At 51.5% G+C, this 103,105-nt stretch overlaps 6 protein-coding genes across 46 annotated transcripts; 4 read left to right on the top strand and 2 right to left on the bottom strand.

Moving 5' to 3' along the window:
- Positions 1-4,724: 4,724 nt before the first annotated feature.
- On the top strand, positions 4,725-10,473 carry TTC24 (tetratricopeptide repeat domain 24). Of its 6 annotated transcripts, none has more exons than XM_028827633.2 (10): positions 4,778-5,498; positions 5,659-5,862; positions 6,471-6,599; positions 6,765-6,877; positions 7,205-7,273; positions 8,561-8,658; positions 8,802-8,908; positions 9,388-9,501; positions 9,623-9,719; positions 10,141-10,473. In XM_028827633.2, exons 1-10 carry the CDS (start codon positions 4,793-4,795, stop codon positions 10,220-10,222), a joined length of 1,719 nt encoding a protein of 572 aa, XP_028683466.2. In that variant the 5' UTR covers positions 4,778-4,792; the 3' UTR covers positions 10,223-10,473. The 6 variants fall into 6 exon arrangements, with proteins under 6 accessions (XP_077799730.1, XP_028683466.2, XP_014967667.3 ...); XM_015112181.3 differs by having other exon boundaries at positions 7,202-7,273; XM_077943586.1 differs by having other exon boundaries at positions 7,202-7,293; positions 8,536-8,658.
- Positions 10,474-15,981: 5,508 nt separating this feature from the next.
- On the top strand, positions 15,982-18,492 carry NAXE (NAD(P)HX epimerase). The gene is made up of 6 exons (XM_001116635.4): positions 15,982-16,177; positions 16,292-16,400; positions 16,556-16,666; positions 16,748-16,861; positions 17,594-17,741; positions 18,075-18,492. Exons 1-6 carry the CDS (start codon positions 15,996-15,998, stop codon positions 18,275-18,277), a joined length of 867 nt encoding a protein of 288 aa, XP_001116635.3. The 5' UTR covers positions 15,982-15,995; the 3' UTR covers positions 18,278-18,492.
- Positions 18,493-18,838: 346 nt separating this feature from the next.
- Positions 18,839-25,966, bottom strand: GPATCH4 (G-patch domain containing 4). 5 transcript variants are annotated; one of them, XM_001116621.5, is made up of 8 exons: positions 25,904-25,966; positions 23,471-23,607; positions 22,932-23,005; positions 22,738-22,830; positions 22,546-22,632; positions 20,585-20,676; positions 20,282-20,332; positions 18,839-20,044 (listed from the first exon to the last, which is right to left on the bottom strand). In XM_001116621.5, the coding sequence occupies exons 2-8, from the start codon at positions 23,547-23,549 to the stop codon at positions 19,192-19,194; spliced, it is 1,329 nt and encodes a 442-aa protein (XP_001116621.3). In that variant the 5' UTR covers positions 23,550-23,607; positions 25,904-25,966; the 3' UTR covers positions 18,839-19,191. The 5 variants fall into 5 exon arrangements, with proteins under 5 accessions (XP_001116621.3, XP_077800321.1, XP_077800334.1 ...); XM_077944195.1 differs by having other exon boundaries at positions 23,471-23,533; XM_077944208.1 differs by lacking the exon at positions 22,546-22,632.
- Positions 25,967-41,693: 15,727 nt separating this feature from the next.
- On the top strand, positions 41,694-48,006 carry HAPLN2 (hyaluronan and proteoglycan link protein 2). 4 transcript variants are annotated; one of them, NM_001265852.1, is given in 7 exon segments: positions 41,694-41,912; positions 42,388-42,529; positions 45,740-45,847; positions 46,079-46,432; positions 46,624-46,740; positions 46,874-47,056; positions 47,383-48,006. In NM_001265852.1, coding segments are annotated over 5 exon segments (1,023 nt in total). In that variant the 5' UTR covers positions 41,694-41,912; positions 42,388-42,529; positions 45,740-45,762; the 3' UTR covers positions 47,667-48,006.
- Positions 48,007-65,785: 17,779 nt separating this feature from the next.
- BCAN (brevican) lies at positions 65,786-83,188 on the top strand. 29 transcript variants are annotated; one of them, XR_013397024.1, is made up of 14 exons: positions 65,786-65,940; positions 69,735-69,833; positions 70,472-70,846; positions 71,163-71,337; positions 71,638-71,765; positions 72,217-72,510; positions 75,109-75,342; positions 75,902-76,543; positions 79,942-80,049; positions 80,599-80,757; positions 81,345-81,460; positions 81,776-81,948; positions 82,221-82,411; positions 82,699-83,188. XR_013397024.1 is itself a non-coding variant. In XM_077942888.1 (14 exons), exons 2-14 carry the CDS (start codon positions 69,743-69,745, stop codon positions 82,804-82,806), a joined length of 2,733 nt encoding a protein of 910 aa, XP_077799014.1. In that variant the 5' UTR covers positions 65,786-65,940; positions 69,735-69,742; the 3' UTR covers positions 82,807-83,188. The 29 variants fall into 29 exon arrangements, 11 of the variants coding, with proteins under 11 accessions (XP_077799014.1, XP_014967733.3, XP_077799003.1 ...); XR_013397018.1 differs by having other exon boundaries at positions 82,221-82,432; XR_013397032.1 differs by having other exon boundaries at positions 81,345-81,553; positions 81,695-81,948.
- Positions 83,189-92,744: 9,556 nt separating this feature from the next.
- On the bottom strand, positions 92,745-101,350 carry NES (nestin). The gene is made up of 4 exons (XM_001116693.5): positions 100,425-101,350; positions 99,168-99,292; positions 97,407-97,480; positions 92,745-97,160 (listed from the first exon to the last, which is right to left on the bottom strand). Exons 1-4 carry the CDS (start codon positions 101,205-101,207, stop codon positions 93,283-93,285), a joined length of 4,860 nt encoding a protein of 1,619 aa, XP_001116693.3. The 5' UTR covers positions 101,208-101,350; the 3' UTR covers positions 92,745-93,282.
- Positions 101,351-103,105: the final 1,755 nt, after the last annotated feature.

Below are 103,105 nucleotides of genomic sequence, written 5' to 3'. Positions count from 1 at the left end.
AATCCTAGCACTTTGGAGGCTCATGCAGGAGGATTACTTGAGCCCAGGAGTTCAAGGCCAGCCTGGACAACATAGTGAGACCCTGTCTCTACACGAAAAAAAATTTTTTAAGTTAGCTGGGCATGGTGGCACATGCCTGTAGTCCCAGCTAGTCAGGAGGCTAATAGGAAGGATTACTTGAGCCCAGGAGGCCAAGGCTGCAGTGAGTTGTGATTTCACCACTGCACTCCAGCCTGAGTGACAGAGAGAGACTCTGTCTCAAAAAACAAAAACATAAACAAAAAATGGTAATGTCCTAGGCCTTCACGTTCACTCACCACTCACTCACTAACTTGTCCAGAGCAACTTCCAGTTCTGCAAGTTCCACTCATGGTGAGTGCCCTATACGGGTGTACCATTTTAAATCTCCTTTTTTTTTTTTTTTTTTTTTGAGACAGGGTCTCCCTTTGTCACCCAGGCTGAAGTGCAGTGGTGTGATCTCGGCTCCCTGCAACCTCCGCCTCGTGGGTTCAAGCAATTCTCCCGCTTCAACCTCCCCAGTCGCTGGGATTACAGGTGTGTGCCACCACGTGCAGCTAATTCTTGTATTTTTAGTAGAGACAGGGTTTCACCATGTTGGCCAGGCTAGTCTCGAACTCCTGGCCTCAAGTGATCCACCCACCTTAGCCTCCCAAAGTTCTGGGATTACAGGTGTGAGCAACTGCACCCCACTTAAATCTCTTATACCATCTATTTAGGGTACTTCTTCTGTTTAGATATGTTTAGATACACAAATATCATTGAATGATATTTGGTGACAGTATTCAGGAGAGCAACATGCTGTACAGGTTTGTGGCCTAGGAGCAATAGACTATACCAGAGAGCCTGGGTGTGTAGTAGGCTACACCATCTAAGTTTGTGTAAGTACACTCTATGATGTTTGCACAACGATAAAATCACATAATGATGCATTTCTCAGAACATATCCCTGTTGCTAAGCAAAGCATGACTGTAATTAAAATGGTTTTTCTCCTGCTAATCTGTCTTATGTCAATTTAATTTGTAGCCCAGCCATAGAATCTAGAAAGGTAGAGAGAAGCCATTTTTTCACTCTGCCACAGCACCATCTGTAGCACCCAGCACTAGGCCTGCACATAGCAGGCATTTAGCAAAGGCTGCAGGCCAAATGCAGGTGAGCCCCATCACTTCATAATTTTGTTTCTGGCAAAGCCCTCTTTACTTAAAAGAGGACTTTCCCTAGGCAGTGAGGACGTTTGCTTTCTGATGCAGGCCCCCCTTGGTGAGTTAGGGCATTATATTCCCATCGTCCTGGGGCCTGCTGTCCTCTCATTAAGCAGAAACTGTAGGTTGCAGATCAGTGGAGTTGGAAAAAGGAGTCTGGGGGGAGTCTCTTCTGATCTCCAGGAGTTTCCTGACTATCAACCTTTCACCCTGTTCCCAAATGTGAAACCACCACACAGAAGCACAGTATGTGAGAGAGAGAGAGAGAGAGTGTGTGTGTGTGTGTGTGTGAGAGTGTGTGTGTGTGTGTGTGTGTGAGAGAGAGAGAGAGAGAGTGTGTGTGTGTGTGTGTGTGAGAGAGAGAGAGAAAGAGAGAGAGAGAGTGTGTGTGTGTGTGTGAGTGTGTGTGTGTGTGTGTGAGTGTGTGTGTGTGTGTGTGTGTGAGAGAGAGAGAGAGAGTGTGTGTGTGTGTGTGTGTGTGTGAGAGAGAGAGAGAGAGAGAGAGAGAGAGTGTGTGTGTGTGTGTGTGTGTGTGTGTGTGAGAGAGAGAGAGAGAGAGAGAGAGTTCACTTCCAGGACAGCTCAAGCCCCATTAAAGCTTGCTATCACAGGTCAGGCCAGGTGCAGTCTGTAATCCCAGCACTTTGGGAGGCCAAGGCAGGACAATCATTTGAGCTCAGGAGTTTGAGACCATCCTGGGTAACATATCAAAACCCCATCTCTACAATAATAATAATAATAATAATTAGCCAGGTGTGGTGGCACATGCCTGTGGTCCCAGCTACTCAGGAGGCTGAGGTGAGAGGATCACTTGAGCCCAGGAGGTAGAGGCTGCAGTAAGCTATGATCATCTATGCACTTCAGCCTAGATGACAGAGCAAGACTCTGTCTCAAAAAAAAAAAAAAAACACACACAAAAAAACAAACAAAAAAACTTGCAATCACACAGTGTAGTGGAAGGGACCCTAGGTTACTCACCTTGAATCAAAAAACCTAGAGTTGGCCGGGCGCAGTGGCTCACGCCTGTAATCTTAGCACTTTGGGAGGCAGAGGCAGGCAGATCACCTGAGGTCAGGAGTTCAAGACCAGCCTGGCCAACATGGTGAAACCCAGTCTCTACAAAAATACAAAAATTAACCAGGTGTATGGCAGGCACCTGTAATCCCAGCTACTTGGGAGGCTGAGGCAGGAGAACCACTTGAACCCAGGAGGCAGAGGTTGCAGTGAGCCGAGATCGCGCCACTGCACTCCAACCTAGGCGACACGGCAAGACTCTGTCTCAAAAAAAAAAAAAAAAAAAATACCGGGCACGGTGGCTCATGCCTGTAATCCCAGCACTTTGGGAGGCTGAGGCAGCTGGATCACTTGAGGTCAGGAGTTTGAGACCAGCCTGGCCAACATGATGAAACCCCATCTCTACTAAAAATACAAAAATGAGCTGGTCTTGGTGGCGTGCAACTGTAACCCCAGCTACACGGGAGGCTGAGGCAGGAGAATCACTTGAGCCCGGAAGGCGGAGGTTGCAGTGAGCCGAGATGGTGCCACTGAACTCCAGCCTGGGTGATAGAGACTCCGTCTCAAAAAAAACCTAGTCTAACCCCAGCTACATGACTGCTCTTTGACCTTAGTTAAGTCACATCTGCTGTCTGAGGCTTGGTCCCCTCCTCTGTGAAATGAGGGGATGAAGTAGATGATATCTGGGGGTGTAACTAGTAAGCGCCCCTCTGATGCCTTGATTCATTTCTTGAAGTGAGGGACTTGAGGGGGTGTGTCTGCAGCACTATCGAGGTTTAGCACTAAGATACGGCCCCAGAACTGCCACTCAAATAATTCCCTAGGAGTGGAGGGTGGTACCTGGTTGTCTAGTAACCTCCAGGGCTTTGAGCTAACAGCTAGGGAGGTAACCCAAGCCGGAGGGGCCATTCCAGAGAGACAGCTGCGGAGAAGACCCAAGGAGGTAAGGTGTCCTGCCGTGGGCGTCCCCACACTGCATGGGGGTAGTCAGGAATGCCCTGGAGTGGAAGGCCTTGAAAAGGCAGGATTTCTGGGTGTTCTTAGAAGTGAGGGGAACTTCTTTTAAAAGAGACTGTTTTTCCTCTACCTGCCCCTCCTAAAAAAGGGGGAAAAAGAATAAAATGGGAGGGGTCAAGAGGCCAGGGCCTGGGTCTTTTCCACTCTTCTTTCCGTCTCCTGGGAGGAGAGTTCATGAAAAGCCTTTGCCCTTCGAGGGGAAAGATACTAACAGGATATACAAGCTGATGAGATGCTTGTATTCGGGAGGCTCTGGAGACCAGAGCAGGAGGCTGGGGGCCTGGAACCAGCCAGCAGACAGAAAGCAGAAGAAATGGAGAGAGAGAGCTTCCCCTTGAGCTAGGGAAGGGGCAGTAAATGGATGTTCCATCCCACACCACACTCCTTTTCAGAGAATCCTGCTCTCCTGGAGGTTGGCTCCTTGCCAATTCAGAAGCCTCCTCACCCTAGGGTCCCCAGTGCCTAGTGTGGCTCCCAGCACATAGCAGGGACTTACTGAGTGCTTGTTGAACTGACCTAAACTACATCTTGAGATTAGATAGCAGGAGTACCCAGATGATGAGTGGGTGGGTATTAGTAGAGGCACAGTGTGAAGGAGGTTATGGAGGAGAGGCCTGCAAATGTGGTTCCTTCATCTATTTATTTGCAGTTTTTTTTTTTTTTTTTTTTTTTTTTTGAGATGGAGTCTCGCTCTGTCACCCAGACTGGAGTGCAATGGCATGATCTCAGCTCACTGCAACCTCCACCTCCCAAGTTCAAGCAATTCTCCTGCCTCAGCCTCCTGGGTAGCTGGGATTACAGGTGTGCACCACCACGCCCGGCTAATTTTTGTATTTTTAGTAGAGACAGGGTTTTGCCATGTTGGCCAGGCTGGTCTCTCTCTTGACCTCATGATCTGCCCACCTCAGCCTCCCAAAGTGCTGGGATTACAGGTGTGAGCCACTGCACCTGGCCTATTTGTTCATTCCAAAAACATTTGTATGGTGGTAACATATATATAACATACAATTTACCATTTTAATCATTTTAAAATGTGCAGTTCAGTGGCATTAAGTACACTCACATTATTGTGCAATCAACACCACCATCCATCTCCAGAACTTTTTCATCTCCTTCCAAAAACATTTATTGTGAATCTACTATGTGCCAGACCCTGCAAGTTGCTCCAAATTTAGTAGCAGGGGGAAGACAAGAAAGTCATCAACTCTGACCCAGTGTGATAAATGCTATAAAGGACGTAGGCATCAGGTGCTATGGGACCACAGGAATACCCAGTTGGTTGAGAAGAAGGTGTGTTCTGAAGCAAGCTGTTACTTGACTTGAGTCTTGAAGGAGGACTAAGAATTAGTCAGGACGTTAGAGTGAGAGTGGATATGGTACCCAGTGGGACAGAAGAAACAAAGTGAGAGGTCAGAGAGCAATCCTTGAAACCCTGAGGGTCATGCTAGGGCGGGGTAGAGCTGAATTTCTCGAAGGGGGTCCTGCTCTAGAGGAAGCCAAGGCTGACATACCGATCCCTCTGTTCCCCTCTGTCAGCTCTATGTCTTCCCCCAACCCTGAGGATGTGCCCCAGAGGCCAGAGCCTGAGCCTTCAAGCTCCAATAAGACAAAGAAGAAAAGAAAGTGGCTGCGGCAAGAAGCCAGCATCCAAGCCCTCACCAGGGCTGGCCACGGGGCCCTTCAGGCTGGCCGGAACCATGAAGCCTTGAACAACTTCCAGAGGGCCTTCCTTCTGGCCTCCAAGACCCCACAAACCGGGGACACCCTGGTGCTCCGGGCCTGCGCCTTCAACCTGGGGGCTGCCTATGTGGAGACTGGGGACCCAGCCAGAGGCCTTGAGCTGCTCCTGCAAGCCCACCCTGAAGAGAAGGCACAGGGCAGGCGTCATGGAGACCAGTGTTTCAATGTGGCTTTGGCCTACCATGCCCTTGGCGAGCTGCCTCAAGCTTTGGCCTGGTACCACAGGGCCCTGGGCCACTACCAGCCACAGGGTGACCAGGGAGAAGCCTGGGCAAAAATGGGAGCCTGCTACCAGGCTCTGGGACAGCCTGAGCTAGCAGCCCACTGCCTGCAGGAAGCAAGCCGGGCCTATGTCCAAGAGAGGCAGCTGCAGGCCGCAGCCCTGGCACTGGGGGCTGCGGCAGGATGTATGCTGAAGAGTGGGCGGCATCGGGTAGGGGAAGTTGTACAGGTGCTGGAGAAAAGCCGGAGGCTTGCCGAGAGGAGCACTGAGAGGGGGCTGCTGGGTGAGATCTTTGGGCAGGGAAGGTGTGGGATCTGGGGAGACGCAAAGCCTGGTGCTATTCAGAGGGCTGGGTTTGGGGAACCCTGGAGGAGTGGATAGGGGCTGTACCAGCCTTATTTATATCTGGTCCAGCTACCAGTGACCCTGGCTATGCCCTCTAGGGCACCTCTATAATGATCTAGGCCTGGGCTACTGCCAGCTCCGGCTGTTTCCACTGGCTGTGGAGGCCTTCCTGCAGGCCCTTCCTCTGTGCTGGGTGCCAGGAGAGCAGGCCACAGTGCTAAGAAACCTCGGGATGGCCCACAACGCCCTTGGCAACTATCAGGAAGCTCAGGAGTTTCACCAGAAGGCTGCTGACCTGCACGGTGGGTGCCCGGGGCCGGGGAATGGGACTGGGACTAAGACACTAAGAAGGGTTTCCAAAAGGGGCCCCAAGGCTTAAGGGTGGATGGCCCTTTGGGACCACTTATGGAGCCTGAAAACCCATAACCAGTGGGGGAGAGCTGGAAGTGCAGGAGATGGGACAGTCAGACAGGACAGAGGGTTGTGGGCCCAGAGGCTGAGACCTCAGGGTTGGGAAGGCAGTAGTCGGCAGGGGGAAGGGTACTGGCTGGGAGAGGAGGCCTGAAGTGGAATTCAGCCCCTCTGCTGACTGTTTGTGTGACACTCAGGAATCACTTTCTCTTTCTGAGCTTCAGTTTTCGCATTTATAAAAACAGGGCCATTAATACCTGCCTTGCCTGTATCACAAGGTTGTTGCCTGACTCAAACTAGCCAGGTGGAGGCACTCACACCAGAACTCAGGATGGGTCCAGGCTGGGAGTGGAGGGTTCAGGCCTCTCGGATGCATCTGGAGTGTGCTGGGGCTGGGCACCAGGCCTCCTGGGAGCTCTGTCTTGGTTGCTGGAGGGCGGAGTCCTAATGTCCCAGCAGCCAGAGTCCCCTCTGAGGATGGGGTGGGCTCTGTCCTCAGGCTCTGTGGGGCAGCGGTGGGAGCAGGGCCGGAGCTTTGGCAGCCTGGCCTTTGCATTGAGCCAGCTGGGGGACCACAAGGCTGCCAGAGACAACTACCTGCATGCCCTGCAGGCTGCCCGCGACTCTGGTAAGCGTGAGGGGGTTGGCATGTGACTGGGCCAGCGGGGAGGCTGAGGGTCCTAGGAGCTGGTGGGGAGGCAGATGGAGGGAACTGAGAGTAGGGAGTGCCTCTGAAGGGGCGGGTCAGTGGGGTAGGGAGCCATGAAAGGACCTCCCAGGCTCTCTTTCTCAGGGGACATGAAGGGACAGTGGCAGGCCTGTGAGGGTCTGGGGGCTGCTGCAGCCAGGCTGGGGCAGTATGACCAGGCCTTGAAGTACTATAAGGAAGCACTGGCCCAGTGTCAGGTGAGACCCTGTATCCCGGAATCCACCTCTCCCCTGCTATCCCTCTTCTGGCTGACATTCCTGCCTTCACTCCTTGCCTTCTCCCACAGCATCGGACACACTGTGCGCTAGGTGTTGGGATACTATTGTGAGGAAGAGTCCATCACTGTCTGCAATTCTGGGCAGGTGGTGGCAGGACCCTGGGAAAGGCATGGGGATGGGGTAGAAGAGAGGGGGAAACAAAGTCCCGCTCCCTCCTCCCTTTCCTGCTTCATTCTTCCCCAACCCCCAGAGGACCACAAAGTCCAGGCATTCCCCATTACCCTATTATCACCCTCTCCCCAGAAGGAGCCAGATTCTGTGCGAGAACGGCTGGTGGCGAAGCTGGCAGACACCGTGAGGACGCACTTGGCCCAGGTGGGGCTGGTCACACCCTGGTGAGATGACACCTGAGACAAGGAGATGGGGGTGGAGAGAGGTTACCCAGAGAAGGGCTTGGTGGTAAGCAGAGCCGATGTTCCCTGGGATGCGGCGCGCTTGGCAGCTCATCTGTGTTCATCCGCCTTGAGCCTGCGCATGAGATATGTCACTTTCCAGGAGTGGGAGGTGGGTGTGGGACTGCGGCATGTCTCTAACCCAAGGGCTGATATGTAGGTGATTAAAAATAAATAAATAAATTTAAAGAATCGGTAGACCATGTGTGCAAGGAGGTAGAAAGTTTCAAGTCCGGCCGGGCGCGGTGGCTCAAGCCTGTAATCCCAGCACTTTGGGAGGCCGAGACGGGCGGATCACGAGGTCAGGAGATAGAGACCATCCTGGCTAACACAGTGAAACCCCGTCTCTACTAAAAATACAAGAAAATTAGCCGGGCGAGGTGGCAGGCGCCTGTAGTCCCAGCTACTCGGGAGGCTGAGGCAGGAGAATGGCGTGAACCCGGGGGGGCGGAGCTTGCAGTGAGCCGAGATCGCGCCACTGCACTCCAGCCTGGGGCACAGAGCAAGACTCCGTCTCAAAAAAAAAAAAAAAAAAAAAAAAAAAAAAGAAAGAAAGTTTCAAGTCCTTGACTGCAGTTCCCTAATTGGCCACAGGATGGAGATGTGCTCCAAGGAAGTCCCTCTCTCCCGTCTTTAAGTCTCCAGAGTTCATTTCTCTGTGGGTCTCCACCGTGTTACTCCTTCCCTGTCTCTGCTTTAACTTGTTTCTATCTCCGGATCTTTTGTATGATTCGTTGACTCTCCAACCGCCTCCTCCTTCACATTTTCAGACAACCCCAGAAAACCTCTTCCCACTCCAGGAATTGAAATTATACTTTAATATTTATATGTATGTAATAGATTTTATGCTCCCGCATTTTAAAGATCACATTTAAAGACACCATATTTAAAATCTGCAAGAAAAATTAAATTGCCTGGTACAGGCAGAGGATTGGATTGAGGGGTCAGAATACCTGGGTCCCAGCCAATGTCTGCCACCTACTTTCTGTGACTTTACCATATCAGGCCCCAGAAGGGATGGGGTGGCCGTTAGACACTGGCCAGGTCTGCTAGTCCCTAAATCTGAATTCAAGCTTGAGAGTTACTAGCAGGGACCTTAATAGAACAAAGAACCTCACCCCAGAATTGTATTATCCGAGACCCTGGCACACACATAGCTGGGATGGCCGTTTTTCTCAGACCTAGTCCCTCTACTCCCCTTCGTTCCCAGACCTCGGCTCCGGGAAGACTCCAGGCTCCAGGTGGGGCCAGCCAGGTGGAGGGGACCCCAGCAAAGGCAGGAAGCAGTGCAGCAGGTGCCCAGCACAGGTGAGGGTGGGAACAGTGCAGCAGGGATGTATGCAGCCTCTGCAGGGTGTTGGGGGCTGTCGCAGTGGGGTAGGACCCCATGCATACCCCCAGGGGACTGGTGTCTCTCTGCCAAGCTGTGCCCTCGTTCCTTGTCCCTACAGATCTTCCAGTGGGTGGGAAGATGAAGAGTTTGAGGAGGGCCACCAGGAGAAAAAAGAGGAGAGGTCGGCAAACGTTCCCATGAGGCCTGGGCCGGGGAGACTGGAGCGTGAGTTGATGTAGAGTATTCCTGGTGGTGCCTCTCCGCACTGCAAATGTGGCACTCCTGCCCCCACCTGCCTGCCTCCACTTCTTACACCCATCCTGCCATCCCGCCTTCCTGTTGTCATTTCTCTGAGGCCTGGCACAACTTCGCACCACCCCTGACCCTGACTATCCCAGTTCACAACTCCCCAACAGCCCTCCCCTGATTTTTGCTTGTCTCTCAAGGCCTGGACCATTTTCCCTGAACCCTTTCTAGAACTGCCTCTTTCTTCCTGCTCTCATGGCTTTCCTAACTTCTAGAACTTTGCATCCTGGACCCCAGGGTTTTGTTGAAAGCCTACTTTGCCCAACACAGCACTGGGCGCTGCTTGTAATCCCCAGCTCACTATTCAATAGCCTCTCCCACAAAGACTTGCAACTCGGGGAGCAGAGTTCCTTGCTACTTATTGAGTTGACCTGAATTTACCGATGTCTCCTTTTCAGTGTGTTTCCTTCCAGGCACAGTGAATCATTCCCACCATCTAGCTTCTGGTTGCCCCATGTTTACCAAGCACTCGCCCTGCAGAGGGACAGTCCTCGGCAAAGCCTCCGTGTATAGTGAGCAGTGCATCCCCTGACACCGCCCCAACTCCTGGTTCTTCTCCAGAGCTTTTTTCCACCATGATAGTTCTTGGTGCAGAGAGGCATGTGATGAATGTGTCTGTCCTTCTCCATCTAGGTCCAGGACCCAGGGCCCATTTTCCATTTGTAGGTCGAGGCCCTCCCAGAGCGGAGTACCCTAGCATCCTGGTACTCAATGGCCCTCAAGTCAATAGGTGGGTCCTTGGGGGAGAGCAGGAGGCCTGGAGAATAGCAAAGAAAGTAGAATATGTGGCTTGGGATGATATTAATGGAACACGACTGCTGTTGAAGTTAGGGGAAGCTGGGATCTCATGCTTGGGATATAGGGCCCCGAGCTCCCCTTTGTCTTTGCCCTTTAGCAATGTGAACAACCCTCACCCAGCTCTGGAAGCCCGGGGTATGCCCTGCTTCCTGAATGGCCTGATGGTAGGCCTCAGTGAAAGACAGGGTGCGAAGGATGGGGGGATATGAAGCTTAAGCCAACTCCCTCCTTCTCTGGAGCCCACCAGCAGAGGTAACGGCCAAATAGGGCAAAGGAAGCCGAAGCCAGGGCAGGCTGCCTCCTGCTGTCTCCCCAGTCACCCCCACTGGCAAGCCCCTCCCTGCCTTTTTCAGGTCATCCAAGTGGCCCAGGGAAAGCCTCAGCAGGAGCTGCCAGAGGAGACCCATGGAGTCAGGCATCTGCACTATCGTGTGACCTCCCCCTGCTGGCCGCAGCCCTCATCGCTGAAGCACCTGCCCAACACGCACATGCTAGGGGGTCCTGGGGACCAAGCCTCTTCCCAGTTGCTCAGCCCTGCAGGGGTGCGGAACACAGTGCAGCTAGTGGACTCCTGAGGATGCTGGGCAAGGGCTTTTTGCAGGCTCGGCCCTGAGAGGTTCTGTTTGTTCTTCCTTGGGATTTTTGGACTCAGTAGGTAAAATAAAAAAAGGAAAATGGATGGCAAATTCCCTTTGTCTTTCTGGATCCAAATCTTAGGATTGCTAGGGACCTGGGAGTTCTAAAAACTGACTTCGTGGTCAAGTAGCTTTGGAGTCACTGACTGTCTCCAGACCTCCATTTTTGCCTGTGGGAAACGAGGATATAATACTACAGAAAAGGCATCTTACCCAACCGATGCACCCTACTTCCTCTGTGAAACATAGGGGATGCTGGGCGCAGGCCTAGGCTGTAGCCTGTAGGACAGCTCCTGCCAGCAGCCACAGGAACAATGATGTGATGTAACATGTCCCAAGTACTTAGCTCATGCCCCACCCTATTCTAGGTGCTTGACAAGTGTATTCTCCTCTAATCCTCACAACAAATATATGAGGTGCTATTATCATCCCCTTTCACAAATGAGGAAAATAAGGCACAAAGCTTCAGTAGTCTGAATTCCCAGATCACATAACTAGTAGAGAAGCTGGGAATCAAATCCAGGCAGTGAGCACTTTCTAGAATGCTGTGCAGTTCCATTCCCCCAGCTAAGCCCTTGCTTACCCAGAGGCAGTTGTGATTTAATACCAAGTGTGTTTATGCCCATTGTGTGTGTTACTGTAATTCATAATTTAATTAAATACTATATACATTGATGAACAGGCCAGGTGAAATGGCTCATCCCTGTAATCCTAGCACTTTGCGAGGCCAAGGTGGGAGGATTGCCTGAGCCCAGGAGTTTGAGACCACCATGGGCAACATAGTGAGATCCCATGTCGATGTAAAAGAAAATGTATCTTTAAAAAAAAATAAATTGATGAACTGAGAGTGGAAAACAAATCACTGTTTCTATAAAAACTAAGTTGGGGCCGGACGCGGAGGCTCAAGCCTGTAATCCCAGCACTTTGGGAGGCCGAGAAGGGCGGATCACGAGGTCAGGAGATGGAGACCATCCTGGCTAACACGGTGAAACCCTGTCTCTATTGAAAAATACAAAAAACTAGCTGGACGAGGTGGTGGGCACCTGTGGTCCCAGCTACTCGGGAGGCTGAGGCAGGAGAATGGTGTAAACCCGGAAGGCAGAGCTTGCAATGAGCTGAGATCCGGCCACTGCACTCCAGGCTGGGCAACAGAGCGAGACTCCGTCTCAAAAAAAAAAACAAAAAAAAACGACACTAAGTTGGATCCTTAGAAGACTCCACTAAAGTAAGTTACTTTTTCTGTATTATTATTATTCTTTATAATAATATATTTTTCCTCCAGTGATGGAGGAAAAAGTGAGTTTATTTATTTATTTATTGAGACAGGGTCTTGCTCTGTTGCTCAGGCTGTAGTGCAGTGGCACGATCACATCTTACTGCAGCCTCAAACCCCTGGGCTCAAGCAACCTTACCACCTCAGCCTCCTACTAGGACTACAGGTGCACCACCATGCCAGACTAATTAAAAAATACATATATGTATAGAGACAGGGTCTCACTATATTGCCCAGGCTGGTCTCAAACTCCTGGGCTCAAGCCATCTTCCCACCTTGGCGTCCCAAAGTGTTAGGATTACAGGTGTGAGTCACTGCGCCCAGCCTGAGTGTCACTTTATTTGTTTGTTTGTTTGTTTGTTTATTTATTTATTGAGATGGAGTCTCACTCTGTCTCCCAGGCTGGAGTGCAATGGCATGATCTCGGCTCATTGCAACCTCCACCTCCCGGGTTCAAGCAATTCTCCTACCTCAGCCTCCCGAGTAGCTGGGATTACAGGTGCATGCCACCAAGCCTGGCTAATTTTTGTATTTTCAGTAGAGATAGGGTTTCACCATGTTGGCCAGGCTGGTCTCAAACTCCTGGCCTCAGGTGATCCTTCTGCCTCGGTCTTCCAAAGTGCTGGGGCTACAGGCGTGAGCCACTGCAGTCGACCTCTGAGTTACTTTAAGAAGCTATTGTGAGCTGGGCACGGTAGCTTATGCCTGTAATCCCAACAGTTTGGGAGGCCAAGGTGGATGCATCACTTGAGGCCAGGAGTTTGAGACCAGCCTGGCCAACATGGTGAAACCCTGTCGGTACTAAAAATGCAAAAAATTAGCTGGGGCGTGGTGGTGCACGCCTGTAATCTCAGCTACTCGGGAGCCTGAAGCAGGATAATTCACTTGAACCTGGAAGGTGGAGGTTGCAGTGAGCTAAGATCATGCCATTGTACTCCAGCCTGGGCAAGAGAGTGAGACTCTGTCTCAAAAGAAAAGATAAAAGCTGCTATGGAATTAGATGTGAGCAACAAGATTATTACAAATTGGGAGAATAATCATAAAAATATAAATAAATTCTACACTCAAGATTGCTTCAAACATGCCATTAACTGTTTCACTTTAAGGAAGTAAACTGGAAATTGCAGGTGATACATAACTGGTGAGGTTTATGTAAGAAAGAAGATGAGGAATCCAATCACGGGCTCCATCCTCAAAGAAAAGACCCTGACCACACTTGACAGATGGAAAATTAATGTATTTTTTTAAGTTGAAATAAAATAATCCACTCCTGAGCATGTCAGATAACAGAACGTAGGGAAGGCAAAACTTTACCTCTACCCTCTTAGGGTCTCTGGCTGGGACAGAGAATTAAATTGACATAAAACAGATTAACAAGAGAAAAGCATACAGATTTACTTAATATAAATTTTATGTGACACAGGAGCCCTCATAAAGCAATGAAGACCCAAAGAAGGAAAACCTAAATGTTTTGTACTAGGTTGAACAAAGAGCTAATTGTGGAAAAGCAGCTAAAATATATGGGGAGGCCAGTCGCAGGGGCTCACACCTGTAATCCCAGCACTTTGGGAGGCCAAGGTGAGTGGATCGCTTGAGCCCAGGAGTTTGAAACCAACCTGGGCAACATGGTGAGACCCCATCTCTACAAAAACTACAAAAATTGGCCAGGTGTGGTGGTGCGTGCCTGTAGTCCCAGCTACTAGGGAGGCTGAGGCAGGAGAATCGCTTGAACCCATGAGTCAGAGGTTGCAGTGAGCCGAGATCGTGCCACTGCACTGTAGCCTGGGTGACGGTGAGACTCTGTCTCCAAAAAAATAATAAAAATAAAATATTTGGGGAGGCTAAAGGAAGATGAGAGATATTTTATTAAGGTCTGTTTATAGAGAATTCTCTCAGCTTCGGCTCCCTGTCTCTGGTGATAATGTTTCTTTCCTCCTGGAGGAAGGCATTGTTCACATGGGAGTTTTGTTTCCTGCTTTCAGGAAGAAAAGGGGAGGTTAGAGCACTCTTCTTATACTTACTGTTTTTCTTTTTCTTTTCTTTCTTTTTTTGAGATGGAGTCTGGCTCTGTTGCCCAGACTGGAGTGTGGTGGCAGGATCCTGGCACACTGCAACCTCCTCTTCCCAGAATTCAAGCAATTCTCCTGCCTCAGCCTCCTGAGTAGCTAGGATTACAGATGCTTGCCACCATGCCCCATTAATTTTTTTTGTATTTTTAGTAGAGATGGGGTTTCACCATGTTGGCCAGGCTGGTCTCGAACTCCTGACCTCAGGTGATCCACCCGCCTCGGCCTCCCAAAGTGTTGGGATTACAGGTGTGAGCCAGTGCCTCTGGCCCTAATTTTTGTATTTTTAGTAGAGGCGGTGTTTCACCATGTTGTCCAGGCTGGTCTTGAACTCCTGACCTCAAATGATCCACCCACCCTCGGCCTCCCAAAGTGCTGGGATTACAGGCATGAGCCACTGTGCCCTGCCAAGACCTCGTTTCTGAAAAAATATGAAAATTAGTCGGGTGTGGTGGCGCATGCCTGTAGTCCCAGTTACTGGAGAGGCTGAGGCTGGAGGATCACTTGATCCCAGAGGTCCAGGCTGCAGTGAGCCATGATCAGGCAGCTGCACTGCAGCCTGAGTGACAGAGCGAGACCCTGTCTAAAAAACAAAAAAGACCTTCCCTTTACCTGTGTCTTAGCTTGGCCTGTCACAATAAAATATCATAGATTGGATGCTCAAGCAACAAATTAATTTTCTCAGAGTTCTGGGGACTGGAAGTCAGATTAGGGTTCCAGTATGGTGACAGAGAGGAGGGGCGGGGAGAGGAAGAAAGTCTCATAAGGGCACTAATTCTACCAGACTAGGGCCTACCCCTTATACCCCAACTAATGCTAATCCCAACGGCCCTGTCTCAGAATACCATCACACTGGGGGTTAGGGCTTCAACATATGAATTTGTGAGGGGGGAAGGAACACAAACATTGAGTCCCTAGAAGTCTGGATAATTATCTTTATCTTAGTGCCTTGATGGTAACTGGTTTGTTACTCTCCAACCTTTTCCCCTAACCATGCAACAGAGTGTGTTTGCGTTCTCAAAACCACTTGGGTAAACTCTACTCCTCCTCTCAAGACTTCTAGTGAAACATCATCCTGACCTGGAGCAGTCATGCGCGTCCGTGTGAGGAGACCACCAAACAGGCTTTGTGTGAGCAATAAAGCTTTTTAATCACCTGGGTGCAGGCGGGCTGAGTCCGAAAAGACAGTCAGCAAGGGAGATAAGGGTGGGGCCGTTTTATAGGATTTGGGTAGATAAAGGAAAATTACAGTCAAAGGGGATCTGTTCTCTGGCGGGCAGGAGTGGGGGTCACCAGGTGCTTAGTGGGGGAGCTTTTTGAGCCAGGATGAGCCAGGAAAAGGACTTTCACAAGGTAATGTCATCATTTAAGGCAGGGACCAGCCATTTTCACTTCTTTTGTGGTGGAATGTCATCAGTTAAGGCGGGGCAGGGCATTTTCACTTCTTTCGTGATTCTTCAGTTACTTCAGGCCATCTGGGCATATACGTGCAAGTCACAGGGATGCCACGGCTTGGCTTGGGCTCAGAGGCCTGACAGAGCCTATGGTTTCGATTACATTTTAAACCATAGCTTACAGAACCTATTTAAGGATAATTTTCTATTTCCGTAGCTATTATCTCAGTAAAGGGGGTAAGTATGACTAGGGAAGTACAGCGCGATATCCTGGTAAAATAGAGGTAGGGGAAGCTAATTTAGTGCAGAAGGGGCCTAAGTTACATAGGCTCGCTGGTGTAAATAACAACAGTAGCTTAATTTCTATAGCACTCCCTCTGCGCCGGTTTGCAGGCATTAGCACCTATGAAGTATGTACTCGTTTCCCTGTTGTGTAGGCGAAAAACTGACACCAGCAGCTCCCCCAATTCACTCAGCCTCTAAGCAGTGGGGCAGGAATAAAGGATAACTGCTATACCATATACCTTTCTGAAAGAGTTACAAAGCCAGCACTTATTATCAAAGGGCGGTTGGGAGCAAGGCATTTCGGCGTATCTGGAAATGTGTGGCGATTTGTAAACGCTCCTGAGGAGAGCTCGGATCCCAAGTGTAAGGGAAGCTGGCCCAGGTGGGAACGGCTCCCCCGCCCAAGGGCTGCTAGAACCACAAGACTCCAGCCCCGAGCCGCTTCCGGAACCCGCGCGTGCTGGCCCGGCCTCTCCGGGGGCGGGGCGAGGGTCGCGCATGCGCCGGGGTCGGGTCGAGCCGGGCCTGGCAGGGGGCGAGCGCTCTGCTAGCTGGATGTCAGGGGTGCGGACGCTGCTGGGCCTCGGGCTTCTGGTTGCGGGCTCGCGCCTGCTGCGGATCAAAAGCGAGACCATCGCCTGCCGCTCGGGACCCACCTGGTGGGGACCGCAGCGGCTGAACTCGGGTGGCCGCTGGGACTCAGAGGTCATGGCGAGCACGGCGGTGAAGTACCTGAGGTAGGCGCGGGTCTCTGGTGGCCTGCTCTGCCGCGGGGCGGGGCCTGGGACGGCCGGGCCACCTGCGCAATGGAGAACACGAGGGGCGGGACTCAGGCCGCGGGTTTTCCTCAGCCAGGAGGAGGCCCAGGCCGTGGACCAGGAGCTATTTAACGAATATCAGTTCAGCGTGGACCAACTTATGGAGCTGGCCGGGCTGAGCTGTGCCACAGCCATCGCCAAGGTCAGTGGCACAACTCTCGACCTTTGGGAGCAGCCAGGGAGGAGTCACTGTCCCAGCCCTCTGGCCTAGGCACAAAGGGGTGGGAGAAACAGCTGGGCCAATCTGATCTATTACCGCCTGAAACCCCGCTGAACCACCCTTGACTCTGCCTTCAGGCATATCCCCCCACGTCCATGTCCAGGAGCCCCCCTACTGTCCTGGTCATCTGTGGCCCGGGGAATAATGGAGGAGATGGTCTGGTCTGTGCTCGACACCTCAAACTCTTTGTAAGTATGTGGGGAGGGGCTGTGGGGGAGGAGGGTGTGAGGGCTCTGGGATCTGGGGTTGAATTACCACTTTCTTCCTAGGGCTATGAGCCAACCATCTATTACCCCAAAAGGCCTAACAAGCCCCTCTTCACTGCATTGGTGACCCAGTGTCAGAAAATGGACATCCCTTTCCTTGGGGAAATGCCCTCAGAGGTAGGTGGCTCCAGTTGAATACTTCATCTCCCAGTAACCACTGCCTGTGCTCTGCTCTTCCATCGTGTTTCCAGGCTGAGCTCATTTTAGTGCCTGGTACAGAAGATGCCTAAAGGATGGTATTCAAATAAGTGTGCAAGAGCCTTCTCCCCCTTCATAAAGTGTGCTCCATGAGTCCCACACACCACCTTCTCTAAAGCTTCCCTGCCCTTTCATCTCCCTGGTCCCTCCTTCCACTCTGTAGTCAGATCCTCTTGCCCTAGCATGCAGTAAACACATGATTGCCCCTCAGAGGCCAGAGTGGCTGCCCTATCTGAAACCCTTCCTGCAGATGCATGAATTAAGGGATGGGAAATTGGGTAATTTTTTTCCTTAACCCATTTTACAGATGAAGATACTGAGGTGGAGAGAAGTGGTTTGCTTAAAGTCACTGAATTGTATCATGGCAGAGCTGAAACCATAATCTGGCTCTCCTGACTCGGTCTCAGGCTATCTCACCCTGTAGCCTCCCCAGTGGCGGGCAGGCAGGCACTGAGAACAAAAACTGTCTGGTCTCAGTTTGGCCTGAATCAGTGACCAACTCACACTTTCTCTAGGCCTCAGGCTGCCCTCTGAATGAGATACAATACTTGTGTCTCTGTGAATGGTCTGCAGGTGCAGAGGACAGCCCTCTCCCGTTAAGGCTGTTTGTGCAGCTGCTGGCTCTGACATCCTTTTCCTGCTCCACCACAGCCCACGATGATTGATGAACTGTATGAGCTGGTGGTGGATGCCATCTTTGGCTTCAGCTTCAAGGGCGATGTTCGGGAACCGTTCCACAGCATCCTGAGTGTCCTGAAGGGACTCACTGTGCCCATTGCTAGCATCGACATTCCCTCAGGTGCTGGGACCCAGAAGATGGGGCAGGGGTGGGCGGAGATTGGGGCCCTACCCTCCTGACTCTTGCCCACACCAAGTCTAAAATAATTTTAGTCTAGAGGGGCAGAACACAGCTTTCTGGACCCCCATCAGGGCTGGGGAACAGCGTTCAGAAGTCCCCTTTACATGTTGGCCCCATGAAGAGACCACGGCCCAAGGGTACGTGGAGCTTGTTGGACGAGAGTTCCTCAGGTGGGAACTGAGGGGACTTCCCACTTCTCTGGGACTAGGGTAAAATAAGGTGTAGAAGGGGATGAGACATCTGGCCTCTTCCTGAATACCACCCTCTTTTCAGGATGGGACGTGGAAAAGGGAAACTCTGGAGGGATCCAGCCAGACTTGCTCATCTCCCTCACAGCCCCCAAAAAATCTGCAACCCAGTTTACTGGTCGCTACCATTACCTGGGGGGTCGTTTTGTGCCACCTGCTCTGGAAAAGAAGTACCAGCTGAATCTGCCACCCTACCCTGACACCGCGTGTGTCTATCGTCTGCAGTGAGGGAAGGTGGGTGGGTATTCTTCCCAATAAAGACTTAGAGCCCCTCTCTTCCAGAATTGTGGAGTCCTGGGAGCTCCTCTGGCAATAAAGGTCAGTGAATGGTGGAAATCAGGGAGCAACCCTGGGGATTGGGTGCCATCTCTCTGGGGGTAACACAACGGGCAAGAGGTCACTATGGTATTTGGAAACAATGAAAATGGACTGTTAGATGCCAAGTGAGTTGTGCTGTCCTTTACACAATTCTTACTCATTTGGGACACAGACAAGGAGCTACGTTCACTTATCAGTGTGGCAAGACTACAAGGAGGTTAACAGAAGGAATTTCCTCAAAGGCCTCCAAGAAGTATCTTCTAATTTGTATTCAGGACCTTCCCAGGGTGGGAACAGAGAGCCAGTCAGTCCTAGCCAGTTATCTCTAGGCTAGGAGCCCAAGATGATGTTTGTTATTTATTTGGTAGTGCTAGGAACTGGCAACTGTGGGCTAAATCTAGCCCACAGACCTAAATTTGTGTTTTTCTTAACCTTCACAATATTTAAAAATCAGAGCACTTCACATAGGTCTACATTTTCAGCTTCTTTTAATTTTAGCAGGAATGCTCCTTCAAAGGGTATCAGCATTCCTGTTCCCACAGCCCCCAGCATTCCTTATCCTTTAGCTGCCTGGCTTCTCTAGGCACCTGAGTTTATGATCCTGGGTTAGAAGCTGCAGAGGGGACTATGCTGACTCCCTCAACTAAGGGTTGGTACTACCGCCTGCTCCTCTCAGCAGCTGACGTCCCAGAGATCAGTTTCCTTTCTGGGAGGGACTCCTCATTGAGTGGGGGTGCAGAAGACCTGCAGACCTGCATCAACCCTGGTCTTCGAGGCTTCAACTCCTGAAAATCAATCAATGGAGCCCCACCTTGACCAGACCTTTAGTCTCTCTTCTGTTTCTTCTTTTTGGCTTTCTGGCTGATGCTGAGTTCAGCTCTTTCCTTCCTGGCATGCTGCTGCCTCTTCCTCTTACCTCTGCTGCTTGAGCCAGTGTGTGCTCCGCTCTCTGCTTCCCTAGCCCCGCCATCCTCCTCATCCTTTACATCCAAGATGTCCTCCTCCTCTTCATGCTGCTGCCTTTTCTTCTTGCTTCTCCAATCACTGCATGTTCTGCTCTCTGCTTCCCTGGTTCCACCACCTAAAACAGTTTCCTCATCTCCATCTTCTAGGTTCAAGTCCTCCTCCTGTTGCTGCCTCTTTTTCCTTCGGCTGCATGGGTCAGCGCACGCTCTGCTCTTTACCTCCTCTGTCCTGACACTGCCTGCAGCCTCCTCGCCTTTTCCTCCTTCCTCCAAGACCCCCATCTTCTCCTCTTCATGGTGCCACCTCTTCTTTTTCTTCACTTTCCTGAGGGACTGATGGGCTTGCTCTCTGCTATTCAATTCCCCAAGCCCACTTGTTCCTGCGGCATCCTCCTCCTCATTCCCTTTAGTTGTACCCTCTCTTTCATCTGAGACCTTTCCTTCTTGATGTCGCCTTTTCTTCTTCTTGCTTTTTCTGATGTTCTGCTCAGCGTGTTCTGGGTGCTTTTCATGTGCATCATTCCTTTCAGATGCTGTAGCTTCTTCCTCCTCTTTCTGCTTCCTTTTCTTTTTCTTTTTTTGGGGGGGCTTGCTCTCTGACTGCGGTTGAGGGGCCCCAGGGTCCTGGCCTTTGAGACGAGCCAGGAAGGCCTGCTCCTGGGCCTCTAGGCGAGCAAGCTTGGCCTTCATTGTGATCCCAAGACGGGCAGCCCTGAAGCAGACAGGGTCCAAGTCAGAGCAAGGGTATCAGGGGAAATGGGCCTAGTCCTTAAGCCTGCAGGGAAAGTTGATGGAGGGTAGAAGGAGTGGGGAGCTGCCTATCTTCAGGCAATAGATGGGTAGGTAATAGGAATCATTTCCCTGGGGTAAAAAGAATCAGGAGGTGGCACAGGCCATGCTCAAAGGTGGGGAGAAAAGAAGCGAGCTCAAGGAGCTGACCACTACTTACTTATGTGCTGTTCGCCCTTCACAGGCTTGGAGCAGCATCTCATCAGTCAGACTGTTAGGGGAGATCGGCAGTTACAAACAGACCCGGTAGAAAGGCTTGACCTCTCCTCCTTCTAAAACATTCCTTCAACACTGAGTTCTTGTTCAGGACCTGGCACTTTTTGAGGTACTAGGGATACAAAGATTAGTACAACACAGTTCCACCCACCACCAAGAAGCCCCCAGTCAAGCATTAGACTCAGCCCTTTCTCTTACCATCTAAGGACATCTCCCACATTCCCCAAGAGCTAAAATGAAGTCTCACATCTTTGGGGACTTGGGCCCCTGGTTGTCATCATCACTGCAGCTCTCCAAGTCTTTGTGTGGCTTCTCTCCACTTGAAGTCAACGTGGCCATCTAGGAGGGGTCATGGGGGTGGACAAGGCCTTCTCAACACCACCACCATCCCTATTCCCTTGTGGAAGCCCCCTAAGAATTCATAGCTCCTGGCAGGAGTTTGCCAGCCCCCACCATTGCTCCTTGAGGAGCCACAGGGAGGCATGCCATCCTGCATACTTGAACTTGGATAGGAGTTGGGCTGCTGCTGCTGGGATGTGCAGCAGCTTTGCCCTCTCTGGCCTACAACTGGCTGGTGAGCAGAAGAAGAAGAGAAAATGCTCTGATTCATCAGGTCTTCACAGTGGACAAGTGCCAGTGACTGGCAGTAAAGATGCCCCGCTCCACCCCAACCATAGTACCTGTTCATAGTACCTTCATTTAATCAGACTGAGAGTCTACTATGGGCCACAGAGTTGGGGATTCCGAGTGGAATAAGAATGAGATGGGCCCAGCCCAGATGGAATCTACATAGGCAATTATGATGGAAGTGTTGCCTGTGATAGAGGAAGGGTACTCAACTCAGACTTCAGAGAATGACTTCTAAAAGTAACTGATGTATAAGCTGAGCTCTGGAGGATAAGAAAAACTCAGCAGGTAAAGGGGGAAAGGGAGAAGAATGTCCCAAGCAGAGGGAGCAACATGTGCAATAACCTGAAGATGGAAGAATGTAGTGCCTTCAAAGAAAAGAAACAGATTGGACTCTGTTAGGCTAATGGTTAGGCTAAAGTGTAGTGGTCCTGGAGAAAAGTGAAAAGAGATGAGGCTGGAGATGGCAGGAACAGGCATGCAGGGCCATATAAGCCAGTCCGATAAATCTGGATTGTGTCATCCTAGGTCAAAGAAGACCCAGTGACACCATGACATTTATGTTTTAGAACACTCTGGATGCTTTGTGGAGGAGTCCATCCTCCACAAAGGTTGGGGTGGGGAGTGAGACTAAAGGTGTCCTTAGGAGGCTGCTGGAAAAAGAAATTAGGCAAGAGATGATGATGGCCTGAAGTAGGATAGTAGATGGTAACAGATGTAGAGAAATGGGAAAGATTTGCTAGGTAACATGTATAGCCCTTAGCACATAATGACCATTACATGTTAGCTTCCTTCTGTTGGCACAGTAGAAAGTGGAGGCCTGAAGACCTGGGTTCCAGTCCTGTTTGCCATTGCCATTACTAGCCAGCCGTGGGCTCTTCAGCAAACCACTTTTCACCCTTTTAGCCACATCTGCAAAGCAGGGATGGTCTAGATAATCTCTCAGGTCTCCTCTGGCTTCTCTTTTTTTCTTTTTTTGAGACAGAGTCTCGCTCTGTCACCCAGGCTGGAATGCAGTGGCGCAATCTCGGCTCACTGCAACCTCCGCCTCCCAGGTTCACACCATTCTCCTGCCTCAGCCTCCCACGTAGCTGGGACTACAGGTGCCTGCCACCACACCCAGCCAATTTTTCTCTATTTTTTAGTAGAGAAGGGGTTTCACTGTGCTAGCCAGGATGGTCTCAATCTCCTGACCTTGTGATCCATCCACCTCGGCCTCCCAAAGTACTGGGATTACAGGCGTGAGCCACCGTGCCCGGCCTCCTCTGGCTTCTAAGTCCTTTGAATTAGATGTCCCCTGGCCCCCCCAAAATTTGGCCGCTCCTGACTTAAAGAGACTGTACCCTACCTCTCACTCCCTATTGCTGCTCCCTTAACAGATGGCAGGATCCATGGAACCTGAAGATTTCAATTCCTGCTGAGGGTCTGGGCAGTCTAAGTAAGCAACAACAAGGCTGGTCACAGGATCCCACTATGTTAGGAAAGTCCTGAGAATTGATAAGGCATACAAGGCAACTGTTCAGGCCCCAGGGAGACCAGGGAAGAGAAAAAGGATGGACGCTGTTACCCAGTCTCTAATACCTTCACAAACTTCTGATACAGCAAGTTGGGCTTGGGATGATTGTAACGGGTGGTCTCCTTAGAAAGGCTCCTTATCTGTACTCCATCCTGTAGAGAATTATCAGTACCAGTGAATGGGTGACATACCATGACTGCCTACCCCACAGGTCCCAGGCCCTTTGTTTCATGTGCCCATCTATCAAGAGCTCATACCTGCCCAGTTTCCACTACCAAGTTGGCCGCAGTCTTGTTGAAGAGCTCATTCCACCAGTGGTTTGTGAACTCCTTGGCAGGGTCGTGTCCCACCTGCCAGGGGAATAAGTATGAGCTCTGAGTGCCTGCCTCACCTGCCCTCAAGGGTTCCTTCTCCCATGCATGCTAACCTTCCTGAGTCCACCCAGTCTTACCCCATGAGTGTCTTGCTTCAGTGTCACCCTGAGAGCCTGGGTGATACCATTCTCCTTCCGGCCGAGGCCTTTGCCTGCAGAGGACAGTGAACGACTTGGCTTATTCTCCTGCCTGCTGTGAGACCTCACAAGGCACGCCCCCCCACAGGCCTCTTGCCATTTCACACACCTGACATTGGGGTATACTCTGTACCTCTCAGAAGACCTCCCAGCTCCTTTCTTTCTAATACCACTCCATATAGTCCCCTGCCTTTGTGTGAGCCTGAACTATCTCTTCCTTCATAATTCTTTTGGAAGAGAGGCCATGTCTCTTCTTCTCTCCCCTAGTCCTCCCAACCACAACTTCTTCATTATCCACTGTCAAATTTCTTCCTTTTTTCCCTTTTCTGGGAAAGTCAGAAATTTTCTTCTGCAAATTTCCCTTTAAACTAGCTTTTCCTCCTTTAAATAAAGGAGGGCGGTAATCCAGGATGATGCCTTTCCCCTGGGCAGAAGGTAGGCAGGGAGTTGGGGGATGTAAGAGACCCCATGGGGATCACCTTGAGTCCATCCATGCTTTAACAACTGCTCCTCAGCAAACTTCATCCCACGACTCTTGACCTCTGGGGTGACATTCATGGTGAGAAAAAGGTCTCTATCCTCAGACTCTCACCAGAGAAGAAGAGGTGATATCATCCTTTTAAGAAGAAAGGAGAAAGTGCCCAAACAGCCATCAGTTCCATCCTGACTGCTTGTTAAGAATTCTCCGCTAGTTGGGTGCAGTGGCACACACCTGTAGCCACAGCTACATGGGAGGCTGAGGCAGGATTGCTTGAGTCCAGCCTGGGCAGTATAGCAAGAACCCCCTCTTATAAAAAGAATAAAGCAGCCAGGTGCAGTGGTTCACATTTGTAATCCCAGAACTTTGGAAGGCCAAGGTAGGAGGATCACTTGAGCCCAGGAGTTCCAGACCAGAGTGGGCAACATAGTGAAACCATCTCTAGAAAAAAATAAAAAATTAAAATGAAAGAAAAAAGAATTCTCTTTCCTGAGCCCTGGGGCGAGAGAGAGGAAGGAGGTGGCCTGGTCTTTGGGGAGCTCCCTATCTGGCTACAGAAAGACCAGCATATAGAGAAGTCAAGGATGAATGGTGTCAATTCTGATACCTAAATTTATGGTGTGCTCACCACATGCCAGGATGTGCTGAGACTTTACAAAGATTATTTCATTTAATCTTCCCAGCCCATTCAGGGAAATATTAGCCTATTTTACAAATGAGTAAAGTAAGGCCTAAAGAGGTTAAGGAACTTCAAGGTCACACAGGTTAACATGTAGAATTCAAGCCCAGGCAGCTTGTCTGCAGAATCTATACTCTACCACTACATAGTATCTCTCAAAATATATTACCTTGTAAAAACAAAGCTAATGAGGTGCTTATTAACCTAAGTCATAAGATAATGGTACTTGGTAGAGACCAGATCCTGTACTTATGCTTCAGCATTTACACTGTCCTCTTGGTGTGGGGGCTACACACTTCTCACACACCACTGCAGTATTTCAGTCTGGCTGGAGTTTCCCTTTTGAAAGTGTCCAACTTAGGAAGGGCACTCTTATTGAGCACTTAATGCATAACAGGTGGATTACACATATTGATATACTGTCATATTAACTCAGTCGATTTTTTTTTTTTTTTTTTTTTGAGACAGGGTTGCTCTGTCACCCAGGCTGGATGGAGTGGAGTGCAGTGGCATGATCATGGCTCATTGCAGCCTCAAACTCCCAGGCTCAAGCAATCCTCCCACCTCAGCCTCCCGAGTAGCTGGGACCACAGGCACATGCCACCACGCCTGGCTAATTTTTGTATTTTTTTTTTTTTTTTTTTGTACAGACAGGGTTTTGCCATGTTTCCCAGGCTGGTCTCTAATTCTTGGGCTCATGCAATCTGCCCACCTCTGCTTTCCAAAATGCTGGGATTACAGGCATGAGCCACTGTCTGGGCTTAACTCATTTAATCTTGATAGTCCTGTGAGATAGATATTATTCTTATTTTGCAAAAGAGGAAAACAAGGCCTGGGTTTCTTGCCTAAGGTAACATGGCAAATGATGGAGCTGGAATTACATGTTGGAGATGGAATGAGCCCGAGTCGCCTGACTCCAAAGTGGTCCTCTGTCTTTTTTTTTTTTTTTGAGACAGAGTTTCGCTCTTGTTGCCCAGGCTGGAGTGCAATGGCACAATCTTGGCTCACTGCAACCTCCGCCTCCCAGCCTCAAGCGATTCTCCTGCCTCAGCCTCCCGAGTAGCTGGGACTACAAGGATCATGCCACCACGCCCGGCTAATTTTTGTATTTTTAGTAGAGACGGGGTTTCACCATACTGGCCAGGCTGGTCTCGAACTCCTGACCACTCGCCTCGACCTCCCAAAGTGCTGGGATTACAGGCGTGAGCCAAGGCGCCCGGCCAAGGACTGATGTTCTTCATCTCTACACTCTTCAGTCTCTTATAGCTCTTTGTGCTTTCTCCCGTAAGACCACAGCCTAAGCCTTGTCGCAGTAATTGAAAACTACATGCCCTGGAAGTTAAGAGATCGGCTTTATTCCGCAACTCCAGAGCACGTAACGCGGCGCCAGAATTCTAGAACGTATTCAGTCGTTATTTGTTGAACTGAATGGCATAGTTAGGAATGGCTTTACCGGATTTTCAATGGATAACTGGACAGAAGCTGTGCGCCCCAGTCTTTCTGAAACCTGTGATCACACTTTGGGCACTCTCCCCTCTACAGTCAATCTGCGTTTTCAGAAGTGGCCCCAGGTGCACTAGTCTTACAGCTGTCCTCAAGAGCCGGCTGCCCTTTCCCTAGGCTTCCTTCCTCCTGAGGTCTAAATTCCAGCCCTCCTACCGCAGTGCCACTTGGGTAAAAATACTCCGCTCCTCTCACGTTTGCTACTAAGCTCGGGCTCCGACTACCACCGTTCGGGGGAAGGGAGCCCCTTACCGTCAATGAGGGGTCCTCTCCTCGGAAACATGTGCCAAACCTGACTTGTGCGCCGCCATCTTTCCGGAAATGCCGTTTTGTTCCTTCTAGGCTGTCGAAACCATAGAGACGTCCGCTGGAACCAAAATCGCGGTCCTCCCAGGAGAAACCATTGCGGAGGACAATTTGCCGGTATGGTTGCCATAGAAACTGGGACCTGAAGTGTGCCCATTTTCGGAGGTTCCGAGGCTGTTCCACTTGCCTCATCCCTGCATTCCTTGAGCAGCCAAGGGACTTCAGTACTAACTGGCCCTCTCAGGATGCCAAGAACGCTATGTGTCCTACACTGAGCTAGTCCCAGGCACAAATACGAGGAAGAAAAACTCTAGGGAAGCATTGAGAGTAGCCTGAGAAATTCGTGGAGGCAGAATGGGTGATAGCTGTGTCCTGATTTTGCAGGGTTGAATACTCATGAATACTCAGCCTTCACAGGAACAGTTATTTGTAAAAGCCTAGAGACCAGACATCTCAGTATGTTCATCAAGCACTTTATTTATTATTATTATATATATATTTTAAATTTTTTATTTTTTCTGAGACAGGGTCTCATTCTGTCGCCCAGACTTGAGTGCAGTGGTGCGATCTCGGCTCACTGCAACCTCCGCCTCCTGGGCTCAAGTGATCCTCCCATCTCAGCCTCGTGAGTAGCTGGGACCACAGACATGCACAACCACGCCTGGATAATTTTTGTATGTTTTGTAGAGAAGGGGCCTTGCCATGTTGTCCAGGCTGGTCTCCAATTTCTGGCCTCAAGTGATACGCACGCCTCGGTTTCCCAAAGTGTTGGGATTACAGGCGTAAGCCACCATGACCGGCCTCATCAAACACTTTTTGACTCACCACTGTGTGCCAGAACTTGTCCCTTTGGTACTGGGGGATACAAGGGTGCTTAAGACACAGGTCTTGATTTCGGGGAACACCTAGTCTAGCCTGGGAAAATTGGGACTTTGGGTGGGATCAGATGGAGGACATGGCCAGTGGAACTTGGAGAAAGATACAGGATGGGTAAGACGCGGTGGCTCATGCCTGTAATCCCAGCACTTTAGGAGGCCAAGACAGGCAGATAGCTTGAGCCCAGAAGTTCAAGACCAGCCTGGGCAACATGGCGAGGCACCGACTGTACTAAAAATACCAAAAAAAAAAAAAAAAAAAAGCCAGGCATGATGGTGCACAGCTGTGGGTCCCAGAGGCTAAGGTGGGAGGATCCCTTCAGCCAGCGGTGGGGGATGGGGAGGGCGAAGGTTGCAGTGAGCCAGAAAAAAAAAAAAAAAAAAAAAAAAAAAAAGATGCAGGATCCCAGAATGCATGCCAGGCTGAGGAGTTTGGACTTGCCGTATGGGTATGAGGATCTATTGAGCAGAGGAGGGAAAGAAGATATTGCAAACAAGTCAGCAAGAGGGACTGCACATGCCCCTACCCCTGCAAGCTGTTCCTTTGCCTCACTGAGCCACCCAAGAACTAAAACCCGAGAAAAGCATCCCTTTCTGCCTCCCCATATCGGTATTTCCGTTCACTTAGCGCCCCCTAGAAACTGTCAAACAGAAAAATCGCCATTTCACAGGAAAGCCTTGTCATAATTGCTCTGTATCTCATACCCATTCATCCCCATAATTTTTTTCCATAAAATTAATTTTACTTTCAAAACATGCTACATGGGGACAATACTTTAAACGATGGATCTTAATTACTGGAATTTTAGACACTTGCAGAAGGGATGTGGGATGCTTCAAAGGCGTTCCTTCGAGGTGGATTCAACAGAGGAACATTTTGTGAAGGAGAGTCAGATCTGACTCCTTTTCCCATTCTGCCACTCACTATGTGACCTTGAACAATTTTTTTTTTTTTTTAGATGGGGTTTCCTTGTGTTTCCCAGGCTGGCCTTGGACTCCTGGGCTCAAATGATCCTCCTGCCTCAGCCTCCCAAGTTGCTGGGAGTACAGGTGCATGCCACTATGCCAGGGCAAACTTGAGTTGCGTTGTAGCATCCTGCAGCCACTGAGAAAATTCCACAGACAGGGCTTCAGTTCCCACCCCCCACACCCCACCTCTCCATTTCTTCTACCCCTTCTATCTAAAATATATGTGTGTGTGTATTACATACAAAATTGTTTGTTATGTAGAATATTTCATATATGTGTATATGTATGTATATATGAAATATATACATGAAATATATACTTATATATATGAAATATATAAGAAGTTTTAAAATTCTTAATGAGGTCACCCTCAAGGACCCTTTCCAACCTAGAGTTTTTGCGTGACGCACTTTACCAGCCACTCTCAAAACTTAATGACCATAAATCTTTGAATCAAGATTCCTAGTCTGGCCTAAGTCTTTGAGCTCACTGTTCTGTCTGACTCACTCATTCAATAAATATTTATTAAAGGTCTCCTATATACTAAGGGCTAGAGGTATAAAAAGGTCCATCTCTTGTCCTGTCAAGCCTCATGATCTTGTGGGGGTTTAAACTAATTACCAGGCATTTATATCATTGAGTAATGAGAGTTATGGCAAGGTCAGGACACAGTGCTATGGGGATAAGATAAGAAGCATGTGACCCAGTCTAAGACCCCTGGGAACTTCTTGAAGAAGTCATTGAGGCTGCAGCCTGTCCCTGGGGGCTATGAGGGATCGCAAGAGAAATGGGTCTCAAGGAGTTCGCAGTTTAATGGGGTCTCATACCTCCTCACAAGGGTAGAAATAGAGGCCATTATGAGAGAAAAAGAATACATGAATACTTGAAATGGCCTGAAATCAGATAACAAGATGCCTAGAAATATTTATAAAATGGAAAAATTTATAAAATGGAAAAATTGGAAAGAATCAAAATATCTCACAACAGGAGAAAGGCTAAATAAATTACAGTGTAAACATACCATGGACTAATGTGTAGTCTTCAACAATGATGTTGAAGAATTCTTTTTTTTTTTTTTTTTTTAGATGCAGTCTCTCTCTGTCACCAGGCTGGAGTGCAGTGGCATGATCTTGGTTCACTGCAACCTCCAGCTTCTGGTTTCAAGCAATTCTGCCTCAGCCACCTGAGTAGCTGGGATTACAAGTGCATGCCACCACGCCCAGCTAATTTTTGTATTTTTAGTAGAAATGGGGTTTCACCATGTGGGCCAGGATGGTCTCGATCTCTTGACCTCATGATCTGCCTGCCTTGGCCTCCCAAAGTACTGGGATTAAAGGCGGAGCCACCGTGCCCAGCCGAAGAATTCTTAATAGCTTGGGTACATGTCTGTGATATAATTGAAATGAAAAAAGAAGATACAAAATGTTACCTACAGTAAGAACCTATCTATGTTAAAAATTCATAGGCAATAGGATCAAAAGTAATAAAATACTTAGGAATAAATTTAACAAAAGAAGTGCAAGCTTTATACATTGAAGCTTCAAAACCTCATTGAAAGAAACTAAGAAGAGCTAAATAAATGGAAAGATATCCTGTATTCATGGAATAGAAGACAATATTGTTAAGATGACAATATTCTCCAAATTGATCTATAAATTAAACACAATCTCTATAAAAAATCCCAGCTGGCTTTTTTTTTTTTTTTTTTTTTTTTGCATGAATCAACAAGCCCATCCTAGAATTCATATAGAAATGCAAAGGACCGGCTGGGAGTGGTGGCTCAGACCTGTAATCCCAGCACTTTGGGAGGTTGAGGCGGGAGGATCATTTGAGGTCAGGAGTTCGAGACCAGCCTGGCCAATATGGTGAAACCCCGTCTCTACTAAAACTACAAAAATTAACTGGGTGTGGTGGCACGAGTCTGTAATCCCAGCTATTTGGGAGGCTGAGGCATGAGGATCGCTTGAACCTGGGAAGTGGAGGTTGCAGTGAGCTGAGATCATACCACTGTACTCCAGCCTAGGCGACAGGATGAGACTCTGTCTGAAAAAGAAAGAAAAAAAAAAAAACAAAAACAATGAGAGAAAGAGAAAAGAATAGAAATGCAGGCTGGGTGCAGTGGCTTACGCCTGTAATCCTAGCACTTTTCAAGGCCGACATGGTCAGATTACCTGAGGTCGGGAGTTCAAGACTAGCCTGGCCAACATGGTGAAACCCTGTCTCTACTAAAAAAAAAAAAAAAAAAAAAATTACAAAAAATTAGTTGGGTGCAGTGGTGCATGCCTGTAATCCCAGCTACTCTGGAGGCTGAGACCGGAGAATAGCTTGAACCCAAGAGGCCGAGGTTGCAGTGAGCCAAGATCATGCCACTGCACTCTAGCCTGGGCTACAGAGCGAGACTTGGTCTCAAAAAAAAAAAAAATTAAAAATTAAAATTAAAAAATTAACTGAACGTGGTGGCCCATGCCCATAGTGCCAGCTACTTGGGAGGCTGAAGTGGGAGAATTGCGTGGAGTCTGAGAGGTCAAGGCTACAGTGAGCTGTGGTTGTACCACTGTGCTTCAGCTTGGGTGACAGAGTGAGATTCTGTCTCAAGGAAAGAATCCTGTGAAGTCAATTTAGCATGAAACCCTCCACTCTTTTTTTTTGACAGGGTTTTTCTCTGTTGCTCAGGCTGGAGTGCAGTGGCATGATCATGGCTCCCTGCAGCCTTGACCTCCTGGACTCAAGCAATCCTCCCACTTCAGCCTCCCAAGTAACTGGAGCCACAGGCATGGCCCACCACACCTGGCTAATTTTTGTATTTTTTGTAGAGACGGGGTTTCACCATGTTGCCCAGACTGGTCTCCAACTCCTGGGTTCAAGCATTCCTCCCGCCTTGGCCTCCCAAAGTACTGGGATTGCAGGAGTGAGCCACCTTGCCCAGCCTAAGCCCCTTACTCTTGATACCTGATCACCCTTGGTATCTGATCAGGTTCCTCATCCTTCACCATCCATCAAGTGATACCTGATTACCTCAGCCTGTCTTCGGCAAGAATCTTGTAAGGTTTTAGCGCAAATCCCCTTTACCCCTGGTGTTTTCTCTTAATAATTTCCCATCTCCTGACCCCCACCCTGCACCTCAGTTATAAATTCCTGCTTCCCATGCTGTATTAAGAGATGAGCCCAATTTCTCTTTCTGCCCCACTACAAAATCCCATTGTCATGGTCCCTATACCTATCGCAATGGTGCTGAATAAAGTCTGCCTTACCATGCTTTGACAAGTGTCACTGAATAATCTTTTTCTTTAACAAGATATTTTCTCTTCATTAAAAATTGTCTACAATTAATGTACTTTTTTTCAGGAAAGTGATTTTAAAATAACAAATGGTTTTGGGAGGTCGAGGTGGGTGAAAGACCTGAGGTCAGGAGTTCAAGACCAGCCTGGCCAACATGGCAAAACCCCATCTTTACTAAAAATACAAAATTTAACCAGGCATGATGGTACACACCTGTAGTTCCAGCCACTTGGGAGGCTGAGGCAGGGGCATTGGCTTGAACTCAGGAGGCGGAGGTTATAGTGAGCCGAGATTGCAACACTGCACTCCAGTCTGGGTGACAGAGCAAGACTCCATCTCAAAAAACAAAAACAAAAACAATCAAGAAATGGCTACAAATGAGAGTCCCTGAGTGCTGAGGGAGGTGGGGCAGAGGTGAGGTGCGTATGACTGGCCACAGGGGAAGACCTTCAGGAGGAAGTATGTGTGGCCCCTGAGACTGACTACTGAACCTTGAATGCCTCTCCACATGCCTGAAGCAGAATTAAATCCTAAAAATTAAGGCACTGTGTTATTTTTCTATACTGGGTTCAAATGTACACACAGTGTTATAAAAGTCAGGCCAAGCCAGCATCTTCCCATGGTTCATAAACTAGTTTACATAATTTATCTTCCTCCAGTTCTTCCCAGTTATTTTTTTTCTGCCAGTGAACCCTGAGACTGAGGAAAGAAAATATCTCGTGGTTGCAATGAGTGTAGGATTCTTTTTTTTTTTTTTTTAAACCTATATAGCAAATACTGGCAGTGCCTACCTATTGGAATATTATTCACTTTTATTTCTGTTGAGGAAAAAAAAAAAAAAAAAGGTGACCCTGCGTCTCACATGATTCAATCCTTAGCCTAGGCAAGTTCTAATTTTCTGACTTCATTAACCATTTGAGTACATGATAATAAAGATATTACGATCCTTTGCCAACAGTATTTTACTATTTAAAAATAATTTTCACATGGTGGTTTACAGTTTAGAATATCATTTTCACAAACATTACCATATTTGAGTCTCACCATAATATTGCCCAGATTTGTGCTTACCTACAGATAGGGGCCGACAGAGCACACAGAGATGGAATGAGATGTGATCTCAGCACTATCACTGCTGCTCTCTGATGCCATCTAGTGCAGGTTCAGCTTAACATTTATTTCTGTTTAAAGCACTATTGCCATCTGCCTCTTGGTGTCATCATTCTTTCCAATCTGGATGAAGCCCTGTCTCTGACCTGCATCCTTGTCCTCTGGGTCTTGTCTCTGCCTTTCCCTGGCCTCACTGTCTCCTTTAAAACCTTCAGTGTCTGGCCGGGCGCGGTGGCTCAAGCCTGTAATCCCAGCACTTTGGGAGGCCGAGACGGGCGGATCACGAGGTTGGGAGATCGAGACCATCCTGGCTAACACGGTGAAACCCCGTCTCTACTAAAAAAATACAAAAAACTAGCCGGGCGCGGTGGCGGGCGCCTGTAGTCCCAGCTACTCGGGAGGCTGAGGCAGGAGAATGGCGTGAACCCAGGAGGCGGAGCTTGCAGTGAGCTGAGATCTGGCCACTGCACTCCAGCCTGGGCGGCAGAGCGAGACTCCGTCTCAAAAAAAAAAACAAAAAAAAAACAAAAAAAAAACCTTCAGTGTGTGTAAATGCTGGTCATGGTGTGGGTGAAGGATGCCAGAAAGGGAGGCAGGGTATAGCAGGGCCCTCTTTTTCTTTTCTTTTTTTTCTTTTCTTTTCTTTTCTTTTCTTTCTTTCTTTTTTAAGATGGAGTCTCACTCTGTCGCCCAGGCTGGAGTGCAGTGGCGGGATCTCGGCTCACTGCAACCTCCACCACCAGGGTTCAAGTGTTTCTTCTGCCTCAGCCTCCTGAGCAGTTGGGATTACAGGTGCCCACCACCACACTCGGCTAATTTTTGTGTTTTTAGTAGTGACAGGGTTTCACCATCTTGGCCAGGCTGATCTTGAACTCTTGACCTCGTGATCCACCCGCCCTCTTTCTTTTGCAGTGCTTGCTGCGCTTCTAGAGTTGTCCTAGAGGGTGTGGGTTTCAAGGTAGCAAACACACCCATTTGGGTTGCTTTTTTATATTTTTCATATGACATATTTCCAGATACATTAGTAAAGATGCTGTGGAAAAATTTCTGAAAGGGGTGGTATGGAAGATGCCAACCCCAGTGGGAGTAGAGCTGGGAAGCAGGACCATGATGGTAAGAAGAACACGAAGGAATCCCAGCCTCATTCATTCTCCCTTCGAACAAGAGCTTAGCTGAACACAGGAAAAGCAGAGGTCTGAAGCGCTGAGTCTGAAGGATGCCCGCAGAGCTTTGAGGGCTCTGCTGTAGCATCTTTATCTTTGCGCATTCTCCACCACAGGCACCTGGTGATCCCCTAAACGTGCACGGGACCTGAGCCAGGTGCAGCGCCCAGAACGCTGCAGGGGCCCTCAGCGCTGGGGATACAGCCTTCTTGCTCCACCTGCTGGCTCTCTGCCTTATTACATGTTACCATTTCAATCATGACTAAATATATTCATGCACATCATATATGAATGTCTACAAATGCCTTGAAAGATTGCAAGACAACAAAAGATTAAAAGTCATTTTCTCTATGTCGTAGGATTAAGGGGGATTTTCACTTTTTAATATTGTTATGTTTGTTAAATTATCTACAATTAAGTGCATCATTGTGTAATCAGTAAAAAATTAATCCAAGTAGTCTTCCAATTAAAAAAATATTATTCTATGATTCATCCTGGCATTTTCATGGCCTTATTTTTACATTTATGTTTTCAAGCCTTCTGGATTTTAGTTTAAGGAGAGTTATAGATCTGCTGTTTTCTTTTTCCAGATAACTAGTTGTTGCAACCTTTAGCAACCTAAATGTTCATCAATAGGCATCTCATTAATTAAATTATGCTCCATATGGACACAAATAAAGGAACAATAGACACCAGGCCTACTTGAGGGAGGAGAGTGGGAGGAGGGTGAGGATTGAAAAACTACCTATCAGATACTACGCTTACTACCTGGGGGACAAAATAATCTATACACCAAACCCCCACAACATGCACTTTTCCTATAGAACAAACCTGCACATGTACCCCTGAGCATAAAATAAAAGTTAACAAACAAACAAATAGCAGCCGGGCGCGGTGGCTCACGCCTGTAATCCCAGCACTTTGGGAGGCCGAGGTGGGCAGATCACAAGGTCAGGAGATGGAGACCGTCTTGACCAACGTGGTGAAACCCTGTCTCTACTAAAATACAAAAAATTAGCTGGGCGTGGTGGCACATGCCTGTAATCCCAGGTCCTTGGGAGGCTGAGGCAGTGGAATTGCTTGAACACGGGCGGTGGAGGTTACAATGAGCTGAGGTCGCGCCACCACACTTCAGCCTGATGACAGAGCAAGACTCCGTCTCAAAAAAAAACAACAAACAAGTAAATAATGCTACAGCCACCCACTGAAATACTATGCAGACATGAAAAATGAGAGAATTTGATGTCATGTGCTGATAGGACAAATGCTCACATCATATTAATAGGTGGAAAAGCAAAGTAGGAGGCCTGGCGCGGTGGCTCACACCTGTAATCCCAGCACTTTGGGAGGCCGAAGCGGACGGATCACCTGAGGTCAGGAGTTCGAGACCAGCCTGACCAACATGGAGAAACCCCAACTCTACTAAAAAATACAAAAAATGCAGCCAGGCATAGTGGCGGGAGCCTGTAATCCCAGCTACTCAGGAGGCTGAGGCAGGAGAATTGCTTGAACCAGGAAGGCGGAGGTTGCAGTGAGCCGAGGTCGTGCTAATGCACTCCACCCTGGGCAACAAGAGTGAAACTGTCTCAAAAAAAAAAAAAAAAAAAGGCCGGGCGCGGTGGCTCAAGCCTGTAATCCCAGCACTTTGGGAGGCCGAGACGGGCGGATCACGAGGTCAGGAGATCGAAACCATCCTGGCTAACACGGTGAAACCCCGTCTCTATTAAGAAATACAAAAAACTAGCCGGGCGAGGTGGCGGGCGCCTGTAGTCTCAGCTACTCGGGAGGCTGAGGCCGGAGAATGGCGTGAACCCGGGAGGCGGAGCTTGCAGTGAGCTGAGATCCGGCCACTGCACTCCAGCCTGGGCGACAGAGCGAGACTCCGTCTCAAAAAAAAAAAAAAAAAAGCGCCAAAACAATAACAACAACAACAACAACAGGTGATCGCTTCAATCAATCAGTAGCTCTCTGAGTTTTGATTGATTCTGTTCCCTTTGAAACTTCTTCCCCTACCAGTGATAATCCCTAAAATGTGTTGATTACTTTCTATGAGCCAAGCACTGTTCTGCTTATCAATGCTGTTGTTATCCTCATTTTCAGATGAAAACAATTAAAGAGAAGGTAGGTAAGTTATCTAATGTTCCCAGGTTAGTAGGTAGCAGGGCTGAGATTTATGCTTAGACGTTCAACCCAGAGGCTATGGAACTTTTTGTTAGTTTGTTTTGCGCACATGGCGAAACCCCGTCTCTACTAAAAATACAAAAAAATTAGCTGGGCGTGGCGGTGGGCACCTGTAATCCTAGCTACTCAGGAGGCTGAGGCAGGAGAATCGCTTGAACCTAGGAGGCGGAGGTTGCAGTGAGCCAAGAACGCACCACTGCACTCCTGCCTGGGCAACAGAGCAAGACTCCATCTCAAAAAAAAGAAAAGAATTGTCAAAATTAGATTGATAATTTAGATATAGGACTGGTTAACTTTCTAGGATGGTAAAACCAAAACCCCTTTGTGATTAGCGTCTCAATTGGGCAATAAAACCCTATGATTTTATCAAGTTCTACAGGTTAGCCTTTACCCGACAGGACTATAAATGCCGGTGCATTTGTAAGTTGTAGATTATTTATCAAATGTGTTGTGACAACAAAGTCACATTCCCTGGCAGAGTCAGATGAGTGTCAAGCAAGCTTATTAGAAAATGCTCTAGACCAGGTGCAGTGGCTCATACCTGTAATTCCAACACTTTGGGAGGCCGGGGCGGGTGGATCACTTGAGGTCAGAAGTTCAAGATCAGCCTGGCCAACATGGTGAAGCCCCATCTCTACTAAAAATACAAAAAATTAGCTGAGCATGGTGGAGCATGCCTGTAATCCTAGCTACTTGGGAGGCTGAGATAGGAGAATCACTTGAACCTAGGGGGCAGAGGCTGCAGTGAGCCAAGATCATGCCACTGCACTCCAGCCTGGGTGACAGAGTGAGATTCCATTTCAAAAAAAAGAAAAAAGAAAAAGAAAAAAGAAAAAATGCTCTAGTGTGATATCAAAAAAAAAAAAAATACAAAACAAGAAACCAAAAAATCCTCATTTTACCTTTTACAAGTTTCAAGAAATGATTCTTTCACAGCAAAGAAGAACTCATCTAGCTTTAGAGATAGGCTACCTGGGTTAGGTAGGAACTTGAACAAGTTACTAACTTACTAACCCTTTCTGGACATCAGTTTCCTGGTCTATAAAATGGGAATAATAATACTGTGATAGAATTTATTTCTCCCACGTGAAAGAACATACAGCTATAAGATGGGGTTCACTTTTTTTTTTTTTTTGAAACGGTGTCTCACTCTGTCACCAGGCTGGAGTGCAGTGGCACAATCTCAGCTCACTGCAACCTTCATCTCCCTGGTTCAAGCGATTCTCCTGCCTCAGCCTCCCGAGTAGCTGGGATCACAGGCATGTGCCACCATACCTGGCTAATTTTTGTAATTTTAGTAGAGACAGCTTTCACCATGTTGGCCAGGCTGGTCTCGAGCTCCTCACCTCATGATTCACCCTCCTTGGCCTCCCAAAGTGCTGGGATTACAGGTATGAACATGGCACCCGGCCAGAGTTCACTTTTTAAAATTATTCCAATCCTATTCTGAGAATGGTCGATTAATACTTGTAGATCTTACTTCTGGGTTTGTTTGACCAATATGAGACTGGGAGTGAGAATCTGTGCAAACTGAAGCCAGACCCCACCTAGACTGGCCAGAATGAGAAGACAAGCCACGGATTTGAGACACCAAGCTTTGAGGCCTGGGAGAATAAGATGGGCTAAGAAAATAAACAGTCAAGATCTTGAGATATTTATTTGGAGGGATAGTTGAGCAAAAATACAGTTTAAATGGTCCACTTGAATATCAGCAGTGAACTGACCGTTATAAACAGAATGACAAGTGACACGATTATTAATAAGTAAAATCTAATTTTACATCTTGGTAACTTTGCAAACAGCTTCTTGACATTTGCCTTTTACTGTTCCTTGTGCTTTCCATTATTTCACTTTGCCCTCATCTACTTCTGAGATGGGCAGAAGAGGTGCTATTCTGTTTCACTGAGAACTTCATACAGTCAGAAGCTTCATAAAGTCATTTGCTTCTATGTCTCTGCAGACTGAGGCCCTTCAGAAAATAATTTAAATAGAATTGAGTTTCCATTGTGCAGATGAAGTAACAGGCCCAGCGGCGAAGCCTGGGCCTGTGTCACCGAAGGTGACACTGTGGCAGAACTGTAACTAGAACCCAAGCCTCCTGTCCTCTACTAGAAGGTCTCCTATGCCCAGTAGCTATAAAGGTTTGTACTGTGGAGTTCTACCTTGCACGCTCTGGGGAGTATGCCTTGCATACTCCAGGCCTCTATATGTGGTCAGGAGTGGAGTCTAGGTGAGTGTCCAAATGAAGCATCAGGCTGAGTTTGATGTTGCTGCCTTTTGGCCCTGGAGAAATGCTGGAGAGCCAGGCATGGGGGTGCCCACCTGTAGTCCCAGCTAATCAGGAGGGTGAGGCAGGAGAATCACTTGAACACAGAAGTTTGACGCTGCAGTGAGCAATGATCGCACCACTGTACTGCAGTTCGGGGCCACAGAGACAAATCCCATCTCTCTCTCTTTCTTTTTCTTTTTTCTCAGACAGAGTCTTGCTCAGTCGCTTAGGCTGGAGTGCAGTGGTGCAATCTCGGCTCACTGCGACCTCCACCTCCTGGGTTCAAGTGATTCTCCTGCCTCAGCCTCCCGAGTAGCTGGGCAGGTGCGCACGACCATGCCCAGCTAACTTTTTGTATTTTTAGTAGAGACAGGATTTCACCATGCTGGCCAGGCTGGTCTTGAACTCATGACCTTGTCATGAGTTCCTAAAGTGCTGGGATTATAAGTGTGAGCCATCGCACCCGGCCAGATCCCATCTCTTAAAAAAATTTTTAGAGATCCCATCTTTTAAAAAAAATTTATTTAAAAAATGTTGGAAAGAGAAAGACCAGAGAGAGTCACTCCTTTTGAAGTCCTCCCTAAAGTGTCGTCTTGCCAACCCTTCCAGTCATTCACACAACAATCCTAGTCATAAACTGGGACCATGCTTGCCATCACCAGGGGTCAGGAAAACTGGCCAGCTGAACCTGCTTGGATGGTGGAAGCCGAACGTGGGTGTTAGAGAAGATGTCGGGACTCCATGCTTGTCTGGAATCACTCCACCACATTCTGGTCAGTAGGTATAGGACTGACAAAGCCCTTCCTCAGAGATGCTGGGTCAGTGAGGAGACCCCAGCTTGCCTCAGTCATCTCACCCCACTCCCGTTTTAGCGTCTGGGGGGAAAATGAGAATGAAAGTGACCTTGAGTAAACTAAACACAGTTTGGCTATTTATTATATGTATTCCTGTCTGTTCCTTTCTCATTCGATCCTCACTGGGTTGTTTTTGCATCTATCAAATAGTTCTAGGCTTTCCTCCCCGTCAAACTCAGCCTTTTATGGATTTACATACCAGAGACTTCCAAGCCACAGTTCAGAAGTGATTTGTGGAGAAAGGAGCAGTAAATTTGTGGAGAAATGGGCCTGGGAATGGACGCAGTAACCAGGCTGTGGAGCCATTTATATCTACTCCTCCCTCTGCCGGAGGCTGTTTGTTTGAGTTGGCAGGAAGCCAATCAGATGCACTGGATCAGGGTGTCCTGTCCAAGGAGACAGGGGGCTATTTGTCTTCTCTCATGAGAGAGACAGTCGTGGGGGGAGGAGGGAAGCGCTTAAGAACAGGGATGGAGTAGATAGGGAAAAGATAGCCAATCAGATCTCTCAAGAGTATAGTCAGCCGGGTACAGTGGCTCACGCCTGTAATCCCACAACTTTGGGAGGCCGAGGCGGAAGGGTCACTTGAGTACAGGGGTTCGAGAGCAGCCTGGGCAAGACAGGGAGACCCTGTCTTTACAAATAATTTTTAAAAGTTAGCTGGGTGTAGTGGTGCACATCTGTGCACCCAGCTACCTGAGAGGCTGAGATGGGAGAGACTGTTTGAACCTGGGAGGTCGAGGCCGCAGTGCGCCATGATCCTATCACTGCACTCCAGCCTGGGTGACAAAGTGAGACCCTGTCTCAAAAAAAAAAAAAAAAAAAAAAGAAAGAAAGTATATTCAAGGTGGCTTCCTGTTATTAGATATGACCCTAGTGAAAACCTGGAGCTTGTCTGAATTGGACAGCCAAGGAGAGAGGCAGAAGAGGATTAGTAGAAAAAGCGGAAACTTCTAGACTTGACTCAACGACTGTATGGTGTGTGATTTGGGGCAAGCCACCTTCATCTCTATCTCCTCCTCTAGTAAATGTTCAGCATCCTGAGGTCTCCTCCAGTTCTGAAAGGGTATTTTTGTTGTTGTTTTGTTGTGTTTTTTGAGATGGTGTCTCACTCTTTTGCCCAGGCTGGAGTGTAGTGGCACGATCTCAGCTCACTGCAACCTCCTTCTCCTGGGTTCAAGGGATTCACCCCCCTCAAGCCTCCCAAGGAGCTGGGATTACAGGCATACACCACCATGCCTGGCTAATTTTTATATTTTTAGTAGAGACAGAGTTTCACCATGTTGGCCAGGCTGGTCGCGAACTCCTGACCTCAGGTGATCCACCCACTTCAGCCTCCCAAAGTATTGGGATTACAGGCGTGAGTCATAGTGCCCGGCCTCATTTTTTTTTTTTAATTTTTAACTCACAGAACATGAAATTATATGGTTTTAATAATGCAAAGCTACTTCCATGGGGCTACAGCAGAGAGAAAATAAGGCTAAAATGGAACTTAAAGCTCAAAACATTTCTAAATGTCTGTTTACAGGGGCAGGTCGAGGGAGCCCTCCCTCTGCATTGATAGAAAACAAAAACAACTGGGCCTATTTGGCATTGTTGGAAATGTTCTATATCTTGATCTGGTGGGTTTTTACCTGTGTACATTAAATGTACATTAAATGTACACAGGTAAAAATTCATTTAGCTGTACACATAATTTCAATGACTTTTTTGTATGTAAATTATACCTCAATGGAAAGATTTTAAAATGGACTTAATTAGGCCCAGCATGGTGGCTCACGCCTGTAATCCCAGCATTTTGGGAGGCTGAGGTGGGCAGATTGCTTGAGCCCAGGAGTTCGAGACCAGCCTGGCCAACATGGTGAAACCCCATCTCTACAAAAAAATACAAAAATTAGCTGGGTATGGTGGTGCACACCTGTAGTCCCAGCTGCTCTGAAGGCTGAGGTAAGAGGAGGAGGCAGAGCAGTGAGTCGAGATTGTGCCACTGCACTCCAGCCTGGGTGACAGAGCCAGACTCTGTCTCAAAAAAAAAAAAAAAAGTTAATTAGACGGGTGTAGTGGTGTGTGCCTGTAGTCCTAGCTAATTTCGAGGCTAAGCGGGGAAGATCTCTTGAGCCCACGTGTTTGAGGCTGCAGTGAACAATGATTGGGCCACTGCACTCCTGCTTGGGCAACAGATGGAGACCTTGTCTTAAAAAAAGAAGAAAAAAAGGCCAGGCGCGGTGGCTCATGCCTGTAATCCCAGCACTTTGGGAGGCCGAGGCGGGCAGATCATGGGGTCAGGAGATCGAAACCATCCTGGTTAACACGGTGAAATCCCATCTCTACTAAAAATACAAAAAATTAGCCGGTCATGGTGGCAGGCGCCTGTAGTCCCAGCTACTTGGGAGGCTGAGGCAGGAGAATGACGTGAACCCAGAAGGCGGAGCTTGCAGTGAGCCGAGATCACGCCACTGCACTCCGGCCTGGGCGACAGTGAGAGACTCCGTGTCAAAAAACAAAAAAACAAAAAAACAAAAAAAGGACTTTAAAGAAAGTGAATTTCCATCCAGGAAAACTAAGGATCCCCTTCTGAGTATTTTTAAAATGTTCTCTATTTGTGCTGAGGGAAGAGGTAAAATATTAGGGAACCAATAAGATAACCTCTCTTTTGGAGAGATTTCCAAAGTCCTTCTATCCTCAGAAATTCTCCCTCCCCAGGGAACATGAAAAATCCTCCTTACTGTCTGATCTCCATCTCTCCTATTGCAATGCTAGCCACTCCCTCTGCCCTCATGGAGCCCAGCCTTTCCCCTGGCCGTAGACAAAATCTCTTTAGAGCCCTCTAGTTTGGAGTGTTGAGAGAGATTCCATTTCAACCTTTTCACCATCCGTTCTCTGCCCCTCACCCTATTCTCTTCTTCTTGGGGATGTCAATTCCTGTTCTGAGCCCGCCCCCAACCCAGGCCCTTTTCCGGTGGTATGTGCCAGCCGGTCCTGCATCCCACATCCCCAGCTGTTGACATTTCATTGCCATTACCCACAGAATAAAGAAAGGGGCCCTGTTAGTCAACAATAGGGGAAAAGACAGAGACAATGGGAAATTGTGCTTCCGATGGGGTGGGGACTGAGAAGGAAAGGACAGACAGACAGACAGACAGGGGGGTTGTACAGAAGAGGTCCGGTTTCCTGAAGCAGCTGAAAGTCCTGGATGGTTCCCACCTGAGAGTCCGTTTGCAAAGGCAATGTGCAGTCAGGCACCAGAGGGCAGAGGTGAGTACTCTGTTGTGGGGAGAGGGGAGATGGGGATGCTGCTTACATGAGGTTCATATGGAAAGGGAGGCAGCTCGAGCTTGGCAGTTATAGATCTTTGAGCCACATTTAGAGTTCATCCCCATCCCCATCAGTCCAACACCTTCATATCCACCGATCAATCTACACCTCTCTCGTCCAAAGGCATCAAGAAACAATGAAGCACCTCACTTTCTGCACTCTTCCAGGTCATCATTCCTGGGTTGCTCCCTTTATTCCACTGCCCTTCATGGGTTCCCAGGCCTCATCCCAAGCCCAGCATCTTCCCCTAGTCCCAGAATAGTGATTTCCACAGATCTGGGCTGGATACAGGTCTCTTAACAAGGCTGAGTGGACTGATGGGGGAGGGGGTCGTTCTTGGCATCTTGGCTTCTTCTTTGAGCACAGGACAGAAGCTTTTCCTCAAAGGTGCAAAAGGAGCAACTGTGTTGAACAGGTGCTCAAGTCCCAGGGTTTTAAGGTGCTTGGAACTCCCAGGAGCCTGGCAAAACCTTCATCCAGAACCTCTTCCTCAAGCAAGACAAAAAGCTGCTAAGCACTGCTCCCTCCGTCTCTGTGAAGAGACCAGCTTCTAACAGGTAGGCAATGGAGCTGCTGACTACTCATATTTTCTGTAAGGGGTATGAAGAGCATGTGTGTGCACTTGTTTTGAAATACAGAAATATAGATTAGTGATTAAGTGCTTGAGCCTCACTGTCAGATCTGGATTCAAATCCCAGCAAACCCGTCCTCTTACCAGCTGTGTGACCTCATTTCCTAAAATGTGTGCACTTTGGTTTCAGCATGTGTACAATAGGATTTATAATTGTTTCTGCCTCAGGATTGCTGGGAGGAGTAAATATAAAAATATGCATGTAAAGTGCTTAGAGCAGTGTCAGGCACATTCAATTTTAAAGGTATTCATTTGAGCTATCATTGTTGGTCTCAGTCAATTTCAGTCCTCACGATCACTCTTACTTACCAAGTTCTCCTATAAAGAAGTGTTCTCTTGCTCATGTTCGCATCCCAGATACTTTCACTTTTAACCACTGAGGAGTTTTCTGTGCCTAACCTCTGTTTCTCCTACGGCAAGCTGGTCTTTGGTCCTCATTTGCAGGAAGATGGAGCTCCATTCTTTAGATTTCTGGTGACTTCTCAGGGTGCTTCCTCCGTTTCCCCATTCCCCATCCCGTCTTCTTATGAATCCTTAATGAAAGTTCATTCATTAGGCCACACACACTTATTTAACACCACTATGTACCAGAAACTATGCTGGGAACTGGAGATAACAGCTAACACATACACAGCACTTATTACATTCCAGACACTATTTCAAGCACTTTGCATATATCAATTCAGTTGCTCCTCACAACTACTCAGTGAGGTAGGTGTGCTATTATTCCCCACATTTCACTGATGAGGACACTGAGGCAGAGAGAGGTTAAGTAACTTGCGCATGATAATTAACTTATGCGTAGTCATGCAATTAGGAAATAGAGGAGCCAGATTTGGAAAATGAATACAGTGAAGTCGAGAAGTCTTCATTTTTTTTGAGACAAGGTCTTGCTCTATCCCCTAGGCTGGAGTGCAGTGGCACGATCTCGGCTCGCTGCAACCTCCACCTCCTGGGTTCAAGCAATTCTGCCTCAGCCTCCCTAGTAGCTGGACTTACAGGTGCATGCCACCATGCCCAGCTAAATTTTATATTTTTAGTAGAGACAGGATTTCACCATGTTGGCCGTGCTTGTCTTGAACTCCTAACCTCAAGTAATTCACCCGCCTCGGCCTCCCAAAGTGTTAGGATTACAGGCGTGAGCCACTGTGCCTGGCCTAGTCCAATTTTTTTTTTAAGGTCAAGGGGATAAGAATGATACAACAGGTGCCGGAGGTGGTGGTTCATGCCTGTAATCCCAGCATTTTGGGAGGCCAAGGAGGGTGGATTACCTGAGGTCAGGAGTTCTCAAGACCAGCCAGGCCAACATGGTGAAACCCTGTTTCTACTACAAATACAAAAATTAGCCCAGAGTGGTGGTGGGTGCCTGTAGTCCCAGCCTACTCGGGAGGCTGAGGCAGGAGAATTGCTTGAACCCAGGAGGCAGAGGTTGCAGTGAGCTGAGATGGTGCCATTGCACTCCAGCCTGGGCAACAAGAGTGAAACTCCGTCTCAGAAAAAAAAAAAAAAAGAATGATACAATAAAGGAGGAGCTGGGAGCAGTGGCTCAAACCTGTAGTTCCAGCTACTTAGGAGGCTGAGGTAGAAGCATTGCTTGAGCCCAGGAGTTGGAGGCCAGCCTGGGCAACATAGTAAGACCCTGTATCTTATTTAAAAAAATTTTAAAAGGGGGGAAATCAACTACTGTACTGAAATAGATAATTGCATTTAAAGTAGTTTTTAAAAATAACTTTATAATTTTATATATTTTAACTTCGTAATTTCTGGAAAACCTCCTTGATATAGTCTATATACGGATACATATTATGTTCAAATTCACACTGTTAAGTTTAGGTGCTAATAAAAGTACTTGTAAGACAAAAAAAGTCCTGGCTGGGTGTGATGGCTCATGCTTGTAATCCCAGCATTCTGGGACGCCAAGGCAGAAGCATTACTTGAGCCCAGGAGTTCAAGACCAGCCTGGGCAACATTTTGAAACTCCATCTCTACAAAAAATAGAAAAGAAAAAAAAAATTAGTGGGGCATCGTGGTGTACACCTGTAGTCCCCGCTACTCAGGAGGCTGAAATGGGAGGATGGCTTGAGCCTGGGAGGGCGAGGCTGCAGTAAGCCATGATCATACCACTGCACTCCAGTCTGGGCAAGAGAGTGAAACCCTATCTCAAGAAAAAAAGGTCCCCAGTCCAGCAGATCACAGTGCTCTACAGTGTGGCAAACTGGGGGTGAGTAAAGGTTTCCCAAAGGAGGTGAGGCCTGTGCAACCAATGCAGGCACAAAGGAAAGGAAATGAGTGCAAACTTGGACTGTGTGGGAAACTGCCAGAAGTCCAGCATGTCTGGGGCACAGTGCAGGGGCCAAAGTGGTAAGAGGCGAGGTGGGGGCCATGCTGGAGGTGCAGGGAGCAACTGGATTATAGACAGCCTTGGAAGCTGTGGTTATGAGATTGGATTTTATCCTCAGGGCAACCGGGAGTCACTTTCAAGCAGGAGAGTGACAAGGCCAGGCACAGTGGCTCACGCCTGCTGTAATCCCAGCACCAGCCTTGTCAACGCAGCATGACTTTGTCTCTACTAAAAACTTAAAAGAAAAAATTAGCTGGGGTAGTGGCACATGTCTGTAGTCCCAACTACTCAGGAGGCTGAAGTGGGAGGATCACCTGGGGCTAGAAGTTAGGGGCTGCAGTGAGCCATGATCATGCCACTGCACTCCAGCCTGGAACATGGAGCAAGACTCTGTCTCAAGAAAAAAAAAAAAAAAAAAAGCGGGAGAGTGATAAGATCATTTTGACTTTGGCTTCAAGATGGAGAATGGGTGCTGGGAGAGGATAGAGACGAGCTGGCAGTCCAGATGGCAAGCTTGGGAAGTGGCACTTGTGATGAAGGGGACAGGTAGAGGAGATGCTAAATTAGTACCTGCAGGCTGAGAGGATGTGACAGAGGAAGAGAGGGAGAGGAAGGGGATTGCCACTGCCTTCCTCCCCTCATCACCTTCCTTTTGTCACCTACCCCTTCTCTCTGCCCCAGTGGCTTCCGACTGGACAGTCCCTTCTAGGAATCTCTGATGGGAGTTCACTGACAACCCTGCTTTTCCCCACCCTTTTGCCCCAGTCCTAACTGCCCACTCTTTGTGCCCTGCAGACAGTGCTGGGCTGCCCCCCATCATGCCAGGTGGGCCCACCCTCCCCACACTCTGCTGCTTCCTTCTTTGGGTCTTCACCATCTTCCACAAAGGCCAAGGAGACCCAGGTAAGACCCCAGCCCAGGCCAGAATCTGGGGAAGGCTTGGGGAGGCTGCAAGGGTGGGGAAAGGGGAAAGGGCAGTTATTGCAGGTACTCAGGGAGTGAAAGTCATTGCTGAGAAAGCAATGGAGGAGAGGGTTGGGGGGCTCTGGAGAAAGCATTTGGAGAGCAGGGTCTGATGGGCACTTGGAGCAGTGAGGATCGGGGGTTCCTGCCACTGTGGCCCCCTCTGCTCAGCATCCCACCCGGGCCCCCACTACCTCCTGCCCCCCATCCACGAGGTCATTCACTCTCATCGTGGGGCCACGGCCACGCTGCCCTGTGTCCTGGGCACCACGCCTCCCAGCTATAAGGTGCGCTGGAGCAAGGTGGAGCCTGGGGAGCTCCGGGAAACTCTGATCCTCGTCACCAACGGACTGCACGCCCGGGGGTATGGGCCCCTGGGAGGGCGCGCCAGGATGCGGAGGGGGCATCGGCTAGACGCCTCCCTGGTCATCGCGGGCGTGCGCCTGGAGGACGAAGGCCGGTACCGCTGCGAGCTCATCAACGGCATTGAGGACGAGAGCGTGGCGCTGACCTTGAGCCTGGAGGGTGAGGCCCTTCCGCTCCCGCCCCATTCCTCTGTAGCAGGCGGGACCGCCTCGCCTGGGTCTCCCAGGGCTCCTTTCCAGTATCTCCCCCTCACCCCTGGGGACCCCAGCTCCCTCTCCCAGGACGCGCCGCCCTTCCTCCCCCTCCGCTCCCATCTGCTGGCCCTCCCCAGGCTCTCCGCCACCCCCTAGGTGTGGTGTTTCCGTACCAACCCAGCCGGGGCCGGTACCAGTTCAATTACTACGAGGCGAAGCAAGCGTGCGAGGAGCAGGACGGACGCCTGGCCACCTACTCCCAGCTCTACCAGGGTGAGCGGCCGAACCAAGCACCTCCCAGGCCCCGCGGAGCTGTCTCAGGGGCCCGAGAAAGGGCGCCAGGCGAGCTCAGTCTGGCTCCTGCCTGTGACGCCTCTCATCCCCGACCCCCGCCGTCTCCCGCCAGCTTGGACCGAGGGTCTGGACTGGTGTAACGCGGGCTGGCTGCTCGAGGGCTCCGTGCGCTACCCTGTGCTCACTGCGCGCGCCCCGTGCGGCGGCCGAGGCCGGCCCGGGATCCGCAGCTACGGGCCCCGCGACCGGATGCGCGACCGCTACGACGCCTTCTGCTTCACCTCCGCGCTGGCAGGTGAAGCGCGGGGCGAAGGCAGGGTCTTGGGGCGGGGTCTGAAAAATGTGGGGGGCGAGGAGTGGACCTCAGCTTGAGATCAGGGCAGGGTCTCCGAGTCCCTCCAAGGCACCGTCCCTCCATCAGCCCGCTCGCCCGTCCGCCCGGGCTCCAGCCCACCTCTCCAAACCCTCCCTGCACTTCTGCCTTGATCCCCCCACTCCTAGTACCCAAGCTCGATCCAGCACCTCTGCGGCCCCGCCCCCCAACTCCGCCTTCTGGGAGTCAGCCGCCCCGCCCCGCCCCGCCTACCCCACTTTCGGTCGGTGACCCGCTGTGATCCCCAGGTCAAGTGTTCTTCGTGCCCGGGCGGCTGACGCTGTCTGAAGCCCACGCGGCGTGCAGGCGACGAGGCGCCGTGGTGGCCAAGGTTGGGCACCTCTACGCCGCCTGGAAGTTCTCAGGGCTAGACCAGTGCGACGGCGGCTGGCTGGCTGACGGCAGTGTGCGCTTCCCAATCATCACGCCGCGGCCGCGCTGCGGGGGGCTCCCGGATCCCGGAGTACGCAGCTTCGGCTTCCCCAGGCCCCAGCAGGCAGCCTATGGGACCTACTGCTACGCCGAGAATTAGGCGCCCACCGTGTCCCCTCCAGCGCGCGCGACGAAGCTTGGCAGTCGTGGCGGGGTTCTCTCTCCACCCCTTTCCGGAGAACCTCCCCTCCCTCTAGACCCGGAGCGGCCTCTCCAGACCTGTCTTCCCAGCTGGGGCCTGCGGGCCTCGGACCCTGGCTGGCCCGGCGGCGGGGAGGGGAAGCGGGGCGCCCCCAGCGGCGAGATGCGGCGGTGACCCTCGGACCCGCTGCGGTTTCCGAGCCCCAGGAGAGGACTCAGCCACCGCAGAGGGGAGGGAGAGGCGGCCGGGGGCATTAACTGACCTCTGAGTACAGCAATAAAATAACCTGGGGATCTTTTGTGTTGGGCGGAGCTGTAAGCGCTGCGAGGCGTGGAGAGGTGTGTGTGTGCGTGTGTGTGTGCGCGCGCGCGCGCATGTCGGGGCTGATGACCCGTGATCCTGCGTGCCCACCGAGCACCTAAGACAGGGTAAGGGGCAGGGCTGTTGCCGTTACGGGGTGGGTCAGCGGAAGAGCGGGAGTGCGGTGGGAGGGCACCAATAGGCCAAGGGAGAGGGAGAACTGGAGACGACGTGGGCGCCTGGCCCACGCAGGAGAATCCAGCATGTTGTTGCGCCAGGCGCCACGCGGGGGCGCCTCACACTCACCTAAGATTAGTTCAAATCTGCCAGGGGCGCCCCATACCACCAGGCCTACACTGTGTGCCCCAGATAACAAACATAAGACAATTTAGGGCCGGGCGCGGTGGCTCACGCCTGTAATCCCAGCACTTTGGGAGGCCGAGGCGGGCGGATCATGAGGTCAGGAGATCGAGACCATCCTGGCTAACATGGTGAAACCCCGTCTCTATTAAAAATACAAAAAATTAGCCGGGCGTGGTGGTGGGCGCCTGTAGTCCCAGCTATTCGGGAGGCTGAGGCGGGAGAATGGCGTGAACCCGGGAGGCGGAGCTTGCAGTGAGCCGAGATTGTGCCACTGCACTCTAGCCTGGGCGACACAGCAAGACTCCGTCTCAAAAAAAAAAAAAAAGGCAACTTAAACATATTTCAAAATGTGCAGCCTGCAGACCTCCCTGAAGCGTTTGCACAGACTACTGTTAAAGATAGGAAAGTGATATTCTTGCTGGAATTGACAGGAAATTAACCCTGTGGAAGGAGGAGGCAAACACCAAACACCAGGGCCACCAAAGGATACGGGCAACTGGACAAGTAACATTCTTAACTCGTGGCTAAAGGAAACATACTAACAATTCAAGAGACAAATTCTAATGTTATTAATTCACTTTTCACATATACGTTGGTGTGTATATACATAGGTTTCTAACTATACTTCAAAAAGCCTGAGCTGGATAATACTAATGAATGGGGCAAAGGACATGAACAAGCTAATGGTACTTGATATATATAGTAAAACTGATTTCCAAGGGGGTTCTTGCTATAATTGCTAAAGAGAATTCATGCCATGGAACATTATATAAGGGACAAAGAATGATAGAATGAACAGCATCTTCAAAAACCATCACGCAACAAATGAGATATTTGTGCCATTTCCTAAACCTTGACTTTCTCATCTTAGTATGGGATAGTAGTGTTTGTCTTTTGTGTTTGTTGTGAGAATCAGTTGAGGCATTGCATGTACTGGGTAGTACATGCCTGGTACACATAATAGGCACTCAAGTGGTACCTATAATAATTAATAAGTATTGTGATTACAGTAATATAGCAACAATAGTAGTTTTTCAGCTTCTTATCAGGCAGCCTGGAGGGTTGGTTGTCCTATGGCACTATATTAGTCAAGATCATGTAGATTATGCTGTGAAAACAACTCCCAAATCTCAGATAGCAAATATAAGACGACTTAAACATATTTCAAAATGTGCAGCCTGCAGATCTCCCAGAAGCGTTTGTGGGGACTACTATTAAGGATAGGAAAATCAGGCCCAGCACGGTGGCTCACACCTGTAATTCCAACACTTTGGGAGGCTGAGGTGGGCGGATCATTTAAGGTCAGGAGTTTGAGACCAGCCTGGCCAACATGGTGAAACGCTGTCTCTACTTTAAAAACGTAAAAATTAGCCAGGCATGGGGGCGGGTGCCTGTAATCCCAGCTACTCAGGAGGCTGAGGCAGGAGAATTGCTTGAACTCGGGAGGCGGAGGCTGCAATGAACAGATATCGCACCACTGCGCTCCAGCCTGGGCGACAGAGCGAGACTCCGTCTCAAAAAAACAAACAAACAAACAAAAAAAACCACAAAGGTTTATTTCTCAGGCTACACGGTCAACAGGGGAGTTCTTATTTTTGTCATTCAGGGACACAGGCTGATAGAGTACCTACCATCTCGAATACTGTCAGTCACCATACTAGCAGGAAAAAATAATAAGAGCTCTGCAGGGTTTCACAAAGGCAATTAATAGCTCCCACCCAGAAGTGACACCTGTCCCTTCAGTTGACAACTCATTTGCCAGAACTAATCACATCGCCCCACCCAACCACAAGGGGGCAAGAAAGAGCACTCCTTCTTTGGCCTAGAAATAGGAAAACGGGAAATATTTGCTGAACAGCATCAGTGTCCACCATAAGCACAAAGGAGAGCAGTCTAGACTCTGGGACATATTGGTAGTCACCCATCCATCTACCCCTTTTCTGGGTTTTCTAAGCTATTGCCTATGATAAAGTCAGAGCCCCAGAAAGCCAAGATACTGGACCCCAGCAGCTCAGCCAGCAGGAGGATGGCTTTTCTTCAGTGTAATGCCTTCAGCCTAAGGGCAAGAGATCATACAAGAAATGGTCATGGGCTGGGCACAGTGGCTCATGCCTGTAATCCCAGCACTTTGGGAGGCCAAGGCATTTGGGATCAGGAGTTTGGGACCAGCCTAGGCAACATGGAAAAACCTCATCTCTACAAAAAAATACAAAAATTAGCTGGGCTTGGTGGCACACTCCTGTTGTCCCAGCTACTCAGGGGGCTGAGGTGGGAAGATCACTTGAGCCAGGGAGGTCGAGGCTGCAGTAAGCCAAGATGACACCACTGCACTCCAACCTGGGAGACAGAGCAGGACCCTGTCTCAAAAAAAAAAAAAAAAAAACAAAAACAAAAACAAAAAAAAAGTGAAAAAGGCCATGAGAAGAGCTTTCCATTTGCTGCAAATCTCCATTTCTTCAATCACAAAACCACAATACCACTCATTCCTACAACTACTCTGTATATTGCTATCACCATTATTTCTTATTATAGAAAATTTGAAACATACACAAAAGTAAGGAGAATAGTATGATGAACTACTCCATCACCTGGCTTGGCCATTATCAAAATTCTGCCCTTCTTTTTTCATGGGTCCTCTCAGTCATGTTGGGTTTTACTGGAGTATTTGAAAGTAAATCCCAGATAGCCTATCATTTCACCTGTAAGACTCAACATGCATTTCTAACACACAATGACTTCTAAAAATAACCATAATTCCATTATCTCACTTCTCCAACAAAATTAAACTAAATATTAGTCATCTAATACTTAGTTCATGATCATTTTTCCCTGAATGTCCAAAAAATAAAATTTTACAGTTGATTTGCTCAAACCAGAATCTAACTAAGGTCTACAACTTTGCAGTTGGTTAATTTGGGGGCGGTTTTTTGTTTGTTTGTTTGTTTGTTTGTTTGTTTTTAACAGACAGGGTTTCACTATGTTTCCCAGGCTAGACTTTAATTCCTGGGTTCAAGTTATCCTCCTGCCTCAGCCTCCTGAGTAATTTTTTTTTTCTTCCCCTGAGACGGAGTCTTGCTCTGTCACCTAGGTTAGAGTGCGGTGGCGCAATCTTGGCTCACTACAAGCTCCACCTCTCGGGTTCATGCCATTCTCCTGCTTCAGCCTCCCGAGTAGCTGGGACTACAGGCGCCCACCACCACACCCGGCTAATTTTTTGTATTTTTAGTAGAGACGGAGTTTCACCGTGTTAGCCAGGATGGTCTCGATCTCCTGACCTCATGATCCATCCGCCTCGGGCTCCCAAAGTTCTGGGATTACAGGTGTGAGCCACCGCGCCCGGCCTGAGTAATTTTTTTTAAGTCTCTGTTAAGTTACAATACTTCTGCCCCCTTCGTTTTATCTACGCCATTGTATTTGTTTGTTCAAGAAACTAGGTCATTTTTTCCTGTCAAGTTTCCCATATTCTGGACTTGGCTGAGTGTACCCTTGCAAATGTCATTTAACATGTTCCTTTGTCCCCTGTGATTATATTTAGAAGTTTGATTAAATTCAAACAGGCATGGTGGCTCACACCTGTAATCCCAGCACTTTGGGAGACTGAGGTAGGCGGATCACCTGAGGTCAGGAGTTTGAGACCAGCCTAGCCAACATGGTGAAACCCCATGTCTGCTAAAAGTATAAAAAATTAGCCAGGCATGGTGGCAGGAGCCTGTAATCCCAGCTACTCAGGAGGCTGAGGCAGGAGAATCGCTTGAACCCAGGATGTGGAGGTTTTAGCGAGCCGAGATCACGCCAATGCACTCCAGCCTGGGCAACTGAGTGAGACTCCACCTCAAAACAAACAAACAAACAAACATATTCACATTCACTTTTTTTCTGGAAACATTCCGTAAGTGATACTGTATCCTCTTTCATCACATTAGGAGGCACCTGGTGACTGGTAGTTCTACTTTCTTTTTTTGTTTGATTTTTGAGATGGAGTCTTGCTCTGTCACCCAGGCTGGAGTGCAGTGGCACGATCTTGGCTCACTGCAACCTTTGCCTCCCAGGCTCAAGTGATCCTGCTGCTTCAGCCTCCTGAGTAGCTGGGATGACAGGCATGTGCCACCACACCCAGCTAGTTTTTTTTTTTTTTTTAAACAGAGTTTTGCTCTGTCGCCCAGGCTGGAGTGCAGTGGTGCGATCTCGGCTCACTGCAAGCTCCACCTCCCGGGTTCATACCATTCTCCTGCCTCAGCCTCCTGAGTAGCTGGGACTACAGGTGCCCGCCACCACGCCTGGCTAATTTTTTTTTTTTTTTTTTTTTTTGTATTTTTAGTAGAGACGGGGTTTCACCATGTTAGCCTGGATGGTCTTGATCTCCTGACCTTGTGATCCACCTGCCTTGGCCTCCCAAAGTGCTGGGATTACAGGCTTGAGCCACTGAGCCCGGCCTTTTTTTTTTTTTTTTTTTTTTTTTTTTTGTAGAGACAAGGTCTCGCCATTGTTGCCCAGGCTGGTCTCAAGCTCCTGACCTCAAAACATCTTCCCGCCTTGGCCTCCTAAAATATTGGGATTACAGCTGTGAGCCACCACGCCTGGGCCTTAATCTACTTTCAGTGATGTTGAGACTGACTGGTAAATTCAGAGTGTCTGTCCATTAATTATAAGGTTCTTCATTGTGGGTCAGGTGCGGTGGCTCACGCCTGTAATCCCAGCACTTTGGGAGGTCAAGGTGGGAGGATCACCTGAGGTCAGGAGTTTGAGACCAGCCTGACCAACAAGGTGAAACCCCATCTCTACTAAAAATAAAAAAGTTAAAGAGATTAGCCTGGTGTGGTGGCGGGCGCCTGTAGTCCCAGCTACTCAGGAGGCTGAAACAAGAGAATTGTTTGAATCTGGGAGGTGGAGGTTGCAGTGAGCCGAGATTGGGCCACTGCACTCCAGCCTGGGAGACAGAGCAAGACTCCCTCTCAAAAATAAATAAATAAAAGGTCTCCATTGTATTAGTTTCCGGTATCTGCTGTTACAAATGACCACAAATTTTGTTTTTAAAACAACATACATTTATTCTCTTACCATAGAGACATTTATTCTCTATCAGCCAGAAGTCCAAAATCTAGGCTTTCAATAACACAGTGGTACAACAACAACAACAACAACAACAACAAAAACCTAGGTTGTCTCCCTCTGGAGGTTGTGGGCAGAACCCTTCCTTGCCTCTTCCAACTTCTGTTCCTTGGCTTCCTTAGCTGCATCACTCCAATCTCTGCCTTTGTGGTCATGTAGCCTCCTCCTTTTCATGCGTCTGTGTCTTTTCCTCTTCTATCTCTCGTAAGGACACATGTCATCGGATGTACCCCACCTGACTAATCCAGGATGAACTCATTTCATGACCCTTAACTGAAGTTAAGGAATGAATTCACGTAATGAATTATATCAGCAAAGATCCTTTCCTGAAACAAGGTAACATTCACAGTTTTCAGGGATTCGGCCATGGACATATTATCTTTTTTTCCTCTCTCTTTCTTTCTTTCTTTCTTGCTTTCTTTCTTTCTTTCTTTCTTTCTTTCTTTCTTTCTTTCTTTCTTTCTTTCTTTCTTTCTTTCTTCCTTCCTTTCCCTCTCTCTCTCTCTCTCTCTCTCTCTCTCTCTCTCTCTCTCTCCCCCCACCCCTCTCTTTCTTTCTTTCTTTTTGACAGAGTTTCGCTCTTGTTGCCCAGGCTGGAGTGCAATGGTGCGATCTCAGCTCACTGCAACCTCCGCCTTCCGGGTTCAAGAAATGCTCCTGCCTCAGCTTCCTAAATAGCTGGGATTATAGGCATGCACCACCACCCTGGCTAATTTTGTATTTTTAGTAGAGACAGGGTTTCTCCATATTGGTCAGGCTGGTATCAAACTCCCAACCTCAGGTGATCCTCCCATCTCAGCCTCCCACAGTGCTGGGATTACAGGCATGATCCACCGTGCCCAGCCTATGGACATATTTTCTTGTGGCCACCATTTGATCCCCTTCACCTATCAACCTTTTATCTGATGGCACTGATGATCATTGTCTAGATTCATTCATTCATTAGCAGTTGCAAAATGGAGATTGTCTAATTTTGTCATTCCTCCTCCTCCTCTTCCTTCTTCTTCTTCTTCTTTTTTTTTTTTTTGAGATGGAGTCTTGTTCTGTCACCCAGGCTGGAGGTGCAGTGGCTTGATCTCGGCTCACTGCAACCTCTTCCTCCTGAGTTCAAGTGATTCTTCTGCCTCACCCTGCCTAGTAGCTGGGATTACAGGTGCGTGCCACCATGCCCAGCTAATTTTTGTAGTTTTAGTAGAGAAGGGGTTCCACCACGTTGGCCAGGCCAGTGTCGAACTCCTGACCTCAAGTGATCTGCCCACCTCAGCCTCCCAAAGTGCTGGGATTACAGGCGTGACCCACTGCGCCAGGCCCACCTTCGTTTATTAGCTGTGAATCATCTATAAGAAAAACTGCTCTCAATAACTGCTTTGTTACTCTGACATTTCACCCATTCAGGAAAGGTAGAATTAATGCTTGATTATCTCCCATTTGTCTTAGGTGGGCTAAGGAAGATCTACTTCCTAAAAGCAGATCTTGAGTCAGGAATGTAAGTAGTTTATTTGGTAAGTGATGCTTATAGGCACTGGGAGAGGAGTGGAGAAGTGGGACAGGAAAGAGAAGGGGGCCAATTAGAGGCGTGTATTAGAGCAGGTGGGCAAATGGTGTTAAATCCTGCTAGGAACCTCGGAGAAGTATAGAAGCTGCCTCAGAGAATCCTACCCAAGGGGCAAAGAAATAGGATATAACTGTCAACTCCCTCTCTGTTGGTTGAGACCTCCTTCTGGGAGCATTAACTCTGTAGCATTCCTGGTTTGCCCTGAGCACAACATGCTCCCACAGCCAGAATAAATGCCTCCAGGCAGAGTCACAGATGTTCACAAAGATGCCTTCTCCTTTAGAGGTGAATGCTGAAGGATGTGGGTCACAGTACCATCCACGCTTTGCACTGCTAGGATCCATTCGTGCCTCTCATTCCATGAGTTCATTCTATCCTGTCTCTGATGCTTCAAGGTGGTGGCTGATTGTAATTTCTAACTCTTTTAAAAGAAAGTCTTAATAACAGGCTGAGTGTGGTGACTCAGGCTTGTAATCCCAACACTTTTTTTTTTTTTTTTTTGAGACGGAGTCTCGCTGTGTCGCCCAGGCTGGAGTGCAGTGGCCGGATCTCAGCTCACCGCAAGCCCCACCTCCCGGGTTTACGCCATTCTCCTGCCTCAGCCTCCCGAGTAGCTGGGACTACAGGCGCCCGCCACCTCGCCCGGCTAGTTTTTTGTATTTTTTAGTAGAGACGGGGTTTCACCGTGTTAGCCAGGATGGTCTCGATCTCCTGACCTCGTGATCCGCCCGTCTCGGCCTCCCAAAGTGCTGGGATTACAGGCTTGAGCCACCGCGCCCGGCCAATCCCAACACTTTTTGAGGCCAAGGTTGGGGGATCACTTAAAGCTAGGAGTTTGAGACCAGTCTGAGCAACAAAGCAAGACCTCTGTCTCTAAAAAATAATTTTAAAATTCACTAGGTATGGTGGCATGTGTCTTTAGTCCCAGCTACTAGGGAGGCTGATATGGAAGGATTTCTTGAGCCTAGTAGTTTGAGGCTGCAGTGAGCCATAATCATGCCACTGCACTCCAGCCTGGGTGACAGAGTGAGACCGCATCTGTTTTTTTTTTTAAAAATTGTACAACCGGTGGGTTAGTGGGACAAACCATAACCATTGCTGCAGTTGGTTCCAAGGCTGAAATCAACATTCAACATTTCCCTCCTCTACAGTTCATTCTGTTGGTCTGCAGGGCTTTCTCAGTGGAAAATCCAGGCCTTCATGCCTAAAGTTATCTGCATTACATTACCATGCCCTTGCCAGGCCATCATTGATACAACTGCCTGATCATCGGATAATGATGATGAAATATCTCTGCTTGCATAATTCCTTTCTTTGTGTACTGGCCAATTGGTATGAGATGCCCCAAATGATCCAGTGGCTGTTGTAGCCTTAGGTTTAGTAGTACCTTCACTGTGACCTCTGGGAGCTGCATCTGCCACTCCAAGAACCAGGGCTTCTAATCCCGCAGACCTTAAATATATAAAGACAGGAGGCACAAATTCCCCCAAATGAGTCACTAGGACTGATGGTGAGAGGGGTATTCCTTCTTCCATACCTTGGTTCCTGTACCCCTGATTTCTAGTTATCTGGCATATAACACTATATAATGACCATTAGCTCAAAACATGTACTGCATTTTGCAGGACAGCACCCAAATCCCAGAGGGTCTTTTCCCCAAGCTGGCTTTAGATGTGCTGTAATGAGGCCATACTAATGTACTAGCAAGCTGGAAGGTTCAGGGTGATGTGATATATTATAGCATAGAACCAATGGATCCTGTGGTTGTGTGTCCATTGTCACACTTCCTTCACTATAAAGTGGACACCCTTGGTTAGAGGTGAGACTATAAGGGATCTCATAAGGACAAATCATTGACTTTGGGCCCTTGATATTTGGTGCTGGCTAAGGCATTTAGTCAGGAAAGACAAATCCTTATCCAGAATATGCACTAATCCCAGTGAGGACATATTGCTCCTCCCCCAGATTGAAAGAGATACATTGAAATTAACATTCCATCAGGCGGGCACAGTGACTCACACCTGTAATCCCAGCACTTTGGGAGGCTGAGGCAGGCACTCATTTGAGATCAGGAGTTGAAGACCAGCCTGGGCAGCATAGCAAAACCCCATATCTATTAAAAATACAAAAAAAGATATTGCCAGGTATAGTGGTGTGCACCTGTAATCCCAGCTACCCAGGAGGCTGAGGTGGGAGAATCACCTGAGCCTGGGAGATCGAGGCCACAGGGAGCTGAGATCACAGCACTGCACTCCAGCCTGGGCAACCAGAGTGAGACTCTGTTTCAAAAACAAACAAACAAACAAACAAACAAACAAACAAAAAACATACTATCAACTGCTTGGTTGATCTCCTTGAGGGCTGGTACCATGTTGAGGGGCCAGCATCTGTCTCTGCTGCAGACAGACCAAACATTCAACAGTGGCAGTAGCTAGACGAGCCTTGATGAGAGGCCACCCATGCTGGTGGACCCTTGCATAGACTCCTGATCTACTGCCACAACTACTCCATTCATGGGCCCACCATGGAAGCCCTGGCATGACAAAGGCTGGTTTATCCACTGGAGTCCTTCTGTTCCCTTAGCTATTCAATGCCACCTCTTCAGTGAATGTTCTTTAATGGTACTGATATAAGACACAAAGATTTATCACTTTGTGCTCACTCCTATAAGTCCATCCATATACCTCTTCCCCGGACATCCTTATCTCCAACCTTCCAATCTTGCTCTCTTCTGGCCCCTGACCAACCAATGAAGCCACTGCCACTGCTCAAGAATCCACGTGTATATACTTTCCTCAAGTCACCTCTCTCACTGCAGAGTAGACCACCAGTGTGCTGCTTGAAATGTCCTCTCTGGAGGATTTCCCCTCACATTGTCTTTCAAGGCCACCCCTGAGTGGGGCTGTAGTGTGGCAGCATCCAAGTTTAGCTCATATCGATGGATCAGACAGACCCACCCATGAACCAGGCCTACATGTTTTCCTCCTCTAAAGCCTGGTTATAGGGAAATTCCCACAAGTCTACAGGGTGAGCTGAGAGAGGTACAGGAGCAACAGAGACAGGTAAAGTGGGATCTGGACTCCCTGCACTTGTAGCTTATTCATGCCCTCTGGACATGCTTACATCCAATTCTAAATGTACCATTTGTGTTGCTGCTGTGCCCATATGTCTTCATGACTTGGTGGGTCTGAAAATTCCCAGATCTTGATGGCAAGCAGAGACGAGAAAGGGAAGGAATCCAGTGAAGGCTGCATAATGGAACAGGCTATGGCCGTGGACAAATGAAATGCATGCCTGCTGGGGCGCTCTGGGAGCTGATGTAGAACTTGCCACCGTTTTCCCACCTGAGAGATGAGGAGGCTGGGGTTTTAATTTACCAACTCCAGCTGGGCGTGGTGGCTTACGCCTGTAATCCTAGCACTTTGGGAGGCCGAGGTGGGCAGATCACCTGAGGTCAGGAGTTTGAGACTTGCCTGGCCAACCTGGTGAAACCCCATCTCTACTAAAAATATAAAAATTAGCCAGGTATGATGGCATGTGCCTGTAATCCCAGCTACTGGGGAGGCTGAGGCAGGAGAATCACTTGAACCCGGGAGGCTGAGGTTACAAAGCCGAGATCACACCACTGCACTCCAGCCTGGGTGACAGAGTGAAACTCTGTCTCAAATAATAATAATAATAATAACAACAACAACAATAATAATAATTTACCACCTCTCCACCTGTCACTTATTGAGGGCTGGTCCCAGGGGCATTAACCTTCTGGTGCTTCTGACTTACTGTGCACTTAGGCCAAGCATTCCTCCACAGACACAAATATCCTCGGGCAGCAAGCAGTCTTTGGTTTGTTGAGCGCTAAGAGAATATGGGTCAGGCCAGCAACAGGATGTGCTAGCCCCTGTTAATTTTCAAAACCTTGAATCGGTGCCCTAACAATGTCCAAAGGTGACCAGTGGTTTTATTTTTCAGTATAATTATGAACTCATGAACTTTTCATGTATTTGATGTGTTTCAATCTCATACAGTCATTAGTCATTTTAATGCTGAAACTGTTTCATCTTTGGCCAGTGGGAGTCTTCTCAAGTTGGCTACTGGGTCTTTTTAAAATGACCCTCACCTAACATGAGTTGTATAACTGTAACTTCCTTATTCTCTCTGTCTCTCTTTTTCTTTTTTGTTTTAGAGAGACAAGGTCTTGCTCTGTTACCCAGGCTAGAGTGCAGTGGCACCGTTCTAGCTCACTGCAGCCTCATACTGTGGACTCAAGTGATCCTCCTGCCTCAGTCTCTCAAGAAGTTAGAACTACAGGCATGTGACACCATACCCAGCTGATCGATTCTTCCTTCCTTCCTTCCTTCCTTCCTTCCTTCCTTCCTTCCTTCCTTCCTTCCTTCCTTCCTTCCTTCCTTCCTTCTTCCCTCCCTCCCTCCCTCCCTCCCCATCTCTCCCTCCCTCCCTTCCTCCCTCCCTTTCTTTCTTTTCTTTCTTTTCTTTTCTTTTCTTTCTCTTATTGGTACAGACCAAGTCTTGCTATGTGCCCAGGCTGGTCTCCAACTCCTGGATTCTAGCAATCTTCCTGCCTTGGCCTCCCAAAGTGTTGGGATTACAGATGTGAGCCACCCCACCCAGCCAAACTTCCTTATTCTCTAGTCTGTCAAGCTACCCTGGCCCAGACCTAGAATTTCACCAAAGAGTCCTTATTCCTTTTAGTAGGAAGTGCTATGTGGAGATCACAATTGGGACACACAGGGGATTCATTGTTATTGGGTTGTCACTGCTTCTGAGCCTTTTCAGTGGCACGAGTTCATGCTGATAGTTCCAATTCAGATGAAGGATTAGCAGTATTTGCTGGGCATGGTGGCTTATGCCTGTAATCCCAGCACTTCGGGAGGCTGAGGTGGGCAGACCATCCTGGCCAACATGGTGAAACCCCGTCTCTACTAAAAATACAAAATTAGCTGGGCATGGTGGTGTACTCCTGTAGTTCCAGCTACTTCGGAGGCTGAAGCAGGAGAATCGCTTGAACCCAGGAGGTGGAGGCTGCAGTGAGCCAAGATTATACAACTGCACTCCAGCCTGGGCAACAGAGACTCTGTCTCAAAAAAAAAAAAAAAAAAAAAAAAGATTAGCAGTTTTTGCTTAAATTTCCTTCTCTTACAGTCAAAATCTTGGTTTCTAACACTAGTAATATTACTAATTACTTATTTGCTTTATTATGATAAATAGTACGTTATAATAACTCTCAAAATAGGCTGGGCGCGGTGGCTCATGCCTGTAATCCCAGCACTTTGGGAGGCCGAGGCGGGCGGATCATGAGGTCAGGAGATCGAGACCATCCTGGCTAACATGGTGAAACCCTGTCTCCCGTCTCTACTAAAAATATAAAAAATTAGCCGGGGGTGGTGGCGGGTGCCTGCAGTCCCAGCTACTTGGGAGGCTGAGGCAGGAGAATGGTGTGAACCCGGGAGGCAGAGCTTGCAGTGAGCTGAGATCACACCACTGCACTCCAGCCTGGATGACAGAGCAAGACTCCGTCTCAAAAAAGGAAAAAAAAAAATATATATATATATATATATATATGTGTGTGTGTGTGTGTGTGTGTGTGTGTGTATAACTCTCAAAATAATAATGCCAACATTAAAATTTATCCATGGCTCCTTTCGCCCTTAGAGGGTTAGAGAGATACAGTCAAAATGCTGAGTTTTATAATCACTTGAAATAATTTTTTTTTTTTTTTAAACAGAGTCTCACTCTGTCTTCCAGGCTGGAGTGCAGTGGCACAACCTTGGCTCACTGAGACTTCCGCCTCCCAGGTTCAAGGGATCCTCATGCCTCAGCTGCTCGAGTAACTGGGATTATAGGTGTGCACTACCACACCCAGCTATTTTTTGTATTTGTAGTAGAGATGGGGTTTCACCTTGTTGGCTAGGCTGGTCTTAAACTCCTGACCTCAGGTGATCCGCCCACCTCTGCCTCCCTAAGTGCTGGGATTACAGGCTTGAGCCCAGCCGAAAGAAAATTCTTCTATGTAGTTTTGCTCCAACTTCTTATACAGTTAGGTACATTTGTTATAATTTGTTTTATATTTTTAGGGATTGCTTTATTTTTCTTCTTTTTAATTTAATCTAAAATTAATGTAAACTCTAATTAATTTTGTATTTTAATTATATAAAACATTTACATGGCTTCAACATCAAAACCATACAACAAGGGGTTATTACCATTTTACAGGTGAAGGAACTGAAGCGCAGAGAGATTAGTACCTGCCCCTACATCACAGAGAAATAAGTAGTCCTTCCCCATAGGAGGCTGGGAGAGGCACTACAGGCGGCCTTCTGGTGGGACCTCACGAGGTAGATTCAGATGTACTCGGGCTCCAGCCCTCCAATTCCTCCCACTATTCTTTGTGAAACAAGCTGATGGTCTTCTCTGAATACATGGGTTTGCAACCCTCAAAGCACGGTCTGACCAGCTCATGGGGACGCTGGCTCCTGCTGGTGCAGCAGGGGGCTCTCTGATGATGCTGTTCAGCCTGTAGTTCCCATTGCTGTCTCCCTACTGCCCCACTTCCCCTCCCACTCCACACTCCACACTCCACACTCCCTGTCTGTGGCAGCAGGAGCCCTCAGAGCCACACTCAGCCATTTCTGCTCCCCACCCCCTCCCGCCTGGGCTGGGGTCCTGTGCTTCCTGGCCTCTTTCAGAAGCTATCAAAGCCCCCATTCTCTGAACACAGCTGTGCCAGCATTCAGAGCCACATCCCCCTCTTCAGCTCTACTCCCACATGCCCATGGCACAAGACCCAGATGCCTGTGCAAGGCCTGGGAGAGGAACTCAGCTGCCTAGGCCCCCACCCCAAGTCTGGGAGAAAGGAGGCAGGTGTTCAAAGAGGTTGGCAGAACAGGCTCTCCCAGTAGCCACTGTGGAATAGAATCCAGTGAGGAAGGCCCAGGGCTAACACTGGAGATGGGGGGAACTCAGGGTACAGGAACATGGAGGGGATATTCTCTTTTCTGAACTTGGGTCATGGCCTCGGCTTTGGCATGGATGGGGGATGTTGGGGGTCTGGTGGAGGCAGGAGATTGATTGTTCTCATCCAGAGAGGCTGGAAAATTCCCCAGGGCCCAGGAGACTGGGAGGCAGCCAGCTGGGCTGCAAGTGGGAGAGGGAGGAGAGCTGCCCATGCTCTCCCTCTCTCTCTCTTTCTTCTCTCCACCTCCCTCTTTCTCTCTGCCCTGATAGACATCTGGGGAGCCCTGGCAAGAACGATGGCCTGGGAGACTTGATTTTTTGGTCATGGTTCAGCCAATTCCATGCTGTGTGACTCTGGACAGTTGCTTGACCTCTTTGGGTCTCAGTTTCCGTGTTCAGAAGATACTCAAGGTTACTGGAGAAATTTTTCTCCTATTACTGAGACAGGAGGTTCTACTTGAAATTTGACTTTCATTCTTCCCGCTGCCATTGATTCTGTTTGCTTTCAGCCAGTCCCTGGGGATCTCTTTCTGAGATCTGGAAGGACTAGGGCAGAGGGAGGTCTTAGTTCTTGCCTCCTCTCAGAAAGTGAATAGAAACAGGGGAAGACGCATATGGCCAAGGGTCTGTAACTGTAAAGAGAGTCCCTGATCAGCAATTGCTGGTTCAAACTGCAAGTTAGCCTTCAGTATACATTTTCTCAGCTGGAAATGTTGAAAAAGGCTCAGAGCGCTCATTTCCTCCCCTGAGAAATCCTCTGCAAAGGATTCCAATCCCAAATAATGAGCCCTCCAGGAGAGTGGTCCTCTGACCTCCTGGCCAGGAGATCTGGGCAGATTAGGTTGCTGGGTGTGTGCGCATGTGTATGTGACTGGGAAAGGAAAAGAACTAGATTTTGCTGAGCCCAAGTCATGGGCCAGGGTTTTCCCTTGCCCAGTTCAGGTACAGTAGATATTGCCCAGTGCAGTAGATATTATTCAGCCCGTTGTTCAGAAAAGAGAGCTTGGCCGGGCGCGGTGGCTCACGCCTGTAATCCCAGCACTTTGGGAGGCCGAGGCGGGCGGATCACAAGGTCAGGAGATCGAGACCACGGTGAAACCCCGTCTCTACTAAAAATACAAAAAATTAGCCGGCCGCGGTGGCAGGCGCCTGTAGTCCCAGCTACTCAGGAGGCTGAGGCAGGAGAATGGCGTAAACCCAGGAGGCGGAGCTTGCAGTGAGCCGAGATCGCGCCACTGCACTCCAGCCTGGGTGACAGAGCGAGACTCCGTCTCAAAAAAAAAAAAAAAAAAAAAAAAAAAAAAAACAGAAAAGAGAGCTTCAGAGGAGGAACAGGGCCCTTTCTGAGGTTTGCCACTGCAAATGACAAAACAGGAATTTGACCTCAGTGCCTGTGATGCCAGAGTCCTCATTTGTGCAATAGCAGCTGTCTGTTCTCTTACCACGTCTGGTCTCCCACCAGGGATCTGCCTTTTGGAACAGACTGTCTGATACCAGCCCTTGTCCAGACCCAGGTGCTGCTGGCCTCAGTCAAGAGTGGACTCCCCCAGGGCACCGAAGTGAGTGCCAACCCTTCTGGTCATGAGGAGAGGTGGTAAGGAAGGTCACTTTCTCTGCCTTCTCTGGTCACAGCCAGGTTTCCCTGAGGCAAGAACTGTGGTTACATCTGAGCCACCACTGGGATTAAATTTCAGCCGCTTGGTTGCCCGGCTCAGCCTGGCTGGCCTTAAGCCCTGTAGGGCCAGCGTGGAGATAGGCTGGACACACGCATCCATGCTGAGACTGTCCTGAGGAAGGGAATTTTCTTGCAACTCTGAGATGCAACATCTAAAGGGAGCAAAAAGACATCCTAAGGCTGCCCAGACCTGTCCCTAAAGGCCTTCTCAGATCCCCTCTTTCTACTAGAAGAATTGGAACTGCATTTCCAGACCTCGAGCAGTTCCTGGTCCACAGTTGGAATTCAATTCAACTCATATTTGTTTAACGAAGTAAATAGATTGAGATCCCTTCCTTCCCAGACTCTCCCAAGCACCTTCCTCTGTTCCCTTCAGTCTTGCATCCCTTTCTGGGGCATTTTTCTTTTCTTTTTCTTTTTTTTAATTTTTTTTGAGATGGAGTCTCGCTCTATTACCCAGGATGTAGTGCAGGGGTACGATCTTGGCTCACTGCAACCTCCGCTTCTCAGGTTCAAGCAATCCTTCCTGCCTCAGCCTCCCGAGTAACTGGGATTACAGGTGCCCACCACCACACTAGGCTAATTTTTGTATTTTTTTAGTAGAGATGGGGTTTCACCATGTTTGCTAGGCTGGTCTTGAACTCCTGACTTCAGGTGATCCGCCCGCCTTGGCCTTCCAATGCTGGGATTATAGGCATGAGCCACCGCACCCAGCCTGCATTTTTCTCGGTAAGGAAATTTACCATCCACCCCTCCCTATCCCCCAGGTCTTCTTGTCCTGTTCCTACAGTAGATGGGTCTCTGAGAAGGGGCCAGAATCTTCCCTTTAGATCCTCAAAGATTTGGAGTGGGTTTTATTTGTGAGCTTCTCAAAGCCCTTTGAAACCAAGTCCATAGCGCTGGGAGTGAAAGCCAGGCAGTGGTGAGTGGGGGCGCTGGCACATTCAGTGGGGAGCAGTCCAGAGTTCCCAAGAGGGACCTAGGGTGCAGTCTAGATGGAAGGCTGGGGATCTGCCTTGAGGCTGCATTTGCATTGAGCGCACCTCACTTTACTTGGGGTATTTTGAAGATGCTGTGGAGATTATGGGGATCAAAGCCCTCCAAAGCTATCCTTGGTGCCAGTATTGGTATCCAGGGGAGGGAATCTAGGCATCTGGCTGTCCTGCCCACTGTCCATGCCAGGGGCTTTGCCTACAGTCCCAGGAGGGAGGAGGGAAAAGCAGAGAGCCTGGGAAAGGAGAAGGAAGCAGAGAGGCCCTGGAGCTGGTGGAAAGGAGGGTCATTGGTATTCTGGGCACTGAGGAGTTCCTGGCTAGGCAGCACTCAAGGCCCACCCCCTGGCATCAGGCTGCACATTCAGCATCCACAGCCCTGGCCAGTAGGCCTTCTGGGCTCCCAGCAACGCCTGCATTTTGCACATTGGTTTGCATGACTGGTAATGTCCCTTCACAGTGCCACCCGCACCCCACCCCCACCTCAGGTCTAGAGATTTCCTGACTTGCTTTGCTTAACCCACGATTCTGCTGTCTAACCTCCATCCTTCCAGCTGCAAAGTCAGCTCCTCCTCTGTGCAGGGAGTGGGAGCACTACAGGAGCCAAAGCCCAATCATAGCTGCCTCCAGGGAGGTAGCTACGGGCATTTGCACTCCATTCTACCTCCAGAAAAGAGCTTCCCATTTTTATTAGGAAGGGTACCTCTTTTCAGGAGCAAAGCCCCCATTCTCCCTTCATCCACTTCCTACAGTCTAATTGAATCCCTCCTCCTTCTTTGACCAACGAGAAGTCCCTCTGGTTGTCCAACTTCCACCTCTCCAGCTGCAACATCGTCATCCTCTAGCTCAGCGAACGCTCCCTCCCCGCTGCTCCTGCCCCCACCCCCCCACCCCCAAGCCCTCGGCTTCTCATCCGCTGAACGATGTCCTACTTCGCTCGTCCTTGCTTTCGCCGCTGCCGCCGGGAGCCAACGCAAAGAAGGCAGCGGGTCCCGTGACCGTCCCGAGCCCCCCGCGCTCCCGACCAGGGGGTGGGGGTGGCCCCGGGGAGGGCGGGGCAGGGGCGGGGGGAAGAAAGGGGGTTTTGTGCGGTGCCGGGAGGGCCGGCGCCCTCTTCCGAATGTCCTGCGGCCCCAGCCTCTTCTTGAGCTCGCGCAGTCCCCGCCGCAGTCTCAGCTGCAGCTGCAGGACCCAGACGTAGACCCGGAGGAGACCCCCGGAGGAGGCTACAAACTTCTCAGTGCCGCGCCCCAACCCCAGCCCTGGGTAGGTGAGTGCCTCCGCAGCCCCGCCGCCCGCCCTGGGGTCGGGGACAGAGAGAAGGGAGTGCCCGCCTGGTCTGCGCCCCCCGCCTGTCAGCCCTTGCCTCGAGGCTCTGGGGCACCCAACTCGTCGACTCCTGACACCGCAGCGGGGTAGGCTGCCGGACAGCCCCGAGCTCCCGCAGCTGCTGCTGCCATCTCTGATCTACACGCTTCCAGCTCTGCCAGTGGCAGCCCCCCTGCTGCTCGCAGTCTGATCAGCAACCCCTAGGGTCCTCGCGTCTTCCCTGCTGCGCGCTCCTGTCCCAGCGCGGCCCCCTAGATTTCCGACCTTGTCTCAGGCAGGGCGGTAGCGGTCGGGATCAGTCCCTGCCTCCGTTCCCCACGCTGCAGGCAGCTCCAGGAGCAGCGGCCAGCAACCCTTCTGGGGACACCTTACTGTAGTCCGGCAAGACAGCCGATCAGAGCCGCTCTAGGAGGTGGTCGGGGTGCCCATTTCGGCTGGAATCCCAACTCGGCTCCTTGCTCTGTGACCTTGGGGTAGTTAGTTGACTTCCCTGAACCTCGGGTTCCTCATTGTTGTAATGAGCAAAATATAAATAATCTTTTTCTCACAGTTGAGGCTATCCACAGGAAGCATTTAGGAGAACTGGCTCAGGTAGACATTAGCAATATTCCAGCTATTAGTTGGAATTCCGTTACCACTATTGCATTCCTTCCTAGCACTGCCAGGAAGTCCAATTCCCAAGGGCCTGGGAATTCCCTCTCCCAGGTATTTCCATATCCTGTATTCCCCCACCTATTAGAATAGCTCTGCCTACATGGTTCTAATAGGACCAAGAGATTGGCATCAATTCTGAGGGGCACCATTATTATCTGCATTACTTAGATTGCAGATGATAACAGTAAGATCAGGGAACAGTGTTACCCATAGACCCACCCACAGTATTACCAATGCCTATGTTGTTATGGCTAACTTTGCTATTTATGACAGCATCATCCACATTTCAGACTCTATACGAGAGGGATCTGCAACAGCTCGGCTGGTGACATTGCTAATAGTATTATTAGTTGTGCTTCCAATAAAAAGGACTATTTATATGATAATTGCAATTACTCCTACAGGCCCTAAGGCCCCGCTGATATCTTGTAGGCTCATGTTGCTCCTCATGAAGCTGCTAAGGGGGTAGCAGAGAGCTTCACTCCTGCTATAGCCAAAGCTCTGGCTTCTTTGGTGCCTCCCTGCTGACCCTGCTGAGTGCTGGAGCTCAGTTCCTATGGGACAGGCCTTGGCTGCCAACTGATGGGTGTTCAGCATGGAGGTGGTGGATGTGCATGCCTACACACACACACACACACACACACACACACACAGAGAGAGAGAGAGAGAGAGAGAGAGAGAGAGAGAGAGAGAGAAAGAGAGAACCTGGTCTTAACTCTCTGGGTTGGGTCTACGAAGACTGTGAGTGAGATGGACATCCAGGATCAGACAGAAACGATGTGACAAGAGGAAAGTTTCCTGAACAGCTCAAGAAATTCAAAACAAGGGCAGAGATAAAGAGGCTGGAGCAGAAACAGAGAGGGGGATGTTGTGGCATCAAGGGAAGGGACAGCATGACTGCTGAGCTCTCCGGGTTAGAGACGGAGAGGTGTGGCCTGCTCTGGAGGGAGAGAAGATGAAATGGAGGTGAGTGGTGTGTGGGATAGAGAAGGCCACAGAACTCTGGACCCCTAGGTTCCGAGGCTGGTACCAGATGTGGGGAAGTCTGAGTTTCCTCCGGGCTCCTAGCTGCACCTGGGAGGCTAAGGACCGAGACTGGAGAGACAGAGCTCTCTGAGAACTGCACGGGGCTGCCCTCTTGGCGTCACTGGTCAATGACTGCCATTTTTGGGGTCAAGGGTAGGTTGCCCTCCATGTTCCAGAGCAGTTAGGTCCTCATTGGCCTTAGACCCTCTTCTATCACTCTCCCACTGTCAGAACAGAGGTGAAAGAGTGGTACAGGGTGTTGGCCCCAAAGTGACTCCAACTATATGGGTTTCTGGGCCGCCTGTCAGAGAGATGGGAGCCAGGTCTGTGAGCAGCTCCAACTCCAGCTCCAGCCCAGAGAGAAGGGAGGGAGGGCGCCAGAAGGGGGCCGGGCCCAGGCCTTGGCACAGCTCAGATGCACGGCAAACAATCTTCCCAGCACCCGGTGGGCACTGGCTGCTCACGCCCAATGGTCCCCACTCCAGCCCCAGAACAGTCCTCTCAAGCACCCCCATGCCTGAAGCTGGTTTCAGCACCTCTAATCTGGCCCCATCAAGAACCTCCTCCCTCTCAAAGGTCAGAGGGAGGCCCTAAACATCTGGTTGTGCCACCCCTCTCCCAACTCTGACCCTAGGAAATGATACCAAGACACAGTGGGGGAGATGGAGGTTATGATGGCAGGGAGGTGGGAGGATCCGGGGAAAGTAGGAAATTTCCCATCAGCTCAGGCTTAGGAAAGTACAGTGGCAGGTATGAAGGCAGAGGCTGAGAGGGCAGGGAAGATGGGGGATAAACAGTGGGCCTGGAATGGGAGTGCACAGCCAGTGGAATAAACCTGATTTCTAGGAGTCCTGCCTATAGTCTAACCTTCAATTCTCTTGCTGCATCATTGGCCTATTCCATGGCAGACGTGGATCTCCATGCTCTTCTAAGTTTAGCCCAACCCTTATAGATGATGTAGCTCTGAGCCTTCTTTCCTGGGAGCACATTGCCCTCGTGCCTGACTTTTCTTTGCTAGGGATCCAGGGTCAGCCCTATCCTTCTCTGAGCCTGAGTCTCCATTTCTCAATGTCAGGCCACATCCTTTTTATGACAGTGTAAGCGCTTCGAGGAATATTCTGGGTTCTACAGTTTCTGATAGCCAGGGGTAGGAAGGGGTAGCCCCTCCCATTTATTCTCACCCCCCTTAGTCCACCCTCCAGCCCAAGGCTTTCACAAAAGTTAGGGTGGGGGAAGGGAGGGGCTGGACAGAGGCCAGACTGGCAGAGACAGGGGCTTTGTCCCAACTGATTTCTGAGCCAAGAGTTCCGGTGGGAAAGCCCGTGCCAGGCAGAAAGGAGAGGCTGGGAAGAAGAAGGGAGGAGGCAGCCAAGGAAGGGGGATGGAGAATGTCGGGGAGTAAAGAGAAGAGTTTCCTTACAAATAATGGTGGGGAGGAGGTAGAGGAGATGGTGAGCTCAAGAGAAGTTCTGCTTACTTGTGTTCAGTCTAGAAGGCCCTCCTGGAAAAGGCCAGGTGAGTATGATGTCCATGGAGGCAGGGACCGTCTAGAAGGCAGGAAAGGCTAGAGAGGCACTATGGGAGAAGGCTCTGGGTTCAAGGAAGGAGTCTGGCACTGGGAGGAGCAGACAGAATTCTGAGTATAATAGCACCCACCATTCATGCTATATACTGAGCTCCTACTGTGTGCCTGGTGCTATACATTTGTACAGGAGTTTTAAGATACAAAACACTCTCAAAGCACATGGTTCCATTACAACTCATGGAGGTAGTAATGATGATGCTCTTTTATAAATAAGAAAATAAAGGCCCAGAGAAGGTAAGGAGCTGGCTTAGGTCACACAGTGAGTTGACTAGGACTCAGGTCTTGGTTCTGAGAAGGAATCCCTTGGTGGGAAGATGGGGATCAGAAACAGAGAGTCCCTGGTGATGTGAAGGTAGGGGACTTCTGGAGCCAGGATATGTGTGAACCCACATGGGTGTAGTAGGGAGCCGGGGGAAGTCCGTCTTGAAGTCTAACCCCATCTTTCTTTCTCATGTCCTTCTGTCAGCCTGCAGCATGGCCCAGCTACTCCTGCCCCTGCTGGCAGCCCTGGTCCTGGCCCAGGCTCCTGCAGCTTTAGCAGATGTTCTGGAAGGAGACAGCTCAGGTGAGCAACCCCACTGGGGGTCACCATCTCTGTCTTGTTCAGTCCTAACCAACTGCTTCCAGGCTTAGGGGCCCCAGAAAGAGAGAGAATGGGGAGGGTTGTGGGGAAGAGTCCAGGCTGGAACACTTGGAAATAAAGGCTGAGCTGTGAGCATCTGGTAGATTGGAGAAATCATGGGGCAGGACTAGCGAGGGGCACTGGGTGCAAGGCTTTGGGTCCCTAAGGTGGAAGATAGGGGATCCTGGAGCTAGCAGGTGGGAAAGGGGTGGGACTGGGAGAAACCCTGAAGGAGGCCTTAAAGGGAGCAGACCGGGAAACTGGGCTGGAGGACTCAGGGGGCGAGGTTGGAGGACCCTGGGGTGTGGTCTAGGAATTTTGGAGAGGAAATGGAACACTCTGAGAGCAGGGCAAGGAATCCGGGGGCAGAATTGACTGGGAGACTTTGGGGGATGGGTTTGGAGACCGTGATGGTCCTGGAGGACCCAGAGGTAGGGCTGCAGGACCCTGGCCCCTGGTTCTAGAGGGGCCGGGGAATCCTGGGGCTGGAAGGAGGGATCCTGGATCGGGGCTTGCAGCCCACCGGGTGGGACTCTGAGGGTCTACAGTGTTAAGTTCTAGCCGGCTCCACCCGTTCACAGAGGACCGCGCCTTTCGCGTGCGCATCTCCGGTCACGCGCCACTGCAGGGTGTGCTTGGTGGCGCCCTCACCATCCCCTGCCACGTCCACTACCTGCGGCCGCCGCCGAGCCGCCGGGCCGTGCTGGGATCTCCGCGGGTCAAGTGGACTTTCCTGTCCGGGGGCCGGGAGGCAGAGGTGCTGGTGGCGCGGGGAGTTCGCGTCAAGGTGAATGAGGCCTACCGGTTCCGCGTGGCACTGCCTGCGTACCCAGCGTCGCTCACCGATGTCTCCCTGGCGCTGAGCGAGCTGCGCCCCAACGACTCAGGCATCTATCGCTGCGAGGTCCAGCACGGCATCGATGACAGCAGCGACGCTGTGGAGGTCAAGGTGAAAGGTGAGAGGGCAGGGAGGTTCCCAGAGGGAGGGAGGGAGGGAAGGGAGGAGTCTTGCCCTCGGGGAGCCCACAGTGTGAGAGGGAAGCAAACGTAGCTGGAAGGCGCAGCCTGGGTTGGAAAAAGAGTGAGGAGACACAGGCCTCCTTTCTCTCTTCAGGTAGAGGAAATTCTCCCCACCATCTAACTTAAGTCCCTCATGCTGTAGAGTGAGCACAATTGAACTTTACCCCTGTGTACAGAGGAGTGACAAGGAGGGTGAGGGGAGGCCAGTGTGCTGGGTGCTCACCTGGCTCCGGGGTCCTCTCTGCCCCACAGGGGTCGTCTTTCTCTACCGAGAGGGCTCTGCCCGCTACGCTTTCTCCTTTGTTGGGGCCCAGGAAGCCTGTGCCCGCATTGGAGCCCACATCGCCACCCCGGAGCAGCTCTATGCCGCCTACCTTGGGGGCTATGAGCAATGTGATGCTGGCTGGCTGTCGGATCAGACCGTGAGGTGGGCAGGGGCTGTGGACTGGGGCTTCTATTTGCCCCTGAGGTGGCCATGGCCCCTCTTCTGCCGGGTGCTGCCTGATGCGTCAGGCCGGGCACGCAGGGCTCTTTGCCTCTGGGGGATGAGGCTGGTCTGAGGAGGGGAGGTGAGGACCCTGAGCATGTGCATCCCTGTAGAGCTAGGAGGACAGCGAGCTGTCAGCAAGTGGCTGCACTGTGGTGGCAGTGGGGTTCAGTAGAGTCAATATGGGCTGGCTCCCTGGTGAAAGCATCTGTACTAAGTGATTCTGTCCTTCCTCCCCAGGTATCCCATCCAGACCCCACGAGAGGCCTGTTACGGAGACATGGATGGCTTCCCCGGGGTCCGGAACTATGGTGTGGTGGACCCGGATGACCTCTATGATGTCTACTGTTATGCTGAAGACCTAAATGGTGATTAGGAGTGAGAAGTTCCCAGGGGACAATCTCCTACCCCCCATGCTGCCCATAGGTCCTCCCAGGGCCTCGGCAGGACTTTACTATCCCTCCTAAGTTTAAGGGTGCAAGCAGGAGTAAGGAGAAAATTGGTGTCCTTCTCTCCAAACACTGTCACAGAGGCAAGCTCATGATCAAAGTCTCAGCCAGGTGGCAGGACACCGAGTTTAACTCATCTACCACCTGCTGGGTGGTCTCTGTGCATGGCTTTGCAGAATGAGAAGTCTGGGCTCCATCTCTTTGAGCTCTAATGTCCATCTTGAGGTTCTATTCTGATTTTGATCCTAGAGTAGTTGACTCCCTGCCACAGATGAGGGAACTGGAGAAGCTTGCCCAGGGTTCCCATGGGAGACCAGAGTGGAAGGAGCTACCAGCTGCCTGGTAACCCAGTCTTCTCTTCTCCACCTAGGAGAACTGTTCCTGGGTGATCCTCCAGAAAAGCTGACATTGGAGGAAGCACGGGCGTACTGCCAGGAGCGGGGTGCAGAGATTGCCACCACGGGCCAGCTGTATGCCGCCTGGGACGGTGGCCTGGACCGCTGCAGCCCAGGGTGGCTGGCTGATGGCAGTGTGCGCTACCCCATTGTCACACCCAGCCAGCGCTGTGGTGGGGGCTTGCCTGGTGTCAAGACTCTCTTCCTCTTCCCCAACCAGACTGGCTTCCCCAATAAGCACAGCCGCTTCAACGTCTACTGCTTCCGAGGTGAGCCCACCTCCCTGCAGAAGCTGAGACCAATCTCAGAAAGGCAAAGTTGAGCCCTAAAAATCCTACCCTAGTCTGATCAGTTTAGCTCAGGGCTTTGCCATTTGCCTGAAGGGGTCGTGGGTGAAATCCAGCTTGTCATCTAGGGTTCTAAATCTGGGCATGCCCTCTGGTGTGGTGTCTGTCAGCTGTTTGGCCCAAGGAGTGCTCACCTTTTGGCCTCTCCTTATCTGCCTTCCCACCAGTAGTCCATGCGTTGTTTGCTCCAGCTGGGCTGCTGAATAAGCTCCCATTTCCTGCCAGCTTATTGGCAGAGCAGAGTTGACCAACATTCTGTGAATTCAATGAGTAATCTGCTCAAGTTCTTCCGGTCAACAACCAAATGCCCTCAGGAGCCCTCTGGAGGATTTCCAGAAACTACAGCTTAAGAAAGTGTCAGATCTTTAACTACCAAATACTGGTGGATGGACTCAATTCCCCCTAAAGGGAGCAGGACCTTAAGCACAGTTGGGAATAGAGATAGCTTTCTGCCCACGTCTTATGGTTTGTTTTCGGGTTTTTTTGAGACAGGGTCTCACTCTGTTCCCCAGGCTGGAGTGCAGTGGTGCGATCATGGTTCACTGTAGCCTCAACCTCCCTGGGCTCAAGGGATCCTTCCATGTCAACCTCTGGAGTAGGGGGGACCACAGATTTATGCCACCATGTCTAGCAAATTTTTGTAGAGATGGAGTTTCGCCACATGCCCAGGCTGGTCTTGAACTCCTGGGCTCAAGCAATCTGCCTACCTTGGACTCCTGAAGTGCTGGGATTTATAGGTGTGAGCCACTGCACCCAAACCTGCCCATATCTTATGTTGGGAGCTGAGGGGGAGGCAGTTTCTGGGACCCTCAGAGGCAAAAGGCCGAGGCCAAGGGTAACTGACAATAAGACAGGCATTGCCATGGGGTGTCTGGGTCCTTCCCCAGTTGTAAGCCTGAAATGCTGTTACAAGAGCTGGAAGCAGAAACGGAAGGAGCAGACACAGCCTTCACCCTAAGGGAGCACTTGGTCTGAAGGATGAAGACACAGCTTTTGCCATGGGAACCCCCAGTCAAAGGGAAGACAAGATGCTTCACTCCCGGGATGAGGAGAGACTGAGAGAAAAGCATTACTACCATTGGGACAGATCTGTGGACATATCTGGCTGGGGGCTGGGGAGGGGTGGGCAAGTAAAAGTCCATAGGAAGACAGGTCCATCTGAAAAGATCTCCTGGAACAGGGGTAATAGTAGTAGTAGTAGTAGTAGTAGTAGTAGTAGTAGTAATAGCTAAAACTTCTGTGTACTGGCTATGATTGTGTGCCAAGCCAAGCACTGTTTTGGAAAGAAATGGCCTGGATCATGAGGAGGGTCAGGGGAGCGGGAATATGACTACAGTTGGGACACAATTGGTGGACGACAGAGGCAGCAAGGACACAAGGTCTGGTGAGGAGTAAGGCTCACTGGAGCAGGTGATAAGGGCAGGGACTCACTGTCCTGTCTTGCCTGGCTGAGCACAGACGGCCTTCAGGGCTTTTCTTAGCCCAATTCCACCTTCACTTCATCGGTGTTCTGCTCTTGGCTCCCTTCCCCAGAGGACAAGTAAACCATTCTAAACTTCTGGTTATTTGAAGGGAGTAGGTCCCAGAAGGAGGTGGCCCTTTCCCTAGCCTACTTGCCCCACCACTGAGATCTTCAGGTAGTGCCTGAAGTTATTCCTGCATTCTGCCCTCCAGCTATCCTGACGAAATGACAAGCCTCTCCCCTCCTATTTCAAGAATTTTGGAGGCTGGGTGCAGTGGCTCACTCCTGTAATCCCAGCACTTTGGGAGGCCAAGGTGGGTGGACCACTTGAGGCCAGGAGTTCAAGATCAGCCTGGCAAACATGGTGAAACCCTGTCTCTACTAAAAATACAAAAATTAGCCAGTAGTGGTGGCGCATGCCTGTAGTTCCAGCTACTTGGGAGGCTGAGACAGGAGAGTCACTTGAATCCAGGAGGCAGAGGTTGCAGTGAGCCGGGATTGTGCCACTGCACTCCAGCCTGGGTGACAGAACGAGACTCTGTCTAAAAAATAAAAGAATTTGGGGATGGCTGGGACCCCTCACACCTTGCCCCAAGCCCAAGATCCCAAAGTACTAAAGCTGTTTCATCCATCTTGCTGGCTCCAGCCCCTCCCCCTAGGGAATATCTCTCACTTGAGCCTTTCCTGACCACTCCAAAGTAGTACTTTCCATCATTCTATCTTCTGACTCTGCTCAAGTGTTCTTTATCTTGTAACATTATAATATATGTTTGTTTGTCGTCTGTTCTAGAATATAATTTCCCTTGAGGGTAGGAGGTTTGCTGTTTCGTTCTACACTGTATCCTCAGTGCCCAGGAGAATGCCTGGCATGACACACAGTAGGCACTTGATGAATGCTTGAGAAATGAGTGATGAAGTTCTGGGATGCTCCCTGCGCCCCAGTAGGTGCTCCACTGGGAAGATGTGAGAGAATTGAGAGAATTCCCTGGTGCAGGTTGTGACCTGGGAGGGCAGAGCTACCTATTCAGCCTCGCATCAATACTTTCCTCCTGCCACAGACTCAGCCCAGCCTTCTGCTATTCCTGAGGCCTCCAACCCAGCTTCCGACCCAGCCTCTGATGGACTAGAGGCCATCGTCACAGTGACAGAGACCCTGGAGGAACTGCAGCTGTCTCAGGAAGCTATGGAGAGCGAATCCCGTGGGGCCATCTACTCCATCCCCATCATGGAAGACGGAGGAGGTGGAAGCTCCACTCCAGAAGACCCAGCAGAGGCCCCTAGGACAGTCCCAGGTAACTCAAATCCCTTATCCTAAGGACGTCTTGATTGAAAGAAGTTGGGGGCAGAAGAGGCAAGCCTAGGTTGATGCTCACGTCATGGATGGCATGACTCTGCCCTGTCCTTGCTCAGCAGCTCAGGGGTGCAGGGCACCTTTCCTGTCCCTCTCCCAACCTTTGTTTTTCCAGTAAATTCCACCCCCAACTCTATGGAGCTAGAGATGCTTGCACCAAGGAGCCGCGCCCTGGAAAGGCGTGGCCTCCCTTCTTTGGTCCCTCTTCCACCTCACACACCCAAAACAGACTAGAGTTTTGACAGAGTAGGAGGGAGATGCAATGATCATGTTCTCCGGGGCTAATGATGGCTCACAGAGCCTTCTCAAGTGTTGCCTCAACAACGTAGCTGGGGTCAAGTTCTTCCAGTGTGGAGCAAGGATCACCCGTCCTCAGGGCGGGCTCTTCCCTATTCCCCAGGGTTCACCCTCCCCAGCCCCACTTTTCTCCCCTTCCCTTTTTTCTTTCGGTCCTCGGGCGGGCGCTGTCCCTGGTGCTGAACCGTTTGTGCTTTGCTTAGAATTTGAAACTCAATCCATGGTCCCGCCCACGGTGTTCTCAGAAGAGGAAGGCAAGGCATTGGAGGAAGAAGAGAAATATGAAGATGAAGAAGAGAAAGAGGAAGAAGAAGAGGAGGAAGAGGTGGAGGATGAGGCTCTGTGGGCATGGCCCAGCGAGTTCAACAGCCCGGGCCCTGAGGTCTCTCTCCCCACTGAGCCAGCAGCCCAGGAGTCACTCTCTCAGGCGCCAGCAAGGGCAGTCCTGCAGCCTGGTGTATCACCACTTCCTGATGGAGAGTCAGAAACTCCCAGGCCTCCAAGGGTCCATGGACCACCTACTGAGACTCTGCCCTCTCCCAGGGAGAGGAACCTAGCATCCCCATCACCTTCCACTCTGGCTGGGGCAAGAGAGGCGGGGGAGGAAACCGGTGGTCCTGAGCTATCTGGGGTCCCTCGAGGAGAGAGCGAGGAGACAGGAAGCTCTGAGGGTGCCCCTTCCCTGCTTCCAGCCACACGGGCCCCTGAGGGTACCAGGGAGCTGGAGGCCCCCTCTGAAGATAATTCTGGAAGAACTGCCCCGGCAGGGACCTCAGTGCAGGCCCAGCCAGTGCTGCCCACTGACAGCGCCAGCCGAGGTGGAGTGGCCGTGGTCCCCGCATCAGGTAATTCTGCCCAAGGCTCAACTGCCCTCTCTACCCTACTCCTTTTCTTCCCCCTGCAACTCTGGGTCACCTGACCTGTAGTCCTTTAACCCACCATCATCCCAAACTCTCCTGTCCTTTGCCTTCATTCTCTTACCCACCTTTACCTATGGGTCTCCAATCTCGGATACCCACCTTGTGACTTCCATCCCAGCTCTCCGAGTCTTCACCCTGTGACCCCAGCCCTGCCACTGACCATCTGTGACCCTTCCTTGACATTGGGCCCTCCACCTGTGGCTCACATCTCACCAGTCCCACAGAGCATCCTCAGGCCTCTCCAGGGGTCCTCATCACCTATTGCAGTCTTCAGGGCTCAGCCTATTTTCCGCTACTCCCTTCCTCCTCCTGTGTGCCGTCCCCTTTAGCTGCCTCCCATTGATCTCAGGGAAGCCTGGGAGTCCCTTCCCCATCCCCCAACCTCTGGAGTCCAGGAGAACCAGTACCCCCACAGAGCCTTAAGCAACTACTTCTGTGAAGTATTTTTTGACTGTTTCATGGAAAACAAGCCTTGGAAATAAATCTCTATTAAACCGCTTTGTAACCAAGCTCTGGTACCCTCTGTCTCCATCTCCTGCTGTCCATCCCTCTCATTCCATGGGTCTGTGTCATGAGGAGCACTTGGATGCTTCTTCTCTGGCTCCATGTCTCTCCCTCTGTGTGTGTGTGTCTTGGCCTCTCTTCCTTTTTCATTTTCAGCTTCTCCCCTTGTCTGTCCTGGCAGTCTAACAGCCCTCATTGTTCCCCCAGCCTCTCCTTCTCAGGCCCGTCTACACTTTCCTTCCTGGCTGCTGAAATTCCAAAATGTGACTGTACACATTACTCCTGGAGAAGTCATCATCCATAGTCTGAGGCAGTGCTGGGAGTTGAGTCCCTCACTCCTGATGAGGAGAAACCCCTGCAGCCCAGGGTGCAGGGGTTGTGCATTTATATTCACTTCCAGTCCATCTTGGTGGTGCCAAGAGTCATAGTAACTGAGGGAACTGAGGGTCTCTCAGCATAGAGGCAGTTCCCTGGCATTCAGGTGCCTTCACCCCCATCCCCTAGCCCTGCATCTCAGCAGGGGGTGGTGTCTAATGCTCATCCCACTACCTACAGCTTTCCTCTTCTCCACTAACTCCTGCACTAATGACCATTCCCTACTCTCCAGAAGGAATGGCTTCACCCTCCCCAAACCCAAAGGGTCTCAAAGTACCTAATGCTGGAGAAGACACAGATTGAAGAGCAAGTGATGGAGAGTGCGAAGGAAGGAGTCAGGTTCTGGGGTCTGAGAGAAGCCCTCCCTACTCAGGAAGGCTAAGATTCCCAGTGGAAGTCCCTGGGGAAGGCTGGGATTCCCTCAACCCTAGGACCCCTGTCTTAGATGGATCACATCCTGTGTCCCACCCAGGCTTACCCATGTCAACTGTTAGGTCCCTGCACAATTGGCCTTGGAGTTCAGCCCTGTGGGGAATAGGGAGGGGGTTTGGCGGGAAAAGGAGCACAACTGGAGGTATCTACAGTATCTTAGTTCCCCCACCTGGAGGGTAAGTGGGAGGTCTCCTTGACTGCTGTTTCAATGGAAAGGAAGGGAAAACTTTCTGGTTGTGCAGAGTACTTGTCCCCAAAAAGGGAGAGGGAAGATGACAAGAAGAAGCATTCTTCACTTGACTCTGCCTGTGCTGGGTTCAGGTTCTGTAGCCCACAGCCAAGGGGAGGGACCCATGGCCTGGGTAGGGGACCAAAGACAAAGTTTGAGAACCTCTGTCCCCCAGGGTTGGAGGGTTGAATGGGAAGGAGCAGAAAGGACAATAGGAGGGACAGGAAAGTGTGAGGAATGGGAGGAAGTTCAGGATTCTACCCTCTGTGGGGCCTGGTGCTTAATGGGTTAAATGAAATACCTCTTCCTCTGGGGTTGGGAGGTGGGCAGCACTACCAGCTGGGAAGAAACTATTGGCAGGAGGGAAGATGACAGGAGGAGTGGTGCTGGAAAAGCTGATTCATTTCACCCAAAACAGATAGGTCATCCCAGCAAAATTCTTTGAATCGACTCCAGCTTCTCCTCTCTCCGCCCCTACTGATTCTCACCAGGCAGTGGGATCTGTGGCCAGGCCAGCGTGAAGCATTGTGGGCCTTGGCCATGGCTTCTAGAGGTGGATGGTAAAGTCTGAAGGGTTCTGCCCTGGAGTGGTTTTGCCTCCCATGGCTGAGGGCCTTGACCTTACCATTGCTGAGGGCCATGACCTACACAGTTGTTCTGTGGAGCCATCTTCCCCTGGGTCATCTGAACCAGAAAGAATTGGAAACTGACAGCTCCTATAGCACCCAAGCGCATCTTAAGCACAGCCACATCCTACCCCAGGATCCATAGAAAAAAAGTCCAGTAAAGCAGATGGCTTAGCCAGATGGAGCTAGAGCCAGGCAACAGATTGCAGACCTTCAGGGTAGTGTGTTAGTCTAAGAGGACTGCCTGGAGGAGAGGAAGCCAGAAGGAAGGAGTGAGATGGATTCTAGGTTGGAGAACCTGCAGAAGGCCCAAAGTGGAGTTGGGAGAGGGAGACTGGTAAGTGGAAGAGTCTGTGGATATAAGAAGGGGAGGTGAGAGGTTGGGTGATGTTGAGAGAAAGCTGCATGTATGAGGCCAGTCAGCACTGCAGGACAATGGGAGCTGCTGCAACTTAGTTCCTAAGCTGGGGGAGAAAGGGCAGGGCCTAGAGTGAGGAAAGTGGGCTGGATCTCCACTAACAACTTCTGGGGCTGGCTGACTGCCCAGTGGACAGCAGGAAGAATGGTTAGTATTCACCTGGACCACACCAATATCAGGTCTCAGGAGCAGTCAAGGGAGACCACCCTCCACTGTTGCTATGGTAATCCTTCTGTTCCCTCCTTCACTTCCATTCATTCCACCTGGACTATACAGAACTGTGCTGGGACCTGGCACAAAGGCAAGGGGGTGTGGGGCTAAACTCCAAGCCTAAAGAAGGAAAATGACCTGCCCAATGTCACACAGAAGCCAGATAAGAGTTTAGAGCTATAACTTTCTGTGCCCAGTATCTTTCTCCATCATGGGTCTGGGTTCTGAGGGCCCTCCTGGCCACTTCTCCCCAGTCCCTTTTGGGCTGGGCTCACACTGGTGGCCATAACAGTGGCTTGCACAAGGCCGAGCCAGTGCTGAAGTGGGGAGCGGGAAGAGGAAAGAAACCCAGAACTCAGGGCTGGGTTGTGACCAGAGACAGTCTCTAGGGAGCACTTTTAGGGTGCTGTTATAGCTTTCAGGACAGAGAGACCAGGGCTGGGGGACCCTCTGCACCCTCTCCTGGAGGGCTCAGGCTGTAGAGTCGGGCTGCCTCGCTCCCCCGGCCTCACTTCTTTCCCCCTCTCAGGTGACTGTGTCCCCAGCCCCTGCCACAATGGTGGGACATGCTTGGAAGAGGAGGAAGGGATCCGCTGCCTATGTCTGCCTGGCTATGGGGGGGACCTGTGCGATGTTGGTGAGTGTTGAGGGATGGGGCACAGGTTTGAAGCCTGGACTCTGCCACAACGTGCTGCTTCTGGAAGGGGGAGGGAGGACATTGGTTTTGACCTTGTCATTAATGAGTCCCTGCTTTAGGCAAGTTGCATAACTTCTTTGAGTCCTACCCTCAATTTTCTTATCTAAGTGAAACCAAAATGCCTCTCATAGGGGGTGCATTTGAGACCAGTGCAAAGCATACTCCTGGCATTTAATCGGTGGTCAATACATGACAGGCTCCATTCTCCTGGAGAGGAGAGCACTGCTCGGTACGATGGAGACTCAGCCCAGAACTCCATCCCTCACCCTGGTCCCTGTCTCTCATAAAAGACACCAGCGCCCCTGCCCAAGAGCCCCTCTAGGCTCATGCTAGCCCCCTCATTCTCTACTAGCTCTTTGACACTAACCCCCTTCGCCCCTTAGTCCCGCCCCTCTCAGCCTGCGGTAGTGGAAGGAGACCAGCCCCTTCCAGGGGGACCTGGCCCTCTGGGTTTTGGTGCCCTAAGATTCCCGTCCTTCTGTGCCGCAGGCCTTAGCTTCTGCAACCCGGGCTGGGACGCCTTCCAGGGCTCCTGCTACAAACACTTTTCCACACGAAGGAGCTGGGAGGAGGCAGAGACCCAGTGCCGGATGTACGGCGCGCATCTGGCCAGCATCAGCACGCCCGAGGAACAGGACTTCATCAACAGTGGGCTGGGGACAGGGTGGGAGGGACCCCCCGCCCGCCATGCGTTCTCCCTCTCACTCGCCTAACCGCCTTCCTCATTAACCCATGCACTCATTCCTTGGTTTTCTCAAGCGTGCATTCCCTCACTCACTCGTTCACTCGCCTTCTCGTTCTCTCTCCCTCCTTCCCTAACCTACGCTTAGGCAGTGGCCTTCGGGAACGGAAAGTGGAGGTTCGCGCAGTAGAGTGCGCCTGTGTGGGCCGGGCCGCCGCGCAAGGGGCCGCCTTCAGTCCCTCCAACCTCTCAGCTCTCCGACCTCCGTCGGCCTCCCCCAACTCCAACTCCAATCTTGTTAAAAATTTTTACTCTTTTTCCAAAACTCCCCTTTTCTAGCCTGGATTCATATCTTCCTTATTTTCCCACCCCTATTTCCCTGCTTTCCATCTGGCCCTTGAGCAGAGACTGGAGGGAGGTAGAAGAACCCGGGAAGGGCGGGTGCTGGATCGCGGGTTAGGGTTTCCCAGGCAGTCACCGCAGACCGCCCGGGAGCGGGGAACGGTCGCCATCTGCTGGCGATGGCGCTCACTGCACCCCTTCGTCTCCCTAGACCGGTACCGGGAGTACCAGTGGATCGGGCTCAACGATAGGACCATTGAAGGCGACTTCTTGTGGTCGGATGGCGTCCCCCTGGTGAGAGGCCCCAGTCGACCCCCACCCCCCGCCGTCTAGCTCACTTCCTCTAAGCACTTCTGTTCCCTACCGCCCCCACCCCTCCTGACCCTGCCCCCTTCTTTTTCCGGCCTCCTTCCCTTTCTCGTGCCCTTTGCCTCTTCTCCCTGGGCTCTCCTCCCTTCCTTGTGTCCTCTCTCTTCCCTTCTGGCTCCCATTCTCCCTCCCCTAAAGTCCTTGCCCTCTCCTTTCCCCTTCCCCGGGAGGTCCCCTACTCTCTAGCCCTAGCCTTCCCTCTCTTGGGGCCCCGCACACCCGTCCTCCTCCCCAGATCCTCTAGGCCCTCTCCCGGTACTCCTGGTGTAGGAGCTCCTCACCACCTCCTCCGTCCCCCTAGCTCTATGAGAACTGGAACCCTGGGCAGCCTGACAGCTACTTCCTGTCTGGAGAGAACTGCGTGGTCATGGTGTGGCATGATCAGGGACAATGGAGTGATGTGCCCTGCAACTACCACCTGTCCTACACCTGCAAGATGGGGCTGGGTGAGGGCAGGCAAAGGAGGGTCCCAGCAAGGAAGTGGAGGGGTGGGTTAGGGGACCAGGGCAACTGATGTTTGTAGACAGAGAGTGCAAGGCTACATAGAGGAGTCACAACGTGTTCCAGACCATGGGAGAGCTAACAAGTTATATGGGTCCACTCTGAATCCCTAATTTTTTTTGTCATGTTGTGGCCCATTTTTCTCTTCCCCATGGAGATTCTGGGAACTGTCACCCACAGAGCCAGGCTCCCAGTTCCTAACTATCTTCCTTTGCAGTGTCCTGTGGGCCACCACCGGAGCTGCCCCTGGCTCAAGTGTTTGGCCGCCCACGGCTGCGCTATGAGGTGGACACAGTGCTTCGCTACCGGTGCCGGGAAGGACTGGCCCAGCGCAATCTGCCGCTGATCCGATGCCAAGAGAACGGCCGTTGGGAGACCCCCCAGATCTCCTGTGTGCCCAGAAGACCTGTGAGTGACAGGAGGAGGCAGGTAGGAGTGGGAGACAGTAGCCAACGGTAGCCCTGGGCTCCACTCTCAGTCCTGCCTGTCACTGGCCATGTGACCTTGGAGCAGTCACTGCCCCTCTCTGAGGCAAAGGGGGAAAGGTGGGCTGGAGGCTCTCGGGTTCCTTCAGTGCTGATGTCTGATAACATGCAGCCACATTCCGGGCTCTCGTGGGCTGAGCAAGAACATCAGAGGGCAGGCTCTGAGGAGAGGAGCAGCCAGGGTGGAGGGTGAGTGTTTGTCTTCCCCAGGCCCGAGCTCTGCACCCAGAGAAGGACCCAGAAGGACGTCAGGGGAGGCTGCTGGGACGCTGGAAGGCGCTATTGATCCCCTCTTCCAGCCCCACGCCAGGTCCTTAGGGGGCAAGGCCTTGAACACTGCCGGCCACAGCACTGCCCTGTCACCCAAATTCTCCCTCATACCCTGTGCTCCTGCCACCACAGGATGTCACAACATGACTAGAGTCCGGGTGATAGTTCCTGAAGGGGCTTCTGGGAAATACCTGGGAGGCTCCAGCCCAGCCCAGGCCCTCTCCCCCTCCCCTGGGCACCAGATTTTCCATCAGGGCCGGGGTAAATCCCTAAGTGCCTCAACTGCCCTCTGCCTGGCAGCCATCCTCTCCCCTCCATTTCTCTGGGGAGCACTGTGCCCACTCATTCTGGATTTTCCAAGGGAATGGGCTTGCAGGATGAACTGTCTGTAAAACCAACAGGAAATAAAACTGTGTATGAGCCCAAGCAAGTTGGACGCTTCTGTGTGTATGTCTGTGACAGACAGAGAGAGGTTAGGTTGGGCAGGGCCTCGCAGGATACATAGAGCTTCGGGATTTATTCGCTTCCAAAGGTCAGAGATGTCCCAAAGATGTCAGCAAGTAGAACAGTGCCAGAATAGCTGCCAGGAAGTACTTATGGAATGAAGGAACGCACAGGTGCTGGGGGACAGCTGGAGTGATGCAGCATGTGTGCAAAGAGATGGAGTGCCTGAGTGCCTAAGAATCAAGTGGACGTCAATGAGCTCTGTCCTGGGAGGGAGAAGGGCTGGGGTCCCAGAGAGGAAGGTAGAGGTTGGTGCCTTGGTATCCCAGTTCTGAGCTTCCGGAAGGGCCTTCCCTCGTGGGAGTGTGAGAGTGAGGGTGATGGGAGAGCTCCGCTGGCACTGCAGCACGTCTGGGGGTTAGGCCGCAGGAAGGTTTACGTCCAGCAGAGAAGGCAGAGATGCAAGAAATAGGGAAACAAGCTAAAGGCCAAGGGGAGGTTCCCAGCCCTGCGGCGGACTGGGCTCCGGGGAACGACCTGGGGGCCGGCACAGGCAGCGGCCAGCAGAGGGCGCTGCGGACCCAGCGCGGCGCTCTGAGAGTGCCGTGTAAGCGTGCGCCGAAGGAGACGGGCAGAGGGGTGCGAGGAGCCCCAGGATCCCGCCAGGGGGCGCCGCGGGCTTGCGTCCTGAGGAGGCGGGAGGGGAAGGGGGGTGGTTGGCTATGTAGGGGGTTGGACTTCCGGCCAGGCTTAGCTGGCCCTGGGGGCTGTGAGTCAGCGGAGGTTGAGAGGATGAGGTCACTCTGAGAACTGCAGAGAGTGACCCAGCGCCCGCGTGTGTGTGTGTGTGTGTGTGTGTGTGTGTGTGTGTGTGTGTGCGCGCGCGCGCGCACCCTTCTCCCAGTGCACAGAATTGTTGGTGAAGTGCATATCAGGATGCAGTCTGTCCTCATGATGAGAGAACATTCCTGCAGATCCTCAGTTAGGCACACACAGTCACACATAGGCACACACGTGCACACTGTCGTATGTACACACTCCTGCATGTGCCCACTTTGTTACAGCACATCACCCACAAGGGCAATACTTATTCCTTCTCTGAAGCCAGTAAAATCCAGAGACAGGGAGACAGATCCAGAGGAACAAAGACTGATAGTAATACCGGGAGACCCAGAGATAGTGGGCAAGACAGGCAGACACAGGTTCAATACAGCTCTGTGTTGGTGGGAGCTGGGGCTCTCCCAGGCCATCCCTGCCTAGCTCCTGGCCCTTCCCCACCCTATTTCTAAACTTGACACCAGCTGGTCTCTGATATACCAGTGTGACCTCCCACACCCACCTACCACCACGTTCCTTCCTCACCTCAGGCCTCACCTGCCCCACCTTCTGCCCCCCACACAACTCAGCCCTGCGTCGCTAGGGAGCAGAGACTTCTGTTTCTTAAGGAGCTATAGGGAAGAGGATGATTCTGGGGCCAGAGCAGATCCTCACTTTATCCTGTGTTACCCTGTGATTGTACAGTCAATGCATTTTTAGGGCTCTCAGGGGATTTAGGTGGAACTGAGTGGATGAAGATCAAGGTGGGCCTTTGAAAGTAGGGCCTTAAGAGGAGAAGGCTGGGGAGGGGCAGTGTCTGTCCTTGGGCTCTTAAGGGAGGTCCCCTGAGGTGGAGTTTGATAGTATATTGGATTTCCCCAGAGAGCCCATGGTGGTGAGCTGGAAGGGGCTTTGGTTTCCCATCAAGGCATTCTCACCGACTCTCCCCAAGAGCGGCAGGAGGGCTCCATCATCTTCTCTGATGTATTGATCAGGAGAGCTTCAGAGGTAGACAGGCTGAAGCTGGAATCCTGCCCTGTCCCTGATACCTGCCCGGGTGTTCTGGTGGGGCCCGGAAACGGAAGCCCTCTCCTGGCTTTGTTGGGCTTCCTGGGGAAGGCGGAGCTGGTCCACGGGTGACTCAGCGTCCTGCACAGAGTCCAACCCCTGGCCCAGTCCCTGTGTGTGTGTGCGTGTATGTGTGTCCTATCCTGGCCTTGGGCAGGAGGAATTGGCCCCTCATAGAGTGTCAGCCCCATCTTTGGGGATGTGGAGTAGGGGCCACATCTGTGTCTGCCTCTGCTTCCAGGGCACAGCACCAATCTAACGATGTGCTCACCCCTGCCAAGCCCCTGGACGTGTGGTTAAGCTCTCAGCCTCATTCCCACATGTCTAAACAGGGGTCCCTTTGCAGAGTTTTCAGTTTCCTGGGAATGAAGGAGATCAGAATGTGTATGGAGAGAAGAGACCCAGCCTGGGTGAGATTTAGGGGCTTGAACATTGCCGAGGGGCCTGGCAGCCTGGTGAGATGGCCTTCCAGAGAGCCCCAACTTATTTGCTAGGGCCTCCAGCTTCCTTCCTTCCAGGCTGCTCTACCACACACCTACCTGCCCATTCCTCCCCCACAACCCCAACTCCCACAGCACTGTCCTGACCTCACTGGGGCCTTTGTCCTAGCTGTGAGGCCCTGTCTGTGGGCCTGTCTCCTGCACAGGGAAAGAAAGAGTCCCATTGTTCCGGCTCCCTGCTGTGACACAGCAGCTCCTAAAGACTTCCAAAAATGCTTAGCCCGTCAGACTCCCGTGGGTGAGTGGACTTTCCCTGGGGGCTGCAGCCAGATCTCTGCCTGGAGTGAGGGCCCAGGTGCTGTCTCTCCCAGCTGTGCAAGTTCTTTCAATCCACAGACTGGAGGTCCTTCCTGAGATCTGACTTCCGCTCTGCATTCTGCAAAGCAGCCTACTTCCTCCTGAGAAGGGAGAACTGAAAGAGGCAGGGGCAGAGCATGAGGAAGGAAAGGAAAGAAAGGAAAAAAAGGAAGGAAAAAGAAAAGAAAACAGGAGAAAAGGAAGAATGTGAGGAAATTCCCCCCACTGAGAGACTCTAGACTAGTTAATTGTCTGAGTGGGTGGATCTTGTGGCTTCTGTGTTTATTCCCGGATGCTTCTTCCTTAGTATTTAGAGAGCTTGCTAATGGGGAGGCTGTCGACCACAGGACTGGAATATTTAAGGGGGCTAGCCCACAGTCCCCTGGCCCATGGGTTTTTGTTTCATTTTTTTAAGACAGGGTCTCACTTTGTCGCCCAGATTGTAGTGCAGAGGCACGATCTTGGCTCACTGCAAACTCTGCCTCCCAGGCTCAAGCGATTCTCATGCCTCAGCCTCCTCAGCAGCTGGGACTACAAGGCGCATGCTACCAGGCAGGAAACTTTTTGTTTTTGTTTTTGTTTTTGTAGGAATGAGGTTTCTCCATGTTGTTCAAGCTGGTCTCGAACTACTGGGCTCAAGCGATCCTCCCGCCTCAGCCTCCCAAAGTGCTGGGATTACAGGCATAAGCCACCTTGCCTGCCCTGGCCCATGTTATATAGACCCCAAGTGGCATCTAGGAATTCCTAGTATCACTGGCAAGGGACATCGCTCTGTGCCTCAGTTTCTCCATCAAGGTGAACCGAAGTTCTCTCTGACATAATTTCCTGGCAAGTGAAAGGAAGAAATCCTGGAGAGACCAAAAGACTCAGAAATTGCGCCAGGCACGGTGGCTCACGCCTGTAATCCCAGCACTTTGGGAGGCTGAGCCGGGTGGATCACAAAGTCAGGAGATCGAGACCATCCTGGCTAACACGGTGAAACCCCGTCTCTACTAAAAATACAAAAAAATTAGCCGGGTGTGGTGGCGGGCACCTGTAGTCCCAGCTACTATGGAGGCTGAGGCAGGAGAATGGCGTGAACCCGGGAGGCGGAGCTTGCAGTGAGCGGAGATCGCACCACTGCACTCCAGCCTGGGCGACAGAGCGAGACTCCGTCTCAAAAAAAAAAAAAAAAAAAAAAAAGACTCAGAACTTGGGAAGGGACCAGGGAGGAGGGAGGAAAGTAGGCAGAAGACAGAAGAGAGGTGAAAATGGGGAGACAGGGAAGGAGAGTTGGGTCCCTGAGTGGCAAATGTCTCTCCTTTGTGAAGAGGATGGAGTCCTGAAGACCCAGGAGGGGGCCAGAGCCAGCGGAGCATTCCCCCACTGTAAAGTCTCCCAGCCAGCCTGCCTGGGGCTCTGGGGCCCTGGCACTTGCAAGCAGCTGAGACGGCAGCTGTTGGGAGGGGGTTCCTCGACAGAGGCCTCCTGGCACCTGCCTTGGTTTATTTCTGGAGCCACAGCTGAGTCATGGGGGTGGGGAGAGTGAACGGGACTCGGGGGGAGGGGAGACTGTGACTAGAAGAGAAGGTTGAGGAAGGAAGAGGGCTCTAGGGCCTGGGACTCTGGGATCTAGGGTCCATCCCTTTGGGGCCAGAGCATCAAGTACAGGAGGGACATCCACCTTGGAGCCCCTGGAATAGTGGGGCTTGGGGAAGGCTTTGGGGAGTAGGAGGCAGGGCCTCTACCCTTGAAATGTGGGAGAAGAGACAAGCCTGATCTGGGTGTGGGAATGCTGTGTTAGAAAGACTGAGAGGCCAGTCACAGTGGCTCATGCCTGTAATCTCAGCATTTGGGGAGGCCAAAGCAGGCAGATCACTTGAGCCCAGGAGTTCAAGACCAGCCTAGGTAACATAGCAAGAGCCTGTCTCTACTACAAATACAAAAATTAGCCAGGTCTGGTGGCTTATGCCTGCAGTCCCAGCAACTTGAGAGGCTGAGGTGGGAGGATGGCTGTTGTGAACCAAGGAGGTCAAGGCTGCAGTGAACTAGGATAGTGCCACTGCACTCCAGCCTGGGTGACAGACAAGATCTCCATCAGAAGAAGAAGAAGAAGGAGGAGGAGGAGGAGGGGGGGGGAGGGGAAAGAGGGCTCCCAGCAGGGAGGTAGATGGGAGACCCCAGTGCCATGAGAGAGGAAAGAGAGAGGGCCACATTTTCCTCTGTGGGCCATTCTTTCTGCCCCTCCCTCTGCTTCTGAGCCAAGCATCTCCTCCCCTGGTTCAGCCACTTGAGATTCTTCTCATCCTAGTCTTTTTAAGGTCAGCCTGTAGATTCAGGAACAGAGTGCCTGAGTCCTTTCTTCAGGTACTTGAGCTGCATTCAAGAAACATCCTATTTTCCCACCTCCCAAGAAGACCCTCAAGTCTAACTTCCATCTGTCCTGCTGTAGGATCCATCCTGGAACTTAGCTCTCCCCTGTGGGTGGGGCTGGGGGTCCAGCTGGGACCCAGGAGCCTGTGCCCAAGCCCAGAGTCGTCTCGGGTTTCCTGGGCTTAGGTGGGCTTTTTTTCCATCCCCTCTCCCTTCCATGGGCAGCCTCAGAGAGCACATTCCAGCTGAAATTAAATCACATTCCTCTCTCCCTGCTTCATGAGCATGGCATTGCTGACAGCAGCTGTGACACCACAGGGTCAAGTGGCAGCAGCTGGTTCCCCAGGGAGGGGCTGAGAAGGGGGTGGGGAGGGACGTGGAGGACCAGGGCCTTTCTTTGGAGGCAATAAATGAATTCTGATTCTTTGATCTCAAGAGACCAGAGAAAGAGGCACAGACCCTGCAGTGGCAGGGATCAAGGTTAGACCACAGGATGTCCTAGCTGTGTGGTGCCTCTGGGGATGACCCAGTCCCAGGAAGGCCCCACGGGGGAAGGAGGTGTCCAGTGTCTCTTTCTGAGAGGACCCTGGAAGAACGTACTCTCCCCACTCCAGGGCTGGGCTCTCACACAGACATTAAGGCTGAAGGAGCCCTTTAAGAGACCACACTCTGTGCTCCCTTGGCCGAGCCCAACACCTAGGCCTTTGATTTCCTCTGAGACTCGTGGCAATGGCGGCAGGAGCAGCAGCAGCAGCAATGGGACAGCATCAGGCTGGCTTGAATGGAGAGCTCAGCCCCTAACCTCACCCTCTGAGGCGCCTCAGCCTGCACAGCCTTATAAGGAAGTGCCCCAAACAAACCGAGGAAGCCACCTCCGGCCCCCCACCCGGCCCCACCCCATCCAAAAGCTATATTTACCCAGAGGAGGCCCCAGAATAACCTCCCACTTGTCCTTGCACTGATTGGAGGGGTGGGGGCAGGGGGGATACTGTCCCTCTGTGCTCCCTCCCCTGGGACTTCACCCTCAGAAGTGTGTCCCGTTGTCTGTCATGGCCATTCATTTATTTAATACGCATTTATTCAGCACCTCCTGGGCTCCCAGGCACTGAGCTAGGCTCTGGGCGATGACCAGGACAAAGGTCTTGCTGTCCCAGAAACTCCCATGATGACAGCATGTCTGAGACTCCGAAGTTCCCTGGTTTTGCTTCTACTCTGGCCTCCTTTTCCAGCTCCTTCCCAGTCATCTCCTCTCTGTCAGAAACTCCTCTGGAGCTCTGTCCAGGGCTCTCTTCATCTTATATGCTCTCTCTGGGGGATCTCTAGGCCAGCGACCCCCTAATTCTTGTCTCCAACCTGGCCCTCTCTCCTGTGCTCCAGCTCCACGTGTCCACCTACCTCAAGCACCTCCTCCTGGAGGTCACAATTTCCTGCTGGACGCTGCCGCTCAGAAAATAGTCCTATGTCTGCCAGCTGCCCAGCCAAAAACCTGGGACCCTCTGCTAGCATATCCCCCCCATCCCCTACCATGGATTACCAAGTCCTGAGATTCCCTTTCCTCATGTGTCTCCTCTCCACCACTGCCACCGCCACTGTCTCCTGCCTGCACTATGGCAGGTAGCAGCCTCCCTGAAGCCCTCCTGCCCACACCAACCTGTTTTCACGCAGCAGCCAGAGTTCGACTTGAAATGCAAACCTGGGCCGGGGGTGGTGGCTCACGCCCGTAATCCCAGAACTTTGGGAGGCCGACGCAGGCGGATCACTTGAGGTCAGGAGTTTGAGACTAACCTGGCCATCATGCTGAAACCCTGTCTCTACTATACAAAAATTAGCTGGGTGTGGTGTCAGGTGCCTGTAATCCCAGCTACTCTGGAGACTGAGGCAGGAGAATCTCTTGAACTGGGGAGGCAGAGGTTGCAGTGAGCCGAGATTGCACCACTGCACTCCAGCCTGGGTGACAGAATGAGACTCCCGTTTCAAAAAACAAGCAAGCAAACAAAAAATAACAAAAATTAGCTGGGCGTGGCCTCGGGCACCTGTAATCCCAGCTACTTGGGAGGCTGAGGCAAGAGAATTGCTTGAACCGGGGAGGCAGAGATTGGAGTAGCCAAGATCGCATCACTGCACTCCAGGCTGGGCGACAGAATGAGACTCCTTCTCAAAAGAAAAAAAAAAAGAAGGAAAGAAATGCAAACCTGGTCAGGTCACCTCTGCTTGCAACCCTTTAGAAGCTCTCGCTTCAGAATTCACTCATTGCCTCCAAATACGTAGAAGTCTTTATTTCCTGGCTATCTAATGAGACCTCTGTCCCCAAACCCTGACTCTGTCTTCAGTCTCATGATGAACTTTCTCTTCCCTCCTCCACCATCTGGCACAGGAGCCTTCCTTCTCTTTCTCAGTTGCCCAGGCTTTCTCTTCCTGCCTCTGAACTTTGCACATGCTGTTCCCTCTGACTAGAACCCCTTTCCTTCTCCTCCTCCCCAACTGGCCACTCCTGCTCATCTTTCAGGTTCTCAGGAGAGCCTTCCCTGTCTACCCCTCCCGTACGCCCCCAACCCAGGTCAGGCGAGGTCCCCTGCACTCTGCTCCCATAACCTAGGGCACTTCACTGTTTTCAGATATGATTTCCACTCAGAAGCCCTTGTTCAACTGGTAGGTAAAGCTGCCTGAGTGAGGAAGCCCGTTGTTCTTTATCTGTGGCTCCCCAGTGCCTGCACAGCACATGGCATGTGGTAGATGCTCAGTAAATAGTTGTTGACAAATGATGACCGCTCCTGTTCTCACCACCAGGAATGTCCCTGTTACTGTCCAACCCTCGCTCCTCTTGCTGCATTGACAATCACTTCCAAAGAGAACACGCCTCCCACGACATATCCCCTTAGGGAAGTCCTCGCTTCTACCCTGTTTGAGATTATTGGCAGCAATGGCCAGTGTGGTAACTCTATATGGGATCAGGAGTCCTGTGGGCGGGGGGGTAGGGTGGGCACCAGACACAGGGAAGGACTGCTTGGCTAGGCCCCCGTCCTCGGCCCTTGCCCAAGCGGAGGTGCCCGAGGGCCTGGGGAGATCAAGCACAGGGCACCTCTGTCCCATTGGAGGGGCAGGGAGTGGACCTTCCTTGCCTGGATGCCAATGCACTGGCCCTAGGCCTAGCAGCCTGGCAGGATCAGATAGGGCCTTGTTAGCAGTGGGTACAGGAAGGAGAGAGCGGAGGCTTGGGCTGCCAGGAGGGCGGGGTGGGGAGAGACAGGATCCCGGCCCCTGAGGGATGGGGCATAGTGGGTGAGAAATGGAGCCTGGGTGCCCAAGACAGAGGTGCTAGATGAAGACAGGCAGAGAGGCAGACAGTGAGGGCCTGTCAGGGAGGCCCCTACCCACCCCTCTCTGACTGGAGGACAGGAGTAGGAGCCAGAGGGGCTGGGACTTCATCTTCTCATCTTTCTCCAGCCCTCAGCCCTGAGCCCAAAGGGAGGGAGAGCCTGCTCCCGGACTTGGGATCCGCTCCAAACTGGAACATTTGTTTGGCAGCCCCTATCCCACCCCCACCAGCGCTATTTAGAGGTGTCGCCAGATCTTCCTTCCCCACAGAGCTGAAGCAGCGAGTGGTTTCTATTTGGGTATCCTGACTTCAAGGCCTGCAGGCCCCACCTAATCCAGGAACCCCTGGTCCCCTCCCTGTCCTACACAGGGACACAGAGAGTTCCTGGGAAGCGGGGGGAGGAGGAGACGCTGTGGCTGGAGGACCCTTGGGCTAAGCTGCTGCCAGCACAGCACTGTCATCAGCACACCCCCAGCCCCGACCCCGACAGTTCAGCCCCCCACTCTCCCCTCTCCCCTGCCTCCTGCTGCAGCGTTGGAGGGAAGTCCTACCGAAGAGCTATGCTGTCCTCAGCCTCCTTCCTGCTCTCCTGGGCCCAGGGAGGCTCCCAGGTCACCTGGCCCAGCCTCTCTCATTGTGTGGCAGAGTCTGAGGCTTAGAGGATCAATGCTGACCTGAGGCCACGCAGCCAGACTGAAGCCGAATAGGCCTGCCTCTTCCTTCACCCTGCTCCCACCAAGCCAGGGGGAGCAGATCAGGCCAGACCACTTGTTTGGGTTTGGAGACAAGGGGGCTTATTATGCTGGCGGCACCAAGGGGCTAATGGCGGGGGACATACCAGGGTGGGGGTGGCCCCAAGGCCTAATCCCTGTAATCAGTGCTGTGGGCAGAGATGATGACAGGCCTGGCTTCTGCAGGCGCTGAGGTCACCTGGACTGGCCTCCCCCAGCCAAGCTACAGCCCCTGGCCCTCCCCAGGCCCCAGCACTGCTGTCTGCAGCTTGGGTCTGTCTGCCCTCATCCCCCAAGGAGGTCTCCAGGGAGGTCTCCAGGGTCCTCCTCTCCTCAGGAGGCAGCCCCTCCCCAGCACCAGCATCTCATCCCTCCTCCCCAACAGTCTCCCCCACCACCCCATCTCTGCTCCTGTACTAACTCTGAGGGGCCCCTCTGAGAGGCGGAAGGAAGAGTCCAGACTTGGAAGGCAGAGGCATTACTTTATTCAGGCAGGGACTAGCCAGGCAGGGCCACAGGTGGCAGGGATGGGGGGGTCAGGACACGGGAGTGCCATCACCTCCATTAGCCACAGGCCAGACAGCCCAGGAGGGTGGTGCTACTGCAGTGAGATGGGGCAGGGCTGGTGAGCTTGGGCACAAAAGCCAGCATGTCACCCTTCCTTTGGAGAAGGCTCTGGGCTACAGGACTTTTCCAGCTGATGGGATGTGGAGGGAAGGGGGCCTAGTACTATCGGGATTCAGCTTACTTAGCCTATGAGATGGTGCAGGCAAGAGATCCTCTTTGCAGGGCAGGAGGTTATATTCCTACAGCCTCCATTCTTGGAGTAGGCTCCTTTGCCACACCCCTTTTCACCTTAGCCGGCCAGGCCTCTCAGCCAGAAACCACAGGTCAAGAGATCATAAGTTAAGAGTGCTGCCCCTGAGCAGGGAGCGGGCTTGGAGACATCCTCCCACTCCCTGCACCCCTAAGTCCCCAGTGCCAGGGAGATGGTCTTTCCCTAGTCCTCCCCTGAGGACCAGGACTCTCTATCTCCTTCTCTCTGAGTGAACTTCAGGAACTGACCCTGGCCCAGGTGAACAGGAGCCCCTGCCCAAGAGGTCTTCAGGGCACTCCCCTCCTCCTCCTGAAAGGGGCTCCCTCGGTCTTCCTCAGGGACGAGCAGCGTCCCTTGCCCCACTTCCTCAGACTGCTCCAGTCCGTTCATCACTCCCCCATTCACATGCTGTGACTTCTCCTCCAAGTTGGGACCCTGGCCATTAACACCAATGATGTCTGCCCCTGGGCCTGAGTCCTCCATCCCACCGGGGACCTCCAGAGGGCCAGGGACTTTGTCTTCCCTCTCCAAGGAAACAGGGTCTGACTCTTCTTCTGAACCAGAAGGCTCAGCACTGTCCTGGGACTCAGTTTCCAGGGCAGTCATGGGGGCACCAGCCACTGCACCCCTCAAGCCGTCATCCCAGGGGACACTGACACCCACAGAATCAGACTCCAGGAAGTCCCCTCTCTGGGAGCTACTCAGGGCCTGGAGGCTGCCAACAGAGGATCCTGGCCCCCACCGCCCAGCCTCTGGCTCCCTCCCCTTCTCCTCATCCTCCTCTCCCTCCTCCCCACTTTCTTCCTCATCTGCAAACCCATCAGACTCCCCATCCCGATCCCAGGCTGCAGGCTCCAGTAGCAGCTGAGGCACCTGGCCTAGAGGTTCCGCCACCTCCCCAGGGACCCCAGGAAGAAAAGATGCCTCAGTCCCCAGGTCCTCAAATTCCTCTGACAGGTCAGAGTCACGGCCGCACTCTTCTTCTCCCTCCTCCCCCTCCTCCTCTTCTGAGGGTGGGGCCTCAAGGCCCTTGGAAGCCAGGGCAGCAGGGTCCCAGCCCTCCTTTCCAGTCTTCCCTTGAGGGGGTGGCCTCTGCTCTCCAGTGGGGTCCCACTTGGGGGAAGTGGGGGACCTGAGGTAGAGGCCCAGGGGAGTGGAGTCGGGAAGAGTCTCCCCCAGCTCATCCTCCTCACTCTCTTCTCTGCTCTCCTCCCCCTCCTCTTGGAGGCCCTTGGGGATCTCCCCAGAACCCAACTCCTCCTGCTCACTCTCTACTTTCCCCAGGGCCTCAGCCCTCCCCTGCACCCCCCAGCTAGCCTCCTGGCTCCCTTCAGCCTGAGGCTGGGGCCCAGGGGCATCTTCCAGGATTGGGGTGTACGTTGGGCTGGGGGAGACCAGCACTGGTGGTACATCCTTCTCAGCTTCCTCTGACCCCAGGGGCGGAGGTGGAGGGGCATCACTTCCATCGTGGCCCAGGGTCTCAGCAGGGAACGCCTCCTCTGCTTCCCTGGGGGCCTCAGCCTCTGACTCCTCCCAACCCTTGGGAGACTCCCAAGGGTCTCTACTCTTCCTGGGCAACTCGGAGAGCTCTGTCCCCAGAGCACCTGCCTCCTCTGGGTCCTTTCTAGGCCCTTCCAAGCCCTGAACCCTCTTTGCCTCCAAATTCTCCTCTTCCAGGGGTGGTTCCATCACCTCTTCCCTGGTCAGATGGCCTGAGTCCTCCAGCCCTCCCACCTCCTGCCACGGGCCTGGCTCAGCTCCCACAGCAGACTCACCCGTGACAGGCTCTGACGCCAACGTGACCTCTGGGGAAGCTTGGCCACCCCGTGGGGCCACATCCTCATCTTCCACCAGGGGCTCTATCGCCTCTGGCAGCCCCTGGGGAGCTTGGAGGCCTGGGGCCCCCACCTGTTGTGATTGTCCTTCGGGGTCCTGGAGGCCCTCAGCCCCTCCCTTCCCACTAGCTCCCTCGGCTAGGCCTCTCTGCTCTTTGGGCTCAGGGCTCTCTGGGTGCCCCTCGCCTGGGATCCAGACCTCCTCTGTGGCATTCGCCTCTCCCTGCTCTACCACCTCCTCCTTCCCAGCGAAGCCATCCTGTTCCCTCAGGTTCAGCTCTGCCTCATCCTCATTTTCCACTCCAGCCATCCCAGCGGGGCTTTCCTGAAACAGTTCTTGGTCCTTTCCCACCGTATCTTCCCACCTCTGCACATCTGCAGACTGCGGCAGCTCCTGTCTCTCCTCCTCCAGAGACCTCAGTGACTCTTGGTTCTCTCCCTTCCCCAGGTTCTCTTCCTCTTCCAGATTCCTTTGACTTTCCTTGTCTACCTCCTCTGGAGATCTCAAATTCTCCAGGTTCCATGCTCCTAGAGATCTCAATGGTTCCTGATTCTCCTCTTCTAGGAGTCTCAATGTCTCTTGGTTCACTTCCACAGACTCCAGTGGTTCTTGAATTTCTAGAGGTTTCATTGTCCCCTGATTTATTTCTTCTAGAGACCACAGTGGTGCCTCAGTTTCTGGAGATTTCAATGTTTCCAGGTTCTCTTGTCCTGCAGACTTCAGTGATTGTAGGAGCTCTGTTTCTAAAGATTTTACTGCCTCTACACTCTCTTCTTTGAGTGACTTTAATAACTCTTGATTCTCATTTTCAAGAGGTCTAGCTATCTCCTGGTCAAAAGACTTCAGTGGTTCTGGATCCACTTTTTCTGGGGGTCTTAATGTCATCTGATCCTCTTCCCCTAGAGGCCTCTGTGGCTGTTGAGTCTCTTTTTCAAGAGTTCTCAGTGTCTCTTGGTCCTCTTCTTCTAAAGACCTCAGTGATGTGTGATTCTCTGTTTCTAGAGGTCTCACAATACTCTGGTCCTCTTCTTCTAGAGAGTTCAGTGGTTCCTGGTTCTCTTTTTCCAGAGGTCTAAAGGCCTCTTGGTTCTCATCTTCAAGAGACCTCAGGGGTTCCTGATTCACCTTTGTCAGAGATCTCAGTGCCTCCTCATCCTCTACTTCTAGAGATCTCAGTGGCTCCTGATTCTCCTTTTCCAGAGCTGTCAATGACTCTAAGTTCTCTTGCAGAGAACTTACTAATTCTTGATTTTCCTTTCCTGGAAATAAAAATGTCTCTAGATTACCTTCAAGAGATTTCATTAGTTCTTGATTCTCCTTTTGCAGGGGTTGCAATGTCTGTGTGTCCTCTTTTCCTATAGGCTTAAGTAGGCCTACAGCCTCTTTTTCTAGAGGTCTCACTACCTCCACATCCTTTAATAGCTCTTTATTTTCCTTTTCTAGACTTTTTAGTGTATCTAAGTCTTCTTCTAAGGACCTCGGAGATTCTTGATTCTCCCTTTCTAATGTCTCATGGCTCTGGTTTTCCAGAGTCTTCAGTGACTCTTGAATCTCCTCTCCCAGAGACTTCAGGGTTTCATTTTGCAAAGGAACCTGGGAGTCCTGGATTTCCTTCCTGTTTGGATCCTGTTCTTCCCATATTTCCTGCTGCAAGCTGCTCACCATTTTACCCTCTATGGCTGTTTCTTTCTCTACCAACCCCCGTATTTGTCCTTCACCTTCCTCTTGGCATATGCTGAACACTCTAGACCCACCGGATTCTCCATCCTTAGCCTCTAAACTGGAGTGGTCAGGGCTGACGGGTGGGGCCAAGGAGGCATGGTCCTCTGGGGACTGGCCTGTACCGGCCTCTTGCCACTGGCCCCCAGGCTCCTCTGGTCCAGGCAGGACACTGGCAGGAATGGCCACCTTGGCTTCAGCCTGCAGAGGCTCTGGAGCCTGTTTCCTCCCACCCTGTGCCTGGAGCAGAGTGACTGGAGCATCCTGGGCTCTGATCTCTGCATCTGTAGCAAGAGAGGGTGCCTGAGGTGTGGGTGGGATGGGGGTGCTGGCCAAGGTAGGGGTACGGGCCTGGAGGAATTCTTGGTTCTTAAGAAAGGCTGGCACAGGTGTCTCAAGGGTAGCAGGCAAGGGTGAGGGGAGGGAAGTTGGGCTCAGGACTGGGAGCAAAGATCCAAGACGCCGGCCCTCTGGGGTCCCAGGGAATTGCAGCTCCAACTTGGGGTCTGGAAAGGCAGAGGGGGAAGAAACAGCATCAGTATACCACTGGCAGTGAGGGGAGACACAGAGCGGCCACCACTGGCAAGAGTGTCCATGCGCCTGCCCCTGGTGCCCACGGCTGGGCTGAGAGCATGCTCACTGACTCTGGAGGCCACGGACTTGTGATTTAGATTGGTGCCTCTAGGGAAAGATAGGTCTGGGATATGAAGAGCAAAGCAGGGTAGTTTCTGTGGGATCTTGGCCCCTCTTACCCGGGAAGCTGAGGGAAGTCTTGGAGCCACCGCCAGGTGTTTGCAGCCGGGAATTCTCAGCCTCCAGGAGGGTCCTGGAGAGGAGGGAGGGAAAGTGGGGTCAGCCCTCTGCCCCCAGGCCTGCAGGCAGCAAGCCAGCTGGGGACAACTCAGGCTGAGCTTGTACCATCCTGGCCCTGCAGGCTTCCTCTTCATTTGACAATGTCACACAAAAGTCACACTCAGGGTGAAATCACATAGTCACATACCCACAGACGTCACACACTTGGTCACACAGAGTCACACCGTATTGGGATACACAGCAGAGCTCAGACATAGAAGCAGATTCCCACACAGTCGGACACTGCCCTACACACACGCACACAAGGCTTAGGCTAGCCTCCTCCTCCCACCCCAGGCCGATGACCTCATCCTCTGTGTGGGGGACCGATTCTCATGCTAATTGCTGCCATTGTCCAAGTCACCATCTGGAGGGTCTGAGAAGGAGAGGATTCTGGGGAAGTGGGAATTCTCAGGCCGTTCCCATGGGATGGGCTCCCTCCTCCTTCCCTGGTGGCCCCCAGAGCTAGCGACAGACAAAAGCAAATGAATTCAGCTCCCCCTCTCCAAATCCTTTTCATGCCTCAAAAACCAGCAGTTAAATTCCTCGGGGCCCACCAGACCCTTCCCCTCGGTGGTTTCACTTGGGGTCAGGGCCCTCATCTTAGGATCTCTAAGCACTCTGGATCCCAAGCTCTTCGGTGCACGGAGGTCTTTGTGTCCAGGCCCCTGCCTCAGTGCCCCTTGAACCAATGAGGGGAGCAGGGACCAATCAACTCAACAACTTAGGCTGAGCAGCTACTCCTCTCTGCTTTGCTCCATGATCTCTGAGACTGGTTAGCACTTGCTGTAGCCTCACCTCTGTCCTTCCCAATGCTGTGGCCTTCCTTCTGGGCTTCTCTTCCCTGGTGGTGGAGCCCCTCTCTTCCACATCCTCCCCAGAGCCTCACTGACCTTCCATCTCTGGGCCTTGCCTCCCCTCCTTTCCTGACCTCATATGGCCCTTCACCAGCCACAGAGCCCCTTCCTCAGGGTCCATCAATGGCCCCTCAGCCAACAGGGCCAATTTCCCAGAAGAGACTGCGGGCTTTGCCCAAGGCCACATAGCAAGTGAGAAGCCGCCCCTCCTTGGTCTCAGCCATTTCTAGGAAAACAGAAAATGTGGACGATGAAAGGTTGGGCAGGACCAAGGGCACTAGGGGGCATCAGAGGAGTCAGGCCCCATGACATCCAGGCTAGAAGAGGCCTTGGAAGTCCCCCAGCCCAGCTCTCAGCCCCTAGACAAGGCTGAGGCCCAGGTCAGGTGGCAAGTCAGTGCAGCCACCCCATGCCTGCAATGCCTCCTTTCCGTGGTTGCCAAAGGACATGGCCCCCGGGGTGTGGGCACGCATAGAGTTGGAGCTTTGCCCCTTGGGGGGAGGGTCTGGATACAGTTGCCCCGCACGGGTCCAGCCCCTCTCCAGAGGCTGTCCCACTCAGCAATATCATCTCTCCTGGGGGAATTTCCTGGGCACAGGACATTTTTCAGGTCTCCAACCTACGGGAGAGCAGATGGTTTCAGGCAGGACATGTTTCGGTGTGGAAGTCACTAGCCTAGAGTTACAGAACCCAGTGGCAGCAGAGTTACCATCACCTACACCTCTGGTCCCCTTCAGCCACACAGTCTGCCCCAGCATGTGTGTGCACCTCTGTGTGCCTGGGTAGACAGGGCTCATCTCGTACCTGTACGTGGCCACCTCCAGGCTGAGGGACATCTTGAGATGCGCCAGCTGCTGCCGACCTTCCAGGACCTGAGCGATCTGGCTCTGTAGGCCCTGTTTCTCCTGCTCCAGGGCCTCCACAGCCAGCTGCAGGGCAGGCAAGAGGCAGTCAGCGGAGGGGCTGGGGTCCCTTCTGCGAACCAACCTGTGTCCTGCCCGCTGCTGCTGCCTGGGAAGCACCTCCTGCTCCCTGGCTGACTTCTCTGTGCAGCAGACCCCCGTCTCCCCCACCCTACTCCCTGCCCAGAGAGCCCCCTCTGGATCAGCCAAGATAAGCCCAGGGCCCCTGTCAGCCCTCTCAGCCCTCTCCCACTGCTCCTCCTCTGAGGATGCTGATTAAATGGTAGCACATGTTGCTCAGAACACAGCCCCCACAGGAAGGGGAGGTGATGGGTTATGGAGAGGAGAAGAGGGAAAAAAAAAGTGGAAGCAGAAGGAAAAACGATTAATCAAGAGGCCTGGAGCCTGCAGGACTGGAAGGCAAACAGCCCCAGTCCCCCATTGGTCCCATCTCCCATAGCTGTCTCCTGCTCCTCACAGCAGGCTCCCACCCCCGCCCCACCCAATTTCCCACATGTTCTGGATTCTCTCTCCTCTGAGAGGAGGGATGGGGAGGTGGCCATGGCACCTCTGTGTGGCTCAGGCAAGAAGCTGTTTTCGCAGCTGCTGGTCACATCTGTGCCCTGTGAGAAGGAGCAGCTGTTATGGGCCTCTGGAATGTGCTCCAGGGAGCCGAGAAGCCATGACATGGGAGGGGGCTGGTAACCATTCATTCAGGGCCCCTCACTCCTCCCCTCAGGGGAAGGAGGGCTGTGAGGAACTTGGAGATTCTGAGTGACCAGGCCACCAGACTCAGCGCAGAGGCGATAGTGCTGGGCATCTTCCCAGTAATAGCAGAGCCTGGGGAGGGGCCCGGAGCCCCGGTCATCATCAGAGCCAGACGGTGCCACCCAGAGAGTGGGGGGGGGGGGGTGCTGCTGCAATGAGTCTTGGGCCTGACTGCCCACCCAGGGATGTGTTTTGAGAAGCCCCACCATTCGCACCCTACACTAGACGGGGCTGTAAAAGTCTAGGACTTGTGGCACCAGGTTTCTGAGAACTGGCTCCTGATTCAACAGCCAGCTAGCCCCACTCCCTTCCCAGAAGGTCTCTGAGCTTCATAAGGGACTTTCTGGAGCTTTCTGGAACTTTCTCTCACCCAGGCCCTCAACCTCCTCACCTGGAACTTTTCAGTAGCCCGCAGCCGCTCCTGCCAGCGGCCCTCCAACCTCTGTTCCAACGCTGCCCTGCGCTCCTGGAGGCCTCCGCGCTCAGCCTGGAGCTGCTGCAACTCCAGGCGGCCCTCGCGGGCACCCTGCACCGCCCGGCCCAGCCGCTCGCGGGCCTGGCCCAGCGACGTCTCCATGTGCGCCACGCGCTCCTGATAGCCGCGCACTGCCCCGCGCCACGCCTCGCCCAGTCGCCTTGCCAGCTCCTCCACCTCCGGGGCCGGCGCGGGAGGCCCGCGGGGCGGCGCGGGGCAGCGGGGGGCACAGGCAGCCTGTGCGTTCAGGCCGATGCGCTCTTCCTCGTGCGCCAGGCGTAGAGCCTCTAGCTCGCGCTCCAGCTCTGCCGCCTGTCTGCTCAGCCAGGCCCGGGCGCATTTCTCCGCCTCGACGGCGCGCCGGTTGCGGGCTACCTCCTCCGCCGTCCGCTCCCGGGCCAGCCGCAGCTGCTGGCATCGGCCCACCACGCCCTCCAGCTCTTCAGCCAGGTTGTCGCGCGCCACCTCGGCCGCGTGCTTCTCCCGCCAGCGCTGATCAACGAGGGCCCGCAGGGCCGCCAGCTCATCGTCGGCTCGCGCCCGCCAGGAGGTGTCCCCGGATTGTGCCCGGAGCCCCCCGAGCTCGGCGCTGAGCAGCTCATTCTGCTCCTCCAGCGCCTTGACCCGGCCCAGGTAGGCCTCCAGGCGCCGATTGAGCTCCCACATCTGAAAAGACTCCTCCCCCATGCAGCCCTCCATCCTGCTCGTCTGACCCACTGAGGATGGACAGACGCTGGGCACCAGGAAAAGGGAGCGGCTCACAGAGCTTTTAGGACCGAAGAGAAAAGAGACCGACGGGGACAATGACGGGGCGGGGCGGGGTGGGAGTAGCCTGAGCGACTGAGAGTCGGGAGTGGGAGCGAGGCTATTCATACTCCCGCCAGGCGGGCGGGAAGAGGGGCGGGACCCAGGTCTTAACCCCTTAGAGGTCAGAGAGTGGCAGCAGCCTCTGTCCCTGCTTCCCCAGGGTGCTGGAGAGTGGAACCAAAGAAGAAGCCCTACCATGGAGAATCGGATCTGAGGGTGGTGGCTTTCTGAGGGAGGAGGCCGTGAAGAAGGGTCACAATCCGCAAAAAAGGCAAATAATGCACAGAACCGAGCCTGTGGGAGTGGGGGTGCCAGGACGTTCCAGCCTGGAGGGAGTGCAGTCTCAGTTACTCGACACATCCGAGAGAGGTATCACTTACTGAATTCCTCTAACTCAGTTTCTTCATCCATAAAATGGGAGCAGTGATGGAAATCGCATGGCTGCTGAAAGAAATGAATGTGGCCAGGTTTTTTTTTTGTTTTTTGGTTTTTTTTAAAATAACAAATGCTCATCCTCCTGAAATACTGGAGAGAGTACTACAGCATTACAGAAAGAAGCTGGAGACACTGCCTGGAAAACAAGAACAAATGTCTGATATTGGGACACACACACACACACACACACACACACACACACACACACGCTATTGCCCGAGTCTCCATCAGAAAAGGGAGCGACCAGGTGAAGGGCCGTCATGGGCTTAAGAACGTTTGTCTCTCCATCCTTTCTACAACTCTTCCCTATAACTGCGATGTTCAAACATCCACTTTAGAAAGTTCTGTTCTTGGGGAGGGGCCCCTTCTCCCGCACCCCCTGCCAGAGAATTCTGGGTGGTGGACGCCCTCTGGCGGCTTTCAGAAGTGGAAGCAGCAGGAAGAGGCCACTCTTTCCTTCCTAACCACTAGCCCAAGTTTATCCAGCCTTTATGATGTGCCCAGTCGTGTTCTAACATTTTACTTCCATGACCTGACTTAATCTTCAAAACAGCCTTTTAAGGATTCTACAGTTAGGCCGGGCGCGGTGGCTCAAGCCTGTAATCCCAGCACTTTGGGAGGCCGAGACGGGCGGATCACGAGGTTAGGAGATCGAGACCATCCTGGCGAACACGGTGAAACCCCGTCTCTACTAAAAAAAAATACAAAAAACTAGCCGGGCGTGGTGGCGGCGCCTGTAGTCCCAGCTACTCGGGAGGCTGAGTCAGGAGAATGGCGGGAACCCGGGGGGCGGAGCTTGCAGTGAGCTGAGATCCGGCCACTGCACTCCAGCCCGGGCGACAGAGCCAGACTCCGTCTCAAAAAAAAAAAAAAAAAAAAAAAAAAAAAAAAAAAAGGATTCTACAGTTTATGAAGTAGAGAGCTCACCAAGGGTGAGAGTAGTAAGGAAGGCTCTCTGGACGGGGCGCATCCTTGAGCTGGGAGGTAAAGGACAAGTGGAATTTGGGGGATTTACAGTGAAGGAGAAGCAGGGCTGGGGAGGAGATGCAGGGATAATGAGACAGAGGGGATCTTCCGGGAAGGCATTTCTGATCAAGCTGCTAAATCCAATTTAGCTCAAGTGTTAATTGAGCACCTACTATGTGTCAGCACCAAAGAGATTGCTGGGACTCTGTCCCAGCCCTGGAAATGCTTATAGTTTGGTGATGTGAGGTCAACAGTGATGGGCACTCATAGTCTGGTGGTGGAGGTAAACATAATAAGATGACTAGAATACTTGATCAGCCTCCAAGGTGCTGGGGACAGAGCCGGGCAGCACAAAGGATGGAGGGGTTTTTCTGGGTAGAGGGTACAGC

Source organism: Macaca mulatta, chromosome 1 (assembly GCF_049350105.2).
Source record: "Macaca mulatta isolate MMU2019108-1 chromosome 1, T2T-MMU8v2.0, whole genome shotgun sequence".
NCBI classification, from domain to species: Eukaryota; Metazoa; Chordata; class Mammalia; order Primates; family Cercopithecidae; genus Macaca; species Macaca mulatta.
This window is presented reverse-complemented; position numbering and strand designations above follow the sequence as displayed.

Excerpts from the sequence above, each read along its gene's own strand:
- TTC24 (XM_077943586.1), top strand. The coding sequence starts at position 4,793 with ATGTCTTCCCCCAACCCTGAGGATGTGCCCCAGAGGCCAGAGCCTGAG. Across the intron at positions 6,878-7,201 it reads AAGCACTGGCCCAGTGTCAG|AAGGAGCCAGATTCTGTGCG; the intron begins GTGAGACCCTGT and ends CCCTCTCCCCAG. Across the intron at positions 8,909-9,387 it reads TGGGCCGGGGAGACTGGAGC|TGTGTTTCCTTCCAGGCACA; the intron begins GTGAGTTGATGT and ends TCTCCTTTTCAG.
- NAXE (XM_001116635.4), top strand. The coding sequence starts at position 15,996 with ATGTCAGGGGTGCGGACGCTGCTGGGCCTCGGGCTTCTGGTTGCGGGC. Across the intron at positions 16,667-16,747 it reads CTCGACACCTCAAACTCTTT|GGCTATGAGCCAACCATCTA; the intron begins GTAAGTATGTGG and ends CTTTCTTCCTAG. Across the intron at positions 17,742-18,074 it reads TAGCATCGACATTCCCTCAG|GATGGGACGTGGAAAAGGGA; the intron begins GTGCTGGGACCC and ends CCCTCTTTTCAG.
- GPATCH4 (XM_077944195.1), bottom strand. The coding sequence starts at position 25,934 with ATGTTTCCGAGGAGAGGACCCCTCATTGACG. Across the intron at positions 23,534-25,903 it reads GAGAGGACCCCTCATTGACG|AGGTCAAGAGTCGTGGGATG; the intron begins GTAAGGGGCTCC and ends ATGTCACCCCAG. Across the intron at positions 22,633-22,737 it reads TGGTAGTGGAAACTGGGCAG|GATGGAGTACAGATAAGGAG; the intron begins GTATGAGCTCTT and ends AATTCTCTACAG.
- HAPLN2 (XM_028845956.2), top strand. The coding sequence starts at position 41,885 with ATGTGCAGTCAGGCACCAGAGGGCAGAG. Across the intron at positions 45,848-46,078 it reads CAAAGGCCAAGGAGACCCAG|CATCCCACCCGGGCCCCCAC; the intron begins GTAAGACCCCAG and ends CCCTCTGCTCAG. Across the intron at positions 46,741-46,873 it reads CTACTCCCAGCTCTACCAGG|CTTGGACCGAGGGTCTGGAC; the intron begins GTGAGCGGCCGA and ends GTCTCCCGCCAG.
- BCAN (XM_077942891.1), top strand. The coding sequence starts at position 69,072 with ATGTCGGGGAGTAAAGAGAAGAGTTTCCTTACAAATAATGGTGGGGAG. Across the intron at positions 71,766-72,216 it reads TTATGCTGAAGACCTAAATG|GAGAACTGTTCCTGGGTGAT; the intron begins GTGATTAGGAGT and ends TTCTCCACCTAG. Across the intron at positions 81,949-82,220 it reads CACCTGCAAGATGGGGCTGG|TGTCCTGTGGGCCACCACCG; the intron begins GTGAGGGCAGGC and ends CTTCCTTTGCAG.
- NES (XM_001116693.5), bottom strand. The coding sequence starts at position 101,207 with ATGGAGGGCTGCATGGGGGAGGAGTCTTTTCAGATGTGGGAGCTCAAT. Across the intron at positions 97,481-99,167 it reads CTGGAGGTGGCCACGTACAG|GACCCTCCTGGAGGCTGAGA; the intron begins GTACGAGATGAG and ends CCTCCTCTCCAG. Across the intron at positions 97,161-97,406 it reads GACTTCCCTCAGCTTCCCGG|ACCCCAAGTTGGAGCTGCAA; the intron begins GTAAGAGGGGCC and ends CTGCCTTTCCAG.